The following is a 140,762-nucleotide window of genomic DNA, read 5'->3' on the forward strand; positions in this document are numbered from 1 at the left end:
AGATACTGCTAAGATAAAAACAAAGAATAGTCACTCTCAGTAAATAATGATTCAGGTTGAATTTGTTATATGTAATATCTTTATTTCTTATGTGTTTCTGTTCCAGTTTTCTGCAATTGCCAGCTTTTGGGGAGGAGGGAAAAAAAAAAACCTTCCTCATAGTCTTCCATAATCTTAATGCTCCACACAAGTTCAGTATACCTGAAAAATAGTAGCAATTGCATTTTTGTTAAAGAGATCCCTGATATTTTTGGAGAGGTCTGACGTGGACAGTTAGTGTTTTAATAAGTACTAGAGTTTCCTCATTGAATCTATAATGACCTGAGCTCTTTCACTAGCTTTCATTATGAACATTGCAAACTTAAAGTTTAAATTGTTAAATGTTAAATTGTTAAATGTTTAAAGGTAGCTTTCTATCTAGATGTTCTTTGAACTGAATGGAAAGAGACAGACACTTGCGAAAGGCCTTTAGGAACTGGAGCTAACTGTACAAACTAGTTCTGACAGTGCTAATAATACAAGTGTGACAACTCAGTCTCTTTTCTCTTTAAGAAATGAGTTGTCACTAGTCTTGCTGAATGCAAAAGTTACCGAACTCCTCAGTGAGATTGCTCTGGAATCCCATAGTGCCAAGAATCTACTTGGTAAAGCAGCTATCAGAAGAAGAGCACTTCTCATCAAACAATGTTTTGCTGTCCTGTGGGGTTATTTTTAAGAAACTTGATAGGGGAGAGGAAGGGGGACCCAGAGGAGGCATTTATGTCTTGCACCTACATTTTTCCACAGTTGTCAACCAGTATATGAATGGATGGAGAAACAAGGTGGGACTCTAATAAGCTGTTCTGGTTTGATGGATGATGGTGATCCGTCCTCTCTTGTGCAGCCACTGCTTAATTTCCCCTGCTAAAGCTGTAAAATACCTGACATATTCTCAGGGTACTCTATATAATTAAAGAAAAAGAAAAAAACACAAACAATATCTGAAGTGTACCCATAAACTGTCTTCCTCTTTCAAGGTATAGGATAACCTTTCTACTGGTGGAGAGAAATACTTTCATATAGATGTCGGCTTTCTGTTTGAAAGCAGTTAGAACAGAGGCTCTAGCATATCTGAAAACTTCCAATTTGCATTGGCATCCTCCTGGATGAGTGACCTGATGCAAGTGAGGATACACGGAGTTCAGGAATGCAGGACTTCAGGAGGCTGGGGACAGGCCCTGGGGGAGCAGAGTAGTAATGAGAGTGATAGCACATGGCATGGTTGAGCAAGGTTGCTCAGTGGAGATAATCATTCCAATATGAGGCCATGGGCTAGGCAGGCCAAGGAAGCAGAGAAGGCATGTTTTCAATCATGCTGCAATAAGTAATTTTGTTGTTTCTTTTAGAGAAGCTGTTCTATAACATAGAAAGGGGGAGGGGAATCCTCAAACCGAAAAGAATCCATTAAAATGAGAGAATATGGTCTGGAACGATCCTTTAGACCACTAATAGCAAAAATGTTGGAATGGATCAACTATATTAAAAAGCTGCTGGATTTCTGATGTTTTAAATTTGTGTTCAAAATGTATTTTTCTCTTTTTTTAAGTATTTTCCGCCTAAATGTTTTATACTTGTCAGTTCCTTGTTAATCAAGTATCTGTGTCATTAGGGGTCTTTCTGTATTCATAACTGTTTTAGGCATTAAATTTCCTTTTTTAAATAGGAATTACAATTAATCAACTAAGCCAAATTATTCTGCATGTTACGACAATGGTCTACTTCATCTGAAGTGCTTCTCTCTAATACTAGTGAAGTGAAAACACAGACTGTAGGCTACACCTGAACAAAATTGCCTTTATTTTCTAACGTTGTCATAAAACTGGCTGTTGCTTAGGCTTGTTCCTGGGTCTCAAAGCAACTGCACATAACATTGAAATAATGACACCTCTTGGTAATTCTCGTATTTTGGAGAGGTGTTGGAAGAGCGCTGTTAAGGCACAATCATCTTGAGGAAGGTTTTGTTCAATCTCAGCCTAAGTGTAGTTTTAGAGACTGGTTCACACCATTCCCTTCTTTGTATAGTGGGTGTTGACCCCCTAAATAGTAGTTTCTCCGTGATCTCGCATGTCGAGGGAAGAGCACACAGGTGCACGAGCGCGTGCTTAGGGAGACGAGCAGCGAACCAGAGTTTTTACACCCGGAGCAGCGTAGCGCAATCCGAGCGCGTCGTGCGCTGGGCCGGGTCTGATGCGGCAGCACGTGCAGGCGGCGAGGCCAAGGGCGGCGGCCAGGGCAGGGCAGGGCGAGGCCCCCGGCGCACCCCAAAGTCGCGGTGCCAGCGCGGCCGCTCTCGTGCTGCACAATCGAGGGCTACCGCGCCGTGCATGGCATGGCACGGCACGGCACGGCACGGCACGGCACGGCGCAGCCCCGGCGGGCCCGGGCCGCGCTCCTCGCCGCGTTTTGCGGGCGGCCGGGCGCGCCCCTCGGCGCCGCCGCGCTGTACTATTTGAGGGCGGCGCGGGTGGAAGAACACGGCGCGGCGCAGCCGGCGCGCGGGGCCGGCTGGCGCAGGGATCTGCGCGGCGCGCGGTGCTGAGGCCGCCTGTCACTCATCGCTGCGCGGCGCCGGGACGCGGCCGCGGCGCAGCTGGCAGAGGCACCGGGCGGGCGGGCGCGGGCGCGGGCGCGGGCGAGGCGGGCGGCAGCGCACGGCGAGGGCGGCAGCACTGCACGCGGGCACGGAGGAGAGCAGACGGGAGGAGGAGAGAAAGAACGGGCGAGGGCAAGACAAAAACGCAAGAGGAGCGAGCGGTATTTGGTCCAGCTGCGGGAAAGCCCTGTTTCGCCGGCGGCTCCCTCCCCTGCAGCGGCTGCGATGCTGCCAGCCACGGCGCTGCCCTGGACGTTGCTTTTCCTCGGAGCCGCAGGTACCGCGGGGCCGGGGCGCGGGCGCTGCCGCCTCCTGCGGGGCGAACAATGGGGCCGGGCGGGCGGGCGGACCCGCGGCCGCCGCGCTCGGCGCTGCCCCGGGCTGCGGGGCGCGGGGAGGCAGCCCGCGGTGCGGGGCCCGCTCCCCGGCCGGGGTGGCGGCCGGTGCCCGCCGCCGTGCGAGCCGGCGGGCAAAGATGGCTCGGGCTGCGCGGCTTTGACAGGAGAAGGTGGAGGGGGGAGCGAGGAGGGCGTGAGCGAGCGATGCCCGTGCCCTGGGGGGCAGCGGCGGGAGGGGCGCCCGCCCGCCCGAGCCCCCTCCGCGGGCTGAGGTGCCCGCCTCGCCCGGCGCAGACAATGGAGGGGCAGGGGCGGCGAGGATGGATGCTGCGTGCGACGCGTTAATGGTGTCGCCGCGTGAGGCGGCGGCCGGTCCTTGTTGTGCCGACCGCAGTGTGAATATTAAAAGGATGCTACCCCTCAGCGCAGCGTTTGCAGCCCTCCCGCGCCATTCCCGGCAACGATGCATGAGCAGCGAAAATGCAGCGAGCGCGGGGGGGATGTGTGGGATGCGATTGCAATTTAAGGCGCGGGTGCGAGCTGCTGCGGGGAAGGGAAGGGGGGGCGGGAAAAAAAAAAAAGGGAAAAACCAAAAGCGGGGAGGGGAGGCTGCAGGGTGGCGGCTGGGAGGAGGAGAGGTGGGGACACCGCAGGGCGGAGGCGGGCGCCCCTCGCCGCGGGTCGCGGGCTCTGGCGCAGCAGGAGCGGCCGGGGAGGGGAGCGCCGGGGCGGGAGCGCGCGCGGGGCGCGCTGCGGCGGGGAGGGGTGCGGCGGCCGCGCGCGAGCCCCGTCCTCGCGCGGCTGCGGGGGGGTCGGCGGCCGCAGCCAATCGGGAGCGGGCGGGCTCGAGCGGGAACAGCCGTTAGGGGCTTCGACCGTTAACGGTCGTAACGGTCCGCAGCTCCGGCCGGGCCCCCGCCCGCTCCCGCGGCCGTTCCGCGGTGCCGCGGGCGGCTTGGGGTCGCCGCTCCTGCGCTGGCCCCCGTGCCTCCCGCAGCGGGAGCACGGCCTAGCGCGCCGCTCACCTGGGCTAATGCACCTTTGCGCTTCGGAGCGCCCCGGCCCAAGCACAGCGCTCCGAGCTGTCCGGATCGCTGCTCAGCAGAAAAGCCTGCTGCCCCCTCTCCTGCCTCTGCCACTACTGCACCCCAGTTCCACATCGGTTCTGTCAGCCTCTCCGAGATGCCTTGTTGCTTTTAAAGCGTTGTGGCCTGCGGTCCTCCGCCATGATTGTCCCCCTGTTCTTACCCTTAGAATACCATTACTGTGCCCCGCATCTCTTGTAACCCCTTCTCAGCCCGTTGTTACATAACTGCCTCTACCTACCTGCAGTTGTCGCCACACCAAAGCTGTTCCTGTCCTCATTTGTGCTCTTTTGGGATAGTTCTGTGCCCAACTCTGTGTCCTTGCAACATATCCCTCTGCTCTGCTAATTTGCTCATATCACGCCTGTTAAGTACATTGCTGTACCACTTCTCTTAACCCCTCGTTCCTGTGCTGTTCTTAGCTGCTGCACTCCCTCGTTCCCATATCGATGACGCCTTGTCTCCTCACTTCTGTATCTGTCTACCAGCACAATATCTATCACTGGCTTTTGGAACAACTGCAGCGCCCATCATGCCAGGTCACTGCCACCAGTGGGCTCTAGTCCATTGCCAAGTCACGCCACCTGTTTAGCATCAACATGGCACTCCTGATGCACAGCTCTCCCGCTCTAGGCACTGCTCCAAAGCTTATTTTATATGTTATACATTCTTAAATTCATGTTACCGCTTACTAGTGTGTGTATAAGAGGTCATCGTTCCCTTGCCTGTGTAGCCAGCCCTGCGTGTGGCTCAGCCACGCCCTCTGTGATCACTGTCCCTGCGCATATTTCATCTCAACCAACATCAGATGCCTCACTAGCCACCTAGGGAGCCAGACTACAGATGAGTGATTCCTTAGCTACAGTCGCTATTAAGCAGTCCCAGGGGAATTCTCGGCTGTGGGAGCAGAGAAGAAAGCCTCTTTTTCAAGAGAAGCAGACTGGAGGAAGAAAATTAGAAATGTCTGTGTATCGTCTGCTGCCCCACTCAAATAAATGTTTATCCAACAGAAATCCTTATGAATGCATGGGGTGCCTAGGGAACTGCACAATGGAAATGGGACTGTTAAAGATGCATAAAATAGAGAATGTAGAAAGTATTATAGAGAATGTAAAAAGTATTAAAAATCCAAAATAAAGCAGAAAGACCATGTTTAGTGAAAGCAGTACTCAGCAGTACTCAGCACCTCAGTTACGCTTTCCACGCTAAAGGACCCTTGCTTGGATTTTGGAAGCTTTTGTCTTCCTTTTCCCCCTGACCTCCCCACCCTGTGGATGAGAGAGAGAGACAGAATCACATGGACTTGGGAAGCTGGCATGTTGAAGGAGAAGTCAGTCAAAGAGGAGGCCAGCTATCGTGATCCGAATAAAGCCTAAACGTAGCTCTACAGCAGCTTAAATGTAAAGCAAGAGATAGGTGCTGATTAGTGAGGAACTTTGAAAGCAGTGTTTTTGGAGAAGTAGTTACCTGGTAGATAGAGAACAAAAGTGTCTCTTTACATCTTTTAGTATAGTTTTGTCTTTTGTATGTATTCCTGTAGCCCCCCAATAATAATGACTTAATGTATTGTTAAATTGAAATAGCATTTACTTGTAACTTAGAAGCTGATTTATGGACACAGCAGATGGCTCCTTGCCTGTCATTTGCATTCTGAGACCTATGGTTTCTGAAATAATGGGGAGTGTTTAGTATATACTTGATCCTCTTGGCATATGGACTTGAAAAGCCCTGACCTGCTTCTTGTGTTTTTTCGTTGTTGTGTATGTGCTTTCTATTTATTTATTTATTTATTTATTTATTTATTTATTTATTAAAGGGCATTTAATATAAGAGTAGTGCAATAAATTCTCTGTTTAAATCTTTGGGAGCCTTAAAAGATTGTGGCTGCTCTCCAGACTTAAAGTGCCTTCGTGTTTCCTGGCTTTTGTCCAGAAATTTAATTTATGGAGAGATCTTTCTGCCATTGGGTGTAAGTGCATTTCCTTTTTTTCTTGTTAGAGGAAGGTGTATTTTATATATATGTGTTTTTGTGTGTAGATACATATATATGCTTTTTTTTGGGGGGGGGGCGGTAAGGGTTTTGCCCTGGCTGAGTGGCAGGAAAGCAGAACAAATTGATGGGGGAGGAGGCAGGGATACTGCACCTGCTGCCATCCGTCTATAAGGAATAGTAAAAAAGCTTTCGTAAGAGACAAAAGCACGATTTCTTCTATTGTTTGAAAGGTTGTCCTGCATTTTATTGATAATTTAACACGTCGTCTGGGAGTGGTTAGGCAGAAAATGCATGATTCTGGATTTTTTTTCCTTTTTCTTTTTTATGATTTCTGTTTTTTGTTGCTCTGTCTTGGTTTCCTGGTGTGGCTCTTGGAGCATGGGTTTTGCACGGCAACGTATTTCAGTATGAATTATCCATTGATAGCAGTTCTATGCTACCATAACTCGTAATTGCAAACAGTGAGGTAAACACCATGAATATGGTAGAATATCTCTCTAGCTTGACTGGAGAAAGCAGTGTTCTTTAGGAAATTGTATCATAGCATGCATGAGGAAGTACAAAGAAGATCAAGTGGGATCATTGCAGCATTGTTATTGTTGAAGCGAAAAAATGCAAGCCTTCATTGGTTTCCTAAGTTTATACCTTAGTGAAGATCTGAAAAGCTGAGATAAGGGAGCAAACTTGGTTGTAACTAGAGAAGATGGACAATGGGAACCAGTAGTGTGCCTGCTGTCTTTCTGCAGGAGCTTTCGGTGGCAGCGAGAGCATCCGGGAGTTCCTTGACTGCGGGTGTGGCAGTCACGGGAACTACAGCTCCCAGGCTTCTCCGCGTATCTGGATGCTCCCTTTCCTGCGTGTTTTCTGATGACCTCACCTGTCAGTTTCCCTCCCGATGCTCTCAAATCTTCAAGCAGGAAAAAGGGCCACCAGGCGAATAGACTTTTGTTGGACGTGGAAGTCCCAGAAGCAAATTTGCAGGTCAGAGCTGTGCTGGCTCTGGCTTTTGTTTAGGAAAGCACACTGCCGAACTTTAAAGTCCTTGGCGATACAAAAGGATGTAAATGAGGTGGGTTTGGCGGCAGTGCCATTATACCCTTTCAGTTGCCCGTGTTGAAACGCAGCCGCTCGGCTGCAGCTGCTCATTAGTAACCTTGCCTTTTGAAGTTGCCCTGAGAGCCAAATGGCAGAGCCTGTCAGGCACTGCGAGTACGTTGCGTGGATGCGGCTGAGGCACTTGCGACCAAGTCCTGGAATGCGATTTTTGTGTATGGTTTTCCCGTTACGAAGCAGGTGCCTAAAGGAAGTGGAATGGCAAAAGGGCAAGAGTAAACTACAAGTTGCGATATTTTTTTCTTTTGCTCTTCAAGCTTAACAGCTTTCGCTGTGTTCATTTAAGAAATCGTTGAGGAAGATGAGAAGGCGGATGCTATAATTACTATCCGTATAATGAGTCAGACTTGCAGCTGCCAGGTATACCTTCCACGTATAAATGCAAGGAAAGGTTATGCCCAAACATACCAAAGTGTACTGTGGAAATGCTGATGTATTTGAGTGTGACTATTTTGGCAAAACGGTTGTTTGTCTAAATGCAGAACATGGAGGTGATTTAAGATCTGTAGGGAATCGTTGATAAGGCGTACTTGTAGAAAGTACGTAAGAGTGGGGAGCCTATCCTGTTGGGCAAATGCAAAGTGCTTTAAAATACCAGGGTTCTCCTCTGTTGAATTTGGTCCCTGGATATTTCTCTGTTGAGATAAAGCGATGTTGAGAGCAAATGTTCCGTTTTGCTCCAAAGAGAAACATGGAGGTGAAGGTGGCTTGAAGTGAGTGATACGGTTCCTTGCCCTTCATTGTAGCATTTGGAGTTTCTGAACCTCTTCTGCCTCCTCTATTAGGGACCTCCAGCACTTTTTTTTTCTTTTTTTTTTTTTTTTTTTTAAAGATGTTTAGCTCTTCCAGACTGCTTTGGAAAGCAGTGAGTCAAAATGCAGGTAGTAGAAGCACATCTTCGGAATTAAATGGAATGGAATTCTTGCAGGTTGCTTATGTTGCAGAAAGTAGAAGGGTCATTTTCTGTAAAGCCTGAGACAGAAGCAAATGAAATGGAAGCACTAAGAGCAGACAGTTTAGCCTTTACAGTAAGGCTTTGTGCAGTTTCTTAGGCAGTCTTCCGTTTCCACAGAGAAGAGGGATATCATGAAATCATCCAACAACAGCTCTACAGAAGAAGACCCTGTGAGAAGACACTTGCATAGTAAAGAACTTGCTAGCTGCACGAGTTACCCAACTTCTTTAGCCATCACACTTAAGCGAATAATTGACATGAATATCTGGGAACCATGTAGAGCGCCAAGTCCATTGCAGCTTATCTGTAACAGAAGCAAGGCAGCCATGTTTCCTTGGAAGAAATGATGTGTGGTGGTGAAGATGAGTACGTGTCACAACTGGATTGACAATGCTGGCCTTTAAATATAAGGAGTGAGACTTAGTTAGTGAGGAATCAAAATTTCAGACCCTCATTTTTTCAGTAGTTTCATAGCTAGGTTATTCAAGGCTAGATTGAAATACGATCCAAAGGATGAGCAGCCAACGTGAAATTGTTTACATAACATTGGCAAATTGGTCCTACTGTGTGGCATTATTGCGTGATCTGGTGTTTAAAAGCAACAGGGGAAACAACTGAAGAAACCTCGGAATCTGGAAGTGCGTGTTGGTGGCTCTTCTCATCCCACTAAAAAGCAGGCTGTCTTTGCATATTCATCACTCTTTCAAAGGACGTTTGCCTTATTTGCATTGTGCATGCACAGAGGAATCCCATAGCGTGTCTGAGGGGGGAAAAAAAAAAAAAGGAGGAGAGGGGATTGGAATTGTTGTTCTGAAAGGGAGTTTTATTCTGTTCAAGTGGAAATAGTGAATGCAAGAGAATTAGTGCAGTGTTTTGTAGAAGAACAGTCCCCTTTGGTCACTGCATTTTGTGTGGCGCAGTCCTGGCTTGTAAGGATCCAGAACACTGGAGGTAGGGTTAAGAGGGGAGCGACACATTGTTGGATGCTCTCACAGGGCTAAAGATAGTCCCAATTAACTGTACAAATATTCCTCAGATGAGCGGGCAACAGAGAATTAAAGCACTGTTGAAATGTGCTGAGCTGAGTGTTTGTCTTTTATGACACGTGGCCAAGGTGCTTCTGGAAAACTCGTAGAAAGTGTGAAGATGGGCAAAGTTTTCAGGTCGAATGATTTTTGGAATAAGATGTTTTCGTAGACCTGGTTCCTTCCTCTGGTAATGCGTCTTAATACTACTGCAGCTGTTACTGTGAAGCAAAGTGGGGTCACGTATTAATAAATCCTCTTACCTTTGTGTGCACTTTTTCTTCTGTTGCTCCAGCCGCAAATCCCAGAGAGGAAAATGTGAGTTGATTTTAGGGTAGACATCCTTGCAGAAGGGAGGAAGGTACCTGGTTGAGAGTGGAGTCGGGTATTTAGGAGGGAGAGGAGAAAAAAGGGAAAAGAAAAGAGAAGACAAATAAAAGAGAAAGAAAGAAAGCAAGAAAGAAGAAAAGATATTTTTGAAACGTGCACTTTGGAGAACGGGAGAGATGGTTATGTGTGCTTTATATGAAGCGCTTAAGTCTTCCGCTGTTGAGAAGTATAATAGCAAGGAATGCATACAACTAATATTGATGTTATCTTTGCCTCTGTGTTGGATAGGTACCTTACATGTAGTCACTGAATTGTTGTATAAGCTGTGGTGTTCTTGTGACAAAACAATGCATTTACAGCTGTGTGTATTCTGACAGCCTTTTCAATAATACTTTTTTGAAAGTCTCTCTGCAGCTGTGAGTCTACGTACCATTAATCAGTGTGCTTAAAACATTCATTTTGTGCATTTCAAGATCTAGTGTGGCAAATGTCTACTGACACTCCTGCCTAATTTGTGAAGAACGTGATGGCTGTAAAAACATATTAATGCTGGGAGGAGCATCACAATCACCACACACTTGTGTATGCCATTGTAGAAAATATAATCAGCAGCTGCTTGTCCAAGTAACTGCCTAAATAAAGCGTTATAAGCCTGGAAAATTCAAAAGAACAGACTGCTGCGAACATCTTTCAGTTGTGGCGTTTTGCAAAAGATACTTCCTTATAAGCATAACATGGTTTTAGGGATTGCACTTGACATGTGGAATTACTGTGGAGTCTCTTAAATCCTTTTGGGGTGTAATCTCCTCCTGATCGGACGGATGCAGGTTGAAGGCACTTAGCAAGTACTACACACGCCCTGGTTGGTTTGGTAGGTACTAGGAAAATGTGGGTGTATGGAGTCCCGCTAAGACAATATGCTGTATATACACACCAGGATTTATTTTTGACATTTGGTTTTGTCTGCAAGTTCTCATAGTTGTAATAAATGAAAAAAACGCAGCCTTGCAAGCTTTTTGAAGAGCTACGAAAACTGTTCAGCTTTTCCTCCTGTTATCATCACGAGCCTTCTGGGCAGTCGTTTCTCCATCCCTATTGTCCTGATCAAACCATCCCCGATAGGCGCCTTAGTTTGGACCTGTAAAGCTTCTCTGGCTTCTTTGCAGCTCGTTAACATTTTTCTCTTTTGGCTTTTGTCTTCTCACAGTTGGATTTTGGATTTTGTCTGCAGGAATAAGAAAGAACAAGCCCCTTTTCTTCCGCTGCGTATATCACTGTTTGTCCCTTAGTCGTGTATGGTTTGCATGCTTGTGACTGTAGGCATTTTGTCTGCCACTGAAAAGCTATCGGTTGTAGAATATGTCCAGCCTTGGTCTTGAAGCTGTGTTTTGCTTGAGCAAGCCCTGTAGCCTCTAGGAAGGGAGACGGTGGGTGGAAGAAAGGTTTGGTTTACTATGCGCTTGCTTCCTAGCTTTGCCTTTTGCCTTTCTGTGTGTGTGTGTGTGTGTGTGTGTGTGTGTGTGGATTGGCTTTGGACAGGCAACCCGGTCTTTTAAAAATCTGTTTCTCTGTAAAATTTCATAAAAACACTTCATTTTTGCAGGAAGTTTGTGCTCAGGGACAAAATACGTGCCAAGTGCAAAGTACTGCTGTGCGTGCTTGTGTTTATAGCTGGAAGAAAGGTGTCCTTTTCTTCTTCAGGCTAGCATGGATGTCAGCTGTAGATTAATGCTACCTAGTGAACTGCTTCTGCTCGTGGAATGGAAGCTGTTTTGCGTGGGCACTTGGAAAGGTGCATCCCCTTCAGCAGGATGCGTTCATTCTGAGCAGAGAGGTGCCTATTTATGGCCTTACTCTTGCTCGCTTTACCTTTGCATGCAGACCTTATGGGGAAAAGTCTCCGTTCAGACACGGCTTCAACTGTAATGCACAGCACTGGAAGTCATACGCAGTAACCGGGAGGGCATCTGTCTCACCTGCTCAGAGACAGCGGGTTGAGGATGTATGTGAAACGGTCATTCTGTCAATAGGAATAGTACAAAGGGTTCCACACAGTTGCTCAGATTGGGTGAATATGAACGTGGATCTGCGGACTGCTTTTTGCATGAGCGAGCATTCCTCGGAGTTGCAGTGACTTGTGGCAATCTTTCCCACACCTGCTGAAAAAAGCAGGCATTCCCCTTAGCTAGAATGGGGTGGAAGGAAAGTGGCCTTGTTAGGAAGCATTTTTTTTCCCCCCCACCTAGGACTTCCTTCACTGCTCAGCGGAAAAGCATTAGAGCTAATGTTCCGCTTCCGATCGTGATTTGCAGTGGAAGTTTAGTGAGAGTTTTAGGAAATATGTGTATACAACGACCTTCGCCCTGGTGAAAGCTCTGCTCTTTTCAAGAGCAATACTATTGATTATCAAAACACTTGAACTATCCACATTCCAGTGGCTTCAGAATGAAAATTCTCTGCTTTACTTATCCCTGGGAGACCTGAACATCATCTGATAATGCGTTAGGCGAACTAAGACCTGTCACACACGGTTTGTTCTTTCCCTTGGCCTCTTGAGAAGTTTTTACTTTGAGAAGAAGCTGATGAGATAAGTGTCTGAAGTAGGCGTACCTTGGATTTCTCCTCTTCGTTGTGTGTAGCCGCAGGGCAAGCACGCTTCAAATATTTTTTTATATTGCTGGCGGTGATTTGTGTTTGAGTGAAGAGCACTAGCCTGGTTTTGCTCTGGCATTGTTTTATAGCTCAAATAATAAGCAGTTGCGCTCAATGAGAAAACTGTAAAGGCAGTCCTGCTCTCCTCATGAAAGCAACTGCAGTCTTTGGAATATGTACGCTTGAAGTTTTCTGGTAGGCTACCTTTGCTTTAGGTATTCTCCACCTTTTGAAAATGATGATCCTCAGAGAACTCGCTGAACGTGCCATCTACTTGGAGAGGAGAGTGTTTCCTGTGCTCTTTATTTTAAAATTTATTTCAGCTAAAAGAAACCTTCTCTAGATGGAGAGTACTTTTATGGCTATGGATAGCACAAATATGGACACGGGACAAATGGGAAACGAGCTGTTGAGCATTCCCGTTGGTGTTACCCTTCGACTGAAAGTTCTTCTGTTCTCGCGGCTCTGTAGCCAGCTCAGAGTTCTGCAGGACAGCTGCCTGTAGAAAAGCAGAAGTGCTTGGGGGTTCGCAAATGGTGTGCGTTACGCTCCTGTGCTGCTTTACTTATTGCTACCATGTCTCATGTGTGCAAGTGTATTTGTTAATGGGGCGTACTGAACTAATTGCAAGTATTAAAGATATTTCCTTACCTGAGTTTTTTTTTTTTTTTTTTTTCTTATTTCATTATTCTTGAAGACTGTAATGAGTACGGTAACCAGAAGACTTTAGCTGAAGTGATGAGTGACAGCAATGCTGCTGATTCCCTAGGAATGTAGCACTTTAAATGGATTAGAGCTAAAAATACCTCTGCCTGACATTGCATCAGATCTACAAGTATTTAAAAGCATTTGCGTATTTGCTGTAAATTTTGAGAATTCGGCATTTGAACTAAGCGATAGTTTTGTAAATGCAAGCTTTTGGGGGAGTCAGTATTAGCGTCGGAATATATAAATGTTGGAAGCAACACGACCATGCGTTTTCTCAAGTGGTAGCCCATACAATAAGTGTTTCAGAGAATCTAATCTTTATGTGCAGCATGTAGGATTCCACTCTTTACATCATAGGCTCATTCCGGTTGGAAACGACCCGCGAGATCATCGAGTCCAACAATCATGTGGAATAAATATAAGTGGAAGCCTTAAGAAAAATCGAGCTTTTATTGCAACTACGGAGTGGCTTGGCAGTTTTTAGTACATCCAGCACTTTTAGTATTTCATGCGTAACTGCGTTGTGCTTCCGGTGATCTGCCCTGCCTTATGTTTGTACAGTTTTGTGCTGACGCACGACTAAAATGTGGGTGCATGAGGAAAGAAAGGGGCATAGCTTACACCAGTAGAAGAGGAATGGCGGGCTGGCTATTGGGGTTTCTCTCAAGGAAATTACAGTAAAGTTCACATTCCTAAACCGTCCTTCTTTTACTGATCGATTCCAGTGCCAACAGTTCCACCTGTAGCTCCTGGTTTTGTTAAAAGATGGCGTTTTGAATTTTGCTGAATTTTGTTAATTGATGCTTGTTGGCTTGAGATGTTGCAAATAACTGAGTGATGTTTTTTTCTGAGGAAAAATGCAATTGTGCTACTTTGTGCTTCTTGAAGTCAAGACCTTCGTTGTCCCACAGGAGCGTCTTCTGGTTGAAACTCCAGGAGCTGGCTCAGTGCTGTTTGGGCTCTGTTCGCTTCGTCAGTCCTCGGACAGAAAAGCACAGTCATTGGTGATTGCTGGGCAAACACCTTTGATTTGCCTTCTGCCTTTTGTGACTAGGCTCTGGTGTTATTATCCGACGGGACAGTGTGGGCAGCATGTCTCGTGCCAGATTGCTGCCTTGCTTATAATTGTGTGAATCACACGCAGGTCTAGTGGAAGGAAGGTGGCTTTGGTGATGCTCTCTCTATAACATCAGGCATAGCATCATCTTTTCATTAGAGAATTGTGTAAAGCTTTCCTTTCACGGGGCAGGTTAGTAAGCTTACCAGTCATCTACGATGCACTACTGCAATAGTAACGGCAGTATCCTGAGCTTGTAACGGCTTATTTGAAGTCTTGGTGTGCTTGCAAAAGTGTTGAGACCTGGAAACCTGGAAGTATACAATCATTCAGTATTGTCTTTTTTTTTTTTTCCTCTTTTTTTCTTCTTCCTTATATGGTGTGTGTGTGGTGGCACAGCTGTGCTAAGTTGTGCTACTCAGGCCTTCTTTTCGAAACTTGTGCAGGAAAGAAAGAGTTACAAAGTGATAAAATACTTCCTTTAACACTCAACAGAGCACTCTTGTGAATTGCGGTTCCCTTTTGTTCTAAATGATTACAAAGTTACTGGCCGCGCGGTCAGTAGCTTTGAAAATGAGTTGCTGGCCAGGTGGAGACGTGCATTGGCGGTTCTTCGGTGTTTCTACGGATTTCCAGAGGCTGAGAAACCTTAAACCCCCTAGTGCACCTTGTGCTGGAACTTTGGTCACTCTGCCCTCCGGGGATGGTAGATCAAGGCGCTTCAGTTTCTGTGTCCTCTTGGTAGTTACAGAGATCGTAAGCTAAAAGCTGGGGGAAGCAGGTAAAACGGGAAAGCCCAGGTCCGGGTCAACAGTCTGGAAGCCACTAGGTGGCACTAATGTATTGTGCGGTGGGTAACCTTGCTTTCTCCGGAAGAGCAAATGCCGCTTGTGAATAGTGGTGGGAGATGTAAATTTTGGAATAGCATTTTGGAATAAATAAGGCTACATTAAAAAAGTGAGGATCAGCACTGCAGCTATATATTTACTTTGTATATGTATGGGTGCGGTCCCTTATTGCGCCGTGCTTCTGTAGTGGAATAAGGAACCGCTGTCTCAGGTGGGCCGGGCAGAGCGATGCGACAACTCTTGGGTGAATATCTAAAGCTGGGAGGATGTGTCAGGAGAGGTGCTTGCCCAGGTGCTTGCCCGTCTCCCGCGAACGCCGCTGCTGGTGTCAGAGGCCAGAGGGTGGGCTGACAGCTCTTCCTGCCGTCCGGCCTGGCTGTTGCGTTCTGATCCTGAATGACAAGCGAGGACAGTGAGAATGTTGATGGTGTAACATGCCGTGCTTTTACCCGTTGCCCTGGCTGTTTCGGAGGGACTTGCAGCAATACCAGAGGAATGTCTGAAAGGCTTGGATAAGATAGTACATGACTGATGTGTGCTTTAGAGTGCAGCAGCTACCGATGCTTCAAAGGTCTGTATGAATTATGCTACTGCTAATTACAGATAGTTTATATTTGTAAAGGCTGCAAACATTACCAGTCTTTCCCAACAGGATGATGCCCTAAGTGGCACTGCAAATCATTCACAAAAAGTCTCAAATGTGGCTTGAGTATGTGAAGAAAGAAGAGGCTAAAGAAGTCTTGGTATAAACAAGCCAGTAGGAGAGATTTCGGGGTCTTATATGAGGATATGTGTTAAAGAACACTTTGCTCTATCGAACGGTAACGTAGGTTCTTCATCTGATCTTATTTTCCGTCAGGCTGGGTTTCCTATAAGCAATGTTGTATTTTAGCCTCTCTTGGCTTGCAGTCCACCATGTATTTCTCTGCAGTGCAATGCAAGATACATGGGTTCCTCTTGCAGGGTGTTTTTGTTTTTATTTCTCTCGTATATTGCAGATTCAGTTGTTAGTCTGACTTCCAACCTGCAGTTCTTCAGCTGGCACAGCCCAGCCTCCTGCCAGCAAAAGTGGCAGGACTTTTTTCCTCTCTGCTTTTTTTCTTTTCTTAGTGCCATTAATTTGGACATGCATTTAAGGGCTTTAAGAGAGTGATCTAATTAGATAGCCATTGGTGACCACTGTCACAATTGTCAAAGTCTCTGCTAGTCAAAGTGGTTCAGTTTTGGGGTAACCACTACAATCCCATAGAGACATCCCTTACGGAATGCCATTTTTAGGGAATTTGTGAAAATACATTACCCTTCTGTGTCGCAATGAGCACGTTTCCCAATAACTTTCTCCGCTGTCATCTTTTTCTCCGTTCTTCCCCATTACTGCATCTACTTTGCAGGACACTCTTCCCAAATTTTCCCTTTTGATGCTAAGGCCCTGAAAAAGATGCAGCTGTATCAATGCTGTGTTACTACCTGTGCCATGTTAAGTGTGGCTGCACGTGTTTGGGAAAAGGTTTTGTCTTTGGAGGCCGGTTGGGGACCAAGTGTCTGCTTGGACATATCACATAGCTAAAGGCAAATGAGCCTGGACAGGAGAAATTTGCTGAAGCGGATCGAGGTCTGTTTGGTTTGTTCTGTTAGGATAATCCATCAAGACTGGCAGCTGAAGTTGGTGGAGACATTGGGGGGTGAAGGCAAGGTTTCTTTTCTGGAACGGGAGGTGGAATAGTAATCTGTCCTCGGTCTGTCTTTGGAAGCAAATGGGAAACACTACGCCTGTAAAGTTGCCAGGGAAAGAATTTTGAAGGAAGGTTTGACGTTTTCGTTCCCCTCTTTTTTTGCATGCCTAGACGAACCGGGCAACTACGTCAGGTCCTTTTCTTGTAGAGAAACTTGTGTGGTACTTAGCAGAACGCTGCTGCAGAGCCAGCCGGGGAAAGCTTCCAAACAATCCAGGCCAGGCGTATGAAAGAAATGAAAGAAGAGGGAGTAAAATAAGAATGCCTAAGAAGTGCAATGAGTTCAGTGAGCTCTGCATAGTTCTTCTAGTACAGTTTGCGTTTGTGTAACGGAGGACAGTGCTAGAGGTCGCCGATGTGTTGGAGATAGCGATCGTAGGAAGAGGAATTGCTAAAGGGCTAAGTGCTTCCTGCTTTCTTTCCAAGTGAACGTTGGAATGCATGTCATCTGAATCCAGAGGCTCTTAGGGGATTGCTTATTCCCCGCAAGATTATGCAAGGTTATGTCAAGGTGGCACCACAACCCGGTTCCTGGACCTGAGGAATTACATGTGTTTAAACCGAAGAGGACAATTGACAGCTGTGGAGGCGGTTCTGTTTTTCCTTCTGGGCTTTTGTTTTGCTTTGTTCCTTTTTCGTTGAAAGAAGAATGCAGAGCATGAGTGTAAGCGGTAGATTAAGCAGAGAAATGGGGTCCTCATGCATTTGACATGCATGTGCCTATTAAGGAAAGGCTTAGGGAGAGAACACTTGGGCTCCATCGTGCTTGTTTGTCATGTGCTTTCTTTGTTTGGCGATCTTTGATTTTGACTTCTCCAACTCGGATTTGCTTTTGCCGTTTTCTGGCACGAGAGGGGACGTTTCGTTCTACTCCATCCCTGCCCCTAAAGAATAGGGAAGAAAAATGCCGAGGAGCAGGGGAAGGGAGGGGAGATAATGCAGTTATGTCCAGTTAAAAGCTAATCATGTCCCCTGTGAGCCATGTCTATTTCATTACACAGTAATGCTTTAAAGTTAGAAAACTGTTTATGTCATTTCTAACTACTCAAATTTAGGCAAAAGCTTTTTGGTTCCCTTGAGTCCTGCCCATTAAACTGCTCAGTAGTGTGCTTTGATGTCTCAGAGGGACAGGTGGATTGCCTTTAGCTGTCTTTATATGCATTTCTAGCTGTCTTTGTATGTATTTCTTCATCTTCATTTGGGAGATTTGGTAAGATGATAGGTTCGGAGGCTCAAGCTGCAGCATTTTGTTTAACCATATTTAAATGTCAGTGAAATCTGTTGATCCGCTGGAAATCTTTCAGATCTTTAGTAAAGACCTTTCCTTCCCATTGTGGAACCTAAAGTCTCGGGCCAGATTTGTCTTACAGGTAGGATGGAGCTGTACTAAAAAAGTACTGTACTAAAAAGCTCTACTAAAAATCTTTCTTTCTTCTTCTTTATTTTTTTTCCTTAAAAAAAACGAAGAGCAGCTGGTATGAAATACACGTTAAAGCAGTCTTTGGTACAGACTCCTTTTTGCTGGGCTGACATTTCCTGTGCAACTGTCATATGCAGCCAAAGAAGAGAAAAACGGAAATACTTAAATGCCAGCATCACAAGATGTATAGCAATCCATTCATCCATCTACCCAGAAAGCACTTCCAGGAAAAGTTGGAGCCAGGCCTTAAATTGGCAGCAGTTGCCTGATTTCCCACCTCCCCCCCCCCGCCCCCATCAATTCACTTAAATGACAGTCCTCTGTGGAGCAAGGTCTTGGCTAAATTTCCCTGTTTTGCGGCTTACCAAAGCACTTGAGGCACGATTGTTTCCACTTGATATGAGGAGCTTGAGAATACCTGCTTTCTCGGTCACGGACAAGGTTTTGTCGCGCCTGCAGTTTTACCACGTGTGGCAGTGCTCGATTTTTCATGGGAGGAGGAGAGAAACCTTTTATTTCGTTATTTAAAAGCAATCCAAGTGGTATTCCTGGTGAAGGTGTCGGGCGAAGTTCTGTGGTGGAAGCAACCGCCGGAAGTTGCTGGCTTTGCTCTAGTGGGTACCGTGGGGAAGCGAGTGCGTCCGCTGGAGCAGTTCGCACTGCTCTGCCAGGAAGCTTGCAGCTGTCTCCAGCGTGGCAGTGCCCAGACTCGGGGGATTTCGTAGTGGCGGGAGCAGCTGATTTTGTGCAGTTGGCTGCAGTGGAAGGCACGCTCTTTTGTGGCTAGGGGGTCGGTCAAGGTCCGGGAGGCAGTGTTTTCCCCCTTCTCTGGTGGGGTGCTCTTTGCAGCCTCAAAGGAGTAGAGCAGGAGGACTGTAGTCCTGGAAGAAGTTGTCTGGCTGTGAGGTGTGAGGGAGTCTGCCCAGGCTCTCTTTGATGGCAAAGCTTGCCAGCGCTGTAAATTAATTGTAGCTTTTAAAGGTTGGATGGAGAAAGAAAATCACCATGGACTTTTCAGGGAAGGAGAGATTCTGTTAAAGGAAGGGAACATGTTTGTTCCGAGTGGGTCGTATTTGGTTTTCTGTTCTTTTATTTGGTTTTGTTTTGCAATTGCTGTAGCCCGGTGCCTTTGTGGGGCTGTGGGGAATGCTTTTAGACTGTTTATTAAAATGTCTTTTTTCTTTCTTCCTTTTTCTTTCCCTTAGCTATGTTGTCACTGCCATTCCCGGTTGATTTCTTTGTCCTTCTGCACTTTAGTGTCATGCAGAAGACACGTTTTTTTTTTTTTTTTTTTTTTTTCCCGAAGGAGTATAGTGCCGTTAGTTCAGCATGTGTCATAGGGAGCGATAGTGAAGGGCCTTCCCCACCCTGACAGTGCGCCCAGCGAGACCTGTCACTGTCTTGCTGTTAGTTTTTAGGAAGTACAGATTGTGTTTATACTAATTTTTATACACAGATTTCTGTATAAATGCTGTCATAGTTCTCAAGTCATTCATACTAACTTCTGTGGAGTTTTTATTTTTAGTAAATGTTGCCAGACGAAATGCTATGCATGTGAACTACGTTCTTTGCACATCTGCTCTGAAGGGGGACTCACTTGAGGTCATTTTGCTGGAAGGTCTTAAAGCTGTAATTAGTAGCAGTATTGTCACTGTGCCACTAATGAGGAGGACAGTGTGGCACAGAGAAAAAATGTGTTTATTTGTTATTCAGCCTCGGTGGAAGCTCCTACAGTCTGAAGGATTTGGCTTGAAGCTCGGGCTTCATGATGCCACGGGATGAACAAGAGAGCTATTCTTCTTTATCGCAGCTTTCCTAAGGAGCTAATATGTAGAACAAAAGCATACTGATACTTCTCTCAAAATGTCTTTCATATGTCTTCTTTAGCTTCATGTGCCATCCAGTAAATGGGACAACATCCATACGCTCCCTCTTCCAAGTCGCTCCCAAGCCGTGAATAACGTGCCTCTTTCGAGAGGAATTGTGCCGCGGTGGGGCTGTGTGAGGCTGGCTTGAAGACCTCTCGCCTCTGAAATGCCACGGGTTAGCCTCCACTCAGCCCCACGCTAAGGGAGGCGCTGAGCTTTCGTGCAGAAGACCCTTCCCTCAGCCTTGCTGTAGCAAGGATCCTTCCAGCACCGTGCTGGCTCCAAGCACACCCTGGGCTTGGCATATGCTTCCGTCGGCCCCTGACTGCCTGGACCCTAGTACCTCTTGTTCCTCTGGGAGAAGCTTCAGGGCAAAGCAGTAAGGAAGGGAGCAGCCTTCAAGGTGCGGAGAAGTGAGGGGGAAGCGAGGTCTGTTCTTCCGTTCAGAGCGCCTTGTTATTCCCCAGGGAGAGGTACTGTCCAGTGATGCCCGAAACTGTTACCCGGCGTGGGAGAGAGAAATAGTGCAAATAAATCAGCAGGAGCTCTTCGGTGGCACGTTGCAAAGGCTCCTGTGCTTCCTTTAGCCCCCCTGACATGGTAGCAATGTAAAGCGCTTCTGAGAGAAATGTGTTACTTTTCCCGGGTCCAGTATCCTTATGGGAGTGAGATGTCCAGCGACAGAAGCATGGCAACCTTTGATTCTTGCATGGCGAGTAATCAGTTAAAGTGGGTAGACTTTTAGAAAGTAGAAGAGGATTAGATGCTTAAGCCGAGGGTAATCTGCTCCCTGTGGTCTTCTGAAAGATTGTTGTCCAGACTGTCTGTCCAGCTGTCCTCCTGCTTGTTTAGGAGGAGCAGGATTTTGGAGGGAGGAGGAGGCTCAAATAAGCACTGCTCTGGTACCTTCACAACGAGCTTGGGCCCGCTCGGACTCTTCTGCATACACAGTCGTCGCGTTCTACTCTGCTGCTTGCCGAATGTTTGCTCGTGGATCTGGACTGATGCCAGCTCTAGTCCCTGGTTTACAGGAGTTGTCTGTCGGTAGCTCGCGCATTTCTTGATTCTTTTGATATGATTGAGGGTAGATGTTTATTAGTTTAGAGAGTCGAGCGGGTGTGGTTTGTCCATTGCGGCAAAAGCCACCGTGAGCAGTCTGCGCGGCAAGAATATGTTCTGCAGAGCTGGTCCTGGCTCTTTGCTGTTAACCGTGTGTGTTCTGTAGCGATGTTTGAATAGGCCAGACATGCTTGCTCCGTCAAATCGAGGGAACCAAGGGAAAAGAGACATTCGCGAAAGAATTTTAGGCGCGTGTTGTAAAGTACCGACAACTGCAGAGTGGGAAAAAGTAGGTCTACCTCGCGTCTCGCCTCTCTGTGCCGAGCTCTACTTGTCCGAACTCGGTGAGCTTCGCTCAGGCACACCTCATCTGTAAGGAGTAATGTGCTCGTGCACCACAAAAGCGATGGTACGATGATGTCCTTCTGAAAACAGAGCAAAAGTTTGTTTACCTTGGTGGTATCAGTCCTGAGGCTTGACAGTGGAATTCCTTCCTGAAGCGGCAGGCAGTGAACGGTAGCTTGAGGGCCAAAGGTTTCCCAGAGGCTCACAGTTCACAATCGGGAAGGCACCGCTGCATCTGACTGCCGACAGTGGCGGTTGGCCGCATGTACGACAGAGGCCGAGGAGCAGCTGAGCTGTATCCTGGGGGCTTGATTTGCAGTCTGACATATCCGCTACCGGGCCATCTAAACTTACGATTAAATGCTGCTTACTAGCCTGAGGACTAGCATCTGAGCATGCTCTCTTTTCCTCTTGGAAGAGGCACTGAGGACACCGCGTACGGAATACAAGTGCAGCTGCTTTTCTCGCATGTGCTTTAACGCCCGGTCGCATCATGTGCTGGTAATAGTTCCATTTATAACACGTAACAATGCAGTATCTGCTTGTGAGGGTGTAATGAATGAATGTGGGATTCAGTTTTAGAAAGCTGCTGCATCCATTTGGAAGGACTGTAATTGTAGACATCGCCACATTCTGCCAGAGAATAGGGTAATTCAGTTCTTATTAGAAACGTTCCCGTTCCCACACAAATAATCTGGTTTAAGGCAAAGAGAAGAAAGCTGTCAGATGTGAATCCACTTTGGAAGGGCGTGTAGGGGACAGTACATACCGCTTTCTTGTCATGGTTCTGCACAGAAGAAAAGCACGTATCGATCCTGCGTGCAGTGTAGTGCTCATTTCCCAGGAAAGGAAATGTGTTCTCCCCTCGGAACCGTTCGCATTAATCATCTGCAAAAATAAACCATTGACTTAATGGTCGCTCTACTACTTTCTGACGTGATGTTTTGCTGAGGGGTTTTAAATAATTCCAGCTCCGCTCTGACGACTTTGGCTTTTTGCCTGCTCTGCTCTGAAGGCTCGTGTTCAACCAGACTGCCATAGCTGTGGGTCCGTGGGGACCCCAGCACTGATGTTGGGGAAATTCCAGCTGCTTAGGCTGCTCTCTGGTCCAGTGGGACCCATCAGGGCTTGCTCAGTTTTAAGTAATGGGAAATACGTGATTGAGCCTCAAGAGGTAGGTCGCTTTCCACCAGCAGTATGGCTGGAGCTGCTTGGGAGCATTCACCTGTTTGTTTATTGCAGGCGTTCATTTGGAGGTTTCGAGGCGAAGCTTGCTGAGAAGGCCAGTAATTCTTATGTAACACAGGTGCTGTTTAAGAAAACGAGCAAGAAAAACCCCACCGCTATCAGGGTTGTGGGGGGATAACCCGTCAACTAAAACGCTGAAGAAGTGCAGCATGCCACAGTTGCTGGGTTTTGGCTGGAGAGAAGGCTATCTGACGGAGTGGCACCACAGGGCTTTTCGACGGTATTGATCGTATGGTCAGTAATCCTTCTCCTCTGTTCTTGCGATCTGAAAGGTGTAACAGGATTTGGAGGAGCTCTTAGTTACTGAGTCAGCACTGGTAAAGTGCTTGGGTGTATGCACATAGGGAGAAGGTTGTCAGTTTTATCACTGCTTGCTTATCAGTGTCTTTACTCCCTGGAAGGTGATTGCAATATGGCAAAGAGTCCAGAGGCACTTTCCTTTCTAAACTTCCTTTCCCTGGGCTTCAGAAATGCACTTACTTGTGCAGAGGCCTCCACCCTAACAAAGGGCTCTTTGAGGATCCTGTGCTACTCTTGCATTCCCTTCTTTCACATGAAATTGAGGGCTGTGATTTACTGCAGTGACCTGAGTGCTCTCATTTCTGGCTACTTGTTTTCATGCCCCATTCTTTGGGCGCTTTAGTTATGCTAACGTGCCACAGGGAATATGCGGGATAGACTGGCGTCACATAGGCCAGAGTACTGGTTAGTGAAGTTACTGGAAGGAATTAACTGAAAAATAGGTATTTTGTTTTCCGTGTTTCTTCTTTTTTTTCCCTTTCCCCTTAGATACTGAAGTCTTCCGCTTTTCATTGACTGAGGAGAAGGGATGATGCTTTTAAGATTTTTCTTTTTTTTTCTCCCCTTAGGAGTCCGTGGGTTAACCACAGGAGAATCCCTGAAATGCAGATGATGCCCGAATGTACGGGATGTGGCATGAGAGGAGATTTGCTGTGCAAGACTACCAACTAGAGCACGGGGTGGGTGCCGATGGCCTCCCTGCAGGAGGGCAGTGTTACAGGATGATTTGGCAGGAAGTTTGAGAGCATCGCACAGTCGGGGCCGTCTTGCACTTCTCCTGTTTTCTCCCCCTCTTGGAATATTTCCTCTAGCAGGTGGTTATTTCGGAAAGCGAGGAATGCTGTTCAAATGCAACGTGATAGTGCTCCTTATCGCAAGGAGAATGAGCGAGCTAGTGCTGTGAGCCTAGCATCGGAAGCCTTGGCTATCCCTTAGAGTTTCCCTCGTGGAAATGCTCAGAGGCCGCAGAGTGAGGATCTCAGGATCCGCAGCCCAGAGCTGCCACAGAAGGCGTGTGATGGGGCCCCATAAACTGCCGCACTATTGTGAGTGAGATTGACACTGCAGGCAACCATTGTGGGAAGTTCAGCACCTTCCGGGAAAGTGGTGGTAATAGGAGGGGAGGGTACAGCTGGCAGACTGCTTGCCGTTCGGCTCTTTGGAAGGGGCTTCCCCTTTGGGAGCCTGGTTTTTGGAGAGCACGCGGATGTCTGCGTTTTTTCCAGCGGGTAAGGATGGGGGTGGTGGAGGAAGGCAGAGCTGGCTACCAGACTCCAGCGCGAGTTTAGGAGTGATGCCAGTTAGACCCCTCTCTGGGAGACTGTCTTTGTAAACTCTAGGCTGTTTCTAAGAACTTGCATGGTACCCCTTATGGCAGCTCCTTAATTACAGAGTGATGCAAACCCGCCTTAATGAATTGAGAGAACTTGTGTGGTAACAATGGAGAATACAACCAGTTGTTCTGTCTGTGCTTCCCTTACCTGTGATCATGCTGGTGTTGGATCATTGGAACATTGACAGTCAAGCTATTTTCCTACAATATTGCCTGGCCTACAGCTAGCTTAGTCTAGAAGCACAACAGGAGAAAAGGCAGCCTTTACCAGAGTGCAGTTGTAAATAAATCACAGCGTGCGAGTGTAACGCAGAGGCAACAGAGAGGGGCTGCCTGCAGGTCTTGCCCTTGTCTGTTGTTTGCTGTTCTTTTTGGTTGGCCACGGGCTCTTTCTCTTCCTCTGCTTTTAACCTACCCTTGTCTTTTTGTCTTGTCCTTTGCATTACCAGAAACAGGAGCTCCCGTGTCACTGTAAACTTAGCATGCCAACTAGTTTGAATAGCTGAGTGCACTGAGAGCGAATGCGAAAGCTCAGAGTATCCATAAATTCTTCGTCATGCCATCCGGCAACAACACGAATTCTCCTTAGTGTGATTGCTGGGACAGGGGAGTGTTTGACCCTGTTGCTTGATGTAACCATTAGCTTGCTTGGCTTGCTTCAAAGCCGACTTAGATGTGCTGTGTTTACCTTCTGCAGCCAGTGATGTAGTGCTAACGATGCTGCATTCATTACCATCCTAATGAAGCCTCTTTCTTCTTCAGGTTTCCTTCGCAGGACAGTTCATTTAGGTACCTTAGTCTCTGGCTCGCTCAGTGTTTGCGGGAAGTATGGCTTGCTTTATGGCTTTTGTTTGTATTGTGAGGGGGAAAAAAGGGCCCTTGAAAGCCAATCGCAGTTGGTCTTTTTGCGTTTTTTCAGTTTGCATTCGGCCTTGTGGCACCTAAGTAGATCTGTCAACAAAAGGATACTGTAAGTTGCTTAAAAGTACTAGTTGCCATCCTCCTTAAGGGGATTCTGGGAAGGCTTGGGGCTCTTAGTTTCGGGAATCTTCCTTGGGGTAAGCTCCTAGCTTGAATTTCTTTGTGAGAATTCCCTTGCTCCCTTCCCCCGCTGTTCACACACACTGGCTTGCTATTTTTAGGTTATGCGTTCATTTGGTTTTTCGGTCTTTTTATTCATGTTATGCGCTCATTTGGCATTGCTTTGAGTGTCAAACGGTTAACGGGTATCTCCTTGCTACCTGTCCTCCTTAGAGCTGAAATGGTATAGGAACGCATGCATGAGAGAGAAGGCGAAATGACAAGGCATTTTGTAATTCGTACAAAAAACAAAGCAAGACCTTCTAAAAGGCTGCAGCGCTGACAATAACAAAGTTCTGTTTATTGCTCCCGCAACAGAATAGTGCTTTACAGGACATTCGCTCTGAGGCAGAGGCGGAAGACGTTTTGAACTTGCTGGCCTTCAGCTAAAAGAAGCTGCAATAGAGCCCGTTTCCCGTCTGCTTCAGACCACTGCTTCGGGTCTCTGAGGTGGAATAGGTGCGCCCGCATCAGACCCAGGTGAAGAAAAGGCAAAACCTTTTAGAGATCTTTTAGAGAGGCGAGGGCTCTCTTGGATATCTGTCAGGATGCACTGGACTTGAGACTTCAGAAGAAGGTTCTCTTAATTGCGTGATTTGTGTCTCTTAGGTAGGGTGCCTTCTACTCGCTCCTCTCCTCTCCTGCTCCCCTCTGCCCCTCCCTGTAACCAAATAGCAGCAGTAATTAAAGGAGAAAGTTGAGGTGCGGAATCGATGTGATCAAAGGGAAATCTTCTAGAGGCCCTCACAAGCATGGGTAATGCCAAAATATCCATCAGTTGTTTCCCAGGGATTTTTATCCCCTTTGTTCCTTGAAGTGTCACAGGGTAAATGGACCGATGAGGTGTTAAAGTCTTAGTGGCTCACTCTGCAGGTCCTTGCTCGCTGTGCTGATCTCAGGGCAACAGAGGTGTCTGGTAGACGGCACTTGTGCTGCAGATCACGTTGCCACACTTAAGTTGAGGAGAGAGGGCCAATGATTGAAACCTTGGGCATCAGTCCCTGAGAGAGCTCGGTTGTAAACGTTGTGCTTATTTGGCCCAGCCTCACGTGCAGCACGCATTTGGGGCGAGAGGACAAAGACTGCACTTGAATTCTCCTAATGAGACATTCATTTCAAAAGAAATAATGTCAGGGAGAGGCAGTGACGTGCTGGATGGGCTTTGGACCAGTTAGGGAGCGAGCTGAGCGGCTTTCCTCAGTGGTTTCATTAGCCGTTACCGTTTTCCCTGACTGATTGCTAGGCATCACCTGCGTCATTTCATGTGAATGAAATGAAGCTCCCTCTCTCTGCTCTGTGCCTTCATCTCGGTTCCTCCCTTGAGATGCGTGGCCTGAGTCTTCGATTCCGCATCGGATCGAGTAGTGGTGACTCTTTCTGTGAGGAGCCCTTTTAAAACATGCACAGTGTGCAAATGCGGTAATGCTTTACGCTTTCGTGTCCACGTGAGCTTTTCAGCCTTGCTTCTTACAGAAGGAGCACCCTTGGATGACAGTGACTGCTCTCCTTCCGTAGCTCTTTCACATGCTGAGCGATTTTAACCAGTTTGGATACGGGGATAAGATCTCAATCGTATTGTGTTTCCACAAGATTTATGCCGGGAGTGACTCTTGCTCACCCCATCAAGAGAGAGGCTGCAGCTTGTGCTTGCTGCTTATTCGGTGAGTGAGAAAATTGGAAAATCTGAAGATCAAAAGCCTCCCTGGCTTGGTGAGAGTGGAAACAAGTGGGTCAGTGCCTCTGTCGGAACTTGGTTCCTCAATGAGCGTTTTCTTAAGGGAGAAGCTTTTCCCTTGTCGCAAGATGATTGACCAAGGTGGGGACACAGCCTGAATGTAATGGCAATCAAAAGGGCAACGGAAGGAGGAGTGCGATTTTAAGACTTGAAAGCTTCACTCATCCTAGCAAATGATGTGGAGCAAGAGACGAGGCTGTAAATCACCTTTTCCAGTCTGCAGCTCGCCCACTAGGCCGCTTGGGACACTCGGCCGCTATTGCGCTGCCTTCTCTGGCAAATGCAACCTCTGGCATCCTTCTTCCCGAGTGCTGTCCTGCGTTTGAAGTCAGTTTTGCCGCAGCGGGAAGATGAAGAAAGCAAGCGCTCCTGCTCTGGCAGAAGCACGTGCCAACTGTGAAGCACTCAGTTGTTCAGGAGGACTGAGTCCATCTTCCGACTCCTGAGCTCCTCTGAAAGGACTGGTTTCAAATGAAAGGCCTTGAGTGCTGCGCCTTAAGAAGTGTTCGGTATTTCTGAGGCTTCTTTGGACAGGCACTGCTGTTTGTGGGGTTACTTTGCGAGTGCTAGCTGAGGCTGAGGTGAAGAGTGTCAGCCTCACGGAGGTGTTTGCAGACCTGACGAAGGCCGTGAATATAGGGCAAGATAGTAGGGGGCTGTGATGCCTGTGGTTTTGGAAATAATTCCAAACCAAGAAGCAAAAAACAATTAACAGGCAGATGCAGCAGTGAATGGGGTGCCGTAGTTTTGCCAGGCATTTTCTTGTTTTGCTGCAAATAGCGATCTGTGTTCCCAGTTCCTGGCAAAGGCCTGCTGCAGTGCTGCTGGGAGCAAGAGTGGCCACGTGCACGATAAGGTTGCTAGGGAGAAAGTACGGGCCGATTTTAGTGTTTGCTCGTTTATGCCTTTGGTTATTTTTAAGGACCCAAAGCACTGCAGCTTCACTTCCTGCTCTTGACATTTCCGCTGCGGGGAATGTGTTGTTCGGTTGCAATGTTTGGTTGGCCGAAGCAGAACTGCAGGGACTTGGGATTACTGGACCTGTTTTTCGTTTCACTCGATTGCCTGCGGGATCAGAGGCGCCTCTTGTTTTACTTCTCTGCTCTGCTGCTGAGCCCCTCTTCTTCCCGGTCCTCGCAGACTGTGTGCTGGCTGCCTTTGCCTTTGCCTTTGCCTTTGCCTTGCGAGCGTGGGGAAGCCGCCTGGCTCACGTCCATCGCTTTTCAGTGTGGAATACAGAAACCCATTGTGGCTCGAGCTAAATGCAACCGTGGCTCTTGACACTGCAAGAATGCTTTCCAGACCCTCTATGGTCTTCATGACGGAAAACGACGCAGTTGTTAGAGGAGGGAGAACTGTATTCAGGAGATAGCTTTTTCGGCCATTTTGGAGTCGTGCAGCTGTGTCAAGAGGACTTGATAATATAGTAGCCAGGAGGCCCGTCTGTTTCTAATAAAACATGTCGAGAACAATGCAGAAGTGGCAGGCAGGAGCAGTTGGGTACTGCGGACTGCGGAGGCCAGTCCCCGCAGTTGTCTGCTGCTGAGTYCTTCTCTCTCTTTTTTCACAGTTTTCAAAGGGCAATCATTAGGATGAGAAGTGAGCTTCTAGCGAGGAGGAAGGGATACAGTTGCTTATCCCGCCCTCCCCTCCTGCCTGCCTGCCTGCCTGCCTACGGAGAATGCTCCTTGTGCTCTGGATGCCATTGGAAGGCTGAGTTGGAGGGTGTACTGCGTATGGTGGACACTGCGTAAGTGCTGTCCTGCAAAATGAGCCCGTGCAGAAGATCCTTAAACCTCTGCAGCATTGAGGGCAGGAGCCTTTAGTATAGATTCAGTCTGGTTTCTGTAGCCGAGCAGTGTAAATCAGTTGTCTGCTATTGAACTTTTAAAAATTCTCAGTCCTAAGATATGCCCAGGCAGGCCAGGCAGCTGAGAGTTAGAAAGGAACTTTTTTCATCTATGCTGGAGTCCAAAAAGAAAAAAAAAAAAAAAAAAAAAAAAGCTATATTATTTAAGGCATCGAGACAGTGAGATTGCTTTAGCAAGGAAAAATTCGAAACTCTGTTTAGTCTTGCTTTCACGTGAAAGGCACAGTCTGGATGGAGTGGTGCTGAACGATAATTTTTGTTTTCCCAGTTTTTCCAGATTTATATCCCAGCACCCGTATGGGTAGAGTTAATCATGGGGGAACCAGTCTGAAATGGCATGGGAGGGGAGTAGAGCGGTTAGTGGGCAGCCTGCACTCGGTTACCAGTGTTACAAAGATTGCACGAAACCTAACARTAATGTTTTTACTACGGCAGAGCTAGTGACAGAGAGGATAGGGTTTTACAAGCTTTCGTGCTGATAGCCCTAAAAGCTGCAAAGTTTTGTCAGCGCCCTGGCACTGTGCTAGGTTGTGACATGGAATAATGACACTACTCCTACGCTCTTCTTGTTAAATGTTCTYGTTAGCTCTCCTGTGCTTTTCCGGTAGCGTACAGTCAGGTCCTGCTTTCAAGTCTTCCTGCAAAAGAAATCGCAGGGGACAAAAGTCTATCTAAAGGGGAGGGAAAGCAAACAAAGCAGTAGTTTTGTTTCTTAGACCTCATCATTGCATTACAGAAGTCAGGGTTTTTTTTTTTTTTTTTTAAAAGCCATCGGCAGTTGCAGGGCTTGCAGCTAAAATCGTAGGAATTCAACATTGGCTGCTTGGAGTATAGAGGAGCAATAGTAGGGGATTATACAGAAAAGCKTTTCTGAGGTTGAGGCCCATGGGTGACTTGCCGTCCTGACAGGGCAGAAGACAGTAGGTTGAGGATGGATCGAGAGGAGTAGAGGAGATAGTACTGCATGTATTTGGTGGGAGCAGCCGGGAAGTTGAAGGGGCCTTTCTCCTCATCTTTCCCCATCCTAGAGGAGTTTGCAAGTGCCCTTGAGGCGTGTGCCTTTCCCCACATGGGAGGCATCCTAAATGAGGGATTGGTGAGGCTATCTTCTCGCCATCTGGGAAGACGAGCAAGCTATGATCATTTCACTCGTGTTCTGATGGCCCGGAAGCTAAGGCTTCGTTTGGGTCGGTGCAGCAGACACAGCAGCCTTAGCTGCTGAAATAGGTAATTCTTAAAGCAGAGACTATTTCAGAAGTGCTCCAGAGCACAGCACAGCGTACCTTTSTGGCCTTAGGAGTCTCGGAGGAAAAAGAGCAATGTACGGGCTTTCTAGGTACCGTCCAGGAAGCTGGCTCGAGTCCTAGTTTCAGTGGGCAGTGACGTAGCGGCAKTTCACCTGCTTGATGGGCAGGCCTGAGGGGATGATGTCTGAATCCACAGACTTTTCCTTGCTGCGAGATGTCTAGCCTTGACGTACACGATTAGCTCGTATTTTCATTCTGAGAGTGGTCTGTGAAGTCTCTGRAACCCTGTTCTTTACAACCGGCACAAATCACAAATACTTCGTGGACTTGAGGCATGAGCGGCACGCATGGACGTTTGCAATAAGTGTTAAGGAACCAGCTGCTTCCAGCAGGTGGTAGTGGTGGGGTGGATTGCCATTTCTTTGGCGGCTACAAGGATGGGCGCCGAGCACTGGGCATCCGAACAGAGAGGGCCTTTTCCTGAGAGATGTGCATTGCTCCCTGTTGCCGCCAAAGACTTTATGGCTCGTTGCTTGTCCGCCTGGAGTTGGATTCTGCAACGTACCTGTGCTCTGGCTTCTTTTGCAGCTCCTTTTCGGCCTCGCCTCGCCGTTTTCGCCAGCCTTGGTGAGCTGGCCTTAGTTCTAGCCGTGTCCTCCTGCCGCTCGGTGACTCAGCACAGCCGGCTCCCCAGTGTCCTGTGCCGCAGGATGCACGCGCCCTCCTGCGGCTTGTTCTGCCCGTGCCACGGACTGCAGAAGAACGCTGCTCTTGCCACAGCAGTGTCGTCCAGCCAGCAACGCACAGCGGCACCCACTGATGAGCACACAGCATTTCAGAGGAGAGTGCRCTTTCTTGCGTTTAATGGAATTCCACTGTCCGGTTTTCACCAAAAMCAACAACAAAAAACCCTAAGCAGTTGCGGTAACCTTTCATGGTTCAGTCCAAAAAAACACCTAAATGATATCATTTTGGCCTTGGAAGGGAAGTGGCGAAACCACTTCTTGGTGTCTGCTAAAATCATTCCTAGGTTGCCCTTGATGCAGTGCCTGTTATCCCATGTATGTTTTTGGAAGGTCTTTGTGGAGAGATGCCCTTCATCTTTACTGGCCGGTTATGCACGTGCAGTGGAGCCATTCGGATCCACATGCTTAGCGGGAGACCGCTTCTGCACTTACTGCCCGGGAGATCCTTACCCACACTGGAGACCCACACAAAAGATATCTCAGCGGAGATGCCAGATGTTGCTGCTTGGCGCTGGAAGGCTGTAAGGATAATATTTCTCATCAGAAAAATCAAAGATGTGGCCCACAGTGCACTCTCTTTTTCCCTTGGAACATGCTCCATCCCAGCAATTTCCTKCAGTCCTCCCCTCCCTCCTTGCTTTGACTGCGTAGTTCCTGTCTTACAGTTGCAGTGCAAATATAGCAAGTAGTAGTAAGATGTGGTCAAACAAAATACATCAGCCTCTAAGTGCACTGTCCTAGGTGTTGTTCCTATGTGTCTATATTCCCATGTATATATGTGTGTGTGTGTGTGTGTGTGTGTGTGTGTGTTTGTGTATGGAAAGACTTTTAGAATTTACAGTCTAAACGGTCAAGAGCTGCTAGGAGAAAGACGCTGCAGTCTGTTTGCAATTGTAAACTACGTGTTCTTTCTAAATTATAAAGCCTTTTCTGAGCTGTCATCCATTCTTACKGATTTTAGTTAGGTACTGGTGTGGTGAAGAGTTCGTCAGGCTGCGAGTAGTYAGCTTAAAGCTGTACATGCAGAAATTGGAAAGAATTAGTGCAGACTCTGGTGTCTGGTGCATTCACCAGCACACCGTCAGTGCATATCCTAGGGCAGCAAGGCAGATAAGCAACTGCTGTACGCCCAAGGAAATGTTTGGGATTGGCTGGCTAATGTTTTTTCACTCTGCAGCACTCAGGAGAACGTTTTCTTTGTCTTTTTCTTGAAATGGGAAATAAACGAGGAAAGTTGAATTTCTGTTATTCCTACCGAACTTTTGTCTTCATCTGAGATGGCCTCGGGCTGCCTCTCCGGCCCTGCTAAAAGACATCGGCCTCTCATTGGGATGTTTGCTGGCTCTGGCAGGTCTTGAAGAAGGCAGGGAGGGCAGAGCATTTTCTGTATTAAGACTAATCAAGTGTTGTTAACCTTGCTGGCAAAAGCAATATTAATGWGATGTAAACTGGAATTAATTCCTCGCCTGGGATTCTTTTGGTTGGCATTTGCTTGAGCTGGCTGAGCAGACGGGAAACGGCTTCTATTGCAGCTTCTTTTAGCTGAAGGCCAGCAAGTTCAAAACGTCATCCCCCTCTGCCTCAGAGCGAATGTCCTGTAAAGCACTATTCTATTGCGGGAGCRATAAACAGAACTTTGTTACTGTCAGCGCTGCAGCCTTTTAGAAGGTCTTGCTTTGTTTTATAAGCCGTGACTGGTTGCGTTAGTATTTCTTCAAAGTCTTCAAGATAAAACACTATAGTTGTGGCCAAAGAGGAGGTGGAGCGGGGAGGAATAGTTTAAGCAGGAAACTATTATGTTTCCAGAAAGAGTCTCATTGACCCTTTTGGCGTGAGGGCTTAGTTACATCCTAGGGTTTTGCAGAGGAACTGAAAATGTTCGTTCGGTGGTCCAGTGATGTTGCCATTCCTTGGTTTACCAGGTCAGAACATACTATCATACTAACAGTCCCTGCCGTCAGAGACCAGCTACTGGACCCGGTTGTCTTCCACGGAGCAACCGAGCGTAAGGGCCGCAATTACGGACCTAAGGATGCTGCTGCCCTAAGTGCTCTTTAAATGTGCAACAGAAGAAAATTCCCCGCCCTAAAGAGCTTAGCTGCAGCTCTAGTCTGTGTAATCCTTTGTGTCAGTTCCTCTTTTCCTATTTAGGGAACACAACTCTATAAAAAGATCTGATATTTGTTAACGTGCATAGCGGACATCAAATACCTATTGACATGGGCTGCTCAGTACCAGCTCAGTAGAGATGAGGCCCCTTGCCAAGCTAAATAAGGACTGAGGTTGGAGATTTTCCAYGGGGCCTAAAGGAGGAAGACCTCTTTAGACAAATCTGCACGTAATCCTGAATCGAAGCTCCTGTATTCTGAACATCTTGGTTGCTGCTCTGGTGTATTTWGTGCTTTACATTGTGCTTTACGTTGGCATTCTGGAGAGTCATCGAGAGGGAGGAAGTAAACTGCGAGAATACGTCATGGGAGGGGATCGGGCCACGTCATTCAGGGCTCCTAACTATTATTACTCCCCTAAGGGAGTAGGGAACTCCCTCACCTGCTATTAAGCTTAGAAAGAGTCAAGTGGAGTGTCGGATGGCTGCCTATCACTGCTTTTTCAGTGTTTTCCCRATCAGCACCCTAAGGCTTTGGTAGCTTGATCTGCTCTTAAAGGAGAGGCATAGGCAGAATCTTTGCGTAACTTGTCTTATTGCTACTTTAGATACTTGCCCTTTGCTGGAGGGGTTGCCCCACGTTGTGCAGCTGACTCCTCRCCCGGCACCTAAGGCTTGCACAGTTTCCCGGCGCCTTTGTCCTGGTGCTGGAAAGTAGCCGAAGCCCCCAGTTGTCCGTCTCGGAGGAGGAATGYCATCTCTAAGAATGTTGGCGGCACACGTAGCGCTTCCGTTCCTGCACGCTTGCCAGCTACTGCTGCATTGCGAGTGGGCAATGGCGCTCTCGCACAGAGGAGCGTGTCTTCCTGATGATTAGAGCTTCTCAGCGGACCCTCAGAGATAAAGTAGCTGTAACAAGGTTGCGCTTGAATCRTGAGGAGTTTTACAAATTCTGATGGTGACATCTTCTCTGCACTCTTAGGTATACCCAGGTGCAGCGTTACCCACTTGTCTTTGCTTTGCAGTAGAAGGGCACAGCTACTGCAGTTCTTAAGTGGAATTGTCCCTGTTCTGATTTAATGGCTCTACAAAGCCTCTTGGCATGCTCRGCCTTAGGTGAAGGAAAATATCCGCTGTGGCAAATAGCTGGCCTATTGGTTTTATAATCTCACCTCGCAGCAGTAAAAAACTTTCATCAAGAGCATCATCATSAGAGTCAGAAAACTGCACTCCCTATAAAATTACTGCTATCTCTTGGAAGCTTTCCCATGCTTTCTGTAGAACCTTAGGAAAAGGTGTTAGTGCTGTTGTGGGGTTTTTTTTTTTTTTTTGTCTGCCTTGTGATTGCTTCAGAAAGGAAACTGACTTCCGAGCGAGGCTGAAAAATACCTTGTGCATACGAAGGACAGGGGMACACACAGGACAAAGGACTTGGACATGGTGAATCCAAAGAATTTTGACCCAAAGTAAACTTTGAAGAAACCCTTCCTTGCTTGTGCGTGCTCGCGTTTACGGAGATTGGCAGGCTCCCTGGTCTCAGCCGCTTAGTCAAGTGTTCCCTCTCCTCAGCCGGATGCAGTTTGGCCTGCTCCTCAGACGCTTGCAAACTGCAAGCGGGGCTGCAGCCCCGGGTCTGAGCTGTGCCCGCTCTGCCACTTCTGCGGGAGACATGGCTGTCGCGGGCGTCTCCAGACTTGGCTGGGCAAAAGCCCTGGCCTGGCCCGGGAGCAGGATGCCCAAGTCCCTCAGGGWCATGGGGGAGCTGCCCTCTGCGCAGCAGCAGTGCTTCCTGGTCTCGGGTGCCGCGATGTGGGGGCCTTAGCACGAGGACGGACCGCTGCCTTCCAAGAATCACAGTCRTCTTCCAAGAATCCATTGCCCCTTGGCTATCAGCTGTGTTTTCAGTCAGCTCGTCCCCAGATGGTGCTTGGCCTATTTCGTTTAATCACGGCAAAGCAATACGCGATCGCCAGCTGCTTCCCACTTCCCCTCTGAATCTTAGTTCTGCCCTTCCCCAGGGTATCCACGTTCCCCGCCTCCAATTCMCTGCAGAAATTGCCCAGCGGTTGCCATGGGGACTGGGGAAAGAAGTGGAGCAGGGCATCAGCTGAGATCCGTCCTGGCTGCCTGCCTGCGTCCTACTCCCGAGCAGTCAGTGTGTTTTTAATCGGGTGACACCGAGCAGGAGGCATGGCTTTGTCTCGTGGAGCCGGAGGGGGACGTTAAATGCTGGACGCCTCTGCCGCAGCCCGCCAAATTCACAGGCCGTGCGAATGCTGCCTTGCTCAGAGCTGGGTGCCTTAGACTCAGCCGAGAGCTTTTTCTTCTCTGATTCGTTTCRCTTATTCCTGACATCTCTGGGGCTCTTCAGGCCCCAACTGGGGAAGCGTTGCTCGAAATACGCCAGGTGAGACGTGTGGTCGTTGAGAACTGAACTTCAGAGCGTCAAGGGAGTGCCGTGACCCTTGCMCTGCAAACTACGGATGAGTTCTGCCCTTTGGCCGAGTGCCGGTACATGAATGCGTGTTACTGTAGCCTTGCTGTAACAGCCTCAGGTGCGATGAGAATCGTCCTGTGCAGTGTGCCATGCTTCCTGCCACCCAGCAGCAGCTGTCTCGCTCGCGTTTCGCTTTCTGGAATTTCYTTGTAGCCAGAGGAAGGCATCTGGCCCGCTGTGTCCACATTTCTCTCCCCCTACTGTGGAAGTCTAAAATGGGTGTTTGTAGAGGCACGGTTCCTGTCTTTTGTCTGTGAAGGTTGCTGCAGGTCATTAGCTGAAAGGTAGGCAAGAGGGAGAAATACTCGCCAACACCAGACCTACGCAGACCACATGAAGGAGCAGGATAAGCAACTTTGGAAAATGCCTGCTCATATCAGTACCGGAGTGGATACTGAAGCCTTGTCCAACCAGTTCGAGAGGCACCAGGTTAGGGCTGCCTTTAAAGCAACAGCAAATCGATGCATACTTCGGTTTCCACTGTCTTAATGTCAGAAGATTGCGTAGCCTGATCGGCAGGCATCGCAAGGAATTCGCCGTGTTGCCTTGTACTGAGTCCGTACTCTAAGAGAAGCTTCTGGTGCTGTTGCAGGCAGGCTTTTGTCACCTGCTCTGTTGCAGGATGAACGTGATGTTGGAGCACTGAGGTTACAGAGCTTCACATAGCTTTGACTGGCTTCTTCACTTGCACCCGTTATTTACCTTTCCTCCTCCCGGTATTTTCCTCACTTACTAATTCACTTGTTTTCAATCTATTTGAGTTTTTGAAGACTGTGCTTGGCATAGTTGTGAGAACGTACGGACTGTGCTTTGAAGGATATTTTGGGTACTCTTTTTACACAAGGTTCTTCTCTGAGATTTGTGCCGTGGCTCCATTTTTAGCAGGGCTCGGGGCTATTTTCTTCTGCGATTCAAAGCTGGAGGAGCTGATCACGGAGGTGTAACCGTGGGGTGTGAAAAGATCTTCTCGGAAAATGCCTCTGTTGCGGGGTGCTTTGTCTCACCCCCACTGCGAAAATGCAGCTGGCAAATGGCTCCAGATTCCAGTGAATTCCTCTTGGACTGATAGCTGGGAAGGAAAACTCCAGAGTTTAAATTACGCTTTATAGTTGGACTCTGGGCAACTATTGGAGTTCGAAGATGGGTATCTTTGAGCGGGAAAAGGGTGTCTCCGGTGCTCTGTGCTGGCACTGAGCAATTTGCACTCGTTTGAAATTTGCACGCTCAGCTCACAATACGGAGAGCACTTGGTCACCGCTCCCTCGGACATATCAGAAGCGGGCGTGAAAAGGCGGATCGGTTTCCTCGAGCAGTGTGCCTAACTCACTTCCCCGCCTTGGGAAGGGCTGCCCGTGGGTCCCTGCAGCTCCTGTGTACCCCGTTTCGCTTGAGTCGGTGTCAGGTTAGACATAGGCAGCCAGTACCCAGAAGCCGACACACTCTTCCTTCACGTGAAGCGGCAAGTTCTGTGCCTGTCAGGTAGAGCCTGCTGTGCTAGCCTTAGTCTTAGCCGGTGGGGGGGCGTCCTCCCTGCCTTGTGCCAGAATCGTGGGCTAATTTGAGCTCCTTTCTTTTGCTGAAGTGCAAAACTAATTATATTTAACCGCAAGTGAGCATTAAGCTGCATTAGTGAAATTCGTCAAATCAAAGCAGAATTATTCATAAGTATTTGGGGGCTAGGAACCTTTGTAACCAGATGAAAGATATGGGGGAGGGCAGAGCTCTAGAAAGTGTTATTGTGTGACTATGAAGAGGCCTTTCTTGTAATGCATGTAATGCGTAATTATGGGGGTGCTAAACAGGCCTTTATTGCTTGACCTTGGAAGCAGAATGCAAATAGGCTCTCAGAGTGTCTGTTACACAAAAAGCAGAAAAAACCCACTCTCGCTTCCCTGAACTGCAGAACCCAAGGACTGATTAACCGCTGACTGAAATCAGTTACCGGGTTGGCTTTGGTAGCTTGATTGTGTAGCAGACAATAGAGCGTAGCACGTGGGGGGAGCAGGCTTGTGTAATTTACTGTGCTGCTGATCATACCCTGTTCATCCAGGCTGTAGTGACAGCAAAGTGCTGGAACCTGCCTTTGTCAGTGACCGGTTAGGCTCCCTGGTACAGAATGAAGACTGCGGAGGAGCTTGATGTTATAATGCAGAGAAATGTCTTTTCTCAGATGCTACTTAATTTCCCCTGTGGCTTTGGCTTCCCCGACGGAAGGCTCCTGGGGAAATATGGGTGAGCTCTGGGGTGCCTAGTCTCGCCTGCCAACCCTTTATTGCCACACTTTATAGGAGAAAGCCTCAATAACTTTTGCAGAGGCCAAACAAAAGCCAGGGCCGCCTTCGGTCTGCACCCACAGGATGCAGTCCATTGTCCTGGCTCCTACCCAGAACTGACACGGCAAGAAGACCCAGAGAGATGGCAAGAAGACAGGGCCAGCCTAGCAGCACCACTGGTATTCTGCACTGCTTCCCCAGCCCCTTGATGCTGTAGCACCATCCGCCAGGGACTTGCTTGTCTGCCAAGCTGTCACTCTTTAATAGCAGTGTTGAGCTACACGCTGACGTTGTTAAAGGCCAAATCGGCGCTTTTGACAGCAGCGGTTAGCTTGTAGGAATGCGACTGGTGTTAGGCTGTGTTCCTGGGCTAAGGTAAATCAAGTGTAAAAGGCGTAGATTCCTGCGTGTCAGCACTTTCTCTCTCGGAATAAGCATTTGCGGGGAGCTGCTTTCCCTTCCTGCCTTCTGCTCTCTCCCGAGTTTTCCTTTGAAGGAAGCCAAAGGACATTAGAGGAGATGAAAAGGCAGGGAGAGCCCCTTGAAACGGGAACACACAGGTAATCCCAGAAGCACTGGCACGTGAGCAACATGCCATCAGAGTAGAAGTTTGCAGCCCCTACTCTGCCACACAGCTACCCATGCTGTTTTGCGTGCTGCCATTGCAATGCTACCTTTTTTTTTTTTTTTTTTTTTTTTTTGTAATGATAACAACTCGTATTGTCTGACCATTTTCTCTGTGCTTATTTCTTTTCTAGCCTCTCTACAAGTGGATATTGTTCCAAGTCAGGGAGAGATCAGCGTTGGAGAATCCAAGTTCTTCTTATGTCAAGGTGAGAAATTTTTAGGTATCTTCAGGTATCTGGGTTTGCTGGGAAGACCCATCAAAATTTCAGGTCTGCAATAAAAGCTCTAGTTCTGGGTGTAGCTGCAGGATTTCCTGTGTGATTGCGAGGAAAAGGTCATGTGAGCCACGACACACAACACAGTTGTACCAGCTGTTTTCCTGTCCTAGAGTTTCTTTCCCGTTGCTTTTCTCTCCCTTTCGTTTTGTTAGGCTGAATAGTAAAGGCAGCCCATAGTGTATAGTGGGGACTGTAGATCAAACTCCCCTCCTTGTGGCGCAGGAATGCTTCTGTAAGACTGCATTTCTCGTGACAAAGTTTATTCGTCACTCCACTCGGTCTCTTTTCCTGCACTGTGCAGTGCAATGCAGATTTGTCAGATGTGCCCAATGTGCACTCTAAGTCATTTTCATCAAGAGCAGCATCCTCATGCACCCTTCAGGGTGCTCCTGAAAGCGTCTCATCTGGTTTCTAATGGGAGGATGGGGGGCCACAGACATGATAGCGTCCTAGAGCACGACACGGAGCAAATCCGTGCTGGAATAAATTGGTGGGCACTAAGTGCTTTCACAGCAGCCCAGTTCTGAAGCAGCCCACGTGGCTGAAGTGGGGACTGTTCCTCTCTTGGATTGTAAAACCAGCCTAATCATTTCTTTTGCAGCAGAGCAGCTGACCAGAGCATTACAGTGAGAGAGCATTATTCTCATTGCTCGCTTCTCAGCTACTGGAAGCCCTTCCCCGGCCCTACCTTCTGTATGGCGATGCCGGTTGTGCTTGGTTCTCTCTGTGCAGACGTGTTGGGAGCCCAGGTCAATGAGCTTTGCTTTCTTTTGTTGTCCTAGTGGCAGGAGAAGCCAAATACAAAGACATCTCCTGGTTTTCCCCTAACGGTGAGAAGCTGACACCCAACCAGCAGCGCATCTCAGTAGTGCGGAATGATGACTTCTCTTCCACCCTCACCATCTACAACGCCAACATCGATGACGCTGGCATATACAAGTGCGTCGTCAGCAGCGTGGAGGAGGGAGACTCTGAGGCCACCGTCAATGTGAAAATTTTCCGTAAGAGACTAACTCTGGGACTTTCTGGTCTGCCTCAAACATGTATGAGGCAACCGCCTGCTTTTCCTAGGAAATGCGGTTTGCTAAAAGGAGGAAAGAGAGTGCAAGAAAGGGGAATGTTAAGAGGATGCAGTCTTCTTTCTAGTCTTCGAGGGAACAGTAGGAAGTGGGACCTCGGCCTGTCAGGGGATTCCCAGCTTGTCCGCTGCTTAAATGCCTCTCAAAGGCAAGGGAGCAAAGGGCAGAAGATTTCCTTGCGTCATGATAGTTTGGGGAGAAGTGAGCACAAGATACGTTGTGGGTCACAAGTATCATGTGAGATAAGATCAGTATTTAGTACAGTTTAGGAGCTTTGTCGTTATCCATGAGCCTGTTCTCCAGGTAGCTGCTCCGCTCCTTCCTTTCAGGAAGCTGAGCGGGCCCACCTTCCCATTTACTCTTCCCGGTGGGCACAAATCTTTGTACTCAGTAGTGTTGATTCAGCCTGTTGCTGCTCCTCTGAGGTAGGACCGGATAACGGGGTTCCTGCATCACAGCACAGTGCTATTGAGTCAGGCGCATCCCTCTTCTCCGCTCTGGGAACTATCGCTTGGTAGTTGAAATGTGTTCGCTGGGATTTCTGTGCTTTGCTTGGGCTTGAAACGGGGGCAACAGCTTGAGGTGCGCTGAGGAAGCTGCAGTGATCATCATCTTCCATTCTTTCAGAAAAGCTAATGTTCAAGAATGCCCCCACCCCTCAGGAATTCAAGGAAGGAGATGATGCTGTGATTGTGTGTGATGTGGTCAGCTCGCTGCCTCCCACCATCATCTGGAAGCACAAAGGCAGGGATGTTATCCTAAAGAAAGATGGTAAGGCATAAGAGGTCTTGGCACTCGCTCTTTCAAGGGTCAAATGTCTGCCTGCCATCAGCGCTACAGATTACACTGACACGAGGATTTTGGGAGAGTGGAATTGTGGCAGTCACAAGGGAGGAGGGGTCAATCTGTCCCTAAGAGGGGGCAATACGGACGCCAATGTGACCCGCTGTGTTTTGGCAGCGGTGTGGCAGTTCTCACGTAGATGGCAGCCAGACTTTGACTGGAATCAAAGCTAGGGAGTGCCAGAAATCTCCGACAAAAGGTGCTGACAGGCCAGAAAGCCTCATGTGGTGACACGTGCCAGTCTCCCTAGGGAAAAGGGCAGCCTTTTCCCTAGGTCGTGGCGAGAGACTTTCCCTTTCTTCCAAGAAGCTCCAAACTGCCATGCCCAGATTGGCATTTTCCTGTCAGAGGAGGCTTCAGAGCCTTGACTCCACCACTTGAGCACTCACACCTCAGCAGTATTTTGCACCCCTTGCTGCAGGCACAAGAAAACCGTAGTAGACTTGAACTCTGCCCTGCCTCGGGCAAGAGGGACAGGTTTCAAATTGATCACTGGATTTTGTCTGGTACCGATTAAATGTAAATGTGTTTGCGTGTGCCTGTGCATATTGATCTGCGTGTGTGTGCGCACAGTATAAAATACCAGAGTGCTTTGCGTCTGCTACCCTTGTCCCGTTTCTTTCTCGGCATTGCCATATCAGCTAACAGCAGCATCTCCGTTACCAGGGTGGAAGGGGAAGTTGCATTATACACGAGGTCTCATCTGCAACCCAGAAAGGGCAGGGAGAGAAGTACGTGTTACCTGCAGCAGCCTTTCCTGAGGATCCTTGGATGAACCTTTCTTTTGTCTCTTTTAGTCCGATTTATAGTCCTGTCCAACAACTACCTGCAGATCCGTGGAATCAAGAAAACAGATGAAGGGACATACCGTTGTGAGGGCCGGATCTTGGCTCGGGGAGAGATCAACTTCAAAGATATTCAAGTCATCGTAAATGGTGAGCAGCTCAGAGTAAGAGTAGTGAAGGGGAAAGGTCTGCACCACCTATGCGCTAGGCTGCTGGTAGAAATGTTGCAGCAGATTCCTACTCATGAATTACCCTCCGTTTATTAATCTGTCTTTACTGTGTCCAAAAAAGGAAAAGGAAAAAAGGAAAAAAGAAACTGCTTGAGCATTTACAAGATGCCTACAGGGAATTACAATGTCAAGAGGAAGCTTAAGGGCCTTATGAGTCAGAGGAAGATGCTGCCATTGTTGAGCTCCTAAGCGTTTTTGTGTATGATACCAATTTTCAGTGGATCTCTCCCATGTCCTGTCTCGGCTTCTCCTTTCCCCACCTATTGCTTTAGAGAGCTCATGCATCGAACCTGCAGATGTTGATATCCGAGCTTGCCTCTCTAGGGACATCTAGGAGGACTACAGAGATTGCACTGAGCCTTCCTCCTTGCTCCCGTCTTGTGTCCTCTGTTCTGTTTTAAATGTACATTCCCTCTCTTCTAGTGCCTCCTTCTGTGCGCGCCAGACAGAGTGCTATGAATGCCACTGCCAACCTCAGCCAGTCTGTCACCTTAGCATGTGATGCAGATGGCTTTCCTGAGCCAACCATGACGTGGACAAAGTAAGATGCTGTGTGCAGAGTCCTGATTATATGTGAGCATGGATGGTTTCACCAAGGCCCTGAAAAAACATGCAGAAGGGACAGCAACTTTTTAACTGGAGTACCAGTAATTTATTTCTCTCTCAAGAGAAGGAATGGTCTCCCAAGAGGGGAATTGCAGTGCTTTCAGTGTTAGCTTCCTAGAAAAAAACAAGAGCAAAACCAGTAACAAAAGCAATTCTTCGCTGTCCCATTGCATCCTTCACCAGGCTGCAAATAGAGATGAAACTTCACGATGACCAGGCTTGTCCCTGGGGTCAATTTATTATCATCTGTTGCACAGGTGGGGAAAATGAGGTAGGAGTGGATGCTGTAACTTGCCTTTGTCGTGCCAGGAGATTCTGATCCAAGGGCTTTCCCTTTACTTCATGGGCTCAAGTTTGACTGTCAGTCGGTGGAGCAGACCTCTGGTATCCTGATTCTGCAGCTCACGTAATCTTTGGTGTAAAGGAACGTCTCTAACCTGAAAAAAGCTGACAGCAAACTTGCCGTACCACCTTAAGCGGGAAGGGCAGAAGCCACCTTTTGTGGTGTTTGTAGCTCTTGCCTCCAGAAAATGACATGTACCCGAAAGCGAAAGGTTTCTGCAGTCCAAAGCCCTAGGGCGAGAGAAATGAGGCCTAGACTAAGATGCAAGCCTTGGAGCCCCGCAGAAGGGCAAGGGTGGAGATACTTTCCAAACAGAGGCACTCGAGGGCAGTTCAACTGCTCTCGCATTAACATGACACCTAAAGCAAACGGCCTGGGTGTGCCACTCCTCCCCAAACCAGCCTTGTGTGCTTTGTGACCTGCAGGGATGGAGAGCCGCTAGAGCAGGAGGACGACCGAGAGAAATACAGCTTCAACTACGATGGCTCTGAGCTCGTCATCAAGAAGGTGGACAAGAGTGACGAAGCAGAGTACATCTGCATTGCCGAGAACAAGGCTGGCGAGCAGGATGCCACCATTCACCTCAAAGTCTTTGGTAAACACGATCGCGCTGCGAGCTGGGTATGGGTAGCTGCCTGAGGCAAGCTGAAGGTAGACTGCCTGTCCCGGGCAATGCCTGACATGTGCCTTAACCAGTGCTGTCCTTTCCCACGTGGTGCTGTGCGTCATTGTGCCATCGTGCACTGCCGTATGGATTCTGAGCACACCTGTCATGTAGATGCCAGCTCGGTTGCTTTTCCTGTCTCGTAAAAGAAACTTGGTGCTGTGCAAAGGGGTGGTGTGAGACTCGCATTCCCTTTGCAATCTCTTCCGAGCTGTGAGGACTGGGAACCAATCCAAATGAAGTTGCTGGAAAAAGAGATGCAGCGCTTCCACGGGGCTTGCTGCGATTGGGCAGTGAGGTGAATTCCGCCTACCGCTGTGTGGGAGACCTCAGAATTAGTGGAGTGAACCTGCACATTTCCTATCTTGCATGATTCTTGGAGTTGGGAGGAATATCTTTTCCGCTGCAGCCTAGGTATGCCTTGATGGTCACTCAAGCAGCCTGCTCATGGAATTGGCTAATTGGGGTCGGAGGAAACGTAGGCCCTGGGGTAGAAGTCTCACTTGCTGACCCCAGGAGCTGAGGTCTGATCGTTTCAGTACTGCTGCACAACATGGGCTCTGTAGCAGACGGTGAGCCCTTCTAGTGTTCGGTGAGCACAGCTGCGGGAAGACGTCTAGCTCTGCAGTGCGGCACCGTCTTCCTGGTCCTTGGTCACATGTCACTCTGCTCCCGTCTGCCTAAAGCAGAAAAACTTTGGCAGCGCGAAAGCCTTTTTCTCCTCCGTGTTGCTCTTCCGGGCATTGTTGTTTGCAGGTGAGCATCGTCCCGAGCAGCAGCTGAGTGAAATTTTGTTTTCTTCTTTTAAGCCAAACCCAAAATCACATATGTGGAGAACAAAACAGCCATGGAGCTGGAGGAGCAGATCACACTGACCTGTGAGGCGTCTGGGGACCCAATCCCTTCCATTACGTGGAGAACTTCCACCCGGAACATCAGCAATGAAGAAAAGGTATCACCACTCCTAAAACCAGAAGCTTGGTGGTTGGGTGCCGTGCATCTCGTACCTTCCTGTTTCTGCTGAGCCGGCGGGTATGATGGCAGCAGGCAGATACACACAGAAATCATGGTTATTCCCTCTTTAGTGAGAATACTTGCCGTCCTGCACAGCCCCTCCAGTAAAGGGCCAGCTCACCAGCTGAAGTGAAGCACCGTAGCACCTTTGATGTCCTTTTGTACAAAGAGCAATCACACTAGCTAGCAAGTGAGGACCTGCTTTTTAACCTCTGCTTGTAAATTAATTTGCAAAGAACCAGGCCATGGACCCTTTGCAGGGGAATTTTGAAAGGGTCTTCCAGATGCTGGAGACCTGAAAGGTTTCTCGCGTTTGTTTCCAAGTTGGGAGGTGGCAGTGAGTACCCTGATTCTTGTGTTCTCCATGCTGTCATCATGATGGTGGAATGATGTGGGCAGGTGGCGGGGGCAAGTGGCAACAGAGAGGATGCTACCTGCTGAAGAGGTAGTGAACCAAAATGAGCCTGTTAATTCCTTCTTGCCCTTCTGTATTGTACACCAGCACTGCATGTGTTCAGAGCACAAAAGCCTGGCTGCCTTTGTGTTCACCGGTATCATTGGTCACATATCAATATCATTTTGTTCGGAAAAGGCAAAAATATTTCGCAGTTTTTTAATTAAAAAAGAGAAATCATGCTGCTTTTTACTGGCTGTGATCCCCCTTTACCAGACAAGGCTCAGGGTGCGTTCCGTTACTTTAGGTATTGCAAAATACGCTGGGGAGGAGGAATAGGTCAGCTAAAATAAACCTAGATAAGTGACTGATGAGAAACTAGTTGCTGGTTATCAATAATCTCCTTATGATAGGATGCGTCAAAGCTCAGGTGCTTCAGCCTTGGACATTCCAGTGGGAATGCTCAGTATGAAGGCGGGAGTGGTAGGCTGTGGAAGAGAAATGGTGACAGCCACTGCCATAGAGCCACCTATGTAGCTTCCCCTTTGCACTATAGCTTCTTAAATGAGCTTTCTGTGTTACCTCGGTGACAATCTCAGCTCTTCACTGCCCTGCCACCATGTATTTTTTTTAACTTGGACTGCCAACATTTTCTGGCCCCGACTCTCCTTCAGCAAAAGTATTAGCTGCTTTTGCATGCAGGCATTAATGTAAATCCCTGCAAAGTTGAGGGAGAGTTTCCCATGGCTTTTGCCAGCTGTTGACTTGGGCTCTCACCCTGGCAGGACGGAAGAACCATCTTGACAGGATACGGTTTTTCATGGTCTCATTTCAGCAGAGGAGGGAGTCTGAGGAGGTGAAGTTAGCAGCCCTGCAATTTAGATCACAGGCAGATAGGGAAAAGAGCTTCCACAGAGAGAAGAAAAGAAGAGTTGAACTAAGACGAAAATGAACAGAAGTCTGCAGGAGAGACTGTTGCCAGAAAGTCCTGTGTGCCTGACCGAGTTTAACTAGCTAGGTCTCAGTTGCAAAACTGCTAACCATTTTTGGGATGTATCTCGTGTATCCTGTTCAATTCTGCTGGGCCAGTCATCAAAGTTAAGGAGCTGTTTTATACTCTCTTGTGTACAGAGGGGAGAAGCTCAAAGGTCTGCGGTACTGGAATGTGTCTCCTGTACTGGCTTAATCCTCAGGCCAAGTATGTATTATTGTATAACATGCACCTCATAGGGAAGATTAAAAAAAAAATATATATATATATATATATTCCCATTCTCTACCTAGTGTTCTAAGTTCAGGGGAATGGTACAAAACTGCAGAAACCCCTCGGGTCCAAATAGCTTTGATAAACCGTCTTTTGCACGCACAGCCAGAGGGGTAAATTGTATTGTATATAGGGGTATCTGTTTGGTTATGTGCAGTTTATTTTGGTCGAGAATGTTGAAACAGCTGATTTAGGTGAAAGTTGGGCCATATAAAGGTGCGATTCCTGTGTATAACTGTTGCATAAGAACATAACAAGAAGCAAAAGCTACAGAAAGTCATCAATGCAAAGATTTGAAATGGCTTGGCCTAATCTTTTCTCAAGCATTTGCCGCCCTACCGCTGTGGGAGGGAGGAAAGTGCTTTCTTTCACCTCATCATACTGGATGTCACGTCAATTGAGAGAGTATACCGTAGCTCTTCTCACCTCCAGTGTATTTCATCTCTGTTTAAAAGAGTTTGCTTCTGTTCCTCTTGTGGAATACCCATTTCTTGTAGAACTACCCATGGTAGTTTGGACCTGCTGTGTATTGGTATATCAACATTTTACTGTTTCAGTGCAGACAGGACTCTCTCTGTTGTCAGGTTTTCGGGATGAGGCAGTCGCTGCCCACTCGCACTTGGAGGAAAAGGTCAGTTTCACTGGCCTCCTAACCTTGTCAAGTGCCTTCTGGGCAGGATCTAGGGAAGCTACAGCTTGATTTAGCAGAGCTAGAACCTGCTGTGGGCTGTGTGTTGCAGTCATGCAGCCTGGTGTGCAGGGGCAGGTGGACTCGCATTGCGTGCTTCGCCCAGTCACCTTCCTCTAGCCTCTCGGATCCTCTTGGGATGGATGCCAGGCAGGAGCGTCTGAAGGCCAAGTGAGCTGCGTTGCCAGGCCGAGCTCAGGCTTCAGAGCACATGCCTAGTCTGGCTCGTTGTAATGTGGATGAAGAGAATGACCGTGGTAAATGGAAAGGGAATTGTGATGAATTACTTCTGTGGCCTGTTCAGTGTGCAAGCTTGGACTCAGTGGGACAAAGGTGCATAGAAATGACCAGATGTCCTAAGTGTGGGGCAGAGTCCCAGTGCCTACGGGTGTCGGTGAGCTTCTCCTTCAGAGGGTTCCACCTCAAACGTCTAGTTCCAAGTAAGGAACGTGCTTTCACCAAAGGCATCCTAACATCAGGGTGTCCGTACTGTATGTTGTGCCATTGTTTTCACTGGTTGCATTTATTTCACTGGAAGCACTTTGTTTCACTGCGGAAATGCTCCTGTGTTGCCTGTCCTCGTTTCCTAAGCTTTCATCTCCATTTCTGTCATGTCGCCCTTGTGTATGCTGTTACCTCCAGCTGTCGGTGATGCTCGTGTCTCTGGGTCTCGCATTCAATAATGCAATAAGGGCTGTGATATTAGCAGGTGATTTTTGACTCCTCATTTGAAATGAATCGCAATTGAAATAGACAGCAGAAGGAAAAAGAAAAGCATTCCAAAGATGATTTGTAAAGGAGAGGGAAGGGGAGGAGGGGGAAAAAAAAAAAAAAAACAGGCAACTTTCTTTGTGTGTCTTTTTCTTTTTTTTTCCCTTCCCCCCCCCCGAGATGGGATAAATGTGGTCCACACAATTGCTGACTCTCTCTGAACGGGGAATGTATCTTTATTTGCAAGGTCCATGCATGTTTCCCTGGTGCCTATTGTTTGGTTTTTTCCAAGCCCAGTAAGGACTTGGCATAAACATCCCTAAGAATAATGGTCACCTCGCCTAGAGTTACTTGGTTCCAGCCTGTTGTCTCTCGTACAGGACATCATAATGCTTCGTTGCTGTGCAGCTTGAAGGCTCCTCCTACTGACACAGCCTGCATGTAAAAACCTGTACAAGTGCATGATTAACCTGCTAGCATTAATGGTGACCAGTGTGTCTGGGTGGCAAACAAATCGCGTTAGGAAAACAGTTCTATAAATGTCTTTGCAATCGAGTGACCTGGATCACCAGAATCACCTCCCCGGTGTTCGGATGACACGTGTCCAGAGGCAAAGGGAATACACGATCATTCGGTAGAGGAGAAACGTAGCCTTTCAATATAGTTAGCCATTGCTCGAGCATTTTAAGCTTTATTTACTAGGATATCAAATTCTGCAGACAAATCTAAATTGAGAGTATACCGAGAAATGGAAATAGATTTGTGATCACCTCCCACACACATAGGATTTACAGCTCAAAGCCTGCATGTGCACAGAATGCAGTGTGATGCCTACCGTATGGTACCCAAAAGCACCTTGTGATAAACTTTTACTGCTTTTCTTTTTTTTCCCTGTTGTTGTTGTGTTCTATATCTGTTCTCTCCAGGCTTCGTGGACCCGGCCCGAGAAACAAGAGGTATAAGCTTATCAGATCTTTAGCCAACCTTCTTAGTTCTGGGTTCGTTTTGTAAGCATTGCAGATTAACATATCTCTAGTGCAGTAACCATGCCAACTAAACCAGCCTAAATAGTCTAAAATAAATTACAAAGCAGTACATAAAAGAATGAGCTTATAGACTTAGAAGTTGCTTAGCATGTAGCAATGCATTTGTGAATGAGCAAACCAGCTGTGTTGGGAGTGAGCAAACATCGGTCATTAGTAGTCCAGCTTGCCACTTAAAAGAGGAGGACGAAAAGGAGTGGGGGGGATTATAGCAGGTGTGAAACCTGACAAATACCATTTTCTTCCGCACTGGGAGTGTCTATCGGGCTTCTCACCTAGAATTTCAAACTTAGCCACAGCGTGCATTCTGAGATGGTGATTGTTTTCTAAGCGTACTTTCTTCCACTCCAGCCAACTCATCTGTTTGCTCATGGCGCATCTTAGGTTCGATCTCCCGCTAAAGAACAACTGCATCACATTTCTTTTTCCAAGCAATGCAGTGCAATCTTTCCAAGTTACGTTTCTGCAGAAAATACTCCCAGCTGCTGAATTACTGTATTGGTCTTTTTGCATTGGGTCAGTGACTTGCAAGGGTCAGCCATCGGATGTAGGGATAATACAATAACTCCTCTGGGTGCAAATGTGAGTTTGTTGTTTGATTTCATGTTTGGTGATGTATGTAAAGAATAGTAGTTTGCCTTTACATGTACCTGAGTTAATCTATTCTTGCTTCTAAACGGACTGGAAATTTAGTTCTCAGGCAAATTTTATGAATCGGGAGTAGAAGAGCGATAGCTATCAGAGCCGGAGGACTTGGATCTGCGCTTGTAGGATGAACATTAAGGGTATCCTTTTTTTTTTTTTTTGTTCTGTTTTGAAAGCTGACTTTAAACTCAGTGAGCGATGTGGCTCAGAGAGAGCAAGCCTCTATTTTAAACACCCTGTTTTTTTGCCAGAGGGACCCGATAAGACAATGCCCATTGCTATTGTGAAATAGTCTGTTGAAACTTACTAATTGTGCCAAGTGGAGATTTCAGATATTCAGACCAGTCTGTATTGGAATTTGCCTAATTGTATCTCTCAAGGCCCCATGTTAATCCCGATTCTATTTGTCTCCTGCCTCACACACACACACACACACACACACACCTCCCCCCACGCAGAGTCTCTGTCTCAAGCCTTTTATTAATGTGAGCACTAATAGCATAAAGCTTTCTGCCTCTTAACTGTCTTACCTTTTCTGCCTCTTATGAAGTATCAGAAGGGGGTTCTGGGAACATTTTTGGTACCCTGTTTTTGCAGCTTCTGTAGACGTGCCTTTAACACAGCTAGCACGAGGGCTGTAACCAGTCCATTTGAGCAGCTTCCCTGGAAGCTTAGTGAATACTTGATATTAAATCGGTTTCGTTCTTACTGCTGCTAAATCAGCTAGTTTAAAGTAAGGAAATCTGCAGTTGTACCGACAGACAATGGATGTTAAATCCTGCTTTCCTTGTTTTGGAGCTGAAATTACTGTTGACTGCTGCTTCCTCGAAACCGGAGTCAGCTCTAATGCTGCCCAGCCCATCATGCCTTAGTTCATCGTTCTAGTCCTGCTGAAGAATAGGTGAAAGTCATCCCTTGTCAGCACATACTCAGAAAACAGTTAGCAGTAGCAGGTGCTGAAAACTCGTTCACAATGCAAATTATACCTCAGGTCAGGCTTTAGTGATGCATTTTTAATAACCGGGGGCTCCCGTAGATAAGGACTGCAGGCAAGCCCTGGCTAGTGAAGTGAAAGCACAGGGCTGAGAGAGATCCCTCAGCCCCGTCCATTGGAATTTGCAGCTGCGGTCAGTATTTCCAGGTGCTCTTCTGTTATAACCCTAGCGATGTGGAAAGTAGACCAGGAGTATATGAGACTGTATAAAGCTGAGTTGCAGGCCCATTTTTGGGAAAGGCCTGAAAAATCCTGAAGTTAAATGCCGTCAATGCATTTCCCGTCGCTGTGTCCTCTTTCTCTTTGGCACTGAAGCATTGAAATCTAGGCCAGCAGTTTACATACTCGTTGTGTATGACGTGTCATTGTCAAAATTTGGGGGGAAAATACCTCTATGTATCTCAGGGTGACTTGCAGCAAGCCGAGATAGGAAGAGTCGTCATACGCTTTTCTGTAGGGAGGCAGTTGGTAACTTACTGCCTTCTTCCCCCCGTACGTTTTCTCACCGTTGCTGTGAAATGTTCACAGTTATTCAAAACCATGTAAACCAAGGAAGCTGTGTGTGAACGCATTACAGGCTTCTGCATATCCAGCTCACAGGTTTCTTTCTACCTATGGATCTGTGTCTTTCTTAGCCAGGAATTGTTAGCACGTGGTGCATAGCCGGATATGTTCAAGAAGAAAGCAGGTGGCATGCTTTCTTTGGTGAATATTTCTCCCTTCTTTGAAGTATTTTACCTAATGTTTCTTTCTCTTTCCTTGTGCCCTTTGCTTTGGGAAGCGTAGCTTCATCTTTAGTAGTGGTTGCATTATTTAAAAAGTCACTGTTTTATCGCCGCTGCCTAGCTTTATTTTGTTTATTTTGTTGGATCTTGGGGAAATGTGGGTAAAGACAGGCAACCGCAAATACAAAGCTACTTTTGCTGGCGTAGCTGTGCATCGAGATTTTGGCGGATTTGACTACTGAAAGGGTCATAGGAACAAATACTTAGAATTTCCCTCTGTCTTGTGGGCTAGAAGAGAAGCTCTGAGCCTTTACCATTCTAGAGGCTTGATGCTTTTGGATCCCACTGCAAAGGTTTCAGACATGAGTTGGGTTTTGGGAGCAAATCACAGGCCAAGCGAAATGATCACAACTGATGTTAAAGCACAATTCAATTGTGTCAAATACCACGGCGGAATAATCCTGTGTTAGGAGATCCTCTGTTGATTCTAGTAAGTGATACGTGCCACATCATGTATTTATGAAATAAAAAATGATTCCCAGCACTGCAAGGTACCAGCCACAGAAAAGAGGTTGGAGCCACAAGCTTGTGGCGTCGGCCTGGGATTGCAGTAGACCTGCCTGCCGTGGAGGAGTCCCATTTCAGAAAAGAAAAAGACGAAGATGTGGCATGGGAGCCCTTGGTGGCTGCAGTCACTTTGGATTTCCGATGAGCTGATTTTATTTTCCTGGCCTCCTTGTTATCGACATCCCTGCGCTTGTCTGCCGATGTCTGACGGGCGTATAACCTGCGTGGCTCACTCTAGAGTTTTCTTGGTTTCAAGCAGGGCCACCGTTAGACACGTCGCTTGGTTTTCCTCCCTTGTTCATTGTGCCTTGCTCGGCTCAGTGTCGTGGTTGGGAAAAAAGGCCTGAGGTTTCATTTTGCCTGATGACCTATTGCCCTCCGAGGCCTGGATCTTCTCTTGTTTGTGAGCAGTGGATGTTGCAGTGAAATAAGCACTGCTAAGGGAGGAGTAAGGCATGAATTCTCTTACTGGAAACGCGGTATTAGTTAGGGCAGCTTTTTACAGGAGGCCATGCTCGCAGAAACGTTTTAAGCAGAGCAGGAGCTCTACAGTTGTGACTCGGAGAAGACCCTTGGTGTTCTACAACTGTCCACAGACACGTAACATCTGACACTTGGGTCCTTCCTCAGGTGTGGCCCAGCATAGGTTATTTCTTTTTCCCCTGCCCCGTGGGTGCCTTGGGACCAACCACGCTCAGCCCTGTGCAACAAGGACTCTTCTTGTTGCTGTTCCGAATGCCACTGCATGCCCTCGACTTGGGGCCTGCTTTGAGGTGGTCACTTTGTGAAGCGCAACGGAAGGGTTGGTGGAGGGCAGACTTGCATTCGTTCTCATCCCCTTCCTCCCTGTAGTCTGTGCTGCAGACTCAGAGCTCAGCCTCTGACTTTCTCTTCCTTTCCTGCCAGACCCTGGACGGGCGCATCGTAATACGTAGCCATGCCCGGGTGTCGTCCCTGACGCTTAAGGAAATTCAGTACACAGATGCCGGAGAATATGTATGTACAGCCAGCAACACCATCGGGCAGGACTCCCAAGCCATGTACCTCGAAGTGCAGTGTAAGAAAGGAGGGGAGGGGCTCCTGTCTTCAGAGGGGAACTCTCTTTTTATTTACTTGTCCTCTAGTGAGACTGAAGTGCCCACCGCTACAGAAATGTGAGAGTGGCCCTGTAGACCTGTGCGTCTGCAGTCTGTCGCATTAGGCCACCTGCAGCTGGGTATGGTTTGCGTAGAGGGCACGCGAAGCAGCGCAGCCGGGCGTGAGTTTGTTGGAGACGTAGGTTGCTGCGTGCATACGTGCAAAGGGTGGCACTGGTTGTCTCCAACTGGGGTTTCGTTTGCACTCTACGAAGAATGTGGGCCTGAGATCCCTCGCTGCTCCTGCATTGCAGGCTAGCGGAGGAAGGCAGTGTAGATGCCCCAGTCGTCTTATCCTTTAGCTTGTCGGTGACGCTTCCTAGACGAGCAGACATCATGCTGCCTGCTCATCCTGCCACATTATGGTAGGAGCAAGCGCAAGCTTGGGGACTGAACAGGCTTTCTCCTTACCACCTTCTGGTGTGTGAGAGCACTCTGCCCTTTTCCTGCCTTCAGTTCACTTCCCCACAGTAAAGCATGCCCTAGACAAGGATTCCTCAAAGCCAGGCCGATGGGCCTGCTCTCGGTGGTTTTGCGGCTCACTTTGCTTTCACAAATGTGTCTTTGTTTCAGATGCGCCCAAGCTTCAGGGCCCTGTGGCCGTCTATACCTGGGAAGGGAATCAAGTGAACATCACATGTGAGGTATTTGCTTATCCCAGCGCTGTCATCTCCTGGTTCCGGGATGGTCAGCTGCTTCCTAGCTCAAACTACAGCAACATCAAGATCTACAACACTCCCTCAGCAAGCTACCTGGAGGTAAGCAAAAGCAAGGGAAACAATAAGCAGTCCGGAGGGCTTATGAGGTATTTGGTGAGGTATGTAGCTGAGGCTGAAGGAGTTCAGTGCTGTGTGAGGGCTCCCCCCTCACACAAGAGGCGGGCAGAAAGTTGCCTCTTGTTTCTGGCATATGAGTGCTAAGAGAACCAGGTAGAACCAGATAGAGAAGCTGCCACTTCCTCTTTGCCTTTCTGTCCGCTCCGGTTCTCCACATCGTGGGCAGCCTTCAGAGTGTTGGTGCATTTACTCTGTGGTTGTTTCTCGCCCCAGCAAAATGCAAAGGACATTGGTGGAATGAAAATGGCTTTCTAATCGAAGCACACTCCTTCATTGCTCCCCTCAGGTGACCCCAGACTCTGAAAATGACTTTGGAAACTATAACTGCACTGCAGTGAATCGCATTGGCCAGGAGTCCTCGGAGTTCATCCTCGTGCAGGCAGGTGAGCATCCCAGATGGGTCATAGGCGACCCGAGAGCTGCGGTGACAGACAGAAATTCTTCTCTCATTTGCGTGGCTAGTAACACGCAAGACAAGCGGCTTTCACTTTCTAGGAAACTATTGATGGATTTTTTTCAGTTGGGATAGATGGTGGATAACATGATCCTTGCTGTCTCGGTGCCCCGTGGAAGGGACTTGCAGAGACAGAACGGCATCCCAGGTGCTTTTGCTGCCCTGCTCACGGTGTCCTTTCTGATTAAAGAAAATGTGTAGTATCGGAGAAAGTAATCTCTAGCCTCCTGGAGGAGGGAGAAGATGAAGGCTTCTAGGCTGCGTAAGCCACACTTCTCACAAGCCCTGCAAAGAAGCCTCACGGCTGTGCTCTCTTCCCCCTGTACGTATGAGATGATGAGAAGGATGTTTTAGAGCTTCCTGGTTTTCTGCTTTCTTTCAGCCGCTCGAGCTGGGGCTCCTGGTTGCTCTTCGCCTTCTATATCACTGCTCCTTTCCCTTCCTCCTCCAGATACTCCGTCCTCTCCTTCCATTGACAGAGTGGAGCCCTATTCCAGCACCGCCCAGGTGGAGTTTGACGAGCCTGAAGCTACCGGTGGGGTGCCCATCCTCAAGTACAAAGCAGAGTGGAGGGCTCTGGGCGAGGGAGAATGGCGCTCCCGGTTGTATGATGCAAAAGAAGGTAGGATACCGAAGGAGGATGTTAGCGCCTCTTCTTGCATCTCAAGAGACTCTCCTCTTCTGTAGAAGGAAGTGGCAGAGGAGAGTTTCCTAGCTGTGATTTCAGCACCTCTTTGAGGATCTTGCGAAGCCCGTGGCTATCAGTGTGCCAACAGTACTCTGAAGTCACTCTGCGCAGAGCAGCTGTCTGCTAGCTCATCTGCACCTCCAGACTGGCCTGGCCGTTCGCTTTTTTATGCTAGTGTGATATGCATGCTCAGAACATAAAGTAAGGACCCAGACCAGTGTATTAGCATTGGCTTTGCAGCGACACCTTACATTCCCAGTCACAAATGAGGGCTCCCCTGTGGTATACGTAGCTGACCATAGCTGGATTCCTCGTGTTTGCTTCACTATGCATGTTTCTAAGCGGCCATGTGTTCCTCTGCGGTGGCCAGGGGGTGGGACTCCTGCCTGCTGTGGGAGGGCTGGTCGCAGGTCCTCAGTACTTAATGCTTTTAAGCTTGCCAGCGGCGGCTGAAGGCCGCTTGCCCTTCTCGGTGAAGGAGCGCAGGCTTGGACCCTCCAGCCCAGAGATGGGCGGCTGTGGGGCTGCTCCGTGTGCTGCAGCCAGAGCCGCCTGTGCCAGCGACTACGGAGCTCCCTGGTACAGGCCAGAGGCCAACAACTTGTGTGGTGGCCGGCTCGAGCTCTGCAGCGTTCGCCTCTGTGGCAGTGCCACCGCTGCCCTCACCTGGGTTTCGCACACAGGGATGTGCTAGCTCTGGCCTTTCTCGTTTGTGTGCGTTGCCTCTCTGAGACTGGGCGCAGAAGAGGGCTCCCGTTGCGGGGTGAAAGGGGCGGAATGCGATGGAAACACTGCGTTTAGTGGGAGCTCAGGCCTGAGCCTTTCCCTCTGCTTTTCCTCCCTGTTTCTGCAACAGCCAGTGCGGAGGGCACGATCACCATCACTGGCCTGAAACCTGAGACAACCTACTCGGTGAGACTCTCTGCCGTCAATGGCAAGGGTGTGGGTGAGATTAGCCTGCCATCCGACTTCAAGACACAGCCAGTTCGTAAGTAATGCCAAGAGCTGCCCCTGCTTCTCTGCTGCGCTTTCCTTGCGTCTTTCCAGGGAAAATCTACCATGCATGGATGACACCTCCTTCTCTTGCAGACCTGGCTGCATCCCTTGTTTGTTGCGGTTTTGATTGTAGTGAATATCCGCACTAATTAAACCTCTTCTTTGAAGGTAGGAGGCAGAGGAGCTATCTGCCCTAGTCTGTTCCCTGAGCTACTAGTGTAAGCTTTGTGTTGTCAGACGCTTGGAATTGCGCGTCGGTTGGAGAGGTCGGCAATGTTTTAATAATGCAAACAAGCGGTGTGCTGACAAGTATGTGGTCAGAGAGAGTGCGAAGTCTATTCATTGTTACAAAACAGACTTTTTTCCCCCCAAAGCACAAATCGATAGATTTATCAGAGGAGTGGCCCTGACCTGTGGAAGGAGGCAGGAGGGCAGAGGGGATTTCTCTTTCCTGCGGAGTACTGCCCTCCTGCAGCACACAAGTCCATTTGCAGGGCCTCTCGTCCACTTCACTTAGGCAACCTTCCTCTCCAAAGACAGCATGCTCCGCTGTGGCCTAACACTCCCTCCTAGTAACAACCAGGAAAAGGGAGGCAGGAGTCAAAACGGGAAACTCTTGGGCAGGTGGAAGACAGAGGGGGAAAGGATGAGAAGGGTGGTGGTGGGGAGGATGGACGTGGCGGAAGCAGTGACGGGAGGGCATCGCTTACCATTGTGTGACACCTCACCCCTATCTTTAGGATCCCTGATGAGCACACCGCAACTCCTGGGGTTCTTCCACTCCGTTCCTTTGGCATTTAAGTCTAGTGTCTGCTGTTCTTCCCGCTGTCACACCTGTGCCTCACGTACTTCACAGCTCTTTGGAAACGTAGGAGCATGTAGGACCTTCCCCTCAGCTCAGAGCCGATAATGTGGCTGGCCCATGGATGTGCATGCTCTGAGGCCCTGAGAGCTGTGTCTCGTCTTGATTTGGTCTCCCAACTTCTGCCTTACCAGAGCTGCCGAGCAATGTGGGACAGCACATGGGCCTTGCTGCTTGGAAATCTAGGCCATGCACCACAAGCCAGCCCTCACACGCGATGTGCCCTTGGTTGCGATAACTCCTGCTGCCCGCCCCACTCCCTGGGGCTGCGCTCGCGACGGCCGGTGCGGTGGTTTGCGTTTCCAGCTCCCTGGGCTCTATCTCCTCTTCTCATCTCTTTTACCTTTTTTCTATCTCTGTCTTCTCTTTTTTTGGTCTGTGTTCCATCCATGGAAAAACCGCAGGCATCCCTCATTCACGTAAGTGCCTGTCCGCCTTTCTTTTGCACCCTTCTCTGTTCCTGGAGTGTTCCTGTAACAAACATAGCACTAGCATTTAATCTAGTGATGTTTTCCTCTTGTGGTCCTTAGAAGTAACGTGGTCGGTATTTTCTAACAAGACTGACGCTGGAGTAGCCCTTCTTCTCTGGTTTGCGTGGCTCTGTAGAAAACAGAACTAGGAGTTAACCCCTATTTCTTCATTGTGTAGCATGCAATTCAAATATTCAGCTTGCAGTGCTGTTTGTGATAGTAGCGGTTAGCTCGTTAACCACAGAGCAGAGCAGTAATGGAAGGCTGCATTTAGTAGGAATCGGATCAAAATTTTTCGAATTTGAATAAAACGTCAATACTCGGAAAAAAAATTAGAGAAAGCTTCAGCTATACTGCCAATCTGGTTTAGACTGAGGAGACGAGCAAACTTTGGGAATTTTGACTATTTTCAATGTTGGGAAACAAGCAGAGAAAAACTTCGAAAAATTTGCACACTTTTTCTCTTCTTCCTAATAGTCTTCATTTCTAGTAGCCTGTAGACTGTCTACCGGCAGTTGTGTGGTTTTGCTTCTAAACAAAAAGCAAACAAATATGTTTTAAATGTTAAAGTGCACATTTCGCCGTAGCTGCAGGACCCGAAGCCTGCTTCAGCTCTCTTTCCACAGCTTATGCAAAAGAGCGGACTTAGTGGGTAAGCAGCAGTAGGAGTGGATCGGTAGATGGCTCCTGAGATGCGTCTCAAGAAGAAAATGCACGAGTTGACAGGTGGATAGATAAAATTTTAGAATTGGTAGTCACAGGGTGGATAATAAATGGATTTATCTTACCATTGGGCTCCGTGGTGTGCTCTGAGCCTAGTAACTTCAGCAGAAGTAATTAAGCCCATATATGAAGTCAACTGTACGGTACTTGTTAGGCACATGGTTTGGCAGGCCGTTCTGAACTGACGGCCTCAATAATACGTACGGGAGGTAAAGTCTTAAACATGTGATAAATTTGAGAAATGGGCATAGCGCTGCTGTACAGGACTGTGTGAGAGAAGAGCTGGAGGAGGGCACATCCTTACTAATAACATGTGTAGTCACTACTGTAGGGGCCTTCCACTGCCTTTCCACCCGCAGCAGTCAGGAATTACTAACTCCAAAGCTAGTTAGATGGAGGCAAACAGTGACGTGGTGGCGAAACAGAAGGCAGGCGCTGGCTGAGCACTCCCAAAACTCAGTGGGTTGCTCCCAGTTGCCTGTAAGGGCGCATACCTGCTATCAGAATGCCCCGGAGGGAGAACTTGTGATATGCTTGCCTAAGAAGGTACTGATTGCCCTTCCCCTGCTCACATTCATTTTTCTTTCTTTAGCAAGTGCTGCTGCCCCCACCTCCTGCTTAGCAGAGAGTGAGTATGATGGAAAGAGGTTATCTTTGCTCCTTTTGGCTCTGCATGCATTTCCTCACTGGCTGTGGTGTAGTCTGCCTAACATCCTTCTTCAGCTTTTTTTTTTTTTTTTTTTTTAAATATATATCCTGGAGGAAAACTAAATCTTCAGCTAGAGGAGCTGCAGAAATGCACAGATTTGGTTTTCAAGACAGACAGAAAAGCCACAGATTGCACCCAAATGCTGTGGCCTAGTGGGAGGAGAGGTTGAGGGCTTGCTGGAGGGAGGGATCAGGCTTCGGTGGAAGTCCGAGCGGGACTACTAAAGTGAATGGCTTGTATCTCTTTTATCTGCATCATCAGATGGAAGCAGCCAGCCATCCAAGGGGCTGTTTCTGCTCTCCCCTCACATGAGCAGCACTGATGGCAGCATAGAAGAGGAAAATGAATTAGCCAAAGGCGTTTAATTTACCCCACTCTGCAACTGTAGTATTGCTCTGCTCTGCCCCATTTGGAATATGTCACAAGCTTTTTATCTTGGAGAATGCTGCCTACTACTGTAGTAGAGAAGTCCCTTATAGCTGTCTCAGTTATTCTGCATTCTCTGTGTGCCTCTTGGAAATATTTGTATTCATCCCTTGTGCTTCTCTCCTCATGGTCCTAGAAGTTGATGCTTGTATAGCCTGCCCTTCTTCTTGAGAGTGGAGGAGTGCTTAGTAGTGTTACTAAGGAGCTTTCAGCCTAAAAATAGGTAAAATAGGTATTCACAAAAACCTTATTTCTCTTTGCTTTAGTACTTTTTCTAATGCCCGTCTCTGAGGTGAGGAACATGTTTTTTCTTTTTTCTTTCTTTTTTTTTTTTTTCTTTTGGCAAAGCAAAGAAACAGTCGTCTGTCTTTTCCCAATTCTGCTTCCTGTTTCTTTTGTCAAAGTATTGGCTTACAGGAAGGCAGAGGAGATTATGAATGCCAAGTACAGAGGAATTTAGCTGGTGGCCATGCACAAGTAGCAGAATCGAGGGTATTCCCTTAAAGCTAAGCACTTGTACGTGGTGCTTGCCTTTTGAACCCCCTGTTCTCTCTGTCCATCTACGTGACTAGAAAGAGAAGGTCAGAGTAGATACTTGGTCTCATCTTAGTGACATTCCTATCTGTTTTGCTACCAGAGCAGCTCAGAAAGTGTCTTCCTCTAGGTCATCAACATCCGGGAATAGGGGATGAATTAACCCATCAGCGAGGGTGCTTGGACTCTTAAGATCTCTTTCCTTTGTCCCCCCAGCCATGTCCTGGCCTGCGTTTTCATGGAGGCAAGGAAGCGCTGTATATCTGGAGGGTAGCTTCTCATTACTCCTTGCTCCCATCTTTTTTGTAGCTGCGTCTGCGTAGAGCTAGGGAAAGGGGGCCTCCTAGAAATTGCAGTGCTTAACGGCTAGGAGGAGGTTTCAAGTGAACCAAAGTTGTTATCTGGGACCAAATTAGGCAGAAATGCTGTAGCTGTTCGTGAAATTGCGTTTAGAGCGGTAAAGCACTGGTGGGTGAAGTCCTCTGTGAGGACTGTTGGAGCGGAGGCTTCCTGTAAGCAGGATCCCCGCAGCTCAGGCTTACTGCTCTGTGATCTAGAATGGTCTGCAGTGGGTGACCGAGTTCTCCCCATGGAGCACGGGGAGCAGCACAGTCAGCTCTTCAGGTAATAGACATCAGGTATATGCAGTATATATGCCAGGTGTTGCATATACCTGAGGTCTCTTAGCTGATGCAGTATACCAGGACAATAGACTTGAGGTAATAGACAGGTGATAGGGATTCATTGATCGGTGCTCTCACTCCCTCCTCATTAGACCCCCCCCCCTCCCCCCCGTTTTTCTTCCTGTAGCCCCTGCTCCCATCTCTCGTTCCTTTTTCATCCTATGCTCACCCTTACCCGTCCAATCTATCTTCCATCTTTCCATGGCAATTCAGCCTCTTACTGGATCTGAAAGCACAGAGCCACCAAGTGAGTAGATGGCAACTGCTCCCCTTTGTTGCTGAGTGCTACTTGTCACGCTTGTACCCCTTCTACTGAGGCAATTAAAGCACCCTACCATGTTATTCTGCTGTCTGTTAAGCAGCAATCTGGCCGTAAGGGGTTGTGTGGTGAGCATGTAGGCGTTTAAGAGCCTGGCATGGTACTGCCGCTCTTCCTCCTCCCGTTGTCCTACCAAGCATATGGTAGAAGCAATGGTAGAAGATACACAGAAGGAGGAAGGAAAAGGGGCGGGCGAGGAAGAGAAGTTAAATGATTGTTTCCAAAAGGAACATTTTCCTTATTAATATTCGTGAATGATTTTAAACTCAAAGCTGCCTTTGTACAAGGACATGGACTGGATATTGTGTTGATATCCCGCCTAACTATTTCCTCTAGATTTAGGGAGTGAAACACAGTTGATATTGGACAAACGATGTAAATGAAGACTGTCGTGAGGAAGTAGACTATCTTACAGGGGAAAGGTCTGCAGGAGGAAGGGAGGATTACCTCGTCGTACCAGTGGAGCTCTCCCTGTGCTCATAGTGTAGGAGTGCGGGAGATTTCTAGTAGGTCGGCTCATGCACAAAGCAAGCAAGTGATTTGCAACACAGTCCTGGACGATGATGCAAAACAGGTCAGGAAGACGTAGGCTTCCTTGTACACGGGTGTGCTTTGTGCAACTAATCACTGCTAGAAACCCAAATGCCTTTCCAGGGATGTGCAGAGATTCAAGGTGTGTCATTATGTCAATATGGTCTTGGAGATAAGGCCCTGTTTACTTGCAGTGGGTTAGAAGATAGAGGCCGACACCTCTCACCAGAAAATGCTAACAGCATGAAGCATGTGACTCTGGGCCTGGGGCAGAGCAGGAGAGGAGAGTGCCGGAACAGTACTGCACGCTCTGTGATGACACGTTACAGGAAATGTCCCTTTATTTGCCTGTGACCCCAGCCAACACTTTCCTTCTTGCGGTATTTTTCAGGTATGCGACATGCAGAATTTTACTTCTTACCATTTCTGTTTCAGCAGTGATTCTGTACTGCTGAGGACGACTCTTCGTTCGAACGGTGATTTGGGGGTGGGATAGAGAGGGGAGAGAAAAGACAAGGATGGCAACGAGCAGCTCTCCTCATTTTTCTTATTTCATCGCTTACTTTTCAGACGTATTTCATACTTTAACAGCAAGTAGGGACTCTCATTGTGTTGGTTCACATCTGTGGGAATAGGAGATACCTGCCTGTAAGAGAAAACGCTGTGTTCGTGTTTTGTGCAACACACTCTGTATTTCTTTAAAAAAAAAAAAAGTGCCTTTCGACCCAGAAAAGATAGTGAAAGCTTAAAAACTACTTTTTCCACGCCTCTTATTTATTTATTCGTTGGTTCATTTCAGTTGTAAACCTTTCCAGTTTCAGCTGTGGCAAAGCTCAGGTTTTTAAGCTGAATGGAGGCAAATTTGGCCTTTCACTGACTCATTATTTGTATGTATGATTTCTTTCTATAAGTAGTGGATGCATTTGTTCCTATTCAGAGTTATCCTGCAGTATATTCAGGTGCTACAGTCAGCGGTGGGAAATGGGCACTGGGTTGGATGGAGCTCGTGCACTTTCAGTGGTAACTGTTAGACTGATCAAAGGCCGTAGCAACTGTGGGATCCATAGCTCTGTCCTTGGGAATGTTTACACACGGTAGGTTTTCACATTTCCCAGTCGTTACGCTCGTTAACATCTCGGAAGATGTTTGTTCCTGCAGAAGGGAGACCACTTCAGAACGGAAGACCGCAATTGCTCCTCCCGGAGCCCTGTGGACTGGAATGTGGAGCACCTCACCTCTGCTGCCGGGCTCGGCTGTGAATAACATGCTTTGCCTTTGTCCTCCGACAGTCTTGTACGCAGCGCTCCTGTGGATCCCCTCAGCTGGCCAAGTTCTGGCGCCCAGCCCGTGCTCCCAGTAACTTGTGTTTCTTCCTTGTCGTGGTGTTAACACAGCGCGATGCCGCTGCGCCCAGCGCTCGCGGGACTGGAACTCGGTGCTCTCTCTGGCTTAATATTCTTCTCTTTCCAGGCAACCTGGCTGTCTCCCCAGTGTTTCTGATATGTGCTGGCCTATTTACTTTTGTTTCTGTTTGACTTGGTCTGTAATTCTGTTGCTGGTTTTTCCCTTGCCCATTGTTCACATCCGTTTTTTAATTTTTTGTATTTTCCATGTGACCTCCTCCACTTTCCTTTCAACCAATCATGTGCGTGCGTATCATGTGACTTTGTCATGTGGCTTGCATGGTGCTGATGATGTCGTCCACGCTGGTGAACAGAAGGTAAAACACTTTGTTCTGCTTGATTGGCTACCCCTGGGGGGAGGATCCCCTCGGCCCGGCACTGAGGGGCCTCCGAGCGCTGGGCTCCCCTCAGAGCCGCCTGCCAGCCGCTGGAGAGCCCGCTCAGCCCCGTCTGCATGCGACACGCTAAGCTCCGGGCTGCTCTGCAGAGCTCCAAGAAGCCTTAAGCTTGGGGGAGAAGAAGGACCAAACGAATGTGGCTCAATCACTTGCTTCTCTCATTGCCAGAATCCAGCAGTCCGTGCCATAGTAACGACCTAGACGCCTGTGTGCCCTTACAAGTGGTGGGCAGCCCCCTTTTTTCTCTTTCAAGGGACCAGTGTGCCAGCTTCAGACTGCTAGTCCATGTGAAGGGCACTCGGGTGGTGTAAACCACCATATATGCCTTCTGTTGCCTACGCCACCTTTCCACGTTGCCCTTGCCAATTCAGTTCTTCTAAAGGTACTCTTTCTGCAGCTAGGCATTTGAGTAGCCTACCACAAGGATCAGAAGATCCGTTTCTCCGCAACTTAGTCATGAGCGGGAATGTCCTGCTGTGATTTAAGAAAGAACTTTCTCTAGCATGAGTAAAGCTTGAACGTCGCTAGAGTGGGAATTGTGTTTTTATGAAGTAACACGTGTGTTGACATACTCAGAGTACATGATGAGGAGCAATATTTCACGCTGTTTGCATCAGATCTCCTGTTTCACGTCTCTTGCCAGAGCATCTGAATTCCTCCCACACAGTATCTGTTAGGCAGGCGGGGGAATCTCTCTCTCAAGATCCAAAACGCCTTTAACAGTAACAGTCGTGGTAGCTGCCGAGCTGCAGGCAATCAAGGAGCAAAAGACTGGCCCTTGCAACCTACGGAGAAGAGATTACTCTCCAAGTAAAGCTTGTGGTCGTGAAAAAAAAAAAAAATCCGTAACACTGATTTTTTGGAATATTGAATATACTTTGATTGGTTTTGAATATTTCATATTCTGTACTTACCCTAAAGCACGGGGGAAAGGCCCTGCCGGTTTTGCCTCTGCAAGTAAGCAAGTCACCTTGAAGCCCAGAAAGCAACTGGCTTTTTTGCCCGCTCTTTTCCTTTTGATCTGTTCTGAAATGGCCTTCTTGTCTTGTATCACCTGCAGGAAAGGATTCGGGCTGGGTTTTGCCGGGACAAACAAAACTAACACCAGTAACCTTCCCACAGGACTGCATGCATGGAAGCAGCCCCTTCTCCCCGGGTCTCCCCCTCTCTGAAAGCTGGCTGGGTGACATCCGGGAGGAGCAGAGACTTGGCCGTCTTGTCTTGCATGTCCTTTTTGTTCCTCTTCCCTAGTTTTGGTTGTTGGTGTTTGCTTCTCTCGTGTGCATTCTGGAGCTTCTCTTTCTATTCTTTCACACCCTTGTGTATTTACCGCTCATGGAGACTTCGCATAGGCGTGACTTCTGTTTCTTTCAAGTTGTGACAGTAGGTCACGACCTAGTCCTCTTTACATGGTGGTCAAAGACTGCAGAAATCAGCCTCTCCCTTGCTTACGTGTTCCACGTAAATTACAGTGGAGTGCAGTTGTATTTCCTAAGGACAGCGAGGATGCAGGATCTTTTCCAGCAGTGGAGTTGCTTTTCAAAGAGCAGGCTGCTGGAACATGTTAGCTGGGAGGCATAAAGAGAGGTGGTAGGACATCTCCGTCATCTGCACTGCTCGTGCTGCTGGGGTTTAGCAGCATGCCTGCAGTGTCCCGGGCCTAGGGAACAGTTTGTGTTGCTCTCCCGTATTCTCTTCTCAGCTCCAGTTTTTTCCCTGCAGCTGTATCCAGCTCTGCTACATGGGACTATCTGTGAAAAACAGATGGCTAAAAACAAGGAATTTCTTGTAAAATCTCAAGCGAGTCAGTCTAGTATTAGGTCGAGGAAGTGCAGTACTGCTTTGCCAGAAGGCTCCAGGGAGATTTAATGCTAGCTTATTCCCAGCTGGGCGATGGCAGGGTGACACCTTCGGAGGGAGCACCCTCTTGGAGCTCCAAGTCGGGTGCCTTTCAAAATACAGGCTTTCCTGAGCCTTCTTCAGTTGGGCTCTAGAGGGAAAGATTGGTCAAAAGTAGTTGAAGTTGGGAAAAATGGTATCGCACCATGCATATCGATAAAACCTTCTTGGAGATAAAGCACGCATTTGATTTATTTTCACTGTCTTTGGTGCAAGAAAGGCCCATGGGGGAAACTCAAATCGAGGGAAAGTGGCCTAGCTCTAGCAAAGGCCGCAAAATAGCGCAAGCCTGCAAACTTTCTCTCTCCGCGTGGAAACCTTCCCATCTCTCCAGCCAAGTAAAGTGTGTGGGTGGCATTTTAACTTGCTTGATTCCTCCCACCCTCCGGCAAGTTCCACCTGCCATTACACTACTCTTGTTGCTGGCCTGAATAAGGGTCGTGCTCTCCTCATGGGACAGTGCGTAGTCAGAGCACCATTCGATGGGTGTCCTGGGTAACACGTGTTTGCTCGACTTCAGCACCGTATGATGGAAGCAAAAGATCCTGCATTCCTCCTCCTGCAGCGGAACGAATTCTGAGCAGGTCAGTGTTTGTAAAACAGTTTTCCAGGGCACGTCTGACTGTCTTGGAGTTCTGTGCTCGCAGTAACTCGATGAGCATCATCACAAGGAGGATTCTTTAAGGATCCCAAGCTGTGTGGTTGCAACATGCAGATTTCTGCAATGTGTCTAGCGGCTCAGTGTAAATGGGAGACCCCCAGGCATGTAAGCCTCCTTTGTAATGCACTTTGGCCTTTCCAGCTCCCTTCCTGTAGGGAGGATGCATGTTCTGTGAGCATGAATTTCTTCTCTAACCTGACGACCTTTTTCCTCTAGCTACTGACCGTTGACTCATGATAGGAATGCTGCTTCTGCTGGACTAAACTTCTCCCGCTAAACTTCTTCCTCCTTTTATTAAAATTACATACTAACCCATTTTTATTTTACAGCCCTATATCCGGATTACATGTGCCCGTTTTAGGGAAATGCTTTGTATTCTTGAGAGAAAGCTGCAAAGCAACATGTACGTGGGCCTGCACTGCCACACTCGCTGTTTTACAGGAGTGGTCTGTGTTTTCTCTTTGGGGGACTCTTTCTGCAAGGAGAGGCACATTAAGTACTAGCCTTGATGCTGAATTTGGGGAAAAAAAAATGTTCTGGCCTGTGTCAGTTAAGAGGGCAAACTCTATGATTAGTCTCTCCCTACCGCTACAGGATCTCTTTATCTATTAGTAATTGTCTCTCTGTGGAGTTGAGTATGGGAAAGAGTATGAAGAAGATACTGGTCTTCTACCTTGGAAGTATTACCAAAGTCTGCCGGATGCACAGCTACACGAGGTCGGAATTGAGCATTGCTGCTCTGGAGTATTTCGGCCACCTAGGGTGGCTCAGTGCACAGCAAAAGCCGCAAGGCAGGAACACTCTCAGGTATTACTGAGAGCTGGGGTCTTCAGTGGAGAGAGACACAACCAGACATTCGCTCTGCGTTTGTTTAATTATTGGCTAATAGTCCTGATGTAATTATTTCAATAATAGCTTCTCCAGCTTGAATTTTTAGTGGTAGTTAACATTTAATTCTTAGTCCGTGACGGTGTTTACCTTCTTGGCATTCAGAATTCCTGGAGCAATTGATCCTGGAAAGAGATTTGCAAGCATATGGCCTTGATAAGCTTGTGGTAGACAAAATATCTCTTCATCAAATTCATTGGTCATCAGTCTTTGGTGACTCATGACATTCTCTGTCCTTTCCTGGGACATGACACGTGGCCCTGTGTTCTCTGAATCGGCCCCACTCCGGTGGAGTGCAGAGTAGCTCTAGTAACACAAACACAAAAGCCATCTCCTGCGTGCTCGCAGTTTCAGAGCACACTGGAGATCCGCGCAGGAGCAGCTCCGGGGTCACCTTACAAGGTAACAACGTTGTTACATTTGTTTTTTCATGGTTCTGTCCCTCGGGAAGCTTTTGCAGGGTAGAAAGAAGCTCGTGAGTGTCCGCTCCTGCTGTCTTGGGAGTCTTCAGATGAGGATGTAGGCAGACGCAAGGGATTGGAAAGGAAAATTCAGATTCCAAGAAAGGGGCGTTCAGTCTCTGTATCTTCAGGAAAACAGAGTGCACTGTGAAATGACAGACATGTGTGTGTCAAGCCAAAGAACTTCGTATATGCATGGGATTGTAATTACCTTCTTGGAGCACCTGGTACGTTAGCCAGAGCGTGTGCCAACCTGCAAGGAAATCAGGCTAGACCCTCGTGCCTTATTCATTGCTGTTTCACCAAAAAACAAAACAAAACAAGAAAACCTACTTGATTTCTTTTTATCTAGGGGCGTGGGAGAGGGGGCAGAAGAACTTTGGGTTGAAACTGCTTCTGAAGATGACCATTGAAAGATATGGAAAGATGAACATTTTCCATCGTAGCAAAACTGCATATGCTTTCCATTAGCAGCTGAATGACAGGATGGGTTTAGGATTGAGAACCCTTTTGGGATTGAAAGGAGCTCCTAACTGCCCATGGATAAAGGTAGCTGCTAGAATATACGGTTTGTCTTAGTGTAACTGTAGGCTCAGTGTTTCCCTACGCTTTCAGAGAAACACAACCGCACCAAGTATTACAGTGCTCTACTCCAGGCAGCAGCCTGAGCTTTTAAGTCACAGATAGCTGGCATTTCAGGGTACTGGTCGAGTGTTCCATTTGATATGGTCAGGCTTTTCAGTTCTAAATGTTAGCATTTCAGCGCCTTGGTGTTGTTCTTGCGTGGGTACGTTCAGAGTTGGATCATCATTCAACTGCCTTTGGCAGACTTCTGGATTATGCTGACACATAGAAGAACAGCCACTGTCCACATCAGAAGGAGCACTGCAAGCGAAGACAGGTGCTTTAGCAGAGCTGCAAATTGCTCTGAACTAGAGTGGGAGAGCACCACCAGACCCGTGCAACAGTTTGGAGCCCCCGGATTTGGGAAGCGTATTGGAATTCGGGGTGCCCAGCAGAGCACAACATGGGCACGTTAAATCTTCAAAATGACATTTGGTTTCCTGAAAAATGACTTTGCTCTGGCAGTTAGTCCTGCATTGGAGCTACAAGGCATTGGAGCTGCTCAGATGGCCGAAGATGTAGATAGTCGTGTAGCAGTGTTTCTATTTAACAGCTGCGGAGTAGCTTCCAAGTAAACGGCTCAGTTTGCGAGGGCAAATGGCATTGGTGGGTGGTTTGCTTATTCTGGGTCCCAACTTCCAGGCCGAAGTGAGACAGCCCTAGCTTTTTTCTTTAGTGGTGCATCTTCAGAAAGGATAGCAAAACATGAACGATGCTGAAGAAAAGGCTGGCATTTAGCATGGAGTGAAAATGGAATGAGCTATAGGGTCCGGCGGGACCACCTTTATTTATTTAGGTGTAATTTTTGCTGGCATTTTGGGATCCCCCATTTGAGCACTGCTCATAAGACACAGACTTTCCCAGAAAGAATCCTACACTGGAGATGCAGTATTTAGCATGAAGGAGAAGTCACTGCCTATGCTTTCTTAGGAGTGCGGATTCAGAAAGCAGGGCGTAGTAGAACAAAGGAGAGGGAGTTAAACATGTGGTTTTTTGCCCATCTTATGTCGAGAAAAATGCTACGGCTTGAGATTTCTGATTTCACAGACCCAGCGCTCCGTGTAAAACCACCAGTGGTGGCAAGTTTGCACTGCAGAGTTTTGTTCTGTCTTTTTGTCCCAGTCCTGTTTTGTCCCCTCGTCGCTCCGTGGGCCTTCTTCGTGAGCCCTGCTCATGAACATATTCTTGTTCCCTTTGGAGTGTGTGTGCGCTGTGTCCTTTTGGCTCACAGAAGTGAGTTCCCAGGGGGAGCAGGAGAAGGACAGCTCCTTGCTTCTTTCTCTCGGCAGCTGCAAGGAGCAGCAGTATGAGCTGTGGTCAACGCTCCTCAGTGGGGAGGCTGTTCCGAGCTGTCTGGCATGTGCTCCCGCTGCCGCCAGGGTTTCAAGTTGCATCGCACGGGTCTGTTAGGCTAGCGAGAAATAGCTGCCTTCTCGTTTTGCGATGCGTGATGGTAATTTTCTCTCTAGTGCTCGTTCATTAGGCCTCCGGCAAGCGACAGTGTAGTGCCGTTGTCTGCTGGCTTTCTCAACCTGTGCTAGGGAGATGAGACAGAAACGTCCTCACAGGAAGTATCTTCAGGGTGGTTTTGGTGGTTTGTTGCGATTGTTCCTTAACACCAATCGTTACTGATAAATGGTTCCTTCTTGCCCTTCCGTAAAATGGAACAAAGCAAGCACCCCAACTCAGCGTGAAGGTTAGCGGAACCTGAACTGTCTGTCCTTTTGGGCACAGAGTTGTTCTTTTACCATTTGGATTTCTTTCACAGTGAGTTCACAGGTTTCAAAGCACTTTGGAACCAACTGATCCCAGGGGTAGAAAGCATATGTCTTCAGTAATACAACATGCTGCAGTATGTCTGCAAGGAAACTTTTAAAATACATGGACAAGATGTCTGTGTCTTTATTTCTAATTTATATATATTAACCCCCACAAATACTTTCGTCACTAGACACGCATAATGTACTGAGTCGGAGTGGAGCTGACATGCTGGTGGCACAGTCTAATGAACCATTTTTGCCCATTTTGATTACTGCCTCTGTCCTCCTAATGAAGTTGTTGAACGATTAACCATAAATCCACCATTATTTCAGGGGAACCCAGTGCACCCAAACTGGAAGGTCAGATGGGCGAAGATGGAAACTCCATTAAAGTGAATGTTATCAAGCAGGATGATGGTGGCTCCCCAATTAGACATTACCTGATCAAATACAAAGCTGTAAGTATGCCTGACACTCAAGCCCGATTGTATTTAGCCTCTTCCATACTCAGGCTTCATTGTACAGGCCACTGCCACAGCAGACAACCCTAAAGCAAAGAAAGTGCAGGTAGGTCAGTTCCAGAAAGTATGCCAAGCAGATGGGATGGTCATGGCCAGGAGAAGAGGCGTAACATGAAAAGGAGCGACATCCCAAATCTTTTGCCTCGTTTGCCTTTTCCTTGGCTTTGGTTATGAAAGACTGGTCCGCTGTGGTAAGCATCTCCAGCAGAGGAGATGTGTGCCTGTTGCAGTTGCCTGCACATCGTGTACTGCAGAAACAAGAATACCAGCAACAATTAGAATTGCCTGGGATCAGAGCCTCCCAGTAGCGAGCGTTGTTGGACTGGAGACACACGTCTAACGGCAACGTGGCGTTCCAGTTGTCGTATTTTATTGCATAGTGGATGTTTCAGTAACTGCATCATTCTGCAGATGATAGAATAAGAGATCCAATAAGAGAATGAAAGACTGAGTAAGAGAGCAAAGGTATTTTGCAGAGACGCAGGTAAGGTAAAAGGGTCCATATCTATGGCCGTATGGCAGATTCTATTTGAAGCAAGTCATTCTGGCCTAAGTAAACAAGAGCTCATTGCCGTGAGCTAAACACCCCTTGTTTTGTGTTAGTTGGCATTGGCTTTTGTTCCTACCCCAGCAAATAACTTAAGCAGTCTCTCGCACCGGGTGTTTATTTAACACGTCCTTGAGTAATGCACTCTTCGCAGAAGGTCCCTGAAAATCCAGAGACCCTTAGAGCAATGGGAAGAATTGCAAGAAATGACTGAAGCTTTGTTCTATTGTCTGTTCGTTTTGTCTCAGCATTAATACACCTGGGGCAGCCCAGCTACACCACTGTTTTTTACTAAAACATGGATGCTTCCCGGCTATTAAGAGAGCAGGCACGCTTTTGTGCCTGGTAGCTCATGAAGTACTTCTCTAGTGGCTATTAGATAATTGTTTCTTTCTATACTGGAAAAAAAAAAAAAAAACCCTGAAGGTCACAGAGCAAGCTTTACCCTATGGTCAGGAAATGACAAGATTTTTGATAAAAGAGATAATTGTTGCTTACCCTCCTTTTGGGCTTCTCTGGTGGCTTGCTCAGAGCTCCCCAGGGGAGGTTCTTCAGACTTTCTAAAGGGCAATCGAGTGTGACCCAACTGCAAATCCTAGTGGAGACGGAGGAGCCTGCTAGTGCGTTCTAGTCCCATCTAGAGGTCTGGGAGCCTGGAAGAGTTAAGGGCAGGACCTTCAGAGGTTAGCTCGCCGTCACCCTCATCTCCGAGCGGACTGACTTGGTGCCATGTGTTCCACAGAAGCACTCTTCGGAGTGGAAACCGGAGATCAGACTTCCCTCGGGCAGCGACCACGTCATGCTCAAGTCCCTGGACTGGAACGCAGAGTACGAGGTCTACGTGATAGCCGAAAACCAGCAAGGGAAGTCCAAGCCCGCGCACTATGCTTTCCGAACGTCTGCTCAGCCTACTGTCATTCCAGGTATGATGGCCACTAGCTTTACCATTGTGTTCTGCTTCCAATTAATGCAACAGTGCTGCAGCCCTCAATGTGCCTGAGTAAACCCAGACAACTTGCTTGCTTAAAGCCATTATCATAATTGGTTACCCATCCAGAGCTTAGTTCTGCCGTGTACATACCTGTACTACAGTCCGTGTTACAGTATGTACAGCATTACAAGGACGCTGATGAGAATGGTACGTGCCAAATCTTGCCTCACTGTTTACAAGGAACGCTGGCTCTTTGTATCACAGTGGCAGGATTGCCCAATGCGAAAAGCAGCAGGCAGAAAGCACTTTTTGAAAACGGGAAGAGGGCTTTCTGGTTCAAAGCAAAGCGAAGAGAGAGCGTTCAGATCTCTGAGGCGATGCTTTTCGCAATGCAGGTTTCCCTTCCAAATCTGCTTTGAGCTTGCTTACTGCCCCTTTGTCCAGCCAGTTCAGTCCTTGCAGGCAGAGCTCGGGAAGGGAGGAATTTAAGATCTTCATGGAGGATTTTTATGGAATGAAATGGGCATCGGATGAAAGCAATTCTGAAAAGAGCCTCGCTTAAACATTGCATGGCCCAGTAGGGAGAAAGAACCAGACAGCATCAGTGTCTTGCTGGAAGCTATTTCAGACAGACTTCACCTATTAAGGGGCTCTCCTTAAAAAGCAAGGCACAAGTATAGCGGTGAGAAAAACCCAATTTGAAAGCTGCTGAGTTGGTCAGTCAGCAAAGCCAGTCCCTCCCCGCAGAGCCAGACTTAGGCATACACATACCAAGATTGGTGTTGACAGTCCGTGTCAAAGGGAGAGATTTGATTTCACGCTGTCCTCCAGATGCTTAACGGCAAGTCCTGCGTTTTTCCTCAAAACAGCTAAAATGTTTTCGCAGTCTTTCCCTTGCGCTGAAACATCAATCCTTGGTCTGCTTCCCTTGGCCTCTGCATTCCCTCCTTCTTCCCTCTCTGAAGGTTGAAGCTGAGGGCTTTTGCTGGATGCATGTTGAAATTCTACTCGATTCAATCACATAACAAAGCGTCCATAGAGTGACCTAGGTACTTGGACGTGAAAATATGTCTGGCAGGGACGGGGGGGGACGTGGGGCACGAGAGATTTGGAGATGTGTTTTGTAACAAGGCTCTCGTCCTGGATGAAAGGACCTTCAGTAACACATTAAACAACTTACATTCTGACGTGCATTTTCACCAGCTCTAATACTTACTACTGTCACCTCTTTGAAGGACAACTGTAACTGATGTGTTGGTGGTGGGAAGGTAAGGGTAGCTGGGAACAGTGCTCCTTGAGGGTTTCCCCGGGCTGAGTAGTCAAGCAGGCAGAAGGCTGGGAGCAGGGCCGAGCTGCTCCTTAGCACCGTGGTGTAGCAGCCTGGGGAAAAAGGCCAAGGGCTGGTCACCGTGGGAGTGTGGAGAGCCAGTACTAATGTCCTGTGCAGATGCTCTCTCTTAGCCTGTCTTAGATGCTCCACTGGGGTGTCGCGATGTACCTGGGACAGCTGGATGTTTTGTACAGGTGTAGTAGTGATCGGAGAGAGCTGTCTCTTCTCTGAAATGCACAGTGTTTGTGCAGGAGCCCCTAGCAATGGGAGAAGCAGCGAGCTCGCGCTCCAAACGGGTGGAAGGATGAAAAATGCCCAGATGCGTCCCGCTGCTGTAATTTCTTAGGTCTCCCGGTAATTATTCCACACTTAATCTGATGTGAATCACAGTAGGAATCAGAATTTGAGGCCGCCGTTTTAAAATCTGCAGTAGTAAAGGCCCCCGGGGGAGCACTTGAACAAGCAGCCCCTTTTCAGAGTGCAGGTTTCCCGCAGGACTGACGCAGCGCACTGATGCAGTTCGATTCTCTGAAGGCACGTGCCTTGCTTCCCAGGGAAGTTGAGCACCGTGCACTGAATTCCATGCTAGCTCTGCTAGACGTGTGACTCCCCTTCTCTGGCTTTCCCATTTTGGAGCCGGCCGGGTTTTGCTAGGTTTTCGGAGGTATTCTCAGACGCTTTGGTTCCTCGAGTCAATCCCCAAACGAATCATGCTAGGGAAAATCGCCCCTGAGGCAGCTAGATGTTTCTGACGTGTAAATCACAGGCCTCCCTTGAAATGAAGGCAGCTATGTCAATTTGCAGCAAGAAGGGAACTTGCTGTATTCGTTTGCTTTACCATCTCGTGCCGTTTTCACAGAGTTTCGCTTTGGGATTTCGATGTTGAAAGGAGCTACAGAAGGGGAGAGATCAGAACCGATGTCTCTGTCCTGACGCCTGCACAGTTTTCACAGTGTCCTTTAAGTGCTTGGAGGCATAAGGGTATTGTAGAAACTATTGCCTTAGAGTAGGGTTCAGGGAGCTGAGAGACTTATTGGAAAAGTGAGCCCTGTGTTCTTGAGTCTGTCTTCCTTTTGCAGGGCTATACTGCTCACCAGGATCTGCAATCCAAGTCCTTGGTACAGGCTTTGGGGAAGAACTTGTTAGGTGCAATGTCTGCTTTGGAAAGGCTTAAAGGCTTTTTTTTTTTTTTTAAATGGCTGTGGTGTTGTCCTTTCAAATACCAAATAATGATTTTCTTGCATTTCTCACGGAGCCTCATATTCTGTCATTCATTTTAATCTCATCTGCTTGCCAACCCCATAAACCCTGACTTGGAACCTGCTCTGCAGCTTTTGGCATTGCTGAGCTTCTGAACCAACCCTTTTGTCGATGTGGATGTGCTAATGCTCTTCTCTAACCTTTAGCCACTTTAATTTACTAAACTAAGTAAACCTTTGATTCTTATGTTTTCTATATTTATGACCTAATTTTTTTTATCTATTTTTCTCTCTTTTCTTTCTTCTTCCTCGTCCTTTCTTCCCTACCCCTTTCCTCTCCCCCTTGTTCTTTTCCTGTGTCTGTCTTCATACATGTCACCTGGGACCTCACGGGAAACATCCACGCTTGCCATATGCACCAAATTTGTTTTTAAACAACCATGTTTTCCCCTCCTGGGAACCATTGTCTGGCACCTGCAGCGACCTTGGGAAGTCCATCAACGTCGTCCTCCTTTGTTTCATTGCTTCTTACTGCAATGACTCTCCTTTTGCTCTGTTAGACACTTGAAACAAAATACAGCAATATTTGCTTTAAAAGGCCTGTCTCCTATCGAGGCGAGGGAGCAAATTGGCTTTGCAGGATTGTGGCAGTTCAGAGAAAAAAGGAAAAAAAAGGCAAAGCATAAAACCAAGACATTCTTTTATCTGAAAGCGTCAATATTTTGTAACAAAGGGTAGAAAAGATTTAAGCCAAGAGTTTTCTCTTCAGTTTTGTTGCGGTTGTCGTCCTTACCTAAAGTGATTTTGCCCTTTTTAATGGATGTAAAGCGATTTTGTTTGTTTGTTTGCTTTATTTTGCATCATAGGAAGTTACGGTATGTAAGCCCTTAAGAAATGCTGGTGTTTGCAGATTTCAGCACACATGTAGCACTGATCTTCACTGTTTATGGTGAAAAACATGTCTAAAGCCTCATCCACAGATTTCAACCCACCGACTAAAGGGAAAAAAGAAAACTTGTCAGAGAGAAACATATTGGTTGCCCAAATAGCTTTGGCAGCTTTTGCGTTCAGATTTAAGGGCCGTCGGAAGGTTTTCCTCATGGAGTCTCCTGACCAAAAAGATCGTGGTAGGAATCCCACGTAAGAGTTTCCGTTCTTCCTTTTACGTGCTAGAATCCTTGGAATTTCCTTGGCCCCTCATGTGGAGCGAAGTATCCGTGGCCCGTGGGGCACTCTGAGCACAGTGCAGCCCCGGAGCACGCGCACTTGCAAGGGATGCTTGTCTACCATTCTGTCTCGTTTGGCACTGCTGGGTTGTCGCCTTCCCAGAGAGCTCCCTTTCTTTTCTTGCCCTGTGAACAGAAAGATTAGCTGGGATCGAGGAAGGTGACCATCCCCATGATTACTATTACTGGAGCTTCCTGCTTAACTGTGCATGTGACACTGCCAGATAGGGCTGATCCGTGGTGTAAGTTCACCGAATATAATGCAGTTTTGTCATAAAGTCTTGTGTATTGCGTTTCCTTCAACCAATTGCACTTGGCTTTTTTTGTCTCTTTCTTGTCTTTGCTTAAAAAAGAATTATGCCTTTGTAAATTGTCTTTGTTGCGGGAAATCAGTTTAGCTCTGTTACTCCCTTGAGCTTGTACAAAGATCTCCCTTGTTCTCTCTAAGTGGGCCTGACGTTGCAGAGAATGACATGGTAAATGTATTTTAGACACAGCTGTAAAGTACCTTTACAGAATGTGTTGAATATTTTCAGTGCTCCTGGATGGGATTAATCTTTCTTAAAAAAAAAAAAAAAAAAAATCTATTCTAATTTGTTAGATTAGAATCTACAAAACAAGCACCAAAAAACCCTTGCCATCTTGTCTAACTACGCATTTTATGGTTTGCACAGAAGTCTCTGTGTGCAGCGAGACCATGATAATTTATGACATTCTCTCCTGGCTAAATTAAAAATGAAAAGGTTGTGCGAAGTGTTGCCACGTACATAAGCATGTGGAATTCTTTCCCCTCAAAAACCCTGTCTTGCTCCCAAACCGTGTTTTTGTTTTTTTTTTTTTTTTCCCCCAGTCTTTCACGCTGTAGGTGATATATTGCAACACAGACTTGCATGGAAAATGGCAGTGCTGCTTGGGATGTCTCTTTAGACAAAAAGCTCAGAGTGCTGTAAAAGACTTTGAGACTGGATTGTACCCCTTCAGATGCAGAGGTGTAGCATTTCACTGGAGGAGCTTTCCACATGACATCACCCTTTGGCAAGAGTGGCTGCATAGCTGCAGCAGAAGTCACAGTAGCACAAACAAGCATAGCTGCCTTCTCCGAGCAGCTTTTAGCTCACTTCCTGTTTCTTTCGTTTTGGAGCTTTCATTCTGGTTTGTAGGCTCACGCTCTCAAAGTTTATAACCTCCTTAAAACTTCAGTCGTAAAGGTTGTGAAAGTCTTCTCAAAGGCGTTTGCCACGTGGCATAGAAGGCTGCTTGCATCTTGCTTTTCTCTGCAAGATGCTGAAGAGAAGAAAACTTCTAAAAAGAGGCACTCCCCGTCTTTGAAGGATACTTCAAGCTTTGGCCAATTAAACCTGCTGTTAGCACCCACGAGTGATTTTTCTCGTTTTGTACTTTCTTTCTCTTCCAATGCACCAAATTACTTTCTGTTTATTTTGTGTGTTGCTCTCTTCTCCCAAACATTGCGGAACCTCATGGAAGGCCTAGACCCTCATGTGCTTCTGTTCCTCCCTTTTTCTTGCGTTTGCCTGTGCCGAAGCATTCCCTAGCCGAGACTTCACAGGGTCCCACCAGGACAGGTGTCTGCAGAATTGTAGGAAGCACAGCCTGGTCATTGTGTTGTGCCCTTTAAGATAAGGATGTTTAGAAAGATCCGCCTTGCAGGAAGCTCACGTTGCATTGAAAAATCACTTATATTTAATAAAAGAAATGATTCAATTCTTTGGAATTAAGGACGCGAAGCTTTTTTAACATTCTGTGTTCCCTTAGTTGACCTATAGGCATATAGAGGTACTTTTTCTCTTGGTTCTAGCCAGAGCAAAACAGCATATTGCCAGGGAGTCTACAGCATGCACGCAGTTACCCTTTACCAAGAGTAGTAGGGTGTACTCCACATTTTTGGACAAGTCGTCATCACCTGAAGTCATGAAGTCGAAATAGCCTCCTGAGGTTGCACAGACTCTGGATCAGGTCAGCAAAGAGAGATCTACCATCCATTTATATAGTAACGCTTATCTGTGAGACACATGCACATATATACACACACAGTGTTAGTGTCTGATGCTCTATAACCGGACAGGTTACTTGTGTCCTAGTATAGTTTCATGCAGTTGTTCTAGGCCACACCAACCTAGTTAAACAGTAACACGATTAAATACAAAATTATTTCAGCTATAGGATGGTGAAGTATTAACATAATATCTAGGCAGCCTTTTCTGCAATAGTGTTAAGTAATCTGCGTAGCATTCCTGTTTAGAAAGCACAGCAGATCTCTGCTCAGCCAAATCTGATGGAGGGAAAAAAGTGACGTTCTGCTCCCAGTCTGGAATTTCGCCCCTTTTCGAAGGGGCGCAGTTATGCTTATTTAGTTCATTCTGCATAACTTCAAAGACTTGTTAGCATCCACTCCTGTTTGAACTAACGCAAAGCTGTTAGGATAAAGGCCAATGCCGTCTTGATTCAATGTTTTCCATTTAACAGAACCTTATGTCGGTGTTTAAGTACTTTATCACTGTTAAAATTCTAGACGTTTCTAGCGTAAACTCATTTAGCTTTCGTTTCCGGCTTCTGAACCCAGCTTTTGAATCTTGTTGTATATTTACTGAAATAAAGTGCCTTTTCTAATATGTACAATTCTGTTGCGTTTCGGTATTCATAGGGCCAGACTGACGACCTGCTTCGTCTCTGCATGTTTCTTTTGTTTTGTTAAATAGATCGAGGTTCCTGCGTCTTGGTGTTTGTTTTGTTTTGTTTTTCCCTGTTCTTTAATCGAGATTTGCGGTATGCCCTTCCTCATTTCAACATACCGTTCAGCATTTCTCTTGCACAGTCAATATTGTCATATTCCCCAGTGTTCCTGCTTTAATTGTACTGACGTCCAAGAGAGAGGCGTCCTTCCTTTTCCGAGGCCTCCTCTCCGTATGTCCACGTTGTTTGGTGTTGCCAGAAGCGAGATGGCAGCAGGCTGGCCCAGGCTCCCCTGGGCCTGCCTGAACAATTTGGTCTCCAGGAGCGGAGCCAATAGCAGCTGCTACTCATCTAAGGCAGGTAGAGCAAGTCCAGTGCCATGTGTAAACACTAAACCACGTGAGGACAGCCCTTGCTGCTCTGCCTGCTGAGGATCAAGAGCCTTCGGCTGTGCCATGCCTGCAGAGGCTGCCGTGAGCCTGACTTGGCTTTGCGGTTCTTGCGGGGTCATGTGTAGCGAGCCAGAGAGGAGAGGCAGGCAAGGCATAAGGTTCCTGATGTGGTTTGTGCCACCGATCCTTCCCGACCTAGGGATCTTATAGCTAATGCTGGCAAGGACTTGCAAGGTTGGGAGAGACAACAGAGTAGGCGTCACCAGAGAGAACATTTTGCCAAGATGTCTTCTAGTACGTGGAGAAATTGCCTGTGTTCCAGAACCACGTGAGAAGGAAGAAGGAGATTTCGTCCTCCTTTCTTCTGTTCCTCAGATGCTGAACCAGACAAAGCTCTGTTCATTTCTGCTGTCATCTCCTATCAGAGGAGGAAATAAGGATGAGGTAAGAACATACAGCAAGAAGCCGAAGGAAGAGCCACCGCTGCCCTGCTGTGGAGAAGAGTGGAGTCCAAAACCTGATTTCTGGCGGAATCAAAGACACCTACCTAGACTCCGCTGCGTTGCTATTTCAAAGCTGCCCATGATGTCTGTGACAGATAACAGCGCCTGTAAAACTCAAGTTTGGCTGAGTGTGACATTTGGTGTGGGGTTCCAGATTTTTGTCTCAGTATAACTGTTCCTCCTGTAGGTGCCTGTGACAATATCACTGAGGAAACGAGAGCCTTGACAGGTTGCAGACCACGTATGAGTCATGAGGTCCTAAGAGTTTTTCTCAGCAGGGGCTGGTCAGGTCTCACTAGCGTAACATGGAACGAAGGTGTCAGAGGAAGTTGTAACTAAGCAGTCAAACGGGCGGTTTTGCAGCTGCTAGATCATCTTGTCCTACTAGTGTTTCACTCGCTGATTCTAGAGGGCTTACTCTAGACAGCCAGATAAACGGGCCTTAACCACCAGAAAAGTGGAGGTTTGCATTGCATAGGTAAATGCCTGTCTTCAAACTCTGGAATCTTCAAAGTTCAGCGTTTCAGATATCAGCTTGAAATTCCGTTAAACTGCATGCTAGGATGTGTGTGAGCTGAAGTCTCTTGCCTCTCTGGTGGCTTTCGTTGCTTATTGCCTGGCCGCTTCCTAGAGGACACACTCAAATTTTCGTTCACACAGATCTTACGGTTGTGACTGTCCTGCAGCGGTGCCTGCTGCCACTGCATGCACTGCACTGCGCACCGCGCTCTGTGCGCTTAGCCATGCATGTCCCTCCCTTGAGGGAAGGAGGTTGATGGGATCCGGGGTTTAGTGCAGCTCTCTCTCCTTCAGGAACTACTAGCCCTCCTTTCCAGCACAGGTCTCGCACCACTTTGTTTCGAGCTATTCCTTGGTGGGAGTTGGCAGACCTTCCCGTTTCCGTGGCTTTTGAGCATGGCCTGGGGAGGAGGGACCCTTTAGCAAGTCTGGCTGCTCCTGTGGGGCCGGGACCTGCGAGGCGCAGTTTGGCTGCGTGCCTCGCTCACATCGCTGAATGCGGGGAGATGCCCGTCTGTCTCTGCCGAGGGTTGTGCCTTGGCCTCTTTGGGGCTGGTGGAAGCTGACCTCACGTGCTCGGACTTGGGAGGCATTGTGCACATGAGTGCTTGCCTGGGAGCAAGAACATCCTGAGAGACTGGCAGGTCCTTCCAAGACCCCTACTCTTAATCAAGTCTGCTGAGGCAGCCGGCTAGCTGAACTGGGGGCTAAGCAACAGGGTGGCCCCGCAAGCATTTCCTCTGCGTCCCTGCAGAGGGCAAGCCCCACTGCAGAGCCCAGGCTTTGTTTCCAGGATGCTGTGAGTCTTTCTGGACACCCTTCTGCCTGGGGAGGGGAAGAAGTGGGTGGTGGAAGGGAGCAGGAACCCCCTTTTTCAGTTGGGTATGTACCACAGCAGAAGCATGTTAGGTAGTTGGGTTTCTAGGTCGTAGCCCGAAAGAGATGTGGGACGCGGCACCAAGTTGTACCAAGTGTCTCTAGGATAAAGTACTGGTGGCAACATGAAGCTCTTAGTGAAGTGGGGCTATTCCTGTAGATGTGCAGGCTTACCCACCTCGGCATAGCCAGTGTGGAGTCATAGCTAGCCCCACCTACCCTTGTTTTTGAGTATAATGCCTTATTTTCTTCTTTTTTGATCTCTAAAGCCAGCACTAGCCCCACATCAGGCCTTGGGACTGCCGCCATCGTAGGCATCCTCATTGTCATCTTTGTGCTGCTCCTGGTGGCTGTGGATGTCACCTGTTATTTCCTGAACAAGTGTGGCCTGCTGATGTGCATTGCTGTCAACTTATGCGGGAAATCTGGCCCGGGAGCCAAGGGCAAAGACATGGAGGAGGGTAAAGCCGCCTTCTCGTGAGTACTGTCATTGCTTCTTTCCTCTCCGTCCTCGATCGCTGGGTCCCAGTGTTTTGTTTTGCTCCTGCCCCGTTGCTGACAGAGGCCAGCAAATGGCCGATCCAAGTGTTGGACACGACAGTTCTTTTTGCTGTAGGCAACGATTGGAAGGGGGAGTGACCAAAAACTAAGCTGCTGCTGAGGCCCACCTGTTCCTGCCCAAGTCTTCTGTCAAAGTGCTGTCTGTTTGAGACGTGGCTCTGCTAGAGGATTTCTCGTGTGAACAGGAACCGATTTCCCTGCAATTCCTTTGTTACAGGAAAGATGAGTCCAAGGAGCCTATTGTGGAGGTGCGGACTGAAGAGGAGCGAACCCCCAACCACGACGGGGGAAAACATACAGAGCCCAATGAGACCACACCGCTGACGGAGCCAGAGTATGTTGATATCGGGCAAGCTTAGTTCAGGGGCGCTTCGGTGTCCTCGGGTGCCTTAACCCCTGATCTCTCGTGTACGTGACTCAGAGCAGGAAGAGAGGAGGCAATCTCCCCTCGCAATGTCTGACACAGCAGCAAAGACATCTCTCCCATCTTCCCCCAGATCTAGCGACTCTTCCCTTTCCAGCACTGGAAGAGCAGGAAGGAGAACGAAGGGCTGCTGCTTGGAACTCTGCCGGTTGTGTCCAGAGTGTAGATCAGCCACTGAAAGGGATCTAGAGCGAAAGCAGCCCCGAGCTGAAAGCGCGTCCCGGCTGAGCTCTCCTCTAGCGTGCCCGACGCGTGTGAGAACACACCGTTGTCACAGCACCCATCTGCCCTGATAGCAACAGGGGAGCTGTGCTCTGAGTGCCGAGGGGGGCATGGCGAGTCCCGCTATTCCTCGAGATGGGCCGGGATTGAGACCTTCACATGGGCTTTCTGTCAGAGAACTTGTGCAGACCTGCATCTGTGTACCAGTGCTGGTTGGGATAGGCAAGGTTTAAGCATCATATGCCTTGGGGGATGATAAGGGGAAGAGTTGCTGAAAAGCAGTGGGGTAGCAGCTGACCGAAAAGTGGAGACATTTCTGTGCATTTGTATCATCTCTGGCACAACGTTGACTCCAGCTGACCTGCATCAGAAGGCAGGGGCAAGGCAGGGGACTGGCTTCAGGCGCCTGCACAGGGGCCTGTGGTGAGACTTGGCACGGGTCTGCGTGCCTGAGGAATGAGGAGAACGCGTCGTTGTGAGGTTGGGTGGAAGAGGCCGAGGAGGGAAGGTGGACTAAAAGAGAAGAGTCCTTTTAAAGATTGCCAGTTGGGGTGACGTTTGGCCGGGACTTTAGCCAAAATCCGCGCAAACCAGCCATTCCTGAGGGACGTGTCCTCTGCTCTTTCTGCTCTTCCGGGTTGCTTTCTGGTCTCCCTAGGGAGCACCTGTTGCTCACTGTGCATTTGACTTCTGAAGGGCTTCTCCTCCTTTGCCTCCGCGTTCTCTGTGTGCACTGTAACCACACGCCCTGCTACTGCTGCTGCTGCTGCTGTTGCTGTGCCACCCAGCTGCCTTCTCACACCTGTGTTCTGTTTCCCTTTCCCCTGCTGTCATTTATGGGCTTCAATGTCTCTCTCTCTCTCTTTCTCTCTCTCTCTCTCTCTCTCTCTCTCTCTCTCTCTCTCTCTTCTGCTCCCGTCCTCTTCACAGGCACCCTGCCGATACCGCGGCTGCTGTTGAGGACATGCTGCCTTCTGTAACCACGGGCACCACTAACTCTGACACTATCACTGAAACCTTTGCCACTGCTCAGAACAGTCCCACCAGTGAGACCACTACACTGACTTCCAGTATTGCCCCGCCAGCCACAGCCACTCCCGACTCCACCTCCATGTCGCCTAGCCAGCCCGCTCCAGCCAAAGGGGCGGCCGCCCCCGTCTCTTCGCCACCGCCCTCCTCCACCCCCAAGGTGGCCCCCCTTGTTGATCTCAGTGAGACCCCGAGCTCTCCTGCAGCTGCCAATAATTTGTCTTCGAGTGTCCTGGCCAACCCAGGCGCAGTGCTCAGCCCCAGCGCTGTCGCTAGCGTGGCCGAGTCCTCCAAAGCGGCACCCGGTAGCAAGGCAGCAGCCTCGAGCCCCGCCAACCTCGCTAGCCCGCCAGCCCCATCGGAGCCCAAGCAGGAGGTCTCGAGCAGCAAGAGCCCCGAAAAGGAAGCGGTGCAGCCCGGTGCGGTGAAGAGCCCGGCAGAGACAGCCAAGAACCCAGGCAAGGTGAAGAGCGAGGCTGCTTCAGGCAGCGCAGGCCCCTCCCAGAATGAGGACTTAAAAATGGACGAAGGGACCTTCAAGACACCAGACACTGATCTTGCAAAGGATGTTTTTGCAGCTCTGGGCACTACCACTCCTGCCAGCGTGACTGGCGGGCAAGCTCGCGAGCCTGCAGCTTCCACTGCAGACGGCTCTGTTCCTGCTGCACCTGCCAAGACCGAGTATGGCTGCCTTTAATCTTCTCTTGGTTGTGTGCTGTCTCTTGTGCTCTAGTGCTTGTGCTGTGTTCTCGTTGGGTGTTCTCTTAACCGATCTCGTTGTTTCCTTAGCACGCTAACTCTTCTCTGCACCTGCTAGGCAGGGCTTGGCTTGGGAAGTCCCAGAGGAAGCAGGAATGGGTTGCCTCAGGGCAGCAGCGAAAAGGTGGTTCCAGGCATTTATCATTCATGGGTCATTCTTCAGCGTTCTCTCCAGCCTCGTCAACACTAGCTTCTCTGCTGTCTGAAGGAGGCCGGAAGCAGTGTGCAAAGACAGCGGGGTTCTCAGAGGCACCAAGTCCCGTCAGGCCGCTGAGCACCATCACCCAAATGCAGCTCCCTAACGTAGCAGCTGGGGGCATTCAGCGCGTGCTTGGCTGGCAGGCAGAGCGGGAGCTGCCCTCGTGCGAATGCCGAGGCACAGCGCCTCCCTGGAGCTGTCCTCACGTGCAAACGGGTAGGGCAGCGGGATCCTGGCAGAGAAGGGCAGCAGGCAGTATCGCAGCGAACCAAGGGTGGCTCGGTCCTCGGCGTTGTGGCGTCGCGGCCACCAGTCTCCGGGCAGTGCCGGCTCTCCTTCTTACACGGCTGCTTGCTTTCGCTGTGCCCTGGGGCAGGACGACTCTAGAGCTCCTTTGGAGCCATATGCCACCTGGAGAGGAGGCCTTTCCCCTCGCTGTGGCATTCTGGTGTTTGGCAGGAGATGCCGTAAGTAACCGGAGAATGAAAGCGGCACTTACTTCTCACCCGGGTGACTGAAGGGAGGGTCCCGAGCCATTAGGAAGGGGTGGAATGAGAGCGCTCTCCCCGTGCTCCTCGGGACAGCAGTCGATGATAGCCGTGAAAGCAAGAGCTTGGAATATGCTGATAGAAAATGCTTTAACCACTCTTTATGGTACAAGAACTTCAGCTGGCCCTCCCTTTGGGTTTCCTGCTTGAACACCATGTTTTGACAGAGATGCCGCTGCCGGAGACCTCCTCCTCTTGCTGTGTTCCCTCGGGGCACAAGGAAAATCAAGAGAACATTCCCTAGAGCTGCGGAAAGTTGGTGGGGAGGGGTGGGAGGCGCAGGGGAAGGCTGATTGTACTTCTGTTGCATTTCTCATTTTGCTCGATCAAGGAGAGACCTGTGAGCACTTCCAGAGCGTACTCTTTTCTTCAAATTGTCTCATTCAGAAAGAGATACGCCAGTAGACCACGTTTTTTTTTGTCTCTAAACTGTGCCATTTTGGTGATTACAGGAAAGTCCCACTAGAAGACAAATCTGAAGTGCAAGCGACGGAAACTAAGACACCTCCAGCAGAAGTCAAGATGGTTCCCAATGAAGCCACACAAACAAATGAAAACGAGAGCAAAGCATGATCAGCAACAGATGAAAACAAATGACAGAACAACTTCACCGGAGCATTTAAAACACAAAACTCACCACACATCTCATTCCTCTAGTGTCTTTTGCCTTTTTTTAAAAAAACAGAACAAAAAATAAAAAACAGAAAATGCATAGTGGGGGGTGGGGGAGAGAATCTCTTTTTCTTTTTCTTTTTCTCTTTTTTTTTTTTAATTTCTAGAAAGGTTCTATTTGTTGTGCACTTGCTTTTACGAAGTAACACATTTTAAAAACAGGGTTAAACACACACCCGAGTCAGGGATCAGTTGACCCTGTATGCATTAAAAAAAAGGAAAACTGCAAAGAGCAGTTACAGCACGGTTAGGAAGCTCAAAATCAGCTAGTCTCAGAGAAAAAGAAAGGAAAAAAAAGACCCTGTTCTTTCCTTGGTTAGTATAGTAGATATAACCACTTGTACTACTTGGTACAGCTGGTACTTAATAAACAAAGTCCACAATTTATTTTTCTACTTTTCAGTGAAGTTTAAAATATGTAAAGCTTCATAAATAACTTATAATTTCTGTTCACCTTGTATTTGTTCAGTATGCAAAGTGTCTTGTGCTCTTTGTGACTGAATCCTGTTCTCCACGTTAGACGTTTATTTGGTTGGTGGGTTGGGCTTTTTTTTTTTTTTTCCCCCTCAAAAAAGGAAGAATGCCAAAATTGCAGCTTCGGGGATATATTTCAATTTGCAGTATTCGGACTCTACATTTCTTTAAATTTTAAGGGTTTTTTTGCCAATTTTGTTCTTTCCAGTGTTTACAATTGAGTTTTTTTTTTGTTTGTTTAACTTCTGTTGTGTTTATATGTATGTGTAAAATAGCTGCCTTTTTTAAGTAAATACAGTCTATAGATATTAGGTTAGAAGCATGCTTGCTTTGCAAAGGGAGACTTTTTTAAATATGGATGTTTACAGTAGTTGTTTCCCCTTCATCTTTTTTTAATTATTATTATTATTATTATTATTATTATTTCTTACTGGAGTAAGAAGAAAAGTAATGTGCTGTTCTTGTTTTTCCCTTTCCCTCCCCCCTCCTTTTTGTTTTGTTTTGTTTTGTTTTAAATTTGTGGATATTCAAACCACTTATCACCAATCAAGGTCTTTATCCAGCCGTCCACGTAAACACACTTAACCTCGACCAGGACAGTTGCTGGTGGGAGTCCTTACTTGCTTAAAGTTAGCAAAAGTTTAAGAAGTCCCTTGCTGGACTTGGGCCTGACTGCATAAGAGAAATATCACCTCTGCTTTTCTAAGACATTCTACCCTTTTCTTCATGGAACTCTCCCAGAGCTTTGACAAGCAAAAGGGAGATTGTACAGGTAGGGCTGGTCTCGTCCGCTCGAGCCTCAGGTCTTTGATGCACTCAGTTGTCCCCTAGGTGGTCAGCAGATACCATTTCTTCTGAGCCTAAAAAGCAGGTTTAAAAGGAAAGAGTTTATATATGTCAGGAAAATACTGTCGTCTTCTGAGGAGTGATACCCCACAACCGGGAGCCTTCTCCCTTCATGTGGGTGGAATTCATGAGCACGAGAGTCACGGTGCATCGAGCCCGGTCCTGAAAAGGCCGCTCGGTTGGCTGTGCTGTCACCCACGTGTGCTCTGCAGAATCCAAACCTTGGGCCTGGGGGCTTGGGAATGTGGGGGAGGGCACTTGTGGATTTCTTTGGTCTTTGGATCATGTCTTCGACAGAAAAGGAGGATGAGGATGGCATGGGGTGCACACTTGCATTATGCAGGGAGTGTTTATTGGAGACCGTTTCCATATGGAGTCGCAGAGTAGCACTGAGAGTTGGGGGTGAGGAAGGAGGCTTGAGCAAAGGAAAAGTAGAGATAAGTGGGAGAAGACCAGCCCGTTGTATAGAGATGTTCCTTCTTTTGTGGGTTGCTTTCAGATTCTTTTTTTCTCTTCTCTCTCTCTCTCTCTCTCTCTTTTTTCTTTTTTTTTTTTTTCTTTTTTTTTTTTTTAATTCTTTAGATCTGCAAGCTTGTGCACTGTGGGTGCGTGACTATTTTAGTGTGAATTGTGTTTTTTGTCATAGTATTGAAATGAATAATAAAGGCTTCAACATAGTTTGGATGTGGAAGGTGTAGCAGATAGTTCAGATTTGAGAAACTTATTCCGGCAGAAAGAAGCTGAAGAGAACAACTCTTAGGTGGGTCAGAAGCCTGTAAGTGCAGAATGAAAGCGAGCTGACTCTGGCTTCCCTTCCAGTGCGCAAGGTAACCGAGCGAAGGACGGCCGGGACGGGGCGACTGTCCTTGGGCTCAGATACACGCAGCCGCTCTCGTCAGTGTATTCTTCTAAGTATGCAGTCTCTAACAGTGACATCACTAGATGGTCATTTCAAACTGTGAGAAATCATGGTCTTGTCATTTGCCAAGTGTGGGTTTTTTTGCATTTTTTCCTCAGTTCCTGGAGATGGAAATGGAGGGTGACTGAGTATATAGGCACAGGCACTCGAGCAGAACCCGTTGTGAACAGGGCATCAGCACGGGCTGGGTTTTCTGTCGAAAGCTTCTTGTCAAATGCTGCCCTAGCCTGACCCGTCACAGCAGTGTCAGTGGAACTAAGGGGAAATTCGGCCCGTGGTCCCTAGGAGGCTCTTTATCAGAAGTTAGTCTCCAGATGCGGCACGACAAGCTCCAGCCGTCTGCAGCTGGGGACGGTCCTCGAGACAGCGGAGACCTAGTGGGCTTACAGTGCCTCCATTCCTGGCGACGAGCGTCCCAGGTTGTTCGTGGCTTCTGTGGAGTCGGGGATGGGTTTTGTCAGCTGCACGCTGTACCTCCTCCGGAGTTCTTTCCCACTGAGAGCTGAGCAGCAGCTAGGAGGCAAATGCCGCAACAGGCCAGCGAGCGGGAAGGCCTGCAGCGGCCCTGGTCGGCAGCTGCCAGAGGTGAGCGGTGGTAGCTGCTGCCTGAATTGGCCTTGCTTTCTGAAAAGGGCGGCAGCTCCTGGCCCCACGCAGCCCCGTCTTTAGAAAGGCCTGTGCTGACTGCAGGGGGTGCAGGCTGTCCGCGGCAGAGGTGGGCCCTGGGCTCGCCTGGGCGCCAGCAGTGTCCGTCCAGCTCCAGCTTAGTGCACGCCTGACGCCTCCCAGTGCCCAGGGCTCATCGACCGACTCTCAAGAGTGCTTTCAGACGGGCCCTTTAGGGAGAAGAGTTTGCTTTGATTTAGAAATACCCCGCTTGCAAGGTAGCTTTGGCTTCATTGCTTTTATTTAAACCTAGAAAGAGGGACCAACCTGATGCCGTTTGCGCTGTATATGTTTATATATGTATCCAAGACATACATATATATATCTATATGGCAAGTCAGACTGATCAGCTTCTAGTTGTGGAGTGACTACATTTCATGCTGCACCATACGTAAGATGATGAGACAATAGTGCATCCAGTTGTTCAGCGTTTCGAGTGGAGTTTTATTTTCACACTTTTCTATGGAGCCGTCAAACCCCGATTTTCACACTAGGCTGTTTTGATAGTTGTTCTCGGACCCTCCATTGACATCCTTACCCAGCATTCCCTACTTTTGGGGGCCTTCTATCTTGTTAAAAAAGAGAAAAACAAAAAATCTTTTTACCGAGTGAAGCATCAGTTCCACCTTTATTCCCATTCTCACCGGTGTAAATACTGAAACTAACTGAGGATTTTGACTTTGCATTCTGTCAGAATACTGTGTTCAAATAAAAATTACAAAGAAAAAAAAAAAAAAAAAAGCTCCTGCCCAAAGTCTCATGCCCTTCTTTGCGTAGTCTGCTCCGCGCCGGGCTGGAGGCGCCGGCGTGTTTCCGTGCGCCCCACAGCCCCCGTTGGGCCGCTGGCGCAGCGCGAGGCAAGCGGGGGCCTGCGGCTCCACGCGGTCTGGCCGCCGCAGTCAAGGTGGTACCTTTCTGAACCGGGCACACGCGTGGTTGCTTTACGCGGTGCCCTGAGCGCCCTGCTGACGTGTCCCAGAAGCAGAAAGTGGGTCTGTCAGAGTCTCGTCCGTTCCTGGCCAACGGTGGAGAAAACTGTCCTGGAGTGCAGAGCTCCCGGAGTGGCTCTTCCGCGTGCCCGGATTCCATTTCAAGGCGCCGTGGCTGCCTTTGGTCGCTGTAGCAGCTGCGTCCCTCAGTCGTGTCTGTCCCAGCTCTGCGCGGTGCCTAGTGGCTTCTCTTCTGTTCCTTTGCGGGCACTCGTAAATGAGCAGCAGGAGCCAGATTTCCAAGGTTCTCAAGTTCTACTGCTAGCAGTAAGGTGCCCCTTGACTGGAGGCACAAGAGGACACCCCAGGCAGTTTCTTGGTACAGCTTTTGAACAAGAGCAAGTTGTGCCATACTCAACACTGGAGCTTACGCAGCCAGCCCTATCTGTCCACAATTCTCAGTTCTACCAGGCCCCATGCCCTGTATAGTTCCGTGCCAGTCTTATACGGCCCGTCTTGCAATCATTCCTCAGCTGAATAGGCTCCTGTTCTGGTGCTGCCTTTGAACAACTTCGGTAACGTTGTCTGTGTTCTTTGCAAATCTTCAGCTTTGAAAACCAGGGCTAAGGTTTGCACAGCAAACCTTGCACAGCATGCAGGGTGCTGTGATTTTGTGTGCTCCTTCCCAGGCAGAGGCGGGGAGGTACGTGTTGAAGTGAAAGACTGCGCCTTGCGAGCGCATGACCTAGTGCAGCTGCAGGGATGGAGAGCACAAAACAAGAATGGATGCACAGGAATGAAATGCAGAGCCTGCGCCTCGTGCGCATCCTTCAAGCAAGAGAGGATTTGTATCAGTACCTGCTCGCGCTGTGGAGGTTACAGCTCAGCATACGGCTCTGAAAGGCAGCGGAAATCCCCCATCTTCTGGACACGGTACCTGGAACTGTAGCCTCAGCAATTTAATGTGTTCTTAGTAAAATAAAAGCTGAACAAAAAGAAAATTAAAAGATGACCGAAAAGAGTGTGCTTTATTCTGCTTCACCATTTCCTCCAGGCTCCAATGCCTAGTAGTAGGCTCCAGTGCTGGATGAAAGCAAGGCAGCCTGGTACAAAGGCAGAGGTCCTCACTTAACACGATCTTGTTTTAAACCTTTGCTAGTGATTCTGTCCATCAAAGAAAACTGGACACTAGAGGGTGGACTTTTCCTTTCAGGGGCTTATGTTAATTTAAAATTACAATTTAAAATGCGATTATTAACCTATAATCAAAGGCAGATCAAAAAGATTCTGGCAGAACGTATGTGAATTCTCTTAGGTTTTCAAAGATTTGATATATTCCATTAGTGTGTTACACTGTAATACAAGCTCTGATTCTGTGAGATTCTATTAGATTCTGTTACATTCTGTCAGATTCTAGTAAATTCTGTCTGATTCTAAAAGACTACCAGGCTCCAATAGATTCTGTTTATGTTAGAACCTATACAATTTTGTCAGATTGTAATAGATCGTGATATTCTATTAGATTCTGTCAGATTCTAATAGATTCTGTCAGATCTTGGTAGATTCTATTTTTTAGTCGATTCTGACAGATTCTGATAGAATCTCTGGATACTGTTAGATTATCTGAGGCTTTATTAGAATCTGTCTGGTTCTGTTTGATTCTCTTACATTCTGCCCAATTCTGAGAGATTCTCTTATATTCTGTGAGATTCTGTGAGATGCTCGTAGATTCTGATTATTTCTAGTAAATTCTGTCTTTTTTTAGGATGATTAGAATTTGTGAGATTCTACTAGTTTTTTTCCAATTATCACATTCTACTATAATCTGTTAGATTCTATTTGCTTCTTTCTGATTTTCAGATTACATTTGATTGCACTAAAATGTTTAAGAATCTGTCAGATTCTATAAGATTTTTTTTTTTATAATGTGTCATATTTCTATAGATTCTTTCAGATTGTAATGAGATCTTACAAATTCTTTCAGTTTCTCTTGGGTTCTGCCAGATATCAATAGAATCTGTCAAATTCTGTGCGATTTTATTTGATTCGGTCAGATTCTAATAGAACGCGTCAGGTTCCCTCAGATCCTGTTAGGTGCTTCAGGTTCTGTTACCTTCTGATGTTTTTCCAGTTCTGTATGATTCTGCCAGATTTTATTGTGTTTTGTCATTTTCTGTCAGATTCTATGAGAATATTTCAGAATCGAATAGAATATGACAGAATCTTACAGTATGTGACAGAGTCCATCACATAAAATCTTACAGATTCTAATACATTCTGTCTTATTCTGTTATATTACATTATATTAGAATCTGGCAGAATCTGATCGAATGTGACATCATTTAATAGAAACTAAGAGAATCCTTACAGTATCCAAAAGAACACGGCAGAAGCTAATAGGATTTGTCACAACTTTCAGATTTGGACTAAACGTGGCAGAAGGCCATAGAATCCGATATATCTATTGTAATTGATCTGATCTCATTAAATTGGTCTGACTTTCATGGGTTCTGATTTTATTTGATTTGAATGGAGCCTCACTGATTCTGAATGCTTGTATTAGTTTTAGAGAGTGCAACAGATCGGGAGAGATTTCAAAGTTTTCGTTTTCTTTTCCACCTCGTGCGGAGGATTTGCCCGCGTCTGTGCTCGGAAAGCTTAGCACCACGCTCCGCTGCGCACGGAGACACTTGGTTGCCTTCCAGGGGCTTGTGCTGTGTAAGCAGTAATGGAGCAAAGACGGGTGCGAGGTCTGTGAGCAAGGCGAGCTGCTCACGCTGCCCGAGGCTGCCGCTTGCGCAGGGTCCTACCTGCGAGCACCCCAGTTTCCCCTGGCTGCAAGTGCGGAGCTGCGGAGCTCAGTGCAAGCGGGTGTGTGCGCGGCACTGCCTGCGTTGGGCCAGAAGAGGGACCCCGCATTGCACCCGAAAGGCAGGGACTGTGCCACACACGCAATCCGGTGCAAAGCAGAGGTGCGGTTTGGCGGCTCTTCCGCAGCAGCGCCAGCAGCAAAGCAGTGCAGTGGCCACGCTCGCTGCCAGCCTGTGCACCGGCCTCGCGGGAAGGGCTGTGACCGGCTCCCGCGGCGCGCCTTGCTGGGACGCGCTTTGCCGGGCACGCCGCTCGCGCGGCCCCTCCGCCTAATTCGCATGGGCGCGCCCGCTCGGCGGCGTCGCTGAGCGGCAGCGCAGCGGCGCGGTGCCCATGGCAACGGCGCGGCCGCCGCCGCCCGGCGCCATGCTGTCGGACGAGCGGCAGGAGGCGGATTTCCAGCGCTTCCTGCGCCGCGTCGACCAGCTCGGTGCGGGCCGGAGCGCGCGGCGCCGCGCGGGAGCCGCTGCCTCGAGCGGGGGGTCCCCTCTGCCTCCGCGGGGGCACGGAGCGCTCCCAGGAGCGGGAAGGGGCAGGTCGGGGAAGACCTCCCGTTAAACGTGCGCTGCGGGCCGCCGCTGCTGCCCGGGGATCTCGCAAGGCAGAGGGGAGATCCTCGTTCTCGCAGGGCCGCCCGAGTTCACCTGTGTGTGCCTGGTTTTTGTCCCTTTCCTAGCCGATTTACTCGAAGGCTTCAAGTCCCCCGACCCCGCCGTGCAGGAGAAAGCGCTTGCTGAGACAGAGGAGAGGCTCCGTGAGCACGAGGGCAGCCCGGAGGAGGGATGCTGGACAAAAGCGAACAGGACGGCGGTCAACACAGGAGCCCCCGTAAGGCCCAGCTGTTCCCTTGCAGCTTAAATTGTGTGTTGCTTGCGATCTCTTCGACGGTGTGAAATCTCACAACGTGCCCTCGTGGAGCGAGCTTGGAAAAAGGCAAGCACATATACTAGAGCAGGGCTTGGTTTTGCTTGCCGGCAGTCCTGCTGATGGTAGCTGATGTTGTGGGTTTTTGCCTTAAGACCCTTTTGAGCACAGTGTATTTCTCTTGGATCTCTCCAAGTTGGAAGCAAGTGTTCAGATGCCACAACATGGGGCTTCTCCGTGCGTGCCAGGTACCAGAGCAAAACTAGGTGAAGGCGTAAGAGACCTTTCATCACCTTCACTGGGCACTGATGCAGTAGGGCCTGCACCTCTATGACTTGGAGCAGTGGAGGTACAAACAGAATTTTTCTGGGTTTTGAAAGAAAGCCCTTTGTCTATAATAGAGTTTCTCACATCCTTTGTTAATGTAGCAGATTGACATTCCCCGTGCTTCAGTGCCTGTCACTGCACTGAAGCACATGCTCCTTTGCTGCTGTCAGTTTTATTAAGTATGTGTACGTGTATGCACTGTGTTTCTATGTTTATTTGTTCTTTCTAGGACATGAAAAATACAGAGACAGTGAGTACAGGTAGGACACTGTTCCCTGTATCTCCTAGTTGCTCTTGATTGCTGTTTGAGCTGAGTCAGGGTGAGGGTTGCTCTTGCCTCATGCAAGGCAAGCTAAGCTGCCTCGCACTACAATCGAAGGAGCTTTTCTTTCTCCTGTTGAGTGTTCAATCAGTTTAAGCAACACATTTTGGAGCCTTGTAATTAGGCAGCTGTAGTCTTGCTATAGTTTGTGATCCTATTTAGGGCTTTTCCCCGAAAAATTCATTATTCTAAACTTAAGACTTAAGAGCTCATCTCTACAGATGGCAAGTGTGCAATCCCGAGGTGCTAAGATGGGCTTTATGTGTAATAGCTTATCTTTTACTATCCTGTTTGATATTGGATTTGTGAAATGCGTTTTTAAAGCTTTCCTTGTGGAGAAGTGACCAAGAGATGACCCTTAAAATGACTTTTGCCTCACCTGTGATTTGCTTTTAATTTTTTTTTTTTTTTTTTTTTAACTGATACTTCCCTGACTCTTCTGGTTCAAAGATGGCTTTCTGGCAGCTTTGGAAAAGGATGCAAGAGAGCGTGCAAAACGAAGAAAGCGAAACGAGCGTTTAGCAAATGGTAATTGCCAGGTTTTAGCCAATGCCTTGAGGAACTTTGAAGGAAATGGATGATTAAAGAGGTGGTTGTGCCACACTGAGTGCTGTTCTTGTACACAGTGCGGTAATCTGGTGTTTTTGAGATCAAGATTTTTTCTGCACAGTATTGATTAGCTGACACAAAGTTATATAACTTCATACGGGTGTTGCCCATTTTTCTCCTCGATGTTCTCCTTAAGGTAAGCTTTTGGGATGGAGGCAGAGAGCATCAGTACTTGAGAACTGGACTGAGCAAAGACAAGACAAATGCTCAGAGTTTCCATTTTAAGGGAGAGATGGAGACTGTGTTCACACGATAGCTCAGTAGAGCAGTGTTCCCACGACTGCTCTTGTTGAGACAAATGTGATTTTTTTTTCGAATGTGTGTGTTTGGTAGCTCTGAAAGAGAAAGGAAATGATGCCTTCAGGAGAGGAGACTATGTCGCAGCCATTCAGAAATACACGGAAGGCTTAGAAAAACTGAAGGACAAGCAGCAGCTTTACACTAACAGAGCGCAGGTCAGTACGGGAAAGCAAACCTGAAAGCAAACCCACCAACAATGCACTGCTGGCTTTCAGGGCGGTATTACCAAGATGGAACACAAGAGTCTTTAGGTGCAAGTGTTTCAGCAAAAGCATTGCGCAGCTCCACCTTGTGCATCTTTGAAAGCCAGTCATGTGTGATGAGAAAGTCGAGGGGAGTTGGAAGGGTAAAAGTTCAAAGAGGCTGAATGGAGAGGACCGCAACGTACAAGTTGGTTTAAGTGGCATTATAGACTTGACTTCTTACAAGTGTGGCTCATTTGCTGCCTTTCTTTATAATACTAAAGGTCTCCCTGCTCTAGGTGTCCCTGTTGGAGCAGGGGGATTGGACGGGATCCTTGGACGGAGGCTTGGAAGGGACCCTTAGAGAGCATCTAGTCCAACCCTCCTGCATATGCAGGGTCACCTAGAGCATGCCGTGCAGGATTGCATTCAAAGAGTCAATAATAATAATTATCCTGAAAAAGTCCATGTATGTGCATCTCAACAGGCAAATTTTCAGTATGTTTGCACAGTTAGGGTAAGACACGCCAAATAGTCTAGCTTTTCTACCTGGACTCTCCTGTTTTTTAATTTCAGGCCTACCTGAAGATGCATGACTATGAAAAAGCTATTGATGACTGCAATTGGGCTTTAAAGGTGATTACAGGTTTCTGTCTTTTGTGATCAGGTCAGCAGTCACAGATCTAGAAACCTGCTTACGCCAAGGTGTTGGCTGATTTTTCACTCAGGCAGGTCTAGATGTTACTTAAGGGCGTGAGAGTTTGCTTGAATTACTCAAGGCAGTTTTCTGGGAAGGATGTTGCCGCCACCTCGTTTCAGCCTTTAAAGTAGACCAAGCCACTACTTATTGCACAGAGAACAGAGAGCAGTCAATACCCAGAAGCAATATTCAGTGTGTGAACATTAGATGTCTCTAGTAGATGGTATAAATATACCTGTCAGTGCTTACCGTTACTTTTGGGCAGTTATAACTGTCAGCAGAAATCTGGAGGAAAAAAAAACCCAAAGCTTCTAAATTTTGAATATGTCATGATGTGTAGCATTTGCTTTCTGTTGTTTTGCTGATTTTTATTTATCTATTTTTACAGTGTGATGAGAAATGTATTAAAGCCTATTTTCTGATGGGGAAAGCTCACCTGGCACTGAAGCACTTCAGTGAAGTAAGCTGGTTCAGTCTCATGACCATACAGCCATGGTTTGTTCTGCTGTTGCCGTAATGTGGACAAGAGGAACAAATTTGTGATTCACTGCAAGATACTTTACTAAATTAGGAGCAAGTTGAACACTTGGTAAAACCCCCACATAGCTTAAAATTTTGAAGTGACAGAAGGGAGCAGGCTGAGATCAAAAGCCTTTCAGACATGCCTGCAATAAAGTAATTGTAGAAGGTAGACCAAATAAATCAGTGTAGTCTGCCTTACAGTTCCTAGCAATTCAGTTTGTGGAAGTTTTGGCTTATCCTAAGCTTGTGATTAGTTTAGTGGTGAACACGCCAGCAAAGCATACAAATAAAATCCTTGTTGATGTTTACAGTTCATTTTTTCTTCATGTTATTCCTTATTGACTATTTTATCAATGGAAACTTGGCTTGTTTTGCCCATGCTAGAGTATTCCTGAGTTTGCAATTCAATTTTTCCTTTTTATTCAACATAGTATGCTTAAGTATTGGCTTGTTTGTGCTTTCAGTTGTGAAAGTTCTGTCTCGTTGCTATTTTTTTCCACCCTTAACAGTACTGCGGTCCAAAAACCGGGCAACTTAAAGTTGAATGGTTATCTTGTATTTTTATCATTTTCCCATGGCATCTTCAATTACGGTTCTATTCTTTTTCTGTTAAGTCCAGGCAGTGCTATCAGAAGATCTTAGACATTGATCCACAAAAGAAAAGCCTGTTTAAAGGTAAGAAATATAAAGTAAACTGATCAAAATAGAGGGTAGAGTCAAACCCCGTCTCTAGCTCCTCACAGCTTCTTATGGAGTCATTTCATGTAGCCTTTGTGTACAAGTGTTGCTTGTGTTTAAGCCCTTTGCTTTGCTCTGTACAGCCATGGGTCATTGCAGAAAGCAGAGTTCCCTCTGACATGGAACCGGTTTCGCTTTTGACTTCCAACTTTATTGTGTTGGAATACCTAATCCAACTCTCTTAACTTTCTTCTGATATCCTAGATTGCATGACTGAAGTCAACTTGGAGGAAAAAAGAGCGAATGAAGAAGAGAGAGCTTTGAAGGAATTTCAGTCTGGCAAGTTTACAGCTTTGTCGATAAAAGAATTGCTGCAAAAACTTGATAAGCCGGACCAGAACATCCTCTACTATGCAGGAGGGATCAGAGTTTTGACAGGAGCCATTAAAGACTGTAAGTAGTTGATGTCCCGTTTGTTAGTAACAGGAAAGTTGAAATCCAGGGGGACAGATATTTTTAAGAAAATTGGAGTAGGCTTTGAAGGTACAGGAAAAACTGTACCTCTTCTTGAAAATAGATACCAGCAATATGTTTATGTCAAAAGACTTAGCCAGCAGATCTACTTTTGTACCTAAACGGAAAGTGTAGCTGAAGCTGTTAAGACCTTTCAGGGGTCGGAACACCCATTAGAGTCATTTAGCAGATGCTTAGTTTGTTTTGAAATGTCTGTAATTGTTGGTTAAAATATATTGATTTGCAGGGCCAGTGTTTGCACCTTCCTAAGAAGCCTTTAACATTGTCAGTCACTCTGTAGAGCACCCATCAGGAATTAGAACAGCCTGCAGCTTCAAAGCTGCTTCTCTTTCAACTAGTGTTCAGAGGGCTTTTCTTCCTTCGAGGGTGCAAACCCTTTCCCCACCATTCCAAGCTGTTGATCCAGTGACCTTATTTAATGCTGTATCGCAGAAGAGCAGGAATCTGCCTTCACTGTGCTGCATCAGCCAGATGGAACAGAGGGCTTATTTGGCTTTGTGTGTTCTGTGTGTGGTGTTTTTGTGTGGTGTTTTTTTTTTCTCTTCCCCCTCAAGGCACTGAGCAAACTTTATTTAGAACAAATGATGGATTCAGGATCATCACTGACAACAAGGTCATAAGACGGTAAGTGCTCTCCAAAATCCTACTGTCCAAAAAGGATAGTAGGATGCTACAGCACGAGGAAATGACAAGAGATTTAGAGATTTTCAGGAAGCATAATCGCCATTCAGATGCAGTGACTGAAAGATAATGTAACAACAGGTTGTCATGTCTGAATAGACTGACTTCTGTCTGACCTTTAGACAAACAGTGCTGTCTTGGCTGCAGCGGACAGCACTGATGGCTTTTGGCTTCCGTCTCTGATCTCCTGTTTCTGCACTCCGTCTCTGTTGGTGAGAGCCTGTTTGTTAGCCTCTTGTCAAGGAACATCTAAGGTAACCACCTAGATGCTTGGAGCATATCGGCTAGACTCCCTGCTCCTACAAATTGACGTCGGTAACTATCTACCCCCTGCCCCCCCCAGCTTGTAATCTGAAATTATCATTTCTAATCTGAAAAAATCATTTAATCTGTAATTAAGAGCACGACCCCCTTTGGGGCCTTGGCTTCTGCCTTTTAGAATGGCTGCTTAGCAAATACAGCTCATTATGGTTCAGTAATCATGAAACAAATCCGACAAATAGCCATCTAAATAGCTCTCTAAACTGGCTTAGATGGGATCTATTCTGACAGCGTTTTTGAGTCAGGGAATGGACACGAGACCTGTGCAAAAGATGCCATTTGAAGTTCTTGCATGACGAAGTTGGTTCAGAACATGATGCGGTTAAATGGGGCAAGCGCTCTTCCGGTTTCGACTGTTTGCTCTTTTTAAAAGCTATCGTTTCTAACCTAGGGGCTTCTCGGCAGAGAGGAAAAATACTGCTGAAGTGGATCTCTCCATTTCTCTTCTCCTCCTCTGGCAAGCTCTCTGCACAGGGAATGGTAAAACTCATCAATGCTAATCGTTGTTTGTGCACTGTTAATCTCATTTGGTGTGAATATCACTTCCTCAGAGCACCTGGGTCTAGACCATGCCATAAACCAAGTTTTACAGTATTCCCAAGTATTGCAGATGCACTTTAGCAGCACACATTATGTTGGCTGTTGCATCCATCACAGCAGGACGTTTCCAGTTTGTTTCAGTAGGCATTTTAGGACTGATGAAAGAGTGGAAGCAAGTTACGGGATTATTGTTTGCAGTTTGTTATCAGTTAGTTGGGCTTTTTTTAAAGGTACACCAATTCTGTGTAGAAATGCCATAGGAAAAGGGGGAGGTCTTTATCTTTTGGCAACCAGGGCCTTAGAAGTCCCTGCAAAGTAGACTGTGTCTCCAGTTCTCAAAAGTTTGCAGATGAATGCTGCCCAAGAAGCTGGCATATTGGTAGTGAGTAGGAATTTAAACATCGAAATGTATTCCAGCAGTGGAGCTGAGAGGAGTGGCGGGTGTTCTAACTTACCATTGCTCTGTAGCTCTGTGTGGTAAGCACATCTGTCGTGGAGTGTAGGATATTAGACCTTTTAAATCAGCCTCTAGGGAGAAAGAGGAGCAGGGTTTCATTGTGTAACTAATTATGATTTTTTTTCTTTTTAGAGGAAAATCAGCGTCTTTTGTTAACTCGCCCTGATATGAACGTACAGCTGTCCAAATTGCTTTCTTCTGAGGTAGCAGCGATCCAAAAGGAGACCTTGGCACTTATCTCCCTCTACTCGGAGACTGAGAATGGGAGGAGACTATTGGTCAGGCACCAGGACCTGAGCATGTAATAAATGCTACAGCAGTTCAGAAAATGCTCCATTTTCCCTGGGCTCCCAGAGTTTCAAACGCATTTCACTAGCACTGGGCTGAGCAGTAAATAGCTGGCAAGCTTTCTGAAAATTTGTGGGAACCCAGTAACTTTGTCTTCTGCCCTAGAGTGGTAGAGTGCCTCCTTTAGCAAAAACTCTGCAGTACTGGAGCAGCAGAGGTAACAAGTTAGGTATGTGGGGGCACTGGATTTGGTCAACTTTGTTCCTGAACATGTTGGTGAAGCTAAGTAGGAGGGCTTCTTCTCGGAGATGTTTATGTAATTTTGCAGCATAGTAGTTACTTTTCTAAAACGGTTAGGATGCTTGGGTGGTACTCCAGCAAGAACTTACATTGTTATCTCTTCGGGACTTGGAGTTTCAAGCTGCCACACACTCATCCCCTGACGGTATTTCTGATTGCTCACAGTGTTGCAGTGACTCACTAGGGGAGAAAGATGTGTCCATTACCTCTATAATGTTGTCCTGCTATTTCCTTCTACTGTTTATCAGAGGAGAAAATCTAATGTACTTGTTTGTATTAAATGGTTTGAAGTAATGCATGAACAGAAAAGGATCTCCAGCAGATCTGTGCACTTTAGTGTACCACCTTAATTCCAAGGTGCTTTTCCGCAAAGGGAAAGTTAAAGAAATGAGCCATGGATGAAAGGAAGTTTAATAATGGTAGTGCTGGGGCTTGAAATGTCAAGAGCCCGAAAAAAAAAAAATCTTCTGTCAACTTCTGGAAAAGATTCTAAGACTAATTGCTGGAAAAGGCAAGAAAAACCTAGCTCAGAAGGTCAAGTTGCAGGTATGGAGCTTCTTAGCTGTTGGCCTTATTAAGAAAAAGGGAGGAGACTGCAGGTTTTCTTTCTGAACTACAACTCTGGAGCAGGATGACAGGGAAGAATTTCAGCTCAGCAGAGCAGCATGTGGGGCACCAGGTATCGAAATCTTGCAAATTGTGTGCAGCTCTGCATCATACAGCAGTAAGTAAGTACTCTTCCAAGAGCTGAAGAGGTGGCTGGTATGATGCTCTTCCTGTTCTAGGTGAAGGTTCCACTGCTGCCTGGGGAGGTTAACCTCTGCCAGGACTGAGTTTGCTCGGTTTGTTCTTTTAAAAGCCCCACAGGTGTCAACATGTGTTTCTAATGTATTGAAAGCTGAATCCTGGGCTGGCTGTGTCCCCTGTCGTGACTGCTCTTTTCTGCTTACCTTTCCTTTGGAAGCTTGCCAGCAGTAAAGCGGCTCAGTTTCAAACATCGTAGGAAGCTTACATGCTGCTGAAATGCTTTAACACTGATGGATATTGGTACATCCCTACAATCAGTGCAGTTGTGCAAGGAAGCACGATTTTATGAGAGGCTCTAGTGGCAAGACCTTGCTGCAATGGCAATTAGGTGACCAGATGTGTTTGGAGGATCGAGTATATGCAACTTGACTGAAATCCTGCTGAACTCAAAGGGTTTTAAGATCAAAGCCAAAAGTAGGCAATGGTGCACTTCAAATGCCATTCTGATCCTTTTTTTAACGCCCAGCTGACCAATTGGTCTGTTTGCAATAACAGGTGGCTGCACACTTTGATGATGTTTCTCCAGAGCCCCGATGGCAGGGCTGGCAGTGCCATGAGCATACTGGCTGATCTAACCAAAGAGGAAAGGTAACTTTCATTTCATCATTTCTAGCAATTTGTGTTTTGAAACCTACTAAATGACATTCACTGTTTCTAAGGGCAAATTGCAGAGTTGCACACTGAAGGCTCTTTTGTCCTGTAGACAAAGACCCACTTGGCATGTGTGGTAGCAGATAAAATGCTTTGGAAATGAAAGGATTTCTGTATCTTGTAGTCCTTCTGAAACAAAGGTCTGTGGTATGTTTCTATGGATGATAGCAAGTTATGCCATCAGCTTTGCCTGAGTTTGAGTGAGAACAAATACGACATTCTTTACATCCTAAGGAAGTCTTTATTCATCCCTAAGGAGCATATCGAGAGAACAATATATTTGCTTATGGAAAACCTGCTTGCTGCTTTAAACCTCCCTGGCTAGGACTTAGTTCCTTTCTGTATCCAGATGGTTTGTAAGCAGTGAAGTTGGTTAACTTTTCTTTTGTTGCTGTGCTGTTGCTTTGATTCATTTCACCTTTTCCCTGAGATATAAGTGTTTGAATATGGCTTTCTTTATCCCCAACAGTTTCAAAATCCAGTGTCGCATCGAGGTTTCCACAGCTGTTTTACCTCTGTTCAGCCAGCTGCTGGTATGAAAGATCTCAGTGCCTGTATTCCTTAACTTGCGTGTTATCTCTCTCAACTCTCTCCTTTTCAGTTTCACGACGAGTCGCTTATAGTTCTTTGTGGCAGAGGTGCAAGAATTATTGTATTTCATCTAGTGAAAGGAATTCTTTTATCACTCTCTGGGATTTAGTGCTGGCTTATAACCCTGTGCTAGCTTTATAAGCAGTGAAAACTCTGGACTGTGGTACGGTCTCATCAATAATCTGTCAAGCCAAGACCATTCTTGTGACTTTAATGCAGTGTCACTAACTAGTTGCAACTCAGGGGGTGAGTTTTGCTAATCTGAGGGCTGAACGATGACATTAGCTCAGAGATGAAATAAGCTGAGCAGTCGGGGCCCGCCACTGTCTGTCGTCTATTTGCACGACCAGCTTGTTTACCATTCGTTCAAAAAAGCTGTCTTCAGGCAGAGGGGAGATGATACAGAACATGGGTTCTCTTGCAGGAGGGCTTTTCCGAAAGGGACTCAGGGGTTTCTAGTTGTAGAAACTAAGGACACTTGCAAACTTTGAACAGCGTGGTTTTCATACTGTTAGGAATGATTCTGGAATCCTGGCTTCGCTTCTGTTGCCAGAAGAGTAGGAATGCCTGTTTGTGGTCTTGCCATTCCTTCATAAAACTACTTTTCTCTTTTTAAGAGCTCTGCCAAGCTAGTGAATGGGACAGCCCTTGCTCGCTGTATTGGCACCATGGGCGATCTGTGCACAGACGGCGTTGTGCGCAAGAAGATGGCTGACTGTCAAGAGTGCTGGCAGGCCTGCCTAAAGCTTGTGGTAAAGAGGCTTGATTGTAGCCCAGAGACTGGTTTTGTTGGAATGGCGTTGTATGGAAATGACGGTTGTGCCTTCCTGTCTGTCTGCCTCCCGTAATACCTCTCGACACTCAAGATACCCCTTACGACAGACGGATGCAGGTCTGAGTTGTATGCAGCTCACATGAGTTGGGTTGGTAGGGGGAGGAGGGGGTTCCCCTCAGTGGTGGTGCTCAGAGGAAGGATGCAGTCTGACCCCCCTCGTTAGCCTACAAAGTATTCGGTGTGGGCAAAGATTTTCTGGCTTGTCTAAATATCACACATCTCAGTTGGAGCGTACAGCTTTAGACACCAACGTCAACTGTAAGAACCTGTTTGTGTGGAAGAGGCTTCATCAGCTCAAGTGCTCGTAGGGCTTTTTCTTATAGAAGGCAAGCACACATGATAGGAAATGCATTCTGGACTTTGGGACTCTGTGTACTCTTCTCTCCTCCGTTTATAGGATGGATGTCTTCCCGGTGGCAATACCCCTGAATACGAGGAGTGCGTGTCTGCGGTGCTGGGCCTGATGATGAACTTACTGCTTGAATCAAGTGCAGCCATCCAGGTAAACAAGATGTGTGAATGTTCTTGGGTAACCTTCTTGCTTTAGTTACTCCACTAGTGATTTAGAACTGCTCAAGCAGTTGCAGGTCTTCCTCCCTTGCTGCTGTGAATGGGCCTGCTGCAAGGCCACTGATATTGTACAGGAACACTCAGATAGAGGAGGAGGCTGGCGGAGAGGGGATGACAATGGAATATTGTGAACCTTGCAGTATGCACAGTGTGGGGAGAGTTTGGCGGTGTTGTACAGATTTGGTCCTATTTCATCTTAAACATGGTGAGGGACTTCAGGGCTACCACATGCGGTGTTACTCACTTAACTTTTTAGAAACTTCTCTTGGTGTTTAAGGTGACCATTAAGAATAGCTGACTCTGAGAAATGCAAAGAGGCCAGAAAAGAGGGCTTTTACTGCCTCCATCAGCCATGCATATATGTGTTAGTGCATATAGAAAGTACATACATCAACTACCTTTCCATAGAACTACAGTGAATTTCTTTTTACATCAGTTTCCATTTTTGCGTAGGCAGATGCTTAGCATATTTCAAAATATTCCATCAAGAACGTAGGTTTTTTCCATTACATATGGGTGCTTTTGAGTTAGTAACTTACTGCCCTGTGTACCTTAAAGTCTCCCTTGGGTTCTCTCCTGCAGGCTGACTTTTTTTGTCTAGCCTGCTTCTGTTCTAATACTTCCCTTCATCAGTTGGATCTGAATTTTTCCCTTTCTTTTCTTTTTCACTAGTGTTTTGCTTTGGACATAAGTGGGAGATGCATGTCCCTACTCAGCAGTAAGGATGGAAGGATTGTGACAGTAAGTGGATGTCAGCAGACTGATAAGGGTTCTTCAGGGTATACTGCTGCCTTGTGCAAGTCTTTTGGAAGTCTACGCATTTGTATTGGAAGAGGAAGAAAAATATGTGCAATTATTATCACTAAAGAAATAATATATCACTACTTTTGCCCAGCTCTTGATACCATATTTGATATAAGAGGATTCTCCATGTTCTCTTGAAATCTACCTATAGAAAATCTCAAAAATCATATCATCTTTAGGATGATTTTCATTATAAAGCTTTGAAAAAACTTTGAAAATGTTAAATCCATCTAGAAGCAAAAGAACGAGAGCAATTTCAGTGCAAACCAGCTGTTGGCTGTTTTTTTTTTTTTTTTTTTAACACTTCTTGCATCTGATTCCTAGGAGTTTGTACTCCTGTTAATGTGTGTACAATTTCCACAGATGGTGGTTCTGCAAGGCAAATTAATGGGAGTAGATGTGGTCTGAAAAAGGAGTAGTGTTATTGCCTCTAGGTGAATGTAAATGAACAGTTCTAATGTGTTTTACTTGCATCTACTTTGACTTGGTATACTGGCAGTGCTGGACTAGAATCTCCTGCGAATTTGTTTTGTTGAACAAATATGTTAAGAGCTGTTCTGACCTGAGCCTTTAAGTGCAGAGTTGAGTCTCTGGTTAAAGGGCAGTGTCCTAAAGATATTGTGTTCACTGCATTTTTGTAGATTTTTCAGATCACTTTATGTACTTTGGTTTTCCTCCACCAGCTGCAAAAGGAAAATAACTTGAGAACTCCTGATAAGGTTGTCTGGACAAATATGTATAACTTTCCTCTTCTCCCATACTTTTCTTGTTAAGAGAGCCCTTGGAGTGCTAAGTCGCATCCTGCCAGCATCCTCCTCGGCAGTAGAAGAAGTAGTGAAAGGAGGCATCGTGAAGAAAATGATCAAAATCTTGAAAGTAAATGAACTTAAATTTCATATTATTCTACTTCTCTAATCCCCAGGGAAAACCAACCTAAGTTCTCCATATGCTTAGCCCCCTATCCCAAGGAAAAAGACTGGATTGCTCTGGGTGCATGTGCACCTCACGTTGTTCACGCTCTCAGATATAATTTCAGGGAGCTATGTGAACAGGCAGCCAGGCAGGGGAAAGATCTTCTTAGTTCTCTAGGGGAAGGCATCAAAGAACTGTGATACTACCATTTTGGCACCTGTTTGCTGCCCTGTTTCTCTAGTAGTTTCCACGTGAGCCAGATGGTTGTGCCCATGCGCACAGGTCCACTGAGGAGGCCAGTAAATTCAGAATCTACTCTTGCAGATCCAGCTGGAGGATTAGAGCCCAAGACCAAGGTAGATTCAGACTGCTGAAAGGCAGTGGAGCCCTCTTCACTGACTTGTCAAGGAGTGTTGAATCAGGACAAGGTGGAATTTTAATTTTAAATTTAAATATAACAATCTACAGAAACATTTCCTCTATATCTGTATCAAGCCAAGGGCATATGTATCAGCCTATGATGCAGATAAAGTTAGCATAGAAGTTTACAGCACCCAGCTCAGCACTTTAATAGTTGGAATGTAATAGCACAGGAATTGACAGAGGGTTTGAAAGGAAACTGGGTCTAGAGCATCATGGAATTATTTATGTATAATATTGGTGGGAAAGATGTCCTTGTCTCATTTTCAGCCTGTGTTCTGAGATAGTACTTTATGTTCTCTTTCTATATGGCAGAAGTTCGTTCTTTGATATGGGTGTTAAACTGCAGTGGGCTTAATTACCTGGTGACAGCTTAAATTTCTCCTTTCCAAGTTTTTTTTCTTTTTTTTTTTTTTTTTTTTTCATTTTGTACACTGCAGTATCAGCTTCATATCTAATCCAAGCAAACACTACAGAGGGTTTGAGGGTTTTTTTTCTCTCCTTTACTGCATAGTAAATCTGTCATTTCAATAGTCTTATTCTCTTATCAGTTCTTGATGTTTGAGAATACTCCTCTGTCAATTTGCAAAGCCCCCTTACTCTTGTGGGTGTCCCATTAAAAGTCGGGTTGTTACAGCATGTCAGTCTGAGTCACTGAAGGTCTGTATCTGAGCACAGTCATGGGCTAACATATGTGAAGAGATGGAGGGGGAGCCAAGATGTATACTGTGTAAAGGTCTTAATTTGATATTTGTGCTTATGCAGAGTTACTAAATATCTCCATGGTACCTAGGCTAGTCTCTGTTCTGAGTAAGTAGGGCTATGAATAGCATGTTTCAATGTTGCTTTATTCCGATAACATCTAGGCTGGTGGGCAGATCACATCCAGTTACGCTATAAGGGCCCTTTCCATCTGCACCAAAAGTAACAGTCAAGCTCAAGAAGAGGTGGTGAAGTCAGACAAAAGTAAGTGTCAACTTGACTAAGTAGAGGCTGAATACAGAAACGTAATCTAAGCCTCATCTGAGTACTTCTTCCCTTCTCAAAGAACTGAACGCTGTTTTATTCCTGCATGACTTGAGCCATGTTTTCTGAGCAGTGTGCCATTTTACCTCCTGAAGTAGTCCTTAATGAGCCTTGGCTCTGTGTAGATGGAAATACATGCATCAGATAAAGAGCCTGAGTTATGGAGTCTGCTTTACTCGAGTAAAATGGCTTAATGCTTTTTTTTTTTTTTTTTTTTTTTTTTTAAGGCCATAAATCTGAATATCTGGAAAGTACTCTTTGATAATTGTAATGGGCTAGGGCCCTGTTTCCAAAAACCAGTGGCCTCTGCTTTCCAGTGACTGAATTCGTTAACAATTTCCTTGACTATATATGTGGAAATTTGTCCCGGTAATAAAAGGAAATGTGTATGGAAGAAGAGCAATAATATCAAAGGAGTGCCTTCGGGTATTTTGAGTTATTAATATTCTAATCGTGTAGAGCAACACTATTTAGCATGATTTACAATCTAGATTAAGTTGGTGCTAGAGTAATTACAGCTAAGAATACTTAAGTTTTGTCTGGATAGCTGCATATGTCAAGAGACTGTCAGCTTGTATGGTTCAGCTTGAACCCCAAGGATTTTAGCTCATTAAAAACCTCTCAGAAGAACATCTTCCTTTTGTATATTCCCTGTTAGTGTCATTGTCATCTGTAGATGAAGCTTTCATTTTCTTGGATTAGCACGCTGATTCACTTCACTCTGCTTCTTTCCACGAACTCTCCCTCTGGGTGAAAAAACACCGTTTCTGTCATCTCTTTGCTGGTGCGGTCGCTGTGCTGCTGCTATGAGCCCTTTGGAGTCAAGCTTTGGCACTACAGCAGTCCATTGCATTCCAGCTGAGCTCGTTAGTTCAGCTTCTGCATCAACAGCTGCTGGTACCACTAATGCAGTCGGCAGCAATCCTGCCCTTTCAGAACATTCTCTTGCAACAGCTAAAAAGGGGAATGTGTGACATGATGAGGTAGAACAGACGACACTATGAAGTGAAATCAAAGTGGACTTATGTAACCTCAGGGATAGTTCCTGCATACGAAGGCCGTGGCTGTACTTCATGTGGAAAGCAGCCTCTCTAAATGCTTCTAAATTCTGTGGCCAGAGAGGTTACTGCTGTTTAGAGAGGCTAAAGCCTTCTCTATCAAGAGTATAAATTGTCTGCTCCTATATGTTAGTATAGGTTACTGAAGTAGAGGAAACTGCTGGTTGTTAGGTAAAGACACATCATTTGCATTTTCTTTTTTTTTTTTTCCTTTGGCATCTAGCCTTTCCATAGGAATATTGCTGCCTTAACGGATTTAGCCTGGTGCTACAGGTGCTCAGCTCTGCGCTTGTCCCACTAGTGTGGCAGGGTGGGAGGCACACATTTTCAAATTCAGTGCAGGATCCTTTAGTTGGCAAGCAGCAAAGGAGGGGGGCGGATTTTGAGTTTCAGAGGAATGGTCAAGAAATGGAGAAACAAACTAGATGCTGAAGAACCTCTTAACCTGCATTTTGTGAGAATGCCATCTCGGCAGGACTTGAGCAAGTGTTCTGGATCCAGAATGTGAATTTTATCTTGTTTTTTGAGCTCCTGTGACTTCTGTAGGAACAGGTGCTACTGCTGTAGCCAGCAGCACTTCTCTGGATACTGTTCCTATTTATATTCTCTTGCGTAGTAGCTGTGGAAGTAATTGCCATACTGCCCAGCCACGTGTGCCTGGCATGCAGGATACTGAAACTATAACCAGAGTTGAGATAAAGGAAGGAGAAAATCTGAATGCTGTGAGCAGATTTGTGAACATCCAGTGTAACTGCCCTCTTTCTCACAGGGTTTGGTGTGCTGCTGAAGCTCTTGAACTCTGAGAATGAACTTATTGTGGGAAATGCTGCTTTCTGCCTTGGACATTGCCTTGTAGTTCCTGGAGCAGCGACATCCTTACTGAATTCCAATGTTGTGAGGGTTTTGTTGAAACATGCTGGTGGTGATGCTACGAACACCTCGGTGCAGGAGAATGCAGCAGTTGCTCTGGGGAAGCTCTGTACTGCTGAACCAAGGTAATGCAAAACAGACTATTTGTTATCCTGTGCCATCCAGTTGTTACTAAGTGAAAATTCTTGAACTGATTTGGGAACCTCTTGAGTAACTGTGAGGAAAACCTGGGGAGTCCAGGGGATCCAGTAACTCCTAAGTTTGTGTGCTCAGTTTTACTCATTAGAGCAAGTAGCTACTGGGGAAATAATCAATTCAAACAGCTTATGAAATCTCTCACTCTTTCAAATGCAATTCCCACTTGTGATACTGTTGCCAGTGTCCGCATTAAACTGTCCTTGTTATTTGACTTGCTTAAAATGTTTTTTCAGAAGGTCGTGTTGCATTGTTTCCCGATTTCTTCCTTTCTCTGGAAGAATGGAAGGAGGAAGAAAGATGTTACGGTTGTGGGGGTCAGAAATGGGAGCAAAACAAAAGCATAAATGCCAGCAAAGAATGTCTGTGCTGCTGCTTGCCAAGAGTGTGCCGAGTCCTAGCTAGAGACAACCTGTCAATTGTCCATTGAATTGCATTCTAGACAGGGACCGAGTTCCAATATTTTAATAAACCTCCTGAACTACTATACAGAAATCTAGGTGTAATGCTTAGCTTTAAAAATTTGAGACCCTTCTTTCTGCTGAAGGGTGAGCTTTCCAAACTGGCAATCTGAAATTTGCAGAACACTCTTAGGAAATATAAATGAGGAAATTAACTTCGCTGGTTAGCAGCAGACTGCAAAGCTGGTCTGCTTTGCAGACACCTGTCTGCACATCTACATTAAGTATTTAGAGCTTTCATTTTGCAGGGAAGAGTAATGTAGAAACTTTCCCATGCTATTTTTGAGGAATTGAAGTGCAACACCAAATATCTCTGGCAGTTTGACCATGGGTTGTAACAGAGCCCTTGAAGCTTAAAATTCTTGTTTTGGCCAGTCTTGTATCATTTCAGCATCTTATCCTTCCTTTCTGTTTTGGTCTTTTCAGGCATATCGCTCAACTGCGGGAGCTCAATGGAATGGCCATTCTGAAGTCCTCTATGAAATATGTGCATAGTGTTTGAAGTCCTCAGACCTTCGTTACATGCTGTTCACATGACTTGCTGTTTAATATTGTTTCTTCATTCTTAAAAATTATTCATAGGGCTTTTGAATCCCTTTTCATTTTTTTGCTGTTACTTCTTAGAAGCAAGTTCCTTTCTTTTCTCGACTAAGAATTAAAGATATAAGCTTGCATTAGACTTTGTTTTGCTGTGATAAATGAGTATACCACTTATTGGGAAGTTCCTTGTTGCTAAATCATATTAAAAGTCGAGCACTGTTAGACCAGTTGCTGATTTGATCTAGTGATTCTCAGCTCATGTGTCCAATACCTGGTATTTAAAAACAAAATCTAGTATTATTTCCCTGCTCTACGATTGTGAACCCCACATTGAAGCATCCTTTTTGTCGTGTGCCATCCACTGGTGGCCAGACAATGTTTTGCTTAAATCTGTAGGTGCTCATATTTACCTGTGAAGTAATTTGGTTTCTGACTTCACTAACGCTCGGTCTCAGTGATATCTTATGGCAGGGAGGCTTACAGATGAATTATGGGCGGTTTCTCCTAGCATGGTTGGTTGTATTTACTGTCTTGGTAAACTTGATCAGCTTTTTGTCCCTTTTTTATGTGATGTCAGAAAAGTACGTGACTTCTTTGCTTCGAGGTACCCTTGGTTCTTGTCCCTGATATTCTGTGCACTCATTCAGTAGTTAAACCAGAACACCGGTGTTGCATCCTTCCAGTGTCTGTGTTTAGAGGTTCATGAAGAACTAGGAGTAGCAGCAAATGCAACTTGAAAAGAAAGCCAGTAATGCATTACTCTTAGGTATTGGTCCATCAAGGCAATTTAGACCTTGTGAATAAAAGGTCGGTCTGAAGAGGCTCGCTTTCACGCAATTGTAGCAGCTTTATTGCTGAAATTCACTGTCAACCACAAAACAAAGAGCCTGAAAGTCGAGGTGAAGCATGAGGGATACACATTAATTGTCTGCAAGTCCTAAAAATAGCTTTGGTTTGTGTTTAAGATCTTCTGGATCTATCTGGTGATGGTGGTATGGTGATGGTTCTGTCAAATTTGACAAACTTCTTATGAATTAGTAAATCCATGTGACCTATAGCAAAGTGCCCTTTCAGGACATAGGTGGTCTGCCAAGGCAGTAATACTGTTTTCATTAGAATTAGTCCTTTGTAATTGTAAAGTTTCATGCTGCTTAGACCTAATAGTTCCAACTCCAGTATCAATTGATGATTTATGGTGCCGCTTTGCATGTGTCAGTGTGATATTGGACTGCTCCACAAGTTTATAGAATCACAATTTATTCGAGTACCTAGAATGTAAATTATCATCTGTTAGTCTAGCTAATAATATAGACTTGGCCTCACTGTCAAATGTGGGAGGGAAAGATACAAAAAGCAATGTTTATGCTATCAGCAAGATAAATAAGTAGAGTGAAATTTGGAGAGGTGAAACTTCTGGAAACAGCCTTCTTGAAAGTATTTAAGTAGCTTAATTTTGTTAAAAATCAATGGATTCTAACTGGTGTGGGCTTTTCTTGGTGGGAGGAGTTGAACAGGTTATTGGTTGCTGTCAGGCTTGAGCTGTTATAAAGGAACCCAATACCCCACCCATGCAGAGCAAACACTGCAGGTGCCCATTGCCGAAAGACAACAGTGGCTCCTTAGCTGCTCGCTGTCAGAATATACTGTGACTGGGCTGACTCAGGAGCTGCTTCACAAGATGCAGGAAAAAATCTCCATCTTTATTTTGATTGCAGCTGAGCTACTGCATTTGTCTGGTGAGTGATGCATTAGTTATATGCTCCAGTGCTGTCTTCTTGCCTTCCTTTCGTACAGTATTTGTGAAAGAAAACTGGGTATTTCGCTGTCACTCAGGTGTGTGACAACAAAGACGAAGGAGCAACTTTTCTGTTTGCACAGCTGTTCTGGAACGCTCAAGTTCCTCATTTAAATGATTTCAGTTCGGAGAGGGCTAGCAAGCCTAAATTGGGGTCCACTTGTGTTGCATGCCCAAGCTAAGAGATGGTCCACCCCTCAAGAGTATGTTTCTTCTCTGGAAAGAGCTGTCTTGCCAAATATTTCTGAATTCGATGAAGATTTTGTCCTGCTGCCGTGAGTCCAATGAGTTCTTGGGGCTGCTGTCACTCATAGCAAGAGACCAGCCTTTCTACATCATATTATGTGCTTATGAGCATACTCTGCAAATATTCATAAGTCTAACTTGGTTGGTGAGAATAGTCTTGTATATTTTGAACAGGATTCAGCTTGTGAGTCTAAGTTTGGGGGTGTTCAAAGAATATTCTCTTCATTTTCTAAATCTGGTCTTTGGGGCTTTTTTTTTAAAGCACCTTATTCCAGTGCAAAGGGATGTTTGTATATATTTACAAGGCTTTCTCAAAGACCTTGGTTCAGTCAAGGATTTGATTATATCTATATCCTTACTCTAAGTACCTGCATTTCTTCGAGTTGGGAGCACCATGGGAGTTGTTTTCCTGTGCAAGATCACAATTCCAACTATTTTAGACATATTACTTACCAGTTTCCAACGACGGCTGACCTTTTTCAGTCAGTAAACGAGAGGGTTTTGCTTCCTTTTAAAGTGGCTTAGCCTGCTTATAACCGACCAAAGTAGTACCAAATTTTCAAATGCTTTAAAAGCACAGCACTCAGGCACGAACCCTCAGGCTGACCTGCTTTGCCTTTGTGAAAAACACAAGTAACTGCATACCAAAATCACCTCTTAGTCTTTCTGTCCCTTTATTTGCTGCCAGGCAGGGAGGAAAGTACATCAATAGTTTAGGCTGTGGATTGGCAAGCATGCATGAAAATGCTGACCCTCTAAATGTAAGCAGGAAAACCATATAGTTTCATAAAATAATAGCCTTTCGGTCATAAATCTGCCTCTAAAATGATGAAATATCTGCTTTTGATTTGAGGGTTTAGAAGCGAAGGGCTGTTGTGTTCTCATTTGTGTCACTTGGGTGAAACAAAAAAGCTTCATACTCTAATGATACTGAACCTTGCATAGCCCAAGCCAAAGTTTCTCTAAGCCAAGGTTGCAGTGACAGGGATCCTTCTTTAGAAGGTCATTGTGCTGTTTCTAAGCCTAGTGTACCTGTTCCAGGTTTCAGTTCTTAAAGATAGAACCTTGTTTTCAATGTGTTTTCTGCCTCTGACTTCCAAGACTCAGTGGAAACGGGACAATTACAAGTGGCCAGGAAACTCAACGTAGGACTGGGATGCTGGGAGAGGAGGAGTGATTGAGGATGTCTAGATAAGTGAGCACTTCAATATGGATTTTCATCTTGCTTTGCTATTTAAACCCATGAGCCTGGCCCTGGTCAACCTTAGGGCTTCCCTCTCCCTTCCACTTCTCTCCGCGTGTTGCCAAGTACTGCTGCAAACTACTAAAAGTTCATGTGCGTGCACAGAGACAAAGGCTTGTTTTCTGTTCGTTAGATACCGCCAGAAATGACCACCATGGCAGCAAAGTGTTAGGCCAGAAACTTCCTGGAGACATCCAACTGAGAGCTGAGAGCAGCCCAGTGACCAGTGAAGTACCTTCCATTACCGAAGATAACTTGGATGAGGCGACCTTGGATTTTCAGACTCCAGCAGTTGACTCTACCAGTGAAGTGACAACTCGCTTCATCCCTGTGCAAACAGAGATGGCTGCAAAAATAACAGCTGCGATGCCTAGGGGACTGGCTAGACACGAAGAGGCAGAAGCTTTAAAACATCAAGATGGAGGCACAGTTCCCAGCAGACTTCTGAGCAGCCCAAGCATCACTGTCTTGAGGCAAGGATCACAGTCAACCACCAATGAGGAACAGCCCAACAAGTCGCTAAGAGGAAAACCAGAAAGAGAAAGTAATAACGAGTCCAGTAATAGCCTTGCCAGCCCTGGTGCTGAGGTACCTGAGCCTGTTCAAGGCTCTCTGGAGTTTGCAGCTGTCTCTTCCAGTTCTGCTCTCAAGCAGACAGAGGTGCCAGGTCCTATTTCAGCAGCCACTTTCCATGCTCCAAGAAAAGAAATAGCAGGATCCCCATTTCCCGGCACAGTTAAGATGGCTCTTGAAAGTGCCAGCATGGGTTTGTTAGCAACATTATCACCTTCCACTAACAAAAGGCCAAAAGACACAAATCCAGAATCCCAGCCTGACAGCAAGGCTCATGTAACTCTAGCATCGACAATGAGAATCTTTTCCAGGGATGCAGGTGTCACAACTTCTGCATTCATTGAAAAACCAACCTCAAGGAACCTTGATGTGGTCTCTTCCAGAACGATGCATTCAACTGCTGTCCGGTTTTCGCCTGCAGTCCCTCTGAAGGAAGAAACAACAGCCAGTAAAACCAAGCACTCGAAAGCACCTGAAATGAAGAGCTCTCGACCCCCAAGCCAGCTCCCTGCTCTTCAGGTACTCCCACAAGGCCATGAACGCTCATCCCTCCCGATGCCTCTGGAAACACTTGTTCATGATGGCTTAATTCAATCTTCATTTCAAGGGCTCAGGAGCACAACTGATAGATCACAGTCCCTTCCTTTGTACCAGACTCTGAACTGTACTAAGCATATTTCTCAAGAAACCAGGAGGAGCGCTCAAGGTGGAGTGCTACCGTTGCATGGTGATGCTAATACTCAGACAATTACTAGCAAACCTGAAACAGCTGGATCCCCTGGGGGCCCACGGACTTCTCCTAATTCATCTCCATTAGGCCAGTCGCATGTGTCAGAGCTAAAGTTCTCCCAAACTGCTGGAGAGCCAGGAGTAACACCTGCCTTCTTTCCAGGCACATCTAGGTTTGTGAATGCAGGCTTCCAGCTTCTAAGCACGTTGGATTCTGTTCGTGCGAGGCATCGGCCACCAGCTACAGCTGCTGCTGTTTATGCTGGATTGCATCTAAGGGGCATCTCCACTTTGGCCAAGAGTGAATTTCACATACCGATTTCATCTGCCTTTACTAGTTCTGGGTCTCAGGTTCAAGCCATTTCTGCACATCGTAGATTACAGGAAACCTTCCCTATCAAGCCACAGAGGAGCACAGTGAAAGACTCAGAGGGAAAGACAGGTCCGTCATATCAAGCAGATGAGGCTGGCTCTCCCAAGAGGGATCCACAAACCAACACAGCCCCTAGCCTTCCTGGATTTTATGACCATGGAAACCCAAAAGTTCTTCATAGCTTTGCCCCTTCAGCCTACCAGAACCAGCGAGCTGGCAGCTTGGAATCATTTCCTCCAAGACTGGCTTTGTTCCAAGCACAAGGAAGGCAGCCCAGCTCAGCAACAGTGCATCCCGAAGCAGTGATGCCTGGTGACTCTCATGAGATTCTGTCTCATGTGGCGCAAGCACTGGTTCAGCATTTTGGTATGCTGGATGATGCAGCTACCAAAAACCTCAGTGGCTTTAGAGCTGATCAATTTACAGTATTGCCATCATCCCCACATTTGTCTTTTCTGCTTAGAAACACTGATGGTGTAATGTGCTTGCGGCCCGTGCAAGACTCCCCTCTGCCTACAGGATTCCCAAATACCAGCATTGGGACTCTGGTTTCCATTCAACAAATGCTGGCAGCATCCAATTCTTCAACAGTAGATTTTACAAACCTACAAAATCAGAGTGTTTCTACCTTCATTTTGATTAAACCTGTATTTATCCTTTTGCCTGCTGGGGCATCAGCCTTTCAGGCATTGAACTCAGCTAACGGTGAGGAGGAGCATAAAACTGCTGTGTCTTTTACTAGCAAGCAAGATTTGAATTTGGTTACCCCTGAAAGGAGCCGCACCGTTCCAGTGAAAACTAGTTCTTATTCCACAGGTAAGCCTCTAAGGCCTGAAACGACTCCTTCCACCGCTTCTAAGCAATCGGCAGAGAAAACGCAAGTAACTTCTGGGACAGTGCCGGCTCAGGCTAATTCTACAGTCCCCACTAGTTCACTTCACTCTGTGACCTCGGCATCAAGCCACTCGCCGTATCTGCAGACAAGGATGACTACGGCGCAGGCCATCCATCTGCGCAGTCTGCCTGGAGAGGTTCAGTTACCTGCTCCCTTTTCGGAAGAGAGCCAAGACACTGATACCCCTTTCCTCAATGGAGCCTTTGCGGAGCCTCTCACGTCTGCTGTGCTGCCGTTAGCGTTGTCTACAAAGCACAGCTCCTCCCTCTCCCCAAAAGTGTTTGTCACAGCTGAAAAACCAAGCTCCTCTTTAACTTCCTTAGTGTCAGCAAAAGGACTCCCTGTTTCTGAAACACCAGCCCAAGCTCTATTCACTATGAGAAGGACTGTGGATCAGCCGCAGCATAGTATGAAACTAAAGCTGCCACCAACCGGTCTTCACCAAGGCAGGGTAACCGCATCTTCCCCTGTCCACGCACAGTGCTCAGAATGTCTGAACTTGCACTCAGCTGGAATGGTAAAACACCTATTGAAGAGGTCCACAACCATCATGCCTTCGCAGTCCACCTCACAAGATATCTCAAGCATGGCATCACTTCAGAGGCTACCAGCACACGTAAAGTTGGAGACCTACACATTGCCACCTTTTTCAGCTGGAAACACCTGCAAAAATTCCTCAGCAGGAAGCAATGCCTGCTCAGGAGGAGTCACTGCACGTGCTACAGCAGTACAAACATCCACGGTTTCTATCAAGCCTCAACTTACTAAACACCTGCTATTTACTCCTCTTGTGTCTAAGTCCTTCATGGTGACAGAGAGACCAACAGTAGCAGCTGTGTATGATCCACTTTCAACGAAGGTCCAAATGCAGACAACTGCTTCTGGGAAATCCCTGGCTACAACTACCCGCGCAAGGATATATGGCAAGTCTCCTGCAAGCCGACCTTCATTGGTGTTAACAGATGCCCCTCTGCTACCAACTCGTGTAGCCCCTCTGCTACCAAAGCAAGCTAGTGTAGCACCTACTAAATTGTTTGCACTGGCTGACACGGGAGAAAATGCAAAAACAACTGAAATGAGCACAAGCATGAGAAAAAGCGGAACTAGCGCATTCTTGGGAACAAGTATGTCTGTGCCAGCAGCTTTTAACACAAGAGCACAGCAATCCCCCACAGCAGTTCTTGGCAATAGGACTGCTTTACCTCTGGTTCAACCATCTGTGGCTGCAAGACCTATTGCTTTTGAGAGAGAGCCTAAATTAACATCAAGCACCTTGCCGCTTCCCTCCGCAGTGACTTTCCTCTATGCAGCTAGGAATAGTCATGCCACTGCTTCACTCACGAGCAAAAAAGCTTTTCTCTTGCCAACATCAGCTATCAAGTCTGATCCGTACATGCGTCTGCTTACAGTTCCCGGGATGAACAAAGCAACTGTGGTCTCACCATCAACAGTGAAGAGTGATGGTGTGCTAGTGAAAGAGGAATATTCAGCAGCAACTGGCCAGCTGCCTGTTCAGACACCGGTGTTTTCATCACATCATGTATCAGCAAGTCTGCAAAGTCACCCTTTGGAGAAAATATTACTGGAGGATAACACCGAACAAGAGCCGGGTCCCGATGCTGCCAAGCGCGCCGCTAGGTCCTCTACAACAAAATCGGATTCTGTCTCTGCCAAGAGACTTGTACATAAGGGTATCTATCTGCCACCTGTCTTAAACTCAGCAGATGTCGATAATCCTGAGATGCTTCTAAGCCCAGACCTTACCCAGATCCTTCCAACCCTAGAAAGCCTCTCGTATTCTTCTCAGATTCTGGTACCACTTACGCCAGAGAGAAAGGCCCTGCCAGATGTTATGAGCAGTGGACACTCTGAGAAACCGTTCCTGAACACCGAAGCAGAGGAGGTGTTTAAGACAAATGATGTGACTGAAGAAGCAGCTGAGGGCTTGGTAACTGTCCTGACACTGCTGGATTCTGAGCCTAGCCTATTGCTGAGTGAATCACGCCAGAGAAGTGCTTTGCAGTCAGCTGAGGACCTTCTGAATGGGTAATTATCTCAGTGGAGTTGCTGCTGCTAATTTAAGAGAGGGTGAGGAGGGAAGGGGAGAGGCAGTATCCAAACTGCTCCATGGCCTCAGTAACTTGGGAAAGCTGTATTGTGATTTTAAAAACTGATTTCCTTCTAGATTGACCTCACATATGAAAGACAGGCCATTGTTCATTTAGATCCTAATACTGCTCTTCAGACTTTTGATTTTCATTCTGTGACTGATCTCTAGACAAGCTCTATAGGCAATTTTGTAATTGGCAGCATTTAATAGTGCTCAAGTAAACATGCCAGCAAAGAAAACAAGTATTTTCTTATGGTAAAGCATTTCTAGGTTTCCCTCAATTCGAGTCATTTGACAATGGAGAGAGGAAGGAAATATTTCTAGTCATAAGAGTTCATCATGCTAGGGTCCGCATGTTGTTCATTTGCTTCAACTTGTTTATGAATGGGATTCATGCTTCTGTTAGACTTAACTGAGGAAGCAGACTGTAATCTTGATTTGTTTTTAACAGGCAGCAGCGCGTGCCGGGGTCTTATCTTTTCTTCCTCCTTTTCTTTCAGCCTTGCAGTTGTAACTGATGTCTGTGGCACTGGCAATTACACAGCACAGATGAGCCTGCGTCCTGCCACAGAGGCAAGCTCTGAAGTCTCTGGGTCGCTGCCTCCCCAGGAGACTTTCCTGGCTTTAATCACTCTGCAGAGTAACAGCAGCCACCTTGGGCTACAAATCCGGTCATGCTGCGTGACCCCTACCAGCAGGACAGAGGGACCAGATGCTACTTGCTGTCTGTTCCACAGGTCAGATACAGAGCTGCAGGCATGAGCTGGGATTGGGATGAGGATTGTCTTAATCCACAGAGAATGCCTTCGCTTGTGCTGTATAGCTACCGGGAGTTGGTAACGTTTCTGGAATTAAGATTCGGCTAAAAGGAGTAAGGATGCATCTAAGGATGCTGCTCCTTTAGCTGACTCGTGGTCCGTACAGAGGACTTGATAAGGTTTAGAGCATCTAAGGAAAATAAAAAGTATTTCTACTCCTTTCACTTTTTGTTTTCTATCAATGAGCAGGGGCACTTCTCAGGCCGCCTCCATGGTCTTGGGCACAACACTCTTCTGTGCAATCTATATCCCTTTCAGTGTTTCAGGGGTATTATTGCCTAATGGGTCTAGGTTGGGTACAGAGACCTTTAAGGATTAGTTAATGTTTATCAGACCCTTTGAGCATGAGGTGTAAGTCAGAAGTGCTAGATATTATGATAACCCGTAAAAGACTTACTGATTTGCCGTTGTTGGCTACAGCAGGTGGTCACTGAAGCAGTGCTCCAGAATCCGTCTAGGTCAGGGAATGATTATCACGCTCCAGCACCCTTTTAAGGGCTTACTACAATCAACTTCCCATAAAAAATTCTGCTGCTGAGACTGCGGCCTCCGTGACGGTGACGTGTGCAGCTGACGTGACACATGCTGTTGGGGATTTCTGTTTGACTCTCTAGGCACAGATACTTGGCTTAGAATTTGTGAATAGCTATATCAGCAGCCTGTATGAACAGAAGGAGAAGACTGTCCTTTCTGACTGGGTTCAGAGGAGCACTGGAACCTGAAACTCTTTTCCATTTCTGTTTGCCAGGTTGCCATCTGAATGCAGACACATCCAGCTCCTGCAGACCACTCATTCCAGAGCTGCTAGCTTCACCATCCAGCTGTTCCAGATGCTGAACCACTCAGTGGCCTATTTGCACTGTGAGCTTAATGTCTGTCTGCATGGCAAAACAGGGTGTGAGCAGGTATGTGGGAAGAGTCCTCTCCTCTCACTGGTCTCATGACTGGAGGCAGCTGAGGGCAAATGAGGGACAACGAAAGACATCAGTAAGGAGTTTTTGGAAGGACTGGGTGCTTCCATCCTGTACAGTTGATTGAAGAGAATCTGTGATGGTAGATTGAGGAGTTTTGCTTTTTTTCCACTCTTGATTTGCACACTCTTGATTTTCTGCACGCTATCTCCCCAAAAGCCCTCACTAAATTTCTGCTTTCCATTAAGTTTACAGAGTTCAGTGTCCTGTTTCACTTGACTATTGCACACTGTTGTATGGTGTAATCAGCTCAAGAAGCACAATAAAAATCAAATAGCAACTTTTGCACTGTGGAATTACACAAAAGGGCTTAAATCTGTCTCTAAATTGGATTGTTCTGGGTCTGGGAGATGGGACTTTTCAGGCTTCCTCAAGCTTAGAGGTCTCAGGCATAAGGTAGCTGCTGCTCTAAGGGCACTTATTTATTGTGCAGACACAACATAGGCCTAAAACCCAGTCAGACATTTCTTGGGAAGACCTCAGCCACTCCCTTTAGCAGTCTCAAGATAGAACTACCCTACACCTGATCAATAAGTCTGGAAGATGAGTATATGGTATGTTATATAATATAAAATCAAATCAATAGATGCTAATCCCTTAAAAAAAGTAATTGGGACATAGTGCTGCACATGTAGGCTGGTCCAAGCAGTAAGAAATGCACCTTTTGGTGTGATGGCAGAGTTAGGCAAAGACTACATCAGGAGAGATCTCCATCAAGTTCTATTATGATTGCAGTGGATTGTACCCAACACTAGTGCAGGAGATCCTGTTCAGGTTCTTCCAGTATGTGTTTATTTTTTTTTTTTTTACATGCCTGTTATAGGATTGCTTTGAAAGTGTGGAGATGCTTCCCCCACAAAGTAATAGGAACAGCTATGGAAACCCACACAACCTGGTTTCATTTGGTCCAATCTTGAGAATGAACAACAGGTTTCTGTATAAACCTGTGGAAGGTGAGTGTCTCGTGTGTATGGTTTTGATTTTTCCCTCCCCGGCCTCACATCTGTCCCCCCTCAAGCTCCAGTTTCTATTCAACATACAGCTTTCCATCTGTAAGGAAAGCAATACCCTTTTACAGCACACTCAGTATGCTGTCATGGCTGAGTTTTATCCAAACAGCTCCTCACCTTAGCAATGGCCTACCTAAATCCCAGATGGGCAGGTTAATGAGGATCTGTTCTGTTAAATTGTCAGATAGGAGATGCAGCCAACTTTATTCCTTGTAGGTACTTCAAGCTTTAGAAGGGGGAGGAAGGAAAACAAAGCAAAGGATCTTCTAGCTGGAAAGAGTTTTCTTGTGTTTCTGGTGTTTATACATGATACTTACTGCTGGGCCTCTCTGTCTAAGAAGGTAGACTGTTTGAAAAGGGGTTCAAGCACTATACATTCAGGTTACTGTATGGAAGGAAAGTTAGCCATACCTGCTTGGCGCAAGGTGTAAAGAAGAAAGAGAGTTTACTGCCTCTCTCCTCAGCCTTTCTCTTAATATTGTTTGTGGCTTGATTACTTCTTTCTTTCCAGGTCCTGGTTCTGCTATGCTGGTACCCATTCTGCTGGGATCCCTTACTGGTTTTGCTGTCTTGGGTGGTGCTTTCCTCAGCCTCTGGCTGCATCACAGACGGAATACCAAAAACCTAGGTTATCCACCACTTGAAGTGCAAAGCCTGTGAACTATGAACAGCTGACTGCTCCTGCGAGTTGCCACGGCTATATTGATCAGAAATGCAGTTGATTTTGCTTCGCACACTATATCGCTCTTGCGGAGCTTCTGCCAACACAGGGAGCAAGGCATTCAATTTCTGCTTTAAGCACCTCTCTCCTTTCTTTCCTTCTGCCGGAAGGAGTCCAAAAACTGCAGAGTAGACAGACCAAAAACTGTAGTAGGGATGCAGCCGTAAGAGAGACTACAGTTTAAAATGCAGTATCTGCAAAGCATCAGCCCCTAATCTATTCACAGAAATAGAAAACCAGACAGGAAATCCAAGTGCAGAAGGGAGATGTAAAATAAAACACTAACAAAGGGCCAAGACATCAAGGGGAACAAATGGCTATGAAATAATGACAAAACCTGAGATTACTCTTTGGAAATGTGGACGAGGGTCCAAAAGCACATAGAAAAGAACTCGTCACGTCCAAATCCTATCCCCACTTTCTTTGACTCCATTATCAGAAGAGCGGGCAGTGGACGGGCAGTTGCCAGAGTGACTTGTGTCAAATGCAGAAAAGAAGTAGCTTTACCTCTACATGGATCAGCCAAGGGGCAGACTTGGAAAAGAAGCAGCAGAACCACTGAACCCTGCTTCATGTTGCTGTGGAGAGGGGAAAGTTCAGGGTAGTCCATTATTTGTTGAAGAAGGGGGCCTCTGTGAACAGCCTGGATCTGAACCATTGCAGTGCCCTGCACGTGGCTGTGGTAAAGGGGAAGTATATCATCTGTGAGAAAGTCATCAAATCTGGAGCTGATATGGAGCTGAGGACAGACTAAGGTTGGACTCCTCTGCACTTGGCTTCTTTCAAAGGACACGCTGAAATCATTCACCTGCTAAAAGACAGCCACGCCAAAGTGAATGTCAAAGGAACCATGGACTGGACACCGCTTCACTTGGCCGCTCACTATAGTGAAGAGACAGTGGTCTGTGAGCCTTTGAGATGTGGGGCAGATCCCAATGTAGCTGGGAAGTCAGAGTGGGCCCCTCTCCATTTTGCAGTCCAGCAGGGCTCCTTTTGGAGCGTCACGAATCTCTTAGAGTGCAATGCAGAAGTCAATGCTAAAAATCAAGTTGGTTGGACGCCCTTGCACCTTGCTCTCCTAAAGGGCAACATGGCCATCATAAAGACCTTGATTATGGCTGGTGCTCTGCTTGATGTGGAAGATATCACTGGCTGTATGGCCCTCCAGTTGGCCATTAGACCTCAGAGAGAAAATATCTTTACATTGCTTCAAGGGACAGACTCACCAGTGAATAGATAAGGGAATAGGACTGTGGTGAGTGATTCGAAGATATCAAGAACTAAATTCGTTACAGGAAGGATAGAACTGTAGATACCAGGTGCTGTTCCTTAAACCAGTGTACCCTGGAGCCTGGTGAAAACAGGGAAATTGTGCTGTTGTTGTTATGTATTGTTTTATTTTAAGAAAGTTCCTAAGGCACACATTTGATGGAAAGACTTGTAAAGCATGAACACCAAAAGAGTAGAAGAAAATAGAGCTAGAGAAAAAAGATATATATATTTTTTTTTGGAAGGTCTTACTAAGTGCATAGAACATTTCAGGTTGATGATGTTGGCTTTAGGCAATGCTTTCCCAAGAGCATTAGGCAATGCTTTTCCTCCATAGCATGGAGAGATGGAAATGGACATAGCTTATGTAGTCTGTCTTTATTTGGACATAATGCTGGAACTGTGCATATTGACCATATGTGCATGTCTACTACAGATTCTTTTGCCTTTATTGTGTGTTTTTGTACCGAGCAAATTGGTGTAAACTGGCCTTGGCACATATGAGACCTGAATCTTGAGATTTTCACCTGCTGTTGGAAATAGACACTAAGCATATGGTACAGCAATGTGTCAGATTTTCTGACATCCCATTTTCATAAAAAGAACTTTTCACAAAAATCACGCAAGGAAGAAAAATCAGTAGGGAGAAGTCTTTACATGGATATAGCCAAGAGAAAAGGTATTCCAGGATAATTCTTCTCCATCCTTTCAGAATAAAATGAACCAGGAGATTTTTCCTTAAGCGTTCAAATTATTTACTGATCCCCTTTGCCCCTTAAACACTGAAGCTGTCTCTAGAAAGGTGCGATTCTGGATCCTGTTCCCTGTTGGGCTTATGGTACTGAGTTAAATTGCCGAGATTGAAACCTCCCTATTAAAAATGTGCTTTTATGTTTCTAGGGGTGAACAGAAAAATTTTATGCCAAATGCATGCTGTTTATGTGTGTGGTCTTACTTGCAGGGTGATTCCTGCAAGAGCAGTCACCCCACAGTAAGTTTGATAGCAGTACAAATAATGCAGGGTGTGTGCAGCTTGATGTTTGCTAACCCCAAAGAAGTTAGTGCTTAACAGTGGATGCACAACAGAGCTGACTTTTTTAGACAAGGTTTTAGTGTTCGATTTGCTGGGAAATGATTCCAGATCTCCATAACAAAGATGTTGAGAGGTGGATTATTTGTCTAGTGACCACATGTGCTTTATGGGTTGGAGTCTTTTGTTGCGGCAATGCTTTTGTGCTGCCTGTAGTAATCCTGCTGTGGTTTGATAAGGAGTTCCAAAACTTGCCAGAGAGATTCTGGTTAGTGACTTCCTTCTTGTGTATCCAAGAGAACACCAGATGTTGTTGTCCAGGAATAGCTGAGAATTGATCAGGAGAGAAAAGAAAGATGGAGCAGACATGTGAGACTTAAAAATGCTCTATAAAATATATACTTAATGGTGCATGAGTCATATCTGTATTTCATTGTTCAATGTTGTGCATTTTTTAAAAAAAAAAAAAAAAGAAAAGATGTCTTACCCACTGATTTTTTTTTCTGGTCTATGCTAAGTAAAAGATCTGATGTGATGATTGTAATGAAACTGTCTGCTATTACAAATTTCTTGGACACTTCTCATACATTTATTTTCCTTCTGATGTTTGACACTTGTTAAAGCATGTGTAGGGAGCACTTTATAAACTGGGCTGAGAGAGAAGGCGACCTGCATGCCACAGGGCAGGCTCATCTGAGTGAGAGGCTGAATCAGAAAAACTCTGGAGAACACCAGGTATGCCCCTTTTGCTGCCTCACTTCTTGAGAGAATCTTCTTCAATCCCCCGACCCGTCCGGAAGAGTTAGCGTGTGAGAGCTGTTTTACTTCATTTTCATGCAAAAGACTAAAAATGGTTTTTTTTTTCCTGCTGACTCTTGCCTGGAAGAGAGGTGAGGTGCCTTTGCTGAGGATGGGCCCAGCTAACACCAGCTGCACGGACTACAGGAGGGCCCAGGGCACAGACCAATGTGGCTCTTGCTGGCAATGCAGAAACGTGAAAGCTGGTCACAAGCACAGGGCTGCTGGTAGCAAATCGGAAATGTCTCTGATTAAAATGTCATAGTTTTCATACTCAAACAGCTTGGAAGTCTCCTGCTGAGACTTAAGCTGTTTAGTTGTTGTTAAGCTGTCAGAGGCATAACATTAAAGAACTGTGAGGCATAGACAGATCTCCCTTGGTGTAACATTTTTACTCCAATATTATTTTGAAGCTATTTTTCTTAGCAGTGATGCTTGAAATTCTGCAAAATGAAGGCTGTGACTGGCAGCAGGAGTATCAGTCTCGCTTTAGTGGTAATGGTTTAAAACAAAAAATCACCAACGAGAAATCCCCAAACCTTAACAGTAACTAAAGTAAGGCCAAGATGGGTTTTTCTTAACAATCTGCTCAAGGGCCCAAATTTGTGACATAAACCTTTTGTGTTTGTTTTATTCCCCTCAATCTCCAGAGAGTGGAGAGAGAGACAGGGGTGGGGGGGCGGGGGAAGATAAAAAAAAAAAAGGCAGGAAGGGCTCATGTGCACCATCTGTGCACGGGGCCTAGCTCCTCTGGATGGAACAGAACTGGTGCTTTAACAGACTTGTAGACACACACAAAACAAAAGCTTCGGAATTGTTTTCATTTACAAGCAGGGCTCCATGAAGGCACAGTGAAAATTAACAACATTTATATCTTAGTTGGGTCTGCAGCCCTTCGGAGAGAATCTGCATCTGCTGAGAGTCCTGCTGCGGTGAAATTCTACTGTGGACGTTGATGCATCCTGGTGTCACTGGTAAAGCAGGAAAAATGGAGATCACTGGAAGTAAGAAGACCTTGCAAATTGTTGTGAGAGTAACAGTGATCCACATCCATGAATGCCAGTAAGAGCTTTGCTTTCGTTTTCCTCACCTTCCCCACGCTTCTCTCTCTAGCGTTCATTTCTTTGCTTGTCCCAGTGGATTCATGCATGCAATGGTATTTGTGAAGGGAATAATAGAAAAGCCGCTGGAAACACACTAATGTAGTATTGAAGACTGAGCTTTCTTTTTCTTATATTGATACTTTAAAATATATATTTTTGCCCTTAATATCAGATAATATTACATCTTTTCTTGAGCACTTCCTCTTCTCAGGATCAGTGATGCTACCATACCATTCTGGGAACATACATGTTACTGATAACAATATAGATCTGCAGACTTAACCAGTGTTCTGGGTTGTACAAGTTATCTCAGAATTTGATTAATTTTACCCAACGCAATAACGTGAGCTGTTTACATGAGACAAATAGGATGCCCCAGATCAGGGAATTAGGCTAGAATAAGCCTTCTCCTCAAAATCTGCAAAGATTAAAAACAAAACCAAAACAAAGAGGTCCGCCATTCAGGTTTTGTCCCTGCTGGAACATTGATTGTGTTGCTTAGCTACCAGTCCCGAGTAAAACAAAGAGGCTAGTCAGAAGAGTCCTCCCTGGAATAATACTGTCTTACAATTATGGCCATCAGAAAGAAAAAGCTATCACGAGGAAGCTGTGTTCAGCTGTGCTCCAATCTAGGGAGGATCCTCACATGTCCATCTCACAAAAAAATGAGCAATTTTTTTTTTTCCTGAGTCACTGCTGCTGTGCAGATTCCTCCATTCGAAGCTCTTGTCCCAAAACAGCTTTCATAGGACCGGTTTGAGGTAATCTTCTCTTCAGGTGTTCTGTGTCTGAGATGGCAGCTGTGGGCACTCTCCAGCACAGAAGAGAGGGCAGGATGGACAGCATTCTTCAGCCACGCAAGCCTTTCCTGTACATCCTTCTCCCAGCTTTAGTCGGATTGATTCAGATGGAGAAAGCGAATGTCTGCGCCGCTTGGTATCATGTGAAATACTTGCAAGGGGGGCAGGGTGGGCAGGGCAGGAAACTAATTCAGCAGCTCATTTCTGTCATCATTCTGACAGAGAAACAAAACTCAGCTTGTATGTCATACTGCACTCTCTAGAAAAGCTTAATTAAATTTATAATGAAAATAACAGGGTATTAAGAAAGCACAAGAGAAATATGTATGCCTCTTGCGGAGCGTTACTGAGGTGGTAGAAGCAATTTTCAGTGAAAACTACCTGATTGCTGCTCAATTTTTAAAGAAATTATATGAGTCTTTACAAACCCTAGAAAAGTGCATTCCAGCCCCCACTTTGTTACTGTGCAACTCGCCACTTGTTATTTATAAAGTTAATCGTAGGTCTCCATTCCCCTTTTCCCTTATTCAAACACATTTTAGTCTTTTGTCCCTGCTGATAAATATACCGACGATTATGTTGTGTTCTTAACCAAGAACTGCCAAAGTTGACAGCCCACATCAGCTGTGTCTTTTGAAGGAAGCAATAACAAGACATAAATCCTCTAAATGTCTCCTTTTTTTTCAATTAGGCTCTTTAAAAAGACCTAGCTCATGCAGTCCTAAGCCTCATACATCTTAAAGGTATCCAGAGCTGCTGATGTGCCAACTCAGGAGTAGCGCCTCAAACACAAAATCATTCTGGCACTAAATCCTGTCTTCCCAATGTCCCATCATCATCATCTGGTGTTTCATTTTCGAAGGCATTCCTAGCAACAGATACAGCAGATTAAAAGGTGTTTCTTGCCCTTCAGACGACTGAGTTTTACTGCATAGCCCCGTGGGGGGGGGGGGGGGGGGGGGGGGGGGGTGGACTCTAACAACAAATTCTCCAGGCTTTATCATTCATTTGGAGAGATTTAAATGGAGGCTGGAAATTTCTTCTCCTTCTGCAGATGGACTGTGGCTGCGCGGCCACACATCTGGGACTGTGTGGTGGAGAGGGTCCGCGGTGCTATACTGTCTGATAAGCTGTGCTGGTCTTGGCGGGTGCAGAGGAGGAAGGAGCCGAGGCTCTGCCCACGCTGGGGTCACTGCACAGGATAACTGGCTGCAACAAGTGCCCCCACACACCGTTAAATGCGTGGCACTTTTGAGGGACAGGTGCCCAATGGGATTAGCAGGATACAGAGCTTTGTGTAAACCCATAAACCCCTTCATAACAGTAACAGTAGCAATTTGGCTTGGTTGCAGAAGCCTGGCAAGCAGTCGTCCCTGCTTGATGAAGCCCTGGAGAGAAATAGATGGCCAGGGCTGACCCAGTCACTTTTGTTAAGAAGGAAGAGCTAGAGCAGCAGAGTGGTCTTGAGAGGCATCATTAAAGCTGTGCTAATGGGACGTGGAGGAGTCCCTAGAGCTCCCACAGAGAGGAACAGTGTACGTAAGGGAAGTGGCAATGTCAGAGAGGGGTGATGATTCCCAGGAATAGACCTTCCTGAAAACCTTGTGGAAGAAAACTGTCAAGTGTTGTCTGCATCAAGCCCAAGCTGCTTGGAGGGAGCAGCCCTGGGGGTGACAGATGAGACAGCGACTGGCAGGTCAGGTGAGACGGTCTGAGTGGAGCACAGGCCATTACAACCCACCTGCTCCTGCCCTGTCTTTTCTCTTTCCAGACTGCACAGCACTTATCTGTGCTATTCCCCAGCTTTAGGGAATATTCTCAGTCTCTTCTTTTGAAATCAAATTACATATTGTTTCTAAAAGCAGCTCCCCACCCAGTTCTGTCATTGCATGCAGACATGAGCAAACTTCCATTAAAGTAATGGAAGAAAGTGCCTGACTGGATATCAAGGAGCTCTTGCTGTTTCCTCCTACCAGGCATTTCATCCACAGCAAGTTTAACATCTTTTGATTCTTTCATCAGCTGCTACTTCCCTTTATTCTGGCTTATATCACAGCATGAAACTCTTCTTTTCTGTAATTTGCCACTGGCCTAGGTACAAGCCCTCTTTCTCTCCTACTGGGAAAAAAATAATCGTTGTTAAATCTTGAAACTACTTTGCATAGTTCTGTAGGCCTGCGCTCTGCAGCACGGAGGCACTTTGGAGGGAAGTTGCTGTGGCTCAGACTTGCAGCTTGGGAATTCAGCTTTCTGTTTCTAAAACTCTCTCTGGCCTTGGGAAAATCCCTTTATACCTAGACAAGACCCAGGAGGAGAGGTTTATATCCCCGCTGTGGTGAGCAGTGTAGGCTACCTTAGGGGTCCAGCACTGCTAGGCTCTAAATCTCTCCGACAGCACAAGCTGTGTTGTGTTTGGGGTCCAGGATCCAGGGTGTCCGTAAGCAGAGGTGTCTGTGCAAGTGTGATGCTTCAAAGGTGAGACTGATGCTTTTAGGAGCATCATAACTACAAACTGTTCTTGCAATGAAGCGATACTGTGGCATCTGCTTGTGGAGTGAGCAACAATTCTTTCCCATTGGAGCTAGGGCATGGGTTATCGGATTGTGTTTTTAGGTCCTAAATCTGCCAACGTGCAGGCATTTAATGAACTCTCTGTATTTGCTCAGCTTAAGTTCACCACTTTCCATAGGCGATCACTGCGAAGAGCTTATGTCTCATATTATTACAACTTTTTCACCATCTGCTGCCTCTATTAAAGGAGACAGGTATGAACTCCTGGAATAAATATCCCAGAGCTTCTTTGCTCAGTTGCCCGCAAATATTCAGTTATGATATACTGAGTTGCATGAATGCAATTTAGTTAACAAAGGCATTTTGTGCAACTCATAACTAATATGCAGCTCTAATGAACTGGTCTTTATTTAATAAATAATAGCTTGATTCTGTGCTAAAAGAATGTGGTTTGAAAAATACAAATTAAAGAAGATCAAAGATCAGAACCATGCAATGGACAGAAAACTCAGCCAGCCCCCACAGAACATGACTTAATGCTCCTTCCTGAAGATATGTGATAATTGAATTTCTGAATCAACAAGTAACTTTACTGTTAGAAATTATCACATTAAAGATTCCATCTCTCTACGGAACAATTGTAGAGAGGAAGAATAGGCCAGGGTCGGCAATAAAGAGGTACAGTAATTAGCTGCAATAAAGGATAAAATGAGCCTCTCTCCTTAGTATTAATCCTGTGGTTCTTAAAGAAAAACATTAGCGATATTGTTAGAACTTAGTTTAGATGGATTTTTTAAGTTTGAGGCATATCTGCACTCATTCCATGGGAGTTTTTACTGCTCTTCAGCAGAAGCTTACTTCTCAGTAAAGCAGTGAAGTGTTAACACTGTAAAATTCCATTGCTGTTAACAATGTAAACACTGTAAATGCTGTTAACACTGTAAAATTCCATTGCTGTTCTTTGGACAAACTGATCTGTCTGCTGCAAGCAGAAGAATACTTAGAGGGGAATTCAGGGAATTCATTTATCTCTTTGTCCGCCAAAACACTTTGCTGAGACAAACCTGCCTTTATTTTGAAGAAATGTTTGTCGTCTAACATGCAGCAAGATACCTCCCAGGAGAGCTGAGTATGTCTGTCTATTTGCTGGGCAATATGTTGTTCCTTTTGACTAAACACTGCTGTGTTCTGCTTATGGCTCATCTCCCATTGACTTCAGCAAACGCAGCAAAATATTGCAGGACATGAACCCACTGAGACATTTCAAAACAGGAAAAGGGAAAAAAAAATCACAGAGAGCATTAAAAAAAGGCGTGGCAGGGAGGAGAAGGGTGGAAGTCACTGGAGGCCCAGTGAGGAACTTAAAATTCTGGGAGGTGCTTTCAAGATCATGGGTGCGTTACATGCTCAGTCGAGACATTTCACTTTGGTGCAGAAGGACAGGTTTTAATTGACATCTCTCAAGCATAACTGGATAAGTACCTGTATAGTTGAAACAGGAAAACATCCATTTGGACATGGATGTCCAAAGCCCTCTTCACTGTCTAGAGATGGGTCACCACAGGGCTGCGAATTGTACTGTCTGTAGCCAAATGTAATTTAGTCTCTGCCACTCCTGCTGCCGCTTAATTTTCAGCACTGGCATTCAGCTGCCAGATACTTGCCTCTGAGCACCCGGAGGCGACAGAAGGACTCAGACTTGCTACGATTCATTAGTTTGGGTGTTAGTTTCCACAGTCCTACTCTGAGCCTGTCCTGTGGGCAGGCACACATGCATGAGTGTTGACTCTTGCAGGCCATCAGCACAGACCATGGTAATTACAATAATTAATTCTTTCACCTCCAATCAGGTTTTGTGGGCCACAGCAGCTGGGTGCAATTGATTAATTGCCTCTGTTAGGTGGACTAGATCTAGCCTGGGAGAAAATGCATTCTTAAATGCAGGGAACAGAGTATGCTTAAGATTTCTACAGCTGCTGTGTGAGCCCTGGTGCTGTGAGTTGCATTCCACATTTACCTGTATGAGTAGCAAGGACTAAATGGCAAGTATTAGTTCCTTGGAAATGGGGATTGTGCTCTTAATTTCATGAGGAAATCTGCGTTTGTAGATGCTTTGAATAGAAGACAAAGCTTTATCTGGGCTTTTTTTGCCCTGAAACTCAGAGAATTTGACAAGGGAAATGACTCCCAAATGAGCAGTTACTGAAAATATTTCAGCTCCTTTTTCTCTTTGCAGTTTCCATGTTGAAAGATCTGTATCTTTAGTTATCAGCAGAAATTAAACAGCTTGAAGCAGTGTGTGTGATGTGTGTGTGTCGATGCTGTCAGTGGTTTAAAGCAGCCTTTGTGAGCGAATTAGCGAATAAGATCAGAGATAGGGGAGAGTGTGGAGGATGCTGGGTGATGTGCAGAAAATAGGGAGCATGCAGGGAGTTCAGGTAAGTGGGCTGGACTGGGCTATAAACAGCTTTAGACTATTTGTCTGGGAGTCAGTATTTGCTCTTTTCTACCTGTTGGGAAGGGGAAGTCATGTTTTCCCATTTCTAATTATGGGAATCATGTGTGCTTCGTGTTCAATAATCATTAGCTCATGCTAAAATTGGTCCCTGTGCCAGCCAATGGTCCCTCAGGTTGGACTCATTCATGCATCCTTTCTCCTTTCTTTTCTCAGCACGTCCCAGCCAGCTGGTGCTGCACACACAGCCAGACTGACCTCGTAGGCACCGCAAATGCTTAGCCTGATCCCTTTGATCTTCCTGAGGGGTTTTCCGTAAAGATCTCTTGGTGTGGGGAAGTGTTCACCCCATTAATAGGGAGCTAAGTTCTCTAGCTCTTGATTTAGGACTCACAGTTTAGGACTTTTTCTCAAGAATTTTCTTTTTGCTGACATCTGCCAGCCAGAGAGGAGAAGCTTTTGCCTTTTTGCAGTTGAAACTCCAACCTGACCAGGAGATTTGATGTATTTTGTCACGGCGGCACTGGTCTTCATGGCACTTCCTGGCAGTCCTTTGAAAGGTGATGAAGACTTACGTATCTAAGCATATTTTAAAACTTTCTTTTCTGAAGAATTACTTTCCCTAGAAGTTCCAGGAAATCAGAGTTGTGGGATTTGTTCTTTTTTGTTTGTTTGTTTGTTTGTTTGTCACTGGATGCCCTGAGAACTACCCTGTAGAAAGCATTTCCTTGGGTAGATGGGTTCAGACGTACAATCAGGTCTGCATGGCTAAACAGGTTACCGTGCATCACATGGTACAAGAAGAGTATGTTAAGATAAACATAATGAAAAAATGTACCCTAGACCATTTTACCATACAACTGCCACTACCTGAGAACATGTACAAACACAATTACGTAGCACAGTAAATTGCCAAGCCACACTAATTCAGTTGTAAATCTATATTTCTGGGTTAATTTGCTGTAACTCTCATTTAGATTCCAGACTTCCCATAAGCTGCAGGAGCTCATTGCCTGTTGTTCAGCACTTGTGCCATCATTTATAGCAAAACAGAATGCAAAGTAGGTGTACAGAGCTACAAAGGCAGAAATGTATTTCCCAAAGTCTCCGCTTTTAGTCAGCCTTCTCATTATATTTAGATTGTTTAGCCCATTTCCAAACTCACCAGTTTTGCTTCTGAATTTAAAAAAAAAAAAAAATCATTGTGAATCATCATTTGTACTTTTCCCTGAGGCTGAATGCGCAGTGCCAAGAAGCAAATACTTGTGGGTGCTGTGATGCCAAAAGTGTCATCAAGACTGCTCTTGGCTATGAACTCATTGGGTTTTTCATCCCTTCCTCCTACAGATCCTCCCAAGTCTTTTTATCATCCAGAACAGACGGGAGATGAAGAAACTTAGGAGCATTTTCTTTCTTACCTGTGTCTCTTTTCTTTCCCTTCTCTGGGGCTTCTACATACAGTTTGGCCAAAAACTGGAGTTCTTGAAGAAAAAGTGAGATAAGAAAGGAAAACTAACCTGAAAAGCAAGTCAGATCTCATCTGAAGGCCATCATCTTTTCCTGTTACATGTTTCTACACTGTAGAGCACAATTGCAGGTCCCTAGAGAGTGATGCATAACAAACAGGTAAATACCATTGTTGCAGGCTCAGGCAAAAAGAATGAAATCGGTTTACGGCATCACGGTAGCTTGTGCGAGTCTCTATTTAATAACAGTACTAGCTGAGGACATTTGTTGGTGTCACATGTTCCAATAGCAGGTAACATACATTCCTGACTCTTCAGGGAGAGTCATATTCTAACGGGATATTTTTCACTAGACAGATAGTGGTTATTTGTCTGCTTTCATTTTTATTTTAACAAGATTTAATAAGCTGGTTAGAGCTATTGTAATTAGTTTACCCTTCAACTAGGGAAATGCAAGATAGCATGACTGTAGTGGGAGCAAGCAGACAAGAATATAGTGCAGCCAGAATTTATCACCTTCTTAATTAAAACTTGTGCAGGGGGTGCAGAGAGCCACACTGTCTTCAGTGAACTGTGAATCACAGGGAGGAAAAGCCAGAACAGAAAGCTGCAATAAGCAGAACTGAAGCTTCACTTGCAAATAATTGTTTAGAACATATAGACTGCAGCATGGGGCTCTAACAATTCCTTCGGAGTAAAAATCACTTTGCACGCTCTCTTCAGGAGTTAAGAAATAAGATCTTCTCATTAGGGTGTTAAAAATATAGCAGTATCCTTGTCAGCATCAATATGTCCCATGAACTTAAGTCCTTAGCAGGCTTGTATGTTTTAGAGGGGTAATACCACAGCACAGTCACCTGTAGCAATTTCAAAATGCTTTAAAGCTTTCTTGTGTATGTGCATTTTTTTTTTCTATTTTGATTCAGCTCCTCAACTGGTAATTGGCTAGATCACATGACACTTTACTGCTTTGCAGTTGCTGGTATGTTAGAGAATTGAGCAGAAGCTTCTTACTATTTATTACACACACACACACACACACACACACACACACACACACACAAAAAAAAAAAAAAATTGGCTTACATTATTCTTTGAGCCTTTTAATTAAGACTAGTCTGAACTGATTCCCGTCACAGGGTGAATTTCCTTGGCTAAAACTGGAATAAAAAGAACAGATAACAGCTCCTTTGATTCCTGTGCCTGACATCTCTTGAGCTCCAATTTTCTGATTAAAAAAATAAAAATTGGACAGTTACTTGTGCTTTTTTTAAGAATTAATCTTCCACATAATCCTTTTAATGTTCAAAGTGCAAAAGCTCCCTAGTTGGGCATTACAGTGCTAACATGACCTATATGTTTCTAACATTTTGACAGCATCATATGAGATCTGGTTTCTATATAAATATGTTGATGTGATAAGTATGTACTCTCCTATTCAACCTATTACATAGAACTTATTTCTGCCAAGGTTATATGCTAAAATCTGTCAGTAAACTGGTGTACCTTTAGGCAGCTCTAAGATGACTTTTCATTTAAATTTATAGCTATGAACAGACTTCACAAAGCCATAGTCAAATGTTATCTAAGGCTAGGGGCTAAATACTAGTAACACTGTTTTTTAGCCGCTTCCAGGAACAGCTGGATCGAAGTGGAATTTCTGTTTCAGTTTAAGGAAACAGCTGAGGGTGTGTATTATGGCTACTTCACATACACATCCTCTCAAGACATAACTGGAACACATGAATTATATTACTGGCACGCCATCCTGCCAAATTTCTTAGAATTTAGGAAGAGCAGAGAATAGAAGATTCCCCTTCCCTCCCTCCCCCTCCCAGCAGTAGTTTTTATCTATTTTGAATCAGTAACTGTGTGGATATTCCACAAACTATGCACAGAGAGAAAAGGGATTATATTGCTCTTCAGATTGTTTCAAGATCTTTTGAAAATAGTATGTAAGTAGAACTCAGGAGCCTGTGTTTGCATATGGCAACTGTAATCGTCCAGCTATCCCAGAACCTACAGTAATGTCTAGCCAGACCTATTTCCATGTCCTTTTATTCATCTCACCGTGTATTATTTACAGAAATATTACAAAATATATTGTGAGAGTTACAGTCAGAATAGTTAGTAAGCAGAGCATGGATCTGGCAGTGTGGTGATATTATATTGTTGATAGATTTTTTGATGGTTTTAAACTATGAAACATAGATAACAGATGGTAAGGGGTACTAGAATCATCCAAACCTTTTGAGTCCAATCTGGACAGAGGAGTACACCCAGTTGCGGATTTTTGGGGGCATTTGTCTTGGCTTTTTCAAAAACTCTCTGTCTTTATCCCAATTACGCCTAATCCAAATTAGGCACAATGTCACTGTGCACATTCTCTGCTGACATGGACAAATCATGTCTTGGGTGATCCTTGGCTTCGTGGCACCTTACATTAGGTGACGAAAACTGGAGTTTATTATCACTCGTTCAAATTCATATCTGAGATGGCAATGGCTCCAGATGCCTCACCTGGCAGACTGTCGTCTTATTTCTGCATTCACCGTGGAGTAACTCCTCAATTCACTGGGCAGCTTCTTGTAAGAGATCGGAGATGAAATGCTGCTAGGCTGACTGCTGATAGATGGTAGCTGGTATCCTATTTAATCTGAGTGCGTACCATGAAAACAAGGTATCACATCTTTAGTTTCTCTCCCTGGTTTTTTCTTTGTTTTCTGTTTTTGCTTTGGCTTGGGTATCTGTTCAATTCATCCTACTTATTCATATTTACATTTGTGTAAAGGGACCATGTGAAACATTTGATCTTCCTTCTGCCCATGCGTGTGCATCTATATTATTGAAGGGATTGAATCTGTAACCGGCAGAACAATCTTAGCCTATCTGGGGTTCTCTGAAAGTGTGTGTGTGTGTGTGTGTGTGTGTGTGTGTGTTCTCTCTTTCAAGGCCCTAGCAGTTTGATACTGGACAAGTCAGCTGCAGGGGAAGGCAAAACTATTGCACGGGGTATCCGCAAGCTCTGCCTGGCTTCTGTTGCAAAGCAGAAAAGATGGACTTGTCTTTGGTGAGGATTGTTTCAATGACATAATACATAAGCCAACAGTGGTAGTGACCCTTCACTACCTGTGCGTGGCTCTGCAAGTGTCTTTGTATAATGCACTCAAGGTTAGTTGGCCACAGGCAAGTAACAAGTGAGCATGTCTCTGGTTTTGCTTCTGCTTTAAACACAGTGTGAGGGTAGCTCTTCAAAGTGCCCTTGGGATTGGTCTCCCAGAGTCCAAAGGTCATCTTGAGGAATGAGAGAACCTCCCACATGAAGGTCACGGTTACATTCTGACCAAGAGGCATGGGGCATGGCACAGCTGTGACACTGTAGGCCTGGTGCCCAATACAAGAGCTCGAGATCTCGCTGTGGCTCCCCATTTGTCTGTGTGCGTGCATGGCATTGGTTTATTTTCTGTCATTCTTAAAAATGTGGTTACTGCTTTTTTCTTTTAGCAATGGAGGATCTTCATGAAAGCCTTACGAAATTCAATGTTGAAGGTGGTGTAAATAATTGGGTTGACAGCACTGTTGACGTATCCAAGCCATGTAAAAGCGCTATACATTGCTGGGGGGATGTTGCAATCGCAGTGCATGTTCAGGATATGAGTGATGAAGAATGGGAGCCAGCAGATGATGAAAACACCTAGGGAAAAAGAAGAGAGCCAGATCTGAATGCTGAAAGCTGGAAAACTTGTGAGACTATCAGAATAGTAGGGTTTCTTGGGGTGGTAAATGGAAAGAGATTCCTGGAGCAATAAGCCTTCACTTTATCTGTTAAGATTCATAGCCTGCATTTTGATGATCCATACTCTAAAGAACTTTTCTGCTGATCTAAGTAGATCAGTTAGAGCATAAACTAGGGCCTTAGAGGTGCCACTTTGATGCTGAACTATGCTGCCTTTTGTGCTACAGCTATATTTAAAAGCATAGGAGCTCTCTAACCTGTATACCTCACTGTCCTATGGCAATCAAAATGTTCCACAGCTGGAAAACTTTGTGCCTTTTGTACGCCAATGAAATGCTTTTCTGGAGGGAAGGCTTTGCTCCTGAAGGCCACTGGATAAGGATTTATACCTCCGTATTGTCTCCCTGCATTCAACCTCTGTTTTGTATATTTTGTATCTATTTGATTATATTGTGGGGGATTTTTTTCTTCAGTTATTCCTTTGTGTTACATGTCATATGCCTGGTTAAACAGTTGGACACCTAGGCCCAATGCTTAGTTCTGGGAAGCTGTTGACTTTCCACAGAAACACAAAGAGGAAACCCGGGTGCACTCTTACCGAGTACAATGGCTAGCATCTGAGTGGCCTTCTTTTCCTTCTGTTGTGACAGTTTTCTCCTGCTCACAGTCTTGAGAGAGGTCCTTGTCTTTCCATTGGGCATAGATTGGATCTCAAAGACCTTGGCTGTTTGGAGGGTTTCTTTGGCATGTCCATTTTTCTCTACTTTCACAGAGCTGTCCAAGGTTGCCTGCAGACTTGAATTGGTGCACTGGTTGGAAGCAACCGGCACAATCAGCTGATGGTTACTTGGTGCAGCTGGTTTGAAAGTAGTCTTCTCGGGAGGACTGGTACTGGACATCATATCCATTTCCATCTCTTCTATGTGGCTCTCTGCCTCCTGGACAACAGTCAAATACCCACAACACAAAGAGAGAGAGAGAGAGGGGGAGAAATCTATGGGGAGAACTAATGAACAATTCTTGCAAGGAAAAGCAGGATACTTGTTGGTGAATGATCAATGTCTCTTCTTGCCCTATATCTTTTTAGGTGGATGCTTGGCTGTTAATCATTCAGACAAGAGAATACATTTGGGTAGATAAGAGTGGCAAAACTGTAGTGAAGGGCGCTGACTTCTTTATTACACAAAGAGGCCAGGAAATGGGAGAGACGTTGTCTCTGTGCCTCTGTGTATTTCAGCTAGGCTTTCAGAAAATAAATAAATCCATAACCAAAACAATAAAGTCAATGCAGTTTCAAGCCTTAAATAATGAAGAGAAGAAGAAAATCAAAGGACACAAATTGTTAAAATGTCATGGCTTTTACAGCTGATCCTCAGATGAGCTTAACCTGGCTTTTGGAGCTCTCTGATCTTAAACCCTCTGCTTTACTCTGAGGAGCAGGAAGAATATTTAAATTTTCCTATTGAATGTTAACCTTTGCTCTTAGATTATTTTTCTCCCATCCTACATAAATTCACTTTCTATCCTGAAAGGGACGCGGGAAAAGCTGAATGCTCTGATAAGCTACCACTTCTCTTTAGCACTCACCACTTTGCGCTTATTAACTTGGAAACTCCCATTGGACTTCACAATAACTGTGCAGAGCTTCACATCTTCTGGATGCGTGCATTTGTCCTAAGGGGCAAGCATCAGCTCATAGGTTACACAAGCAGATAGTAATTAGGAAAGGAAGCTGGTAAGGGGGGAGATATAAACATAGGGAACAAAGCAGAAATTAATTGGTTTGACTATGGCACTGTAAGTGTTGAAAGAGAACTCTGAAAAAGGAATAATGGGAACAGGTATCTCTAGTGCTTTTCACCAAGGGAAGGAGGCTACACATCCCTGGCCATGTTTCAGTTTCCCCCTTGTCTCTGCTTCCTTTTCCTCAGATGGAACAGGTTTCTAAGGCAATTATTAGGATGTAAGTTGAGGATGGTGTCTCTGTGGCTATGGTTCTTACTAGTCTTTTTGTACGCTTGCTAGACTGGCTCTCTGACAAGTAGTCTCACGCATTTGGCCTCGCTTTGCTTATCCCGTGCTTCGCAAGCCTCACTTTTATAGCTGTATTTCAGCGATATCATACCGGTCGTGTAGTTTATGCAGCTATCAAGTAAACAATGTTGATAGAGCTTCCTTGTCTTAGTCTGCAGGGCTGCCACAGAAAGTGATGAAACCTACAGGCTGTGGAGGGAGTCTTAACACCAACCCCAAATCAGCAAAATCAAAGGAACTGGGGTCTGGTGAAAGAAGACGTTTTTAGTGCAGAGCTACTAATAAAGCACTCGCTGAGATCCAGGCAGGCTTGTGAAGACCAGCAACCTGGTAACCCCCACTGTGCAGCTGGGGTTCCCCAATAGCATCAGACACAGCGTCCACCTGTGGGAGCCAACATTTCCTGTGCTCCAGACAGTATCATCTGAGGAGAGGAGGAAATGCTTCAAGGAAGGAAGTGGAGCAGGAAGGGAAAAGGATGGAGATGGGCGAGAGCAAGGTTGAGGGGTCTCAGTACCTTCAGCGGGACCTGGGTGTTAGAATCCAGGGCATGGGTGCTGCGCTTGGTGTTGACGCGCTTCCTGCGCTTCCGGAGCACTATATAAATCTGTACATACACCAGCAGGGTGACGATGAAGGGAACGTAGAAAGAGACGATAGAGGAATACACAACGAAGGCGGGGTTGGCAATGATACACTCTTTCTCATCTGGAAGACAAGACAATTTCAGGATCCTGGTCTGAGCTGTGAAGAGCTCGTTTCTAGCATTCCCCTGCTTTCTCTCTCTGACAGAAAGCACAGAGGTAGCCAGGGAAGGAGTGGCTCTGGGGGCACCATCATGCTGTATGCAATTTCCTCTCTCCTGTCTCGGGGAAGCTGCTTGTCACATGCCTTCTTTTGTCACATATGCTAATTTAAGTGGCTTTTTTAGTCTTTTTTTAATAACTTTGACAAGTGTTATGTAAGCTTCTACCTAACCTCTGTTCTGATGTGTCTGTCGCTCTAATCTGGAACAGCACGGGATGAAAAAGATTCAGAAGTGACTGAAGAAATGCCCTGCGCTGGCATGGGAGAGGATACTTTAGAGGGTTGCAGTCTGATACACTTAAAACCTGAATCCCATATTTGTTCTGAGTTTTGTAACAGAAGTTTATCTGGGACTCAGTAAGGCCAGGGAGATATTGAGAACTAGCTCTAGACAACACAACACTCACCTGTGTTATTGAGGCCAAACAGGATTGGGCAGGAGATGGCAAATGAAAGCACCCAGACCACAGAAATCATGACAGTAACCCTGCGCTTTGAGCTGTAACGGGTGTTGTACAGCATTGGCATTGCTACTGCTGTGTACCTGCAACGTGAAGAAACAAACTCAGACTTTTTTGTTATTCTGCTGGGGCTGATAAATTCTGTGGGAAATCATTTTTAGCTACTGTGCCCAAAAGTCAAGTTCCGAAAGAGAATATAAGGCAGGCCAGGTTTCATGTTTTGCAAAGCTGGAGGCTGGGGTAAGCCCAGCATTTCTCTTTCATGTTCTCTGAGTCTTGCTACTGGGGACTGTTTTCTCAAGTGTATAAACAGACGGTTTGATCTAGTAGAGATATATACATACAGCTTAAGTTCACTTTACATTTTCAAGGCTAGTGTTTCTGGGGCTGTGACTTTAATTGACTCTCTTATTTTAAATGTCATCTCTCCAAAGGCTTCAATAGCCTCGAAAACACTTCAGCCAGACTAGCTCTCACCATTGTCGAGTCTCAGCGACACAAGCGAGTTCCGACCACGTAAAGATGACCTTGATCACACTCTTGAGAGCTATGCAGGACTTGATAAGACTCGCTGCCATGGAGCCCTTACCTGTCAATGCTGATGGCACAGAGATTGAGGATACTGGCAGTACACATCATAACATCGAGCGTTACAAAGATATCACAGTGGATTCGACTGAACTTCCACTCGCCAACCACCTGCAAAGGGAGAGAACATAGCTGATAAAAGTAGTCACTGAGAATGCACAGTTGAGAGTTCAAACGGAGAATTTCGCGTGGGCATATAGAAACTATTACTAGTTTAAGTGAGATCAACACTTTGCCCTTGGAAGTTTCAGTTTCTGAAGTTTTCATATGCAGTCAATCACATTGCAATGCCAAACAGAATCTTCAGGGGCTTTTTGTTGCTTAGGATAAGGATCTGAAATGATGGAATTGCCACAGACAGAGTATTTTGGTCCATTTGAATCTACTTCAGAGCTCTTTGCCGAGGGCTATGGTGATATCATCCTTGCCAATGCCATCCTGTTATTCTGTATTCTGAGCTGGGCAACCCATGGGGGAAGCACAAACCTGGCCTCACATGCTCCAATGACATGAGAGGACAAGTCTCCTCGAAGTGAGTGTCAATTATGTAATATTTTAAACAGATGTCTGAAACGTAACGAAGAAATACGAGAAAGGAAATACGTTTATTTTATGTCCCTAGCCCCTCTAATTGTATTTACAGCCTTTCTTAAGATACTTTTTTTTTTGCAATTATACCTAGCAAAGATAAGTAATAGAACAGCAGGCGCTTTGCTTTGTTTCTCTTTTTTGCTTTCTTTTTTTTAAGTCAGAGAAGAATTTCCTCCTGCAATATTTTTCACAAACAAAATTGCTTTAATTCAGAATGAAAACTCTGACACCTATTACATAATGTAAAAAAAGACAGAGAACTAATGGTAACATTTGAATTACCAGTAGCCTTTTTATCTTCCCTTATCTGGCTAACTTTTACAGTTAACTTGAACAGCAGTTATTAGAACTACTGTATTTGGCATGCTGCGGAGAAAAAAAAAAAGTATATTTCCCTCTAACATAAATAGGTTCCAACTGCACTTGAAAATAGAATGAATAAGATAGCTATTCTTCAGTTATTTCTGCTCTGATATACATAACCATGGGCAGCATAAAGGAGAAAGAATGACTGCATTGAAGCCTGAGTGACAGATGAATACACAGTGATTAAAAAATCATTTAAAAGACGAAGTCACATCAGTAACTTTATTTGATTAGAATTTGCCCAAAGGCAAAAGTTTCCAGACAGATGTAATCCTGTGTGGCAATCAATTTCATGAACTCGTAATTATGAGTTTATGGGAAATGCTGTAAACTGCAGCAGCTCTTTTCTCCCACTGTGTGCAATTATTTATGGGAAACGTCAGTAGTTTGGAGGTAGAAGGTTTCTTTCCAACAGAGATGATTTTGTAAAAGAATTTGCAGTGTTTTGATATCCCTTTTGTCCCAGCTTGTGACACAGACCCTAAAAAGCATGAAGCTATTTGCAGAATAAAGGGTTTGGGCCCCTTTTCATTGGAGAATGCGGGCGCAGGGAGGAATCGCAGTATCCCTAACATTGCCAACAATGGCTCCTTCTCTGTCAGCAAATACTGACATGCTTCTGCAAGCTGTGGCAGATAGGACTAGGTTTTGCACAGTGTGGATAAGAGCGGTCAGGTCTCTTATCAACCCAAAATCTCATCAATGGTAAGATACACCAGCCTAAATTTGTCCTACTTGGTAGATTAATGGGACTAAACTTCCCAGCCAATTCCATGCACACACAAGCCCAGAAGGAAAAAATCTTCCTCCATATTAAACCTTCTGTATTAAGGCTGCCTGAGAGAGTCATAGTTAAGCCTAAGAGAGGTAGGTTAGAGCCTCTGGTTAAAATGGGGTATTGCATACGAGGAATACCATAGAAGAGTCTAACTAATCCCAGAGCTATTAACGGCAATCACAACTAGCCTGTGGTCATGCTAATAAGCTGTAGCACATGCACAGTGCTTTACATTTTTAAAGTGCCACACAAGCAATAATTAGCTAGAGTGATAATTAGTATTGTGGCTTCTCAACAGCCTGTGTCATGTCGGTAGGTTTGTTTTGCTTTGCATTACTGTTTAATAGGCTGATAATGGCTTCTCTTCCCTGTTCTCCTTAATTTTGTTATCTTCTCTCCAAAAGAAATGACAATAACTTGACAATAACTTGGAAATTTGATATAGCTTCAGCCTTTTTGCTTTCTTGCCGCCCTTCATTCTCTCTGGTCACTTATCTGGGTGCAGAATTGCCCCAGCTTTTGGGCTGACTGAAGAACACAGGCAACCCATGCATCAAACGGGTCAAGAAAGGCAGGGTCATTCAGCCTCTGTTTCCATTTCAGAATTGTTGTTTCATCCTTCCCAGCTATTTAGTGTTCCAAGAGTCATGTGCCATCAGGTAAACGTGTGGCAGTCTTGGGAATACTTGGTTTTCGCAAGGCAATGCT

General features: G+C 46.3%; 3 protein-coding genes and 1 long non-coding RNA gene across 14 annotated transcripts in view; 3 read left to right on the plus strand and 1 right to left on the minus strand.

The window, feature by feature from the left end:
- Window positions 1–2,688: 2,688 nt before the first annotated feature.
- On the plus strand, window positions 2,689–84,267 carry NCAM1 (neural cell adhesion molecule 1). 8 transcript variants are annotated; one of them, XM_026041005.1, is made up of 22 exons: window positions 2,690–2,909; window positions 38,356–38,430; window positions 39,285–39,503; window positions 40,209–40,352; window positions 41,222–41,359; window positions 41,863–41,980; window positions 42,814–42,983; window positions 43,862–44,004; window positions 48,050–48,079; window positions 52,004–52,154; window positions 52,807–52,991; window positions 53,356–53,452; window positions 53,975–54,145; window positions 55,068–55,199; window positions 56,474–56,488; window positions 57,806–57,808; window positions 68,892–69,016; window positions 70,369–70,549; window positions 79,563–79,770; window positions 80,072–80,188; window positions 81,431–82,210; window positions 83,488–83,646. In XM_026041005.1, exons 1-22 carry the CDS (start codon window positions 2,858–2,860, stop codon window positions 83,606–83,608), a joined length of 3,375 nt encoding a protein of 1,124 aa, XP_025896790.1. In that variant the 5' UTR covers window positions 2,690–2,857; the 3' UTR covers window positions 83,609–83,646. The 8 variants fall into 8 exon arrangements, with proteins under 8 accessions (XP_025896795.1, XP_025896790.1, XP_025896798.1 ...); XM_026041008.1 differs by lacking the exon at window positions 81,431–82,210 and having other exon boundaries at window positions 2,691–2,909; window positions 83,488–84,267; XM_026041009.1 differs by lacking the exons at window positions 56,474–56,488; window positions 81,431–82,210 and having other exon boundaries at window positions 2,691–2,909; window positions 83,488–84,267.
- A 6,478-nt stretch (window positions 84,268–90,745) lies between these two features.
- On the plus strand, window positions 90,746–107,842 carry TTC12 (tetratricopeptide repeat domain 12). The gene is made up of 21 exons (XM_026041035.1): window positions 90,746–90,842; window positions 91,014–91,240; window positions 91,833–91,896; window positions 92,376–92,453; window positions 92,868–92,989; window positions 93,593–93,652; window positions 94,105–94,176; window positions 94,853–94,913; window positions 95,181–95,369; window positions 96,005–96,074; window positions 96,844–96,932; window positions 97,582–97,750; window positions 99,340–99,432; window positions 99,965–100,028; window positions 100,704–100,838; window positions 101,319–101,423; window positions 102,164–102,232; window positions 103,070–103,171; window positions 104,494–104,593; window positions 106,481–106,706; window positions 107,664–107,842. Exons 1-21 carry the CDS (start codon window positions 90,746–90,748, stop codon window positions 107,737–107,739), a joined length of 2,268 nt encoding a protein of 755 aa, XP_025896820.1. The 3' UTR covers window positions 107,740–107,842.
- A 16,324-nt stretch (window positions 107,843–124,166) lies between these two features.
- LOC112948722 overlaps window positions 124,167–140,762 on the plus strand; it is a 50,030-nt gene continuing 33,434 nt past the window's right edge. Inside the window, exon 1 of one of the 2 annotated variants that reach the window (XR_003249689.1) lies at window positions 124,167–124,222. This is a non-coding gene — a long non-coding RNA (uncharacterized LOC112948722). Of the gene's footprint in view, window positions 124,223–124,256; window positions 124,398–140,762 lie in introns of those variants that run through there. The other variant, XR_003249690.1, reaches the window with a different exon arrangement.
- DRD2 (dopamine receptor D2) overlaps window positions 134,194–140,762 on the minus strand; it is a 32,275-nt gene continuing 25,706 nt past the window's right edge. Inside the window, exons 3-8 of one of the 3 annotated variants that reach the window (XM_026041001.1) lie at window positions 138,321–138,430; window positions 137,678–137,814; window positions 136,981–137,171; window positions 136,017–136,103; window positions 135,028–135,367; window positions 134,194–134,387 (exon numbers count right to left, since the gene is read on the minus strand). In XM_026041001.1, coding sequence (XP_025896786.1) covers window positions 134,194–134,387; window positions 135,028–135,367; window positions 136,017–136,103; window positions 136,981–137,171; window positions 137,678–137,814; window positions 138,321–138,430 — 1,059 coding nt within the window. The remainder of the gene's footprint in view (window positions 134,388–135,027; window positions 135,368–136,016; window positions 136,104–136,980; window positions 137,172–137,677; window positions 137,815–138,320; window positions 138,431–140,762) is intronic. The other 2 variants (XM_026041003.1, XM_026041002.1) reach the window with 2 other exon arrangements.

The sequence above is a fragment of the Nothoprocta perdicaria genome, unplaced genomic scaffold (assembly GCF_003342845.1).
Source record: "Nothoprocta perdicaria isolate Ctin4 unplaced genomic scaffold, notPer1 scaffold_275, whole genome shotgun sequence".
NCBI lineage: Eukaryota > Metazoa > Chordata > Aves > Tinamiformes > Tinamidae > Nothoprocta > Nothoprocta perdicaria.

Excerpts from the sequence above, each read along its gene's own strand:
- NCAM1 (XM_026041005.1), top strand. The coding sequence starts at position 2,858 with ATGCTGCCAGCCACGGCGCTGCCCTGGACGTTGCTTTTCCTCGGAGCC. Across the intron at positions 41,360-41,862 it reads TATTCAAGTCATCGTAAATG|TGCCTCCTTCTGTGCGCGCC; the intron begins GTGAGCAGCTCA and ends CCTCTCTTCTAG. Across the intron at positions 42,984-43,861 it reads CATTCACCTCAAAGTCTTTG|CCAAACCCAAAATCACATAT; the intron begins GTAAACACGATC and ends TCTTCTTTTAAG.
- TTC12 (XM_026041035.1), top strand. The coding sequence starts at position 90,746 with ATGGCAACGGCGCGGCCGCCGCCGCCCGGCGCCATGCTGTCGGACGAG. Across the intron at positions 95,370-96,004 it reads GACAGGAGCCATTAAAGACT|GCACTGAGCAAACTTTATTT; the intron begins GTAAGTAGTTGA and ends TTCCCCCTCAAG. Across the intron at positions 104,594-106,480 it reads GGTGGTGAAGTCAGACAAAA|GGTTTGGTGTGCTGCTGAAG; the intron begins GTAAGTGTCAAC and ends TCTTTCTCACAG.